Below are 144179 nucleotides of genomic sequence, written 5' to 3'. Positions count from 1 at the left end.
CTTTCTAAAAACTGTACTTGTCACGTTTGGGTACAGTATCAATTATCTGTAAAAGCTCTTGAAATTATCTCTCATTTTCCAACCATGTACATTTGTGAGGCTGGATTTTCTTCATATAGTTCAATGAAAACAATATATCAAAACAGCTTGAGTGCAAAAGCAGGTCTGAGAACTCACATGTCTTCTATTAAGTCAGACATTTACAAAAAGGATGAAAAATTGTTAAACAAGGATACGCAATTGAATTTCATTTGTTGTTTTGTAAGACAGTTATTTTTTATAAAATTACATTATTCATGTTGACATAATAGACATTGTTATTTTTTTTCCATTTTATTTATTTTTTCAGCGTAACAGTATTCATTCTTTTTGCACAACACCCAGTGCTCCATGCAAAACGTGCCGTCCCCATTACCCACCACCTGTTCCCCCAACCTCCCACCCCTGACCCTTCAAAACCCTCAGGTTGTTTTTCAGAGTCTTTGCCACCCTTTTAGTAGTTATTTTTAAATATATTAATAGATTATTTTAAAATTCTTGGTTTTAATTTCTAACATAGTAAATATTGACCATATATACCATATAAACAAAAGTTTTTTGGAGTCCTCAATAATTTTAAGAAGTAAAAGCCTCCTGAGGCCAGAGTTTGAGAACTGCTGCTCGAGAGGACTTGGAAAGTGTGCAGACAGGGGTGAAGTCTATGTATAATAGTTATAGTAGTTTTGCTATCTATTGACAATGCTGTGGCTGACTTATAAATAAATATTCTGTGTCATTATCAATAAATATTCATAAAATTGTTTTGTCACTTAAAAGATTTAATGGTATATAATAAATGCATCCATTATTATTGTGGACAAAGCCAGGAATAACAAAAGCATAGACCCAGATTAACCACACCAAAGGAAATTGCTAATATTGTCTGTTTAAATCATCCCAACCAACCATAATGGTGCTTGCTTCCAACTTAAACATGTTAAAATTAGCTTGTGTACATTTTCTGTAATCTTTTTATTCCTTCTTTCATTTCTTTTTTTTAAAGATTTTTAAAATTTATTTGAAAGAGATGGGAGCAGACAGAGAGGGAGAGGGAGAAGCAGACTCCCCACTGAGCAGAGAGCAGATGCTGAGCTTGATTCCAGGACCCTAAGGTTATGACTCGAGTAAAGGCAGACACTTAACCAACTGAGCCACCCAAGTGCCCCTTCTTCTTTCATTTCTAATGTCTCAAGGAATAACTTCCTCCTAGAGCCTTTACCTCAATGATCAACAGTGAATCTCTTACCTCCTAATCCCATTTCCACTTCTATTTCCTGTATTTCTGTGTATTAATCCAAGGATAAGCAATGTGTATTATTTATGGGCAAATACAACGTGTTCCATACTGTTTGTGTTCCAATACTTTCTGTCACACTTCTTAGTTCATTCAAGCTGCTATGACAAAAATACCATATTCTGAGTAGCTTAAACAGCTGACATTTATTTCTTATAGTTCTAGAAGGCAAGTACAAGATCAAAGCACCAGCAGATTTGATGCTTGGTGAAAGCCCGCTTCCTGGTTCATAGATGGCACCTTCTATTTGTGCCCTCATATGGTAGCAGGTGCTAGGGAACTCTCTGAGTTCTCTTATAAGGTCACTAATCCCATTAATGAGGGTTCTTCCCTCATTGACCTCATTACATCCCAAAGACCTGACCTCCAAATAACATTACTTTGGGGATTAGATGTTAGCATATGAATTTTGAGGGGACACTGACATTTCCTACAGAACACAGATAATCAATATCTGTGGGATTTAACTGAAATAGCGATAATATGAATTACTTCAACAGAGTTATGATTGATTATAAAAGTCCTGAACTAAAGCATAAAGATAAAAGTACTTTGTACTCTTCCTTCCTTTCCTCCCTCCCACCTACCTCTTCATCAACCTGCCCATCCATGTCATGTATATTCAACATTAATATGGAAAACTTTATTTAATTCTAAAATGGCAGTGATTATAAAATGCATCATCAGTTTCACCATAGCTTAGAGGAGACAGATAGGGGAAAACAATATAAAATAAATATGATTCTTACAAAAGAACCAATAATAAAACCAACAAATGAACACTTATCTACACAATTACAAACAATAGTCTTTTTTAAGTATGACCATCAAAATTTAGTCTAAACATTCTTTGCATTGAGCCCAAAGAGTTTTATGCATGAATCACTTTTAGCCACCAACTGGTGTGCACAATATCAGTGACAACATTCTGCTTCCCTTAATCTCTGCTTGTCATCCAGACCATTTTGTCATATTTCAGACTGATATAATAATTTTGAACCAAATAAAAATACCTGGGTTTTCCCCACATTTGGATAAACTTGGCATTTTGAAATTTCTGTAACTTGGATTATGTATTATAGGAAGTGAATAGCTCCGTTTCCAAGTCAGCCAGAGGCTTTTGACAGATAGATGTTATGTTCCTGAGTGCTAGTCCTTCATGATGCATAAATTGGTCACAATAACCTCTCATAGGGTTGAAAATACCATTATCTATTCTCAGAAATTTGACAGTTTCTACTAACTATAATTGCAATGCCTGCTGTATGATAGACAATCTTTGACATACAAAATAACTTTTTATTTCAATGGAACTTCGTAGTACTGTATAATCTTTTTGAAGACATTTTAAATGACAATTAGGTATCCAAATTTAAGTCAGAATTTAACTCTGTGTAATGCTAACAATCAAAGTAAGCCAACTCAGGTAACAACAGTATGAATGTAGATAACTCGTATATGCAAAGGCAAAGACAAGAATGTCACCACACTCTTCTGCCTAATGGCTGCTTTTTTTTCTTTCTCACAAAATATTATAAAGCATAGTCCAATATTAGATATTTTAAAGTGTGAATAATGGTATCTTTAAATAAATATATGTGTATTATATACATACTTAAATATGCACACATAGCATATATGTGGCTGGGGGATAGTCTATATAGTTTAAGCTGCGTATAGCATATAGTTAAACTGATCAAATGGGTTTGTTCACAGCTATATATCATTAATATTACCGCCAACTGTGAGCGTGGGATTGTTCTCTGAAAAGTAGCACAATTGTCAGTAATAGTTTTCTGAATAAGGATAATTGATTTTGTTTCCTAAAAAAATGTTTATCTATTGCTCTTCTGATAAAAACCCCTGATAGGGTGTTTTGGAGATAAACAGCACTTTTGTACATGGCTTTGTTAAAGAAAAAAAAAATATGCTGACACTTGTTAAAACAATAAGGATAACTTTATTAAGCACTGTTGCAGTAGGTATAGAGACTACTGAATGACATCTTTCAGGAGTGGGGAGAGATTGAATTCTCCTCTGAATATAACAAGGAAAAGCAGAGATTTGCAGCTAAAAAACAGGCTGAGGAGGCTGGTAGATGGAAAATTAATAAGAGGCAACATCAAAGATAAAGGGAATTTCTGGCTAAACTGACCAGACCTTCTTCCTGAAGGTAGGCCAGAGTGATCAGACACTACCTGGAACATGAGGAACCTGACCCAATATCAGAGTGATCAGATATTGAGGCGCATAGGGGGTGCAGTTGACTAAGCATTCCACTCCTGGTTTCACTCAGGTCCTGATCTCAGTATCATAAGATCAAGCCCTGAATCATGCTCATGCTCAGTGTAGAGAGTGGTTAAGATTCTCCCTCTCCCTCTGACCTTTCCCCCCACACTCTCTCTCTTACTCCCTCTCTTTCTATCTCTCAAATAAATAAATACATCTTTTTTTTAAAAAAGAATAATCAAATATTGAAGATAAGGGGTTCTAAAGTGACTTAGCAGTATTCTTGCTATAATTGACTAATGTAGCAATGGACACAGAGACAAAGAAGTCCAAAAGTCAACGTCTAGTGAAGAGGATTCAGAAGAGCCTGATTAAGTCCAGTCAAGGACAGACTCAGCCTACAATTAGGTGAAAAGAAAGATTGTCAAATTATATTGACTAGTAATGCAAGACAAGTTTACAGTTTTGTAGTCAAACTGCACAGAGGTGAGAGAGTGTAGAAATTGGAAAGAAAAGCAAGGTTTAGATGGAAAGAATAAATCACGGTGATGAGAGGTTGACACTCATGGAGAGGCTAGTAAGAGTTGGAGAAGTTTGCATTCCCCACTGTAGAAATAGAGCTTCAAGGAATTTTAATTTTCTTTTGCTTGGTGCACAACGTATACATCAAATGCATGCTTCTTACGTGTACAGTTTGATGGATGTGTATATACTCATCTCTATACTAAGTATGTATATATGTGTGTGTACTCGTATAACCAGTGCCCAGATCAGGATGTAAAACATTTCCAGTGACTAAAAGGCTCTCTTTTGCCATTTTCTAATTTGCAAACCATTAGAGGTACCCAATACTATGATCTCTATCCCTAAAGATGAATTTTGCAAGGCATCTTACTTATTTTTCAGTCATATTCTTTTTAATATAATGGTACAAGTTGACATGAGCAAGATGGAGCATTTTAGGACATCTATACAGTTGTCATCTGAGAAATACTATAATAGCTATGTATGTATGGAACACTTGTCCTTGATTCATCATTTCCCCGATACTTTAGTTAATAGGTCATAGATATAGATACAGATATATGACATATGTATGGCTATAGTTTAAGAAATTGAAAAACAGATATACCATATAAAAGGCCCAAGGACACACAAGTGTTAAGTGATAGACTCGGAATTCAAATCCAGGCAATTGGAATTGCACCAGAGAGTTTAACCAATGTAATATAGTCTACAAAAACATTGAACTAGTAGTTTATAGACCAAGATTTAATCCATGGCTTTTAGTATTCAGAGAAGGACATTACAAGCCAAGGGCAATCTTTTTTTTTTTTTAAGATTTTTTATTTATTTATTTGACAGAGAGAGATCACAAGTAGGCAGAGAGAGGGAGAGGGAAGCAGGCTCCCTGCCGAGCAGAGAGCCCGATGTGGGACTCGATCCCAGGACCCTGAGATCATGACCTGAGCTGAAGGCAGCAGCTTAAACCACTGATCCACCCAGGCGCCCCGCCAGGGGCAATCTTTACATCTCTGTCTTTGGCGGAAAAGTCAGGATTTGCGTATAGCTCCCACTGGTATAAAAGCTCATGAGTTTTCTACAGAGGATGTGAAACTACTTCGTGAGGGTTTCTTTCACAAGATAAGATTTTCTATCACTACAGAATAGTTTATCACTATGACGTTTCACCAGCTGGTTCACTTATATGGAATTTTGCTACACAATACCCACAGAAAATCCAATCAAGAAAAGTATTCACTCACTGTGGGTACTACAACAGTATTCATGACGCTATCCCAGCTCCAGAGGTGATTGTCTAGAACCTGTAAGGATGATCATTGACAAAGTTAACCTTGTCATTTTTTACTTGGCTACTTGAAGACCAAATGGAGTGAAATTTTGTATCTGGTAGACTTTTGTATCTGAAAGTGATTTTATTAATTTTTTATTATAGTTGACTCACAGTGTTGCATTGGCTTAAAGCGTACAACATAATGATTTGAACAGTCTGTACATTATGCTATGTTCACTACAAGTTTAATTACCATCTGTCACCATATAACACTAGTACAATATCATTGACAATACTTCCTATGCTGTACTTTTCATCCCCATGATTCATTCATTCTATAACTGGAAGCCTATAATGTCCCGCTCCACTTTGTGCATTTTGCCCATCCCCAAATCTTCTCTTTTCTGCTAGCCATTGCTTTGTTCTGTTTGTGGGTGTATTTCTGTTTTTTGTTTATTCATTTGTTTATTTGTGTTTTCTTTAGGTTCCACATATAACAGAAATCATATGGTATTTGTCTTTTTCTGACTTATTTCACTTAGCCAGTACCCTCTAGGTCCATCTAAGTTGCCCAAATAGCAAGATCTCTCATTTTTTTGGCTAAGTAATATTCTCTCTGTGTGTGTGTGTGTGTGTGTGTGTGTGTGTGTGTGTGACATCTTTCTTATCCATTCATCTATTAATGAATACTTGGGTTGCTTCCGTATCTTGGCTCTTATAAATAATGCTGCAATAAAGATAGACATGCATGAATCTTTTAGAAATAGTGTTTTCATTTTCTTTGGGTAACTACCTAATAGTGTAATTACTATATAGTGTTATATTTCTATTTTTAATTTTTTGCAGAACCTCCATATTGTTTCCCACAGTAGGCTGCACCAATTTACATTCCTACCAACATTTCACAAGAGTTACTTTTTCTCCATATCCCCATTAACACTTGTTATATCCTATCTTTTTGTTTCTAGTCATTCTGACAGGTATGAGTTGACATTTCATTGTAGTTTTGATGAAAGTGATACTATTATGCAAGGTTATGTTCAAGAAGCTACATTGGTGCCATTCAGGGTTGTGCTGCCTTCCACCTGGTGCTGGCTTCCTATGAGTTGTCCCAATTTGCCAATTCAGGTAATTATTATCACCATCCTTCCTATCGTTATGCTTCTATTATCCCAAACACTGCTCTTTAGGAGCAGGAAACTCCTTACCACTTCTAAAGACAGTTGATAAATTCTTTGTATTATAACCTATCTCCTACTGATTATTGTATAGAAACAGATACAGGATATAAACTTGGGGAAGTGCCAAAGGTAATGATTTCTTACAAAGTTTCCCCTCACCATTGTTTCTTTCTCACTTGTGGGTTAGCTCTCATTCTCACTAATAGCCAAAGCCTAATGAAATATAATTTCAGCCTTCCATAGTTCAGTATGATTCTGTCCTCCAAGAAGGTCATTTTCCCATACTGAAGGTTTAAAAACAGAAGTGTTTTAGAATAGAAATGAGTGGGAACATGAATCTAATGTCTTATTCTTCCCAAACAAGAGTACAAGCTTCCAGGCTTATTCAGAAAAGTCTTGGCCCTTTTGTCAGTTCAGAGAGCTTGATGCGAATAACCACCGCAGTAGTGGGTAGACAGAACACTGAACCAGGAATCAGGAGGCCAGTGATATAGTTTGAGCTTTGTTCTCTAAAAATTGTCTTTGACTTACTACCCCACTATATGCCATGTTCTAGAACATAACTATGTGTCCCACATTATACATAGGAAAATTGAGGTACAGAAAGAGTACCCAAAGTACTTGTCTAGGATCATGGCAGTGGTAAATTCCTACCCAGTTTTAAATTCAAAAGGCTCTGATATTTTCTTACACATCCCATACTGCTTTCAGTATACCATGCAACCCCACTTCACTTAGTCCTTAATTTGGCAAAGTATTTATTAAGTACCTACTGTGCATCAGGAGCTATGCTAGGTTCCAGGTGTAAAATAATAGAAAGTGTAGACATGGTCATTGACCTCAAGTCAAGAGGAAAGATACAGTAGCTAAATAATTATCTGTACAAGTTACTCACCAGTGGGCAAGAGAGGTCCACTGAGCTATGGAAATATGTGATAGAGGAATATGAGCCAGACTGATAAGGTTAGAAGGTCAGAAAAGGCTTTCTTGGAGAAGTAACAACTGGACAGATGGTTGAAGGATTAATAGACAAAGTGTGAAGGGAGGCAGGAAAACAGTCGGGCAAGGAATAGCACATGCAAAGAAAGAACTTGTGACAAGAAGAAGCACTGATGTTAGAGGACTCCGAAGGCCAAGTGGCCAGTTAACAGAGGTCAAGAATAAACATGGAGCAAAATAAGGTTTGAGAGGTCAGTGGGATCAGCGTAAGTGGGGCGTCATAGGCCCCTGCAAAAAGTTTCAGTCTCTCCCCAAAGTGCAGCAGAAAATCATTTAAATGTGTATCCCATTTAATGTGGTCAACTCTGTTTCAAAAAGATCAAGGAATAGCTAAGAAAAATGTGAAGGAAAACAAAACTTAAGGATTTACACCGCTAGGTATGAGGGCCTACTACAAAGTTAAAGTAATTGAAAGTATGATATTATTTCAAAGATAGATAAAATAGATCAATAAAATAGAATAGAAAGCTAAGAATCAGATCTACACATTCAAAATCACTTAATTTATAATGAAAATGACATTGTAGTACAGTGGGGGTAAGGATTATCTTTTAAATAGTGCTGTTTGGTATACATACATACACACACACGCGCGCGCGTGCACGCGCTTGCAAAAACAAAACATAACCTCCTACCTCTCCCCAAATTGCAAATCTAGGTGGTCTGTAGATTTAAATCTAAATGTGAGTGATAAACCAATAACAGAAAAGAAGCTAGGAAACACACACACACATGTACACAGACACACAGGAGAACATCTTCATAAACTGAAGTAGCTCGAACATTTTTTTTAAAGATTTTATTTATTTATTTGACAGAGAGAAATCACAAGAGAGGCAGGCAGAGAGAGAGGAAGGGAAGCAGGCTCTCCCCTAAGCAGGGAGCCCGATGTGGGACTCGATCCCAGGACCCTGAGATCATGACCTGAGCCAAAGGCAGCGGCTTAACCCACTGAGCCACCCAGGCGCCCCTGGAACATTTTGAACAGGACATAAAAACATACTAACTATAAAAAAGGTGCCATTAATTTAGTTTTTTGATTAAGAACTTTGAGTCTCGGGGCGCCTGGGTGACTCAGTGGGTTAAGGCCTCTGCCTTCAGCTCAGGTCATGATCTCAGGGTCCTGGGATCGAGTCCCGTATCGGGCTCTCTGCTCAGCATGGAGCCTGCTTCCCTTCCTCTCTCTCTGCCTGCCTCTCTGTCTACTTGTGATCTCTGTCTGTCAAGTAAATGAATAAAAAAACTTTAAAAAAAAAAAAGAACTTTGAGTCTTAAGAGCATGAAAAGGCGAGGAGTCAAGATGGCGGAGCAGTAGCAGGCTGAGACTACATCAGGTAGCAGGAGATCAGCTAGATAGCTTATCTAAATATTGCAAACACCTACAAATCCAACAGGAGATCAAAGAGAAGAAGAACAGCAATTCTAGAAACAGAAAATAAACCACTTTCTGAAAGTTACGACTGGCGGAGAAGTAAATCCAAAGCGACAGGAAGGTAGACCGCGGGGGGAGGGGCCAGCTTCCAGCAAGCAGCGGAGCAACGGAGCACAAAATCAGGACTTTTAAAAGTCTGTTCCACTGAGGGACATTGCTCCAGAGGCTAAACCGGGGTGAAGCCCATGCAGGGTCAGCGTGGCCCCAGGTCCCGCAGGGTCACAGAAGGATCGGGGGTGTCAGAGTGTCGCAGAGCTCGCAGGTATTAGAACCGGGAAGCTGGCTACAGAGACAGAGCCGAGGACTGAACTCTCAGCTCAGGGTTACCTTGAACTGGTCGCAGGCTGGGTGAGCTCGGAGCACGGCCAGAGGCCGGGGATACGGGAGTGATTGGGCGTTGTTCTCTAGGGGCGCCTGAGGAGTGGGGCCCCGGGCTCTCGGCTCCTCCGGGCCGGAGACTGAGAGGCCACCATTTTCATTCCAGTCCTCCGGAACTCTACAGAAAGCATTCAGGGAACGAAAGCTTCCGAAAGCGAACCCCAGCGGTTTACTTAGATGGCACCTGGTAAGGGCGGTGCAATTCTGCCTTGGGCAAAGACACTTGAGAGTCACTACAACAGGCCCCTTGCCCAGAAGATCAACAAGAAATCCATCCAGGACCAAGTTCACCTACCAAGGAAAGCAGGTTCAATACCTAGGACAGCAGCAGAATTCCAGAGAAGGAGAAAGCAAAGCATGGAACTCATGGCTTTCTCCCCATGAGTCCTTAGTCTTGTGGTTAATTTAATTTTTTTCAATATTTTTTCTTCTGCTAAATGTTTTTTAACTTTTACCTTTTTTTTAACGTTTTTAACTAGTTTATCTAATATATATATTTTTTCTTTTTTTATATTTTTTCTTTATTTGTTTTCCTTTTTTAAATTTTTCTTCCTTTTTTTCTGAACCTCTTTTTATCCCCTTTCTCCCCACCATGATTTGGGGTCTCTTCTGATTTGGTTAAAGCACATTTTCCTAGGGTCTTTGCCACCCTTTTAGAATTTTACTTGCTCCCTCATATACTCTTATCTGGACAAAATGACAAGGTGGAAAATTCACCAAAAAAAAAAAAAAAAAAAAGAACAAGAGGCAGTACCGAAGGCTAGGGACCTAATCAATACAGACATTGGTAATATGTCAGATCTAGACTTTAGAATGACGATTCTCAAGGTTCTAGCCAGGCTCGAAAAAGGCATGGAAGATATTAGAGAAACCCTCTCTGGAGATATAAAAGCCCTTTCCGGAGAAATAAAAGAACTAAAGTCTAACCAAGTTGAAATAAAAAAAGCTATTAATGAAGTGCATTCAAAAATGGAGGCTCTCACTGCTAGGATAAATGAGGTAGAAGAAAGAATTAGTGATATAGAAGACCAAATGACAGAGAAAAAAGAAGCTGAGCAAAAGAGGGAGAAACAGCTACTGGACCACGAGGGGAGAATTCGAGAGATAAGTGACACCATAAGACGAAACAACATTAGAATAATTGGGATTCCAGAAGAAGAAGAAACAGAGAGGGGAGCAGAAGGTCAATTGGAGAGAATTATTGGAGAGAATTTCCCTAATATGGCAAAGGGAACAAGCATCAAAATCCAGGAGGTGCAGAGACCCCCCCTCAAAATCAACAAGAATAGGCCCACACCCCATCACGTGAGAGTAAAATTTACAAGTCTTAGTGACAAAGAGAAAATCCTGAAAGCAGCCCGGGAAAAGAAGTGTGTAACATACAATGGTAAAAATATTAGATTGGCAGCAGACTTATCTACAGAGACCTGGCAGGCCAGAAAGAGCTGGCATGATATGTTCAGAGCACTAAATGAGAAAACATGCAGCCAAGAATACTCTATCCATCTAGGCTATCATTGAAAATAGAAGGAGAGATAAAAAGCTTCCAGGACAAACAAAAACTGAAAGAATTTGCAAACACCAGCTCTACAGGAAATATTAAAAGGGTTCCTCTAAGCAAAGAGAGAGCCTAAAAGTAGTAGATCAGAAAGGAACAGAGACAATATTCAATAATAGTCACCTTACAGGCAGTACAATGGCACTAAATTCATATCTCTCAATAGTTACCCTAAATGTTAATGGGCTAAATGCCCCAATCAAAAGACACAGGGTATCAGAATGGATAAAAAATTAAAACCCATCTATATGTTGCCTACAAGAAACTCATTTTAGACCTGAAGACACCTCCTGATTTAAAGTGAGGGGGTGGAAAACAATTTACCACACTAATGGACATCAGGAGAAAGCTGGGGTAGCAATCCTTATATCAGATCAATTAGATTTTAAGCCAAAGACTATAATAAGAGATGAGGAAGGACACTATATCATACACAAAGGATCTGTTCAACAAGAAGATCTAAAATTTTAAATATCTATGCCCCCTAACATGGGAGTAGCCAACCATATAAACCAATTAATAACAAAATCAAAGAAACACATCAATAATAATACAATAGTAGTAGGGGACTTTAACACTCCCCTCACTGAAATGGACAGATCATCCAAGCAAAAGATCAACAAGGAAATAAAGGCCTTAAATGACACCCTGGACCAGATGGACATCACAGATATATTCAGAACATTTCATCCCAAAGCAACAGAATACACATTCTTCTCTAGTACACATGGAACATTCTCCAGAACAGATCACATTCTGGGTCATAAATCAGTTCTGAACCAGTATGAAAAGATTGGGATCATTCCCTGCATGGTTTCAGACCACAATGCTCTGAAGCTAGAACTCAATCACAAGAGGAAATTTGGAAAGAACCCAAATACATGGAGACTAAACAGCATTCTTCTAAAGAATGGGTGGGTCAACCAGGAAATTAAAGAAGAATAGAAAAAATTCATGGCAACAAATAATAATGAAAACACAATGGTTCAAAATCTGTGGGACACAGCAAAGGCAGTCCTGAGAGTAAAATATATAGCGGTACAAGCCTTTCTCAAGAAACAAGAAAGGTCTCAAGTACACAACCGAACACTACACCTAACTGAGCAAAGGAGCTGGAGAAAGAACAAGAAAGAGAGCCTAAACCCAACAGGAGAAGAGAAATGATAAAGATCAGAGCAGAAATCAATGAAATAGAAACCAAAAAAACAATAGAAGAAATCAACAAACTAGGAGCTGGTTCTTTGAAAGAATTAAAAGATTGATAAACACCTGGCCAGACTTATCAAAAAGAAAAGAGAAAAGACCCAAATAAATAAAATCATGAATGAAAGAGGAGAGATCACAACTAACACCAAGGAAATACAGACAATTATAAGAACATACTATGAGCAACTCTACGCCAACAAATTGGACAATCTGGAAGAAATGGATGCATTCCTAGAGACATATAAACTACCACAACTGAACCAGGAAGAAATAGAAAACCTGAACAGGCCCATAACCAGTAAGGAGACTGAAACAGTCATCAAAAATCTCCAAACAAACAAAAGCCCAGGGCCAGATGGCTTCCCAGGGGAATTCTACCAAACATTTAAAGAAGAACTAATTCCTATTCTCCTGAAACTCTTCCAAAAAATAGAAATGGAAGGAAAACTTCCAAACTCATTTTATGAGGCCAGCATCACCTTGATCCCAAAACCAGACAAGGATCCCACCAAAAAAGAGAACTACAGACCAATATCCTTGATGAACACAGATGCACAAATTCTCACCAAAATACTAGCCAATAGGATTCAACAGTACCTTAAAAGGATTATTCACCACGACCAAGTGGGATTTATTCCAGGGCTGCAAGGTTGGTTCAACATCTGCAAATCAATCAATGTGATACAACACATTAATAAAAGAAAGAACAAGAACCATAGGATACTCTCAATAGATGCTGAAAAAGCATTTGACAAAGTACAGCATCCCTTCCTGATCAAAACTCTTCAAAGTGTAGGGATAGGGGACACATACCTCAATATTATCAAAGCCATCTATGAAAAACCCACCGCAAATATCATTCTCAATGGAGAAAAACTGAAAGCTTTTCCATTAAGGTCAGGAACACGGCAGAGATGTCCATTATCACCACTGCTATTCAACATAGTACTAGAAGTCCTAGCCTCAGCAATCAGACAACAAAAAGAAATTAAAGGCATCCAAATCAGCAAAGAAGAAGTCAAAGTATCACTCTTCGCAATGATATGATAGTATATGTGGAAAACCCAAAAGACTCCACTCCAAAACTGCTAGAACTTGTACAGGAATTCAATAAAGTGTGAGGATATAAAATCAATGCCCAGAAATCAGTTGCATTTCTGTACACCAACAACAAGACAGAAGAAAGAGAAATTAAGGAGTCAATCCCATTTATAATTGCACTCAAAACTATAAGATACCTAGGAATAAACCTAACCAAAGAGGCTAAGAATCTATACGCAGAAAACTATACAGTACTCATGAAAGAAATTGAGGAAGACACAAAGAAATGGAAAAATGTTCCATGCTCCTGGATTGGAAGAATAAATATTGTGAAAATGTCTATGCTACCTAAAGCAATCTACACATTTAATGCAATCCCTATCAAAATACCATCCATTTTTTTCAAAGAAATGGAACAAATAATCCTAAAATTTATATGGAACCAGAAAAGACCTCGAATAGCCAAAGGAATATTGAAAAAGAAAGCCAAAGTGGGTGGCATCACAATTCCATACTTCAAGATCTATTACAAAGCTGTCATCATCAAGACAGCATGGTACTGGCACAAAAACAGACACATAGATCAATGGAACAGAATAGAGAGCCCAGAAATAGACCCTCAACTCTATGGTCAACTAATCTTCGACAAAGCGGGAAAGAATGTCCAATGGAAAAAAGACAGCCTCTTCAATAAATGGTGCTGGGAAAATTGGACAGCCACGTGCAGAAAAATGAAATTGGACCACTTCCTTACACCACACACGAAAATAGTCTCAAAATGGATGAAGGACCTCAATGTGAGAAAGGAATCCATCAAAATCTTGAGGAGAACTCAGGCAGCAACCTCTTTGACCTCAGTCACAGCAACATCTTTCTTGAAACGTCGGCAAAGGCAAGGGAAGCAAGGGCAAAAATGAACTATTGGGATTTCATCAAGATCAAAAGCTTTTGTACAGCAAAGGAAACAGTTAACAAAACCAAAAGACAACTGACAGAATGGGAGAAGATATTTGCAAACGACATATCAGATAAAGGGCTAGTGTCCAAAATCTATAAGGAACCTAGCAAACTCAACACCCAAAGAACAAACAATCCAATCAAGAAATGGGCAGAGGACATGAACAGACATTTCTGCAAAGAAGACATCCAGATGGCCAACAGACCTATGAAAAAGTGCTCCACATCACTCGGCATCAGGGAAATACAAATCAAAACCACAATGAGATATCACCTCACACCAGTCAGAATGGCTAAAATGAACAAGTCAGGAAATGACAGATGTTGGCGAGGATGCGGAGAAAGGGGAACCCTCCTCCACTGTTGGTGGGAATGCAAGCTGGTGCAACCACTCTGGAAAACAGCATGGAGGTTCCTCAAAATGTTGAAAATCGAACTACGCTATGACCCAGCAATTGCACTACTGGGTATTGACCCTAAAGATACAAACATAGTGATCCGAAGGGGCACGTTCACCCAAATAGTTATAGCAGCAATGTCTACAATAGCCAAACTATGGAAAGAACCTAGATGTCCGCAAACAGATGAATGGATAAAGAAGAGGTGGTATATATACACAATGGAATACTATGCAGCCATCAAAAGAAATGAAATCTTGCCATTTGCGATGACGTGTATGGAACTAGAGGGTATCATGCTTAGTGAAATAAGTCAATCAGAGAAAGGCAACTATCATATGATCTCCCTGATATGAGGAAGTGGAGATGAAGCATGGGGGGTTGGGGGGTAGGAGAAGAATAAATGAAACAAGATGAGATTGGGAGGGAGACAAACCATAAGTGAGTCTTAATCTCACAAAACAAACTGAGGGCTTCTGTGGGGCAGGGGGGGTTGAGAGAGGGGGAGTGGGTTTATGGACATCATTGGGGAGGGCATGTGCTATGATGAATGCTGTGAAGTGTGTAAACCTGGCGATTCACAGACCTGTACCCCTGGGGATAAAAATACATTATATGTTTATAAAAAATAAAAAATATAAAAAAAAATACTAAAAAAAAAAAAGAGAGATTGAGAGTGTGAAAAGGCAATCCAGGATGTGCAGAGTTGTCTGCTATGCATAAAAAGGACTTGTATTCAATATATAATGACTATTCTTATACATCCCTAAGAAAAATATAAACAATTCAGTAGAAAAAGACAGGACTAGTTACTTCAGAAAAGATGCTAACATTATTAGTCATTAGAGAATGCAAGTTAAAGTCAGAATGCACTATCATTGGTAATTACTAGAATGGTTAAAATGAATAAGAAAAATAATGTAAAGTGTTGGCAAAGATATAGAACAACTTCAAATATCATGCAGTAATGATGGGAGTGTGTGTTGCTATAACCACTTTTTAAATTTTGTAAAACTATTTGTAAGCATCTACTAAAGCTGTACATATGCAGACCTTATGATTCAGTAATTCCACTTCTTGGTATGTGCCCAATAGGAATATATATATATGTATATATATATATATATGTATATATATGTATATATATATATATATATATATGCCCAATAGGAACATATATATCTTCATCAAAAGACAAGTACAAAGATGTTTCTGGTAGCACTATTTTTAGTCGCCTCAAACTAGAAAGTACCATGTGCTAAGTTGAATTTGGGGCCCTAAGTATTTACATTTTCCTGTGTCTACAGCCTTTGTGATCTGACTTAGCAGTTTTGACCAATTCTCTGGACACAGTGCACTCCCCTGTTCCTTAACCTTGAATTCTTCCATGTGGCATGCTTTGGCCAGGGGTGTATTAGCAGATATGAATTTATCAGAGACTGAAATGCTTCTCTGTGATTGGATCTGTTCTCTCATACCTCTGCCATTGCTGTGCCAGGAAAATGTTCCCGGAGCTCATTAGTCAAAAAAGGATGAGAGACACAGGGGAAGAATAATCCAGCTACTCACAAATATGTGGCTCAGGGCAGAATGACCCATCTGAGTTAGCAGTGGCACTGATGTGCTCCTTCCTGAGCCCCTGAGGTATCATTTTCATTAGTTTCCTTAAGTCAAGCACCTCATAACTTCCCCACAGCTTCAACTCAGCTCTGCTACCCTAGGCTTAAAGAAAATACTACCAAGAGGAAAGAGGTATTGAATGCCTGAAAAATATATATGAAATCATTTGCTGAGCAGCCACGTGACCCCAAGTCAGTCCTACTTCCAAAATTCCCACGGGATTAAGTCCAGAATATCGTAAAGAAAAGATCACAGGTTTGGAATCAGACGATTATATGGAATAGTCTCCCAAGCATCACTTATTATCTGGCTGTGAGCAGATCTTATCATTATTTTAAACCTCAGTTTCTCTACACTTAAAATGAACACAGTGCCCCCTAAGTTGAAAGATGTTAATTTACACACATTCTCTAGGCATTCCTTGACTTTACCCAAGACATGATTACAATGTCTTCTACTTTTACATCCATAATTTATTTCCTTATAATAACTCTGGGTGACAGACATTATTATCTTCATTTTATGAAGGAAGAAACTCAGAACAAAATGTTCAGACTTTATTTGTAAAGGATTTGGGGTTGCAGTATGGTTAGAAGTAGGGAACCAACTGGAAGATCACTGTAATTGTCCAACTAGGAGGAAATTATGATGTCAACTAGAGGTAGAGGGAGGTAAACAGATTCTAGGACATTTTGAATATAAAATTGGCTGAATTTGTTGACTGGGCGTTAGAATAGTATCAAGCATAAAGGAGGAGACTGTGACTTAATCCCCTCGGTGTTTGGAGGTAATGTTCACTGAATTTGGGCCCCCAAGGGGGAAAACAGATTTAAGGGATAGTAACAAGTTTGTTTTGGGACATATTGAGGGGGAAGTAATTGTATTGTGTCCAGATGGAGATGTTTGAAAGGCAGTTGGATAAGATCTCAATCTCAAGATAGACATCTGAATTAGAGTTATAGAGCTGGAAGTTATCCTTGTTTAGGATAACTAAAAAGCCAGTTCAGAAAATACACCAAGTCCTATGTGCTTCAGTAAAGCATTTGACCCTTCTGAATGGCAATTTCTTCATCTTTTAAATAAGAAAAATAATGTGACTTACACTGTCAAATGAATTCTGATAAAAGTTCAATTATATAACATGTAAATAATTTGTAAGCTTTAGAGTGCTACTTAAATGAAAAAATTTTTAGTCACATTGTCATTAGCAGCTGGTTGGAACAAACCTTCCACAGCTGCTCAAGTCTCTGTATCCTACTAAGAATTGCTGGGAGGTTTTTTGGTTTTTTTTCCAGTATTATTATTTTGAGTTATTCTAGTATTTTTTTTAAAGATTTCTTTACTTATTCACTTGACAGAGGGAGAGAGATCACAAGTAGGCAGAGAGGCAGGCAGAGAGAGAGAGGAGGAAGCAGGCTCCCCGCCGAGCAGAGAGCCCAATATGGGGCTCGAGCCCAGGACCCTGAGATCATGACCCGAGCCGAAGGCAGAGGCTTAATCCACTGAGCCACCCAGGCATCCCAAATTATTCTAGTATTTTCAACAGCCAGATTAGGGCAAAGTAGAAAAAAGGTAAAAATAACTAATGAGTTACTTTGTACTATTTTCTAAACAAAAACTAACATTGCAGGCACACCTAGGCAGCTTTATTTAAAAAAAAAAAAAAAAGATTGCAGTTTCATGTTGATGTGATGAGAGAACTGGCATTTGCCAGGATAGATGATTGAAAAGCAAATATTCTCTTTCTTGGACATCTTCATTGTGATAATATGCTTCTGGTAACTAAGATAACTGATTTGCTATTAGCATTAGTAGTCAAAACTATTAAATGTTGGAAACTATCTGCCAAAACTAAAGCTTGTCACTATAGAATATTTATTCTGAAGCCCTTCTTTTAAACACTAATCAGAGAGCAGGATCAGTTGTCTATCATGGCCCCTCCTATCTTGTAACAATAAATAGACATCTCCAACATAAAAAAGAATATTTTGGGGTTGTCTATAACCATGGGCATGTGTTTAAATCATTCAGATGTGTGTATCAAGTCATTATGATATGTATATATATATATTTTTAAAAGGAGTGACTAAACATACATCTGTCTTACCTGGCCTATAATGATTATCCATTATTTCAGATTATTATTCTTATAGGTCCCAAACCTTATTGCAACCTTAAGATACAGGTTCTGTCTCCATAACTTGGCTCTGTTTGTGCAGGTTGGATGGTAGTTCATTTATATATGTACAGAGTCAAAGGGCTTGGAAAGTCAATCTCTTTCCTGAATTTAATTCAATTCTACCTGCATGCATCAATTCCCTTTTTGCACCAGATCCTAAACTACTAAAAAAGCTATTGTCATAAAATCTCAACTAACAGGGATGATTGATAGGCAGAAATGGGAAAGTGCAAAGGATGCTTGGGGATCAGTGGCTGTGCAGAAGCTTCCAATGGAGAGTCCTGAGGAATGACTGGACAGGCAGGTGGCGAAAAGACTGGAGAGCGTCAGAGAATGTGAGAAAGGCCTAGACTGAGATGCTAGGTTAACCCTTACAAGCTACATAATCTTGACCATGGTTATTTTTTCCTTGTAAGCTCAAACTTCCTAATTTATAAAACATCCATCATCAATAGTGCCTTTACCACCATCATTCTCATTGCTGTTACCTGTGTGGTTATTGCCATCATTATCACAGGATTTTTACAATGTCATTGAGAGGATACGTGTAATAGATAAGCCTGATGCCTACAACACAGGAGGCTGGCTGGCTCCTTTTCCTTCATCTTAAATGCCAGAATGAGATTTTTATGTGTAACATGTTTGTGGGTCTCTGTGCATGCTTTGAAAGTCGCTTCCTACTTGTCAGACAAGAGGGAAAGAGAAGTATGAAGAACTAGGGACAAACTCTAAAACTTGTCCATCTCCAAACTTAGACACTCCATATAAAGATCAAAGCTCCATATAAGAAATTAGGAGATCGGGCCAGCCTTTTAAGACCTGAAAGTAGCAAAGTGTGGCAGCAATCTTGAACCATATGCTGAGGATGTTGGGGGTGTTCTTCAGGGTGGAGAGGGCTATTTGAATATTTCTGTTGTTGTTATTGTTTTTTTTTTATTTATTTGGAAAAGAAATGAAACAAATGTGTTAAAGAAATAAAATAACAACATAACATTTGGGTTATCTTGTGTAAGACCTGGTGATCAGATTGAAAGCTGCTCCTGGCTTCAGGCACCTTCAATAGCGAGCTGTCTTTCCTGATCTGTCAGTAAGTGTCACTGGAGCTGGTTTCATCTGAACTAGGGACATATCTGAGTTCCGCCTGCCATGGGTTGAAATCACCTTTATTATCTGAGCTGTCTGTCTGGTGAGTGTGCTGTGTATCTGTGTTTGTGTTTTCCTTTCCATCTCCCCCAGTCCATTTCCAATACTGAAGGTGATGTAGGAACTGATAATGGAATGACCTTGAGGCCAAAAAATGCGGAGTGAGTAACGTTCAATAAAATGGACTATGACAGGTATTTCATAAAAGAGGTTTGTGAACAGATGACTTTTTACAAAGAAAATAAACTAACATTGCTTTGTTGTTCAGGTGCCAAAGTGATTTGCTTTTCTCTGCTCTAGCAGATTCTGATTGACTTTTTTCTCCTGTGAAAGATGAAGAAAAAGAGAGAAAAAGATTGCTCTATATAATCTATTCAATAAAAGGGCAGACCATTAATAGTTTTTTTCTAATTTTGCTACTTCTATTAATGCTAATGGAAGAGAACTTCAATTTACTTAAACCTCAGAAATAATAGCCATCATGATTCTCCTAATATTTATTGAGCACTTACTATGTACCAGTTGCATTAGTAACTACCCCATAGGCATTATCTAATTAGTACACTAACTCTGGGAAGAAATTAAGACAAAGGGAGTATAAGTAATCAGCCCAACATTTAGGAATAAAATTGAAATTCAGACTCACATATCTCTGAAACCAAAAATCTGTGCTTTTAAATGCTGCTTTTTAATTTTTTAATTCCTCACTAATCTCTGCTATAGGAACTTACTATGCTAGTATGTGGAATAAAAAATGAAATAAGAGAGAGATCCTTAAAATAAATTGTTATGGAAAACTATAACAAATGTGTATACATCAGAGTAGTACAGCGTGGAGTGGAAGAGTGGGACCATAGCAAATAAGAGGACATTGGCCTGTGGAAAGAGAGGTATCAATATGCAAATTAAATCAACTGGTGTCGTGAGGGAATGCAGATCTACAGTGTCTCTATTTTCTGATTTTATTCAAAAGCTAAAAATCCAGATTTGTATGTGATTTTTCCAGTTGAGAAATAATTGTCAATCTGTCTGTCTGTGTATCTATCATAAAGTATTATACACATGAAAATAAGTATATCTATGAAACAGATTAAGCTGTTGGTCTTCTAGTAAATACATGTGGAATAGAGAAAATATTGTGTACCTGAAATTAGATTGGCCTAGATTTTATTTCCACATCACCACTTACTAGCATTAGGAAATTGGGATAACTTGGTCTCTGACTGCCAGTTTCCTCATTTGCCAAATATAGAGAATGTAATTAAATCTGTTAAGTTTATGGAGAAGATTAAATTAGATAAAATAGGTAAAGCTGATAATACAAGTTTAGCACACAGTTGACAGTTTTTTTTTTCTCTTCCATCATCCAAACTACAGAAATACAGATCCAAACAATCAAAATATTATTTGGTTGGGAGTATGTAGAATGACTTACAGAGAAAGTCACATTTGAGATGAACCTCAAAAGAGTGGAATTATCTGAATGGATAAAGACAGAAGGAAAGTAACCCTTGTGGAGATAATACTATGAGTAAAATGCAAGTGCTAAGATTATTTAGGAAGTGTACAACTCTAGTTTGAGTGGTATATAGTTTGATGTAATTTCTTGGCTGGAGATTAGACTTGGAGCACATACTGTGACCATGTTATAGAAGACTTTAAAAGTCAGAGTATGCAATATAATATTAATCATGGATGTAATTGAGAACCACTATTATGATGATGATGATGTGATAATGAATTATTTATAGAGAAGTATGATCACATTGGCTTTAAGAAGATTAATTTTATAGCACCACGAATAGTGTTTGTTTAGGAAAGACCAGAAATGGAAGAATAGTTGAGAGGTGACTCAGCTGGTTTGAGATATAGCGAGTAAGCTACAGTTAGTGGAAATGGAGAAGTAATTCTAGATAAAAGTAATCCTGAGAAGTTAGTAGGGAAGATCCTAAGAGTCAACTCTCTTGGTTGTTGGAATTGCTGACTGGAGATGGGGGACAAGAAACAGAGAAGGATCACATGGAACTTTAGACCTGGGAGGACACAGCATTGAAGGAACTTTGCACTCCAGTTGGACCCAAATCCTTATTCTGCTTCTTGCTGCCTGTGTGACCTACAATAAGTTCCTCTACACTTTGAGTGCCAGCTTCTTCTTGTGTCAAGTAAAAAGAGCATGCATAGCTCCAGTGATGTTTTGAGAAAAAAAATGGAACATTTAAGTCAGATAGCCCTTACATACAAGCAGCTTCTCAATAAATGCAAATACACTATTTCTTTCTTCACATTTTCTTTTCCTACTACCGTTGTCTCCATAGATGATCAACCTTTCCATCACCCAGCTGCTCATTGGTTCCTTTCCAAATGAATAGAGGACAGCAAGGAGCTGAGACTGGACTTGACTAGCTCATTCCCTCAAGGAATTTCTCAAGAAGCCTTGCTTTTTGGCATGGCTGAGTCCGTGTTCCATTAATAAGTCAAGCAGAGGAGTCAATTATCATATGGTTTCACTTATTTGTGGAGCATAACAAATAACATGGAGGACATGGGGAGATGGAGAGGAGAAGGGAGTTGAGGGAAATTGGAAGGGGAGGTGAACCATGAGAGACTATGGACTCTGAAAAACAATCTGAGGGTCTAAAAGGGGCCCGGGGGGTGGGAGGTTGGGGGAACAAGGTGGTGGGTATTAGTGAGGGCACGTGTTAGATGGAGCACTGGGTGTGGTGCAAAAAACAATGAACACTGTTATGCTGAAAAGAAATTTTTAAAAAGGCACCTAGAATTTTATATATACTTAGTAAATAATAAATTGAATTTCAAAAATAAATTGAATTTTAATTTCATATTTTCTGGGGTCTTTGGACAATGTTTCAGAGAGGTATATCAAAGTTTAAGAAACCAGGAACCCTAAAGGAAAAATAGATATCAGAAGAATGCTGTAATTTGTATACCACCCAAACAGAAAATGAGTATTATGTAAAAAACTTCGTCCTTTGAGGTCTTACACTCTGAGCATAAGAATCCTGATTCTAAATTAGTCTTCCAATAGAACTGGTTGAAGTGCTTTCTTATGAAATCAAGAAAGATTATAAAATCCTATTTAATATAAAAATTATGTAGAGTCTCCAAAGGCCTAGTAATAATGTCAGAATAATGTCACCAGGTGACTCGATGCAAATTCAGTACATGCACACACATGAAGTGAAAAAAACAGCAACCACCCAACCCTCTGATTTGTATCTTCACTCTACTCCCTATTCATGGAGGAGTTGGTGAATTTCACAGCCCAGAGCATCTAAGGGAAAAGGTTACTGTGTTGTTCCAACTCAGAAGCTGTTTTATGACACTGATTCTAAAGTCTATGTCACTTTGTGTGTCTTACAATGCCTTTCATTGGACTCCCTTTAACTGTGCTGATAAACTAATTTACAAAAAATTCTTAATTTCTTTATCTACAATTACTCAAGCTTCAGACTTGAAATATAAATCCTTGGTGGTTGCATTTCCACAGTGCTAGCTCCTGCTGTGGCTTACTTGTTTTTCTGTTTGTGCAGGGCTGGGACTCAAGAAAGATCCTTCCCTAGTATGTACTCCACATACATGCTTGCCGCCTTTTCCAGGAATAGACTTGTCTCTTTGCAGTAGTTTGGTTATTGAGAGAGATTGGCATGAAAAAGATGAGTTCTGTGCTCACTACTACCTATAAAAGGCTTTCACATGGCGAATAAATGAATAACTCACAAACTAGTTCAATCAGACATTCTCCCCAAATACCCACTCAAGAATCTATTTCATGCCCAGTTAGGCATGAGTTTTATTATGATTCTGTATAGACTTCGGAACCCTTTCCAGCTTAAAGGAGGCAATCAAACACAAAGTAACCTTGTGGTACATTTGTAATTATTGGAGTATCTGCCATCGGTTCAGGCATATGGCTGCTGCCTTTCATCCATTCTGCCTTCCAGTGGGGCCAGACATGAAGGGAGAGGTCCCATGAAAAGGTTTACATCTGATCAAACTCATCTCTTGGGGTGGTGCTGCCCTTCACATCTGTTCCTCTGGCCTGAGTCATTGGCAGTGACTGAAGGATGGAAAATCTACTCATCTGCCTTGGCAGCCAAGAGGACAGGGTGAGAGCAGCCTTCCAACCAGGGTATGCCGCCAGCTGGCAGAAGGCTTCACTTCTCTTCAGGATACCGAGTCATACCTGGTAGGTGAACAGTTCACAGAGCACTGCTAAAACTTATAGCATTTTTTTTCTTCTTTTAAAATATCTTGGACAGTTTAGTAGAGACATTACTTGGATTAAATGTCTCAGATAAACTTGTGATTGTGTTATTTATATTTAAAAAAAATAATAGCTAAAATTATTAGGTGCTTACCAGGCAGTGCACTGGTGCTGAGCACTTCAGTTACTGTATCCTGTTTAATCCTCCTAATAATGAGGGAGCTATAATTAACATACCCATTATTTGGAAATTAGACTTAAAGAGGTGAAATGAGTTGCCTTTGTGTTTACTCTTAGATGATGTGTAAATTTTGAAATCGTTGTAGCATTCTGGTAGATACTGAAAAGCTGTGGAATTTTATAAGAACCCTATACAATCCTCAAGGCAGATGCTGATATTTACCCGTTACACTGAGGAGGAGACTGAGATTGTAGATATGCAAGTGACTTGCCCCAGATTTCATGGCTAGGAAGTCTTGGAGCTGAATTCACACCAGGTCTTCTGATTCCAAGTGCATTTTCACCTGGTGTAGGCAGTGGAACTTTCAAAGCTTTTCTAAGGTGAAAGGCAAAGAGAAGATTCATGATTAGGCTGCATACATTAGAAGGAACATGGATTAATTTTGAGTCAGCCACATTTACCTCTCTGAACCAGGGTTTCTTCCTCTTAAGAAACAGATAAATAAAACAGGTATAAAAAATATTTGTAAAGTCCTGATGGGGATTGGCAGTGGTTTATCAAAGTTTTTATCCTTATTTCTGGTGTATAATAGACACTCAAAAAATAGGAGCCTCTTCCATGTTTAATTTAAGTGAAAAGGAAGTTAGAAATAATATGAATGCACTCTTAGTGATGGAGTCTTCATTCATTCATTTGCTCATTGACGATAAGTACAGTGGTAGTGGGATCTTACCATAGGTCCCTTCCTATTTCTCCCAGAATTCACATTTATTTTGTGGACGAACGAGACAAGATTTTGAAAATACTTCCCTCTCTCACTGAAAGAGAATTACAAGACAGGTTCTCAGGCAAACATGTTTTAACAAGTAGGGTCTATTACTCAATGTATCACTCAAGATTAAGTATAGAAGACAGATGTTGCACTAGATATTTTAAGTGAGAATGGATTTTCTTTTAATAGAGAATCAGAGCTTACAAATTCATTACATAGTTTAAAGGAAAAAGTCTAACCTGGGACTCCAAGAAAGCTCCCAAGTAATACATCTAACCCAGAAGGAGGCTACCACCACTGGGCTACCTCTAGAGTTCTCCCACACCTCAAACTTGCCATCACTGCCATCTCCACTGCAGTCACCCACGGGATGGAGAAAGTAAACATGTATCTACACACCAAGGAAGGAGAAGTCGGGTCAAGGACATCTCCCATCATGGCTGCCGTTGCTTTTCCCAGCCACCCAGAAAGCTGAGCATGAGGTTGCTGCTGCAGAGAAACTTCATGCTCCCAGTGTACACTTTCAGAGACAGCCATAAGAGAAGGAAAAATGCCTCCTGTCTCAATTCTGTCTTCAGATTTCAGGCAAATACGTCCAGTACAACTTTACAACCAGACTGCTACAAATTAAGAAATATAACAAATGTAGTTTGGGGCTTAGTTTTTAAAGTTCTAAGAGGGGCATCTGGCTGGCTCAGTCAGTAGAGGACGCAACTCTTGAACTCAGGGGTACGAGTTCAAGCCCCATGCTGGGCATGGAGCCTCCCTTAAAAAATTAATTAATTAGAGATAATTAATTAAATTTTAAAGAAGTAATAAACTTCTCCTGAGAGAAAGAATTTGGGATCGAGGTTGAGTGAACATCCACATCCTCAATGCCTTACTGTAGGTGAATGGCCCTTTTCCGGACCAGAGCCAGGTTTATAATATTCATATGGAGGAATCACCACATGATATTGTGAAAGTGATATCATTTAACTGACTGTAGGTTACTCATTTCTAATGAGGAATTAGAATCCAGAGTTTTTATTGTGAAGGTGATATGGGATTATATATAAATTACCAAACACAGAGCTTGGCATATCATATTTCCTCGATAGATGGTAACTTTATACACAATATAATATATATACAGAACTTAACACAGTATGTTGTATATAGTAAGTGCTCAGTAAAAATGTGTGTTTAAATTATGGATTGAATTATTTTGGGGAAAATTATGTTGCAGGATCTCCCCCTCCCCCAAAATATGTTTCAGGATTTATTCCAAATACTTTATTTACCTTATTTCATTTAACCTTCTCTGAGTTAGGTCCTATTTTCATTTGGTTAAAGCAAGATAAGTACTCTTATGTGAAGATAACAGAAGTCACAGCAATTTCCTGAATACTCGACACTCCTTATAGCATTTTGGAGTAACTCACATCATAAATAAGCATATGATTACAAACAAAGAACATTCAAATTGAATACTGGCTGCTGTTGGGACATCCATCCATAAAGAGAAAAATACTCTGCCTTGGTTAAACTAAGGTGTTCAGGGCATGAGGTTCAGACATGCTTGATCTACCTGAGGGTTCACTTTGAGACTATCAAATAATTTAAGTAACTTGGAGAGAAAGTGGACAGTTATCAACTAGACAGTAGATTTGAACAACAACAAAAATTTCCAATATGTCTATTGGTGGGAACTTCCAGAAGCCAGCCCACCTGCCTACACTTTGTTGAATTTGTAAATTGAGACAGCTTGTAAATTGGAACTTGTAAATTGAAAGCAATTTCTAGCTTCATTTACTAAGTCTTAGAAGTTTGCTAGGTTAGGGTTAATGGGAAAAACTTCATCTGTATGCTTTCTGTGGGAGTCAAAGAAGCTGACCTGTAACGTATCTTTTTAACACAGGAATATGTAACTAAATTTATAAGTCTGAAGAGCCCATGACTCCATACCAGGTACCGAGTTAATACCCTGCCACAACTTTGTCCAGTGTAGTGGATTGCTTTGCTTTGTGGGCTCAGCATGGCATAGGAAACAGTGAGAGAGTAATGACTTTGGTTTTATATGGATCTGAATTATTTCTTATCTTCCCCACTTCTTTGTGATCTAACATCTCACATCCTCGATGTCCTCCTATGCAAAATGGCAATAGTTATCTCCTAGATTATTATAAGGATTAGCATTTTTAATGTTTATAAAATGAATGGTATGGTAATGAGCATGTAGATAACAATACTGCTGTTGTTATTTTTGTCAATAAGATGAGGCAGTAAGTTTATTGAAATTATTTTTGCCGGGGTGCCTGGGTGGCTCAGTGGGTTAAAGCCTCTGCCTTTCGCTCAGGTCATGATCCCAGGGTCCTGGGATCGAGCCCCGCATCGGGCTCTCTGCTTGGCAGGGAGCCTGCTTCCTCCACTCTCTCTCTCTGCCTGCCTCTCTCCCTACTTGTGATCTCTATCTGTCAAATAAATAAATAAAATCTTTTTAAAAAATTATTTTTGCCTGTTTCAGTTAGGATTATATTCAATATTTAGTTAAATTTTCGGGTAAATTGTAGAAAATTCTCCTTTTGAGAAACTCTGAGTACATTTTTGTTTGAGAATGTTTAGCTTGACAATGCTGGAAAAAGAATGCTTAAATCAATTGGAATGCACTATTCAGAATATAATAGCTAAATGAAAAGTTTATTTTCCTTTTCCAGAGTAGTATTTATCTGGAAACAATTTGCTATTTCACATTGGCAAAATATCCTACTTTGGTGACATTTTAAAAAAGAGTGGGTGGTCCTATTTGGAATGCATCACCTCCTAATTAAGTCCCTCACCTCCACTCCAAACTGTCAAGTCAGAATTAATGCGTTCTTTCAGCTCTCTGGAAGATGCAGGGAAGGTGAACAGAGGGAACATATTCTGAGGGGGTAAGGTAGGATTTAGAACTGAAAGACTTTGGGCTGGAGAATAACCTTGGTAGTTCTTGAACTGACTTAAAGTCCGTTTCTTTACCTATGATAGGGTGATAAAATAAAAGCTGGTTTATAGATTTTCTGTGAGAATTAAAAGTAAGCCGGTGTCTCTCACAGTGATGCAGGTGGTTGTGAAGAGCAGCTCTGGAGTCCAACAGCTAGTGTTCGACTCTCTGCTTCAGCACTGACCAGCTGACGCCCCTTGAGCAAGCTACCGAACTTCTCTGTAGTCAGTTTCCTCATATGAAAGAAGTAAAGGCACGGGGTGGGGGGACAAATTTTATGATCCATGAGATATTAAAAGATTGTTAAGGGGTCCAAATGAGATAATACACATTAGGTATTTAAAACACTGCCAGTAAGTAGGCAATAAATATGAAGTATGACTGTAATTGTTTTGATAAACCATATTGTCTTCATTATGACCCTCCTCATATTGTACTAAATGATGACTTGCTTCCATGTCTAGCATACTAGCTAGATAACAAGTTCCTTGAGGACAGATGCCATTCATATTCATCTTTGTCATGATGGTATCCAGCATGGTGTCTTGCACAAAGTAGGGGCTTAGAAATACTTGATAAATAAATGATTTTTGGATCATTTTATGAAGGATTCAGAGTGAGTGAAATGACACATTCACTGCACTTTAACCTTTGTTGTTGATGCTCTGTAATACTCTGTAATCTCTGTGTCACAAGCTGTGAGATACAGAAAGATTGAATCTAACTATGTACTTGCCTTAAAAATGCTTATATTCTTTAATTGGAAGCTATCAAGGAAAGAGATCACTAAAATGTGTAAAAGCTCAATGTTAAGATACTTTTCATATCTACAGTTGCTGTTTAGGAGCTCATATGTGTGAGTTCAAGTAACACATGTATCTCTTCTTCCATATAAAAGTAAACCAGGAAAGGAATAAAAGGCATGGCTTCTCATCTCTAATAGCCGTTTCTACCCAGATGGAAAAGTGGTATGAAAGGAAGATTGAGGAAGCACGAAGCCAAGCCAGTCAGAAGGCCCAGGAAGACAAGGCCACTCTGAAGGAACATATTAAAAGTTTAGAAGAAGAACTTGCTAAACTAAGGACGAAGGTGCAGAAGGAAAATTAGGACCTGGGGAGCGGCACAAGAAGGGATTCCTGGAGAGTGCTGGCTTTGCGGCTCTAGAAGAGCTATGGCCAACATGTCCCTTATCGTGCACGTGGCGGACTTGCCTTTCAAAAAAAAAGTCGAATTTCTGAAAGGTGCCAGGCCTGTGCTTCCCATGCCCTGAAGTTATGACGACTTCAACAGTGAGACTGAAACCAGGGGACACTTGCTTAGTTGCAGGTTTCATTACAAACTCACAACCTCAGTCTAGGGTCATCTGAGGTTCAAAAGCTCAGATTAGGTGAGCCACGCTAAGCAACTGTATGATGCATCAATCCTAAACCCTAAAATTCAGGAGGTATGAAATAATATAAGTCAAAAGGAAGAAGAAAAGCAAATCCCTTGTGAACGCCGGTGGCCCTTCATGTGGTGCACACCTGCGGGGCCCAGAAAAGAGTATCTTTCTGTAAGAACTGTGGCTGAGATGCGCACATCCCCTCGCAAATTCCTACTTCTCAAAATGCTGACCTTTTAACCAGATGAAAACTTATCAAATAGATTTGGAGGAGAAAAAGATTTTCATGATGTCACTAGATCCAGTATATCTTAAAAGATTTTGCAGAGTCGGTGGGTACTTAAAATAATGAGGAATTGGCTAATAGCACTGGGAACATTTGTTAATAAACTCAAATGAGAAACGTTCAAAAAAAAATATATATTTGCTGTATAACCTTTGGTAAAATAATCAGCTTCCCTTGGATTAAATTATTTATATGTAAAACAATCAGCGACTTTATATCTTTAGTCTTTGCAAATGTCATTCATTTCAAATGCCTTCACTTAGATACCTCAGAATACTTTCCCAATGTACTTTATTATAATGCATATTCAAGAAATAAATACTAGGGGGCGCCTGGGTGGCTCAGTGGGTTAAAGCCTCTGCTTTCGGCTCAGGTCATGGTCCCAGGGTCCTGGGATCAAGGCCCGCATCGGGCTGTCTGCTCAGCAGGGAGCCTGCTTCCTACTCTCTCTCTGCCTGCCTCTCTGCCTACTTGTGATCTCTATCAAATAAATAAATAAAATCTTTAAAAAAAAGAAAGAAATCTAGGTTCTATCTTGACATTTTTTGCTTAAAACCCTCCAATTGTTTTTCTTATGCACTAAGAATAAAATCCAAGTTCATATCTTAGCCTACAAATCAGTGCACGATCTAACCCTGATGCTTCCACCCTCCCCTCTGTTCAGTGTTCCACAATTGTACCAGTATGCCTGTTGTTCTTTCCAACCTCACCAACTCTGCCTAATCTGTTCTGCTTGAACAATTGTATCCCCAGATCTCCACATGACTCCCTTTATCCTTTTCTGAGATCTTTGCTCAAATGACACCTCCTTAAAATTCTCTTTCTTGACCACTTTGTCTATAATTGCTCCCACTTTACCCCTTTACACAACTCTATTTTTATTCATGAATCCTTTATGTTCGGGATTTATCCATTCATCCAATGTGTGCGTGCATTTAACAAATCTGTGTCAAATGGCTAATCTTTGCCTTGTTTTGAGAGGAGTCCTGTGGATGCAATAATAAACAAATGAGGGGCAGAATCTGTCCTCAAAGAACTGTGTCTAGTAGGGAATACAGAAAAGCAAGGACATGATGTTTCAGTGATTTAAGAGCTACAATGGGATGCACAAAGAGTGCTGTGGGAACAAGAAGTGAGCCCCAGTGTCTGGCCAGTGGTTTGGAGAAGGCATCTTGAGGGAGTGGTCACACTTTAATATTGGTTAGGAGAAACTACCTCAATGAAGAAGATGAGGACAACACTACCTGACGCAGAATGAAGACCAAGTTCACAGAGTCAGAGAAGGAATGGGAGTACTGGCACTTTTGAAGAGTTGAGAGATGCTCAGTGTGGCTAGAATGTTGTGTTTTAAGGGGTAAGAAAGTGAGGCTAAGGAAAAACTTTCAGATAGGTTGATATGTAGGCCAGATGGACTATATTGGTGAATCTAATGTTTTTGCAGAAATAGTAGAAATAATTGAAGAATTTTAAAGGGAATGACTTGATAAGATTTGCTTTTTTAAAAAAAAATAAGATTTGTTTTTCAGTTATAAGGTGTCAAATGGACTGGAAGGGATAATGTTCAATGAGATACTGTTGTAACAGTACAGGAGAGAAACAATGATGGCCACAGTGAGGAGAGTAGTGGTACAAATGGAGAGAAGCAAATGTGTCTGAGAAAAAGAGGCACAATGTTGGCACAAGAAAGAGACAGGGATTACAAAAGCCACCAGCATTTCTGGTTGAATTCGTAAGAATCATTTATTGAGGTGCAAAACACCGGAAGATAGGTTAGTTTGAGTAGGAAGAGGATGTTCTGACATTCATGTAAGACCTCCAAAAGAAAATGGTCTAGATATCTCTAGTTTCTCTCTCCAGTTACAAATTATTACATTTTTTATGTTGAAGATGTAGTTGCCTTGTGTCTTGAACTTATCTTCCTCTGTGCATAAACTTGTATCATTAGTGCACTGAATAAATACTAACTTATTTATTTGCAGAATTTCCAGTGAATATTTGAGCTCTCTTGGAATTTAGAAGCTTATTAGTTAAACTGATTGATAATATATTATACCAACAAGAGTCCTAGCCTTGTTAGCCTTCAAAGATCTAACGTAAAATAAAATAAAAACAGAGATGATGGAATTTGGGGCTAGAAGAAATACACGTAAAGCACAATTTAAACACCTAGCAGTACTGTAGTTAAGGATAGTGGGGCTTGTACCCAAATACTGCCTTACTGTCAGGCAAGTAAATTAAAGAGCTAGTTATCACCATTTCAGATATTCTACTCTATTTTCCCAGGGAATGCATTCATCTTTGCCATTATCTCTATCATCATGGTAAGTAACAATTACTGAGCAAATATGTTTGGCATTATGCATTATCTCTCTAAATCGTCAAAATAGTCTTACGAGTAGGTGCTATGTCATACCCACTTTAAGGAAGAGAAATCCAAGACTTGGAAAGTACAAATATATTGTAAAAGGTCAAAGATAAAAAGTGGTGTATGGTGACAGGTGGTAACTAGACTTATTGTAGGGGTTATTTTATAATGCATATTAAATAAAATAGTAAGTTGTGGCATCTGAACTTACATTAGGTTTATCTATATTATTTTCTATTAAAATTGCTGTAGCCCATGTAAATGATGTTACAAAGAAGCTATTAAATCTAATAATGTATAACATCTGTGATTGCATAGCTTTTTCCATATATGCTTAATCATTTAATTCTACATGTTAAGCAGACCTATAAATTAGGAAGGAAACAATGTCTACCTCAGAGTTGTTAATATTAAATAATTTTATACATCAAAAGGAGGCAGGCATTGACTGGCATGGTAAACACATCATCATTATGCTAAATTTTCATATGAAGAAGGGAAAACAAGCTAAGTAACTTCAAGATTACACAATCTGTGATGATGGTAGAGCCAGGATTTAATCCTGAATATATGGTTAAATGACCTTTACACAAGCCTCATCTTAAAGAATTGGCTTCCTGGGCAATAAATGGCTCACATTTGGTGGTCATCAGCAATGACAAAATGCAAGTTTTATTATTGTTGTTTATTTCTTTGATGATTGCCACGTAATAGAGTTATAAACTTGGGTTAAATATATTTGAACGTGTATCCATTTTGCTATGTACTCCAACTCAGAAGTCTAAATAACATGTAATTCACTGAGTGACTTAAACGCGCACGCACACACACACAAGTAAAAATGTCCACTTTTGAATCTGAAATGCAATTTACAAAAAAAGTTCACAAAGCTGCGAGCTTTACGGGAAAGGGCAGGCATCAGTCTTATACATAATTGGAATTCACAACACAGTATGGTACAATTGTTGATATTTTGCATCTGTTAAAGGCCAAAAATTTATTAGAGCAAATTAGAAATTATAGACATTCCTTTTGGATAAAGGAATTTCTCAGTAATATGCAAAATCAGTGAGAGAAAACTGTTAGAGAAAAAATATTGAAGGCAAATCACAGGCAGTGACACATAGTTATGCTCATGTAATGCTCAGTATTGTTTGAGAATAATTTTATTTCTTTGCTCTTTTATTCAATAAATATTTCTTAGTGCTTACTACATGTTAGGTCGTATTCTATGTAATGGAAATAAACACACACACACACACACACACACACACACACACACTTAAAGTCCCTGTCTTCACGGAGTTTATATTTTAGCAGTTACTAAACTTATCACTTCACTTGTTATTGACATCCTTAAAATGGGAATAATACAATTGACCATATGGAGCTTTTGAATAGTCTCTGAAGACAGCCATGTGTAAAGCCTCCATACATACTTGTAAAGTGTCATTCAAGCATAACCTATGTGTTTTCTGATCTGTAATATAGAGAGAAACTCATTTTCTCAAGCTACCTTGCAGGTTAATGGTTAGGATAAAACATACACATGACAATATTGCTACTGGCTTCTTTATACTTAATAGTTAATAAGTTGCAGATGTTATGCCAAGTACTTTAGAAAGTGTCATTCAAGTCTTAAAATCTGCCTGTTAGTACATGCTTCCTCTGTCCCACTAATTTGATAAGTGAACTCAGGCCTATGTCATTTCATCTTGTACTCTTTATCACTCCTGACTTATGTAAAAGAAAAACCACTTTGGAATAAATGATATTAACATAACTACACAAAAGTGACATTAGAACATTCTTTCTTTGTGGTGGGAGTTCTTCAGGCTAGTGTGGACAGGAGTTGAGAACAAGATAAAATAGTCTGCTAATGAGGCCACAGTGCAAAATCAAAGGCTGGTTCAGGAACCCTCATTTCTAGTTATGGTTACAAACTAACTTCATGGGTAACCTTGGGTGTGTTGCTTAGTGGAATAACCTACCAACCCCCAACCTACCAACCTGAGCTGTTCCTTTTTATAAAATGAGAGATTCCAGCACTGACGACGTATGATTCTCTTTAAAAAACAACAATAATGCATAGTTTGAAGTGATTGGTATCAAGGTTTTTACTGCAGTGGGCTCGGCTGTGCAGTACCCTTGGCCTTCATCTGCAGAATTGTCAAACAAGAGGATGAGTAGTCACGTGGAATCTGAATGGAGGCCCACATGGGGAAGTATGGTGGGACCAGCAAGCCAAACACTTGTATGAAAAGAGCTTATCAAAAAAGACCTGAGCTAGGCCAGCATCCCATCCCTAAGGAATCCCCATCTTGATCTTCAACATAGTGGAGGCAGTCTGAGGTTCTGGGTAACCTGTCTGGTTTGGAGCTGGATCACAGGTGGTTACCAGAGACCCAGTTGCTAGAATTTTATCCCTGGGGAATAAAGACTGTCAAAGATGAGCTAGGTCCCAGGGGTTATTTGAAAGAACTGAAAAACTGATCAGAGTCTGTGATATAAAGTCAATCTATAGAAGAGCCAGAGTAGGAAGTATTAGTGAAACAATGGAATCCTGGATAATTCTGAATAACTTACTAATACCAACAAGCAAGGAATTCTGGCCCCCAAGTGCTGGAGGGGCTGATAATCCACTTACACTACTATTCAGACCAGTACTTCTAGTCGTGATAGGATTAGAATTGTTGGCTTCACCTATGCATTCAGTTCAGTTTATGAATCCATGCTTCAGTACCAAATGGTCTGAGTTCAACTCTTGATTCCACCATGAATAACTGACTGTGGACAAGATATTTATCCTCTCTATACCTTAGTTTCCTCATCTGTGAAATGAGATTAATAATAATAAAAATGATTAAAATAAATCTATCTCAGAGGAACTTCCCCTTTACTAATAAATTAATCATGTAATCTCAATACTTAGATACATAACTCTCAGAACTGTCAGCTATCTTTATTTTCATCCTGTTTAGTAAATCAATGAACAGAAAAATGAAAGAAATTAATAGTGTTCAAAATATTTCCTAGAAACAGTAATTATTCACATGGGTTTTTTTGGGGGGGGTGGGGATGGAGCCTTGCATTGTAAGAAGAGCTGGTAAATGCTCAGAGATCTGAATCAGTTTATTCCCCTTAGTTCCCTTCCACTATACACCATGGCATCAATGAAACAATTATTGAGTAGCTTTTTTATTTTATACCATGTATTATGATGTTACATAAGATACCATCTTGTATGGGGAGCTTTAGGCATTTACCAAGGTGTATATTTGGGATGGTGTGTTCTTGGTGCTTGGGCACATGAGTGAACACAACAGGCAAAAATCCCTGCTATGCTGGAATTCTCATTCTAGATCTATGCTCACAATCTAATAGGGGAAAGATTCAAGTAAGAAATTAATTATAATTTAGCAATAGGTGCTTGTATAAAACAATACCAAGGAGTGAGAGATTTATTTTATTGTTGGAAAATGGCTTGGAGAGAATTGGTTCCTGAAAAGGTGCCATAGGAGCTTTGAAGGGTGTGTAGAAGTTCACTACGTAGCCTAGAGAGGGGGGCAGGCTCATTCTGGAGTAGAGCAAGTAGCATGTGTGAGGTCACAATTACTTGAGAGTCTACACAAAGTCAAAGCAGGTGATCAAGGACAAGGAGCCAGGAGAGGTAACCAAGAAGAGAAAGGGAACCAACAGGGGAGAATTAGGGAGAGAAAAGAAAAGGAAAGTAATAAACTGAGTATTGGACAGCCTTGAAGGTCAACTCCAAAGAAGTCATTTTAAATTGATTTAGACGGCAATGGAGAACCAATGGAGCAAATGTGACAGGAATTGGGCAGCCACTATCAAAAAAGCTATCAAAATGTTCGGGCATGATTTGTTTTTAATAAACCTGTGGTACTCTCGGCCTGTGATTCCATTGTCCTCGGAACGGTCATAGATTTGGTTGGTTGGTAATTTTCCATTAGCTCCCTAATTACTGATGCACTCCAAGAGGCATTCTCTTAGACAGGTAACTGCCTGATTATGGGAGACTGTGCTGATTTACAGTGTTTGTGAATGTCCTCTGCTTCCATTTCTTCCCTGATACATTTGGGACTTTTTTTTTCTTTGCAAATCATGAGAAAAGTATTAGAAAAACTGGCATTTGTAATAGGTTCATCTTAGAAACATCTCTTGTTTTTCCTTTAGAGTTAGGTTTTGCGTTCATTTCAGGCTGCAGTGTTCTATGCTTTTGTAGATGCCTTTTAGCAAAGTATCCTCACTATTTGAAATCCTCACTCTGTGTTTTTTAAAACCAAGTCCCCTGTTCCAAATTGTAATCTAACCACATTCATTTGTCCATTCACCATTCCACAGGAAGATTTTGAGTGCTTACTAAGTTCTGGATTCTCTGATATGCTCAGGAAACTCTGACAGAAGATAGAGTATTTTCAGAAGTTCTACAGTCTTGTGGGACGTGAGACTTGTACGTGCTATAATAGATCTGGTGCAATGTGTTTGAAAGCACAGACCTAGGCACATATTCTAGAATGATGGCACTGAGGAAATTGCTTTGGTGGAGATGAAATCTCAAAGTTTGTCAGACGATGAGTCAGGGGATGGGCATTCTGAGTGTTTTGGTCATGCTAGTACAAAGCCACAGGCCCAAGAGAGCTTGGTCATTCAGAAATTCACAAGAAGGGTCTGGCCAATAAGGCTGACCTAGGGTATAATAGAGATAGGGATAAAAATAGGCTCAAGAGGGAAGTAAGAATGAGACCCTCACGAAAATTATATTCCACCCTAAGGAGTTTGGGTTTTATCCAAAAATAAATGAGGAGCCACTGAATTACTCTAGCAGGGAAGTATAGCATAGAGCTGGGCATTAGGGCAGTCAGTCACTCTGGCTTCTCTATCTTACCTCTAGTCAACCTGTATTTTCCCATCCGTACCTATCATCAGCTATCAAAGCTGGATCTCCCAGAGGACAAGTGTTCAGTCTCTGCATTCCAGTGCCAGGGATTTTTCTACCAAACCTCAGCTTCCTTCTTAGTGAGAGGCTTCTGAACCCCTGCTGATTATAGAGCCTGGGAGATTGCGAGCTGCTGATTGATTTGATTTCATTCTACTGTAGTGCATGTAATTTCATGCTTCCAAGTCAAAGACATTTTCTGAAAATTCTCCAATCTCCCCAAATTACTTAGCTTTATATATTTGTTCCTGGCCTCATTGGACTCTAAATACCCAGTTTGGGAGAAAATGCTTGGCATGTAAAGCTCTGGTCATCAAGATTCACCAATTATTTTGATGAGCTTTTTCAGACTGTTAGAAGCTGTCCCAGTGGAAGGGGAAAAAAGTTAAAGTTGGGGCTTGTTTTCAGACCAAAAAGTGCAGTTTTCTGGGGTTATCTATATACTTTCCTGCAAAGAGAAAAGGGATTGGTTCTTCTTAGCAGTCAAGAAAAATACACTTTAAAAGTGGCGGGATGCCTTTAAGAATTTGGTAGATAGATGGTAGGTAGGTTGGTAGATAGACTTTTCAATATAATAGCATATACTTCAATAACATTTTAAAGTGATCAAAATAGAATAAAAAATAATTTAAGGAAAGCATTTTCCCAAATCATATCATTGTAAATATGAAAGAGCATCCTTTAAGATAGCTATGTATATCTAAACAATGACATAGTTTTAGAGTTACAGAAAAAGTTCCCATATGCCCCAGATTTAGTTGTCCTTATTATTATATCTGATTTTTAATATGGTGCATTTGTCACAATTAATGTACCAATAAGATACATTATTAACTGAAGTCCACACTTTTTTCAGGTTGACTTAATATGGTTCTTTTTTGTTGGTTTACCTAATTTCTTTGTCCTATTTCAGAATGCCATCCAAAGTACATTGTTTTTATATTCATCATGCTTCTTTAGACTCCTTTTGGCTACAATGGTATCTCAGAGTTGGGAAACCTTGATAGTTTTGAGGGGTTCTGGTAAGGTATTTTGTGGAGTGCCCCTCGATCAGGATTTGTCTGATTCCTTTTCTAAAGACTCTGGGATTTGGGGTTGTAAGAAGGAAGACCATAAAAGTAAAATGCCATTTTCATCCCATCCTATCATACTAACAACATGGTTCATTACTGTTGATGTTAAATTTGATCACTTGCTTGAAAACCGTATTCTTCAAGTTTCTCCATTACAAAGTTACTGTCCCTCCTCCATGCCGCTCATCCCCGATCCATATTGTAGTCTTCAGACAAAGTTATTTGCAAAGCCCCACACAGTTAAAGAATGAAGAGATATGCTCCACCTCCATGAGGATAGAATATCCACATAAATTATTTGGAATTCTTCTAAATGGTAAATTTACTTTTTCTTTCTCATTAATCACCTCTTTCATTAGTATATACTTATGGATATTTATTTTATATATCCAATGCTACTTTATTTTAGGTTTTTTTGCTCAGATTGTTCCAGCTTTGGCCATTGAAAACTCTGTCACTTGGTTCCCCTGTCCTTTTAACATATACCTATCAGTGTGTTTGTGTGTGAGTGTGTGTGTATGTGCATGTGTATTGGCACTTTCTTACTTTCTGGCATTACAAGATGCTCCAGGCTCATGTTGTATATTTCTAGCCCCAGTCCTAGAACTAATTCTTTCCCCCAAAGAGCCCTGGTTTCCTTTATGGGAGAATGATGTTATAAACTAAGTTCCGAATAGTATGTGTACCTGGTGCTACTGGGGTATCATTGTTTCCAGGCCCTCCCAGCTAACAGAGCAAAGAAATATATGTGCATATAAAAACCCAGGTATAGGCACATATCCAGTAAATACTTTTATACATAACCATCTGTATTAGCTATATTAAGCTAAACATGAGTCATATTGATGTCTCCATCTATAATCTGTAACCACATAGATCTTCATAGTCTCCTCCTCTTTCTCATTTGTTGTCCTTCCACTCTAACTGTGAGAAACCCAAATCTCACTTCCTTCCATCCATTTTCTTAATTGTTCAATTCCAGTATACATGCAGAATGGTTTCAGAACTGTTAAGCCCCAGCCTCGTGCAGAAGAAACTTTATCAACTGGAGTACAGTGCTTATGTACAATTCCCTGCTCTTGTCATAATCTGCTATTTCTTAAATAAAAATAAACAGGTTGAAGATACTCTTTCAAGTCAATAAATAAAGCCCTAAACTGTAATTCTAATATATATATGTAGGCTGTGTTTAGGTAGATTGTGTCATGTTCTGTAAGGCATTGTAAGACTTTTGGCATTTTCTCTAAATGAGATGAAAAACTACTGGAGAAGGAGAGTTCCCTAACATTTAAAGATCAATCTGGTTATTATATTTTGAATAAACTGAAGGGAAGCAGCCAGACGGCTACGAGGGGGCTATTGCCTCTAGCCAAGAGATGATGGTTGCATGGGCCAGGGTCATAGCAATGGATTACGGAGACAAGGCCATATTTTAAAGATCAGTAGGATTTACTGATAGATTGACTATGGATATGAGAGAAATAAAATCAAGGAAAACTTTGACCTTATTTACTAGAAAGACAAGGAGATCAGCTGCTGACATGGAGCAGACTACAGGGGTAGGAGAGTTTTGTTTGTTTGTGTTGGCAGGGGGTAGTGATCACGAAGAAATATGTGTGTGTCATGTTAAATTTGAGATTTTACATGCAAGAAGAGATAATCATTGATCAGTGGATGGTCATCAGGTAGAAGAGATAAAGTAATTTATTTATACTGACTGAGAACTGGTTAGTGGGCCACTGAATAGATCTTTGGAGCCAGAATGTTCCCTCTGCCCCAGGTTCAAAAAACCCAAGTCCATCCCTTCTTCTTCAGCATCATTTTCCCTGTTTGTAAAATCTACCCATTCCTTTCCAGACTGTCCCTCAAGGTAGACCTACTGAGACATGTTGCTCACTGGCTAGTCTTGTGATAATATAATGAGGTAGAGTCCCATACCTGGGGCATCTGTAGTGCTACTGATACAGCTCAGCTTCATGAGTTGAATTTGTCTTGTTTTTGGCTTAACTCACTCTGTCATATCCTCTTGCATTTTATCTGTTTATGTGTCACAGACTTAACACATTCTGCTTTTTTTTTCATTTTTCATTTTTATTTTTTTTTCAGCGTAACAGTATTTATTGTTTTTGCACAACACCCAGTGCTCCATGTAATACGTACCCTCCCTATTACCCACCACCTAGTTCCCCAACCTCCCACCCCCCGCCCCTTCAAAACCCTCAAGTTCTTTTTCAGAGTCCATAGTCTCTCATGGTTCACCTCCCCTTCCAATTTCCCTCAACTTCCTTCTCCTCTCCATCTCCCAATATCCTCCATGTCATTTGTTATGCTCCACAAATAAGTGAAACCATATGATACTTGACTCTCTCTGCTTGACTTATTTCACTCAGCATAATCTCTTCCAGTCCCATCCATGTTGATACAAAAGTTGGGTATTCAGCCTTTCTGATGGAGGCATAATACTCCATCGTGTATATAGACCACATCTTCCTTATCCATTCATCCATTGAAGGGCATCTTGGTTCTTTCCACAGTTTGGCGACCATGGCCATTGCTGCTATAAACATTGGAGTACAGATGGCCCTTCTTTTCACTACATCTGTATCTTTGGGGTAAATACCCAGCAGTGCAATTGCAGGGTCATAGAGAAGCTCTATTTTTAATTTCTTGAGGAATCTCCACACTGTTCTCCAAAGTGGCTGCACCAACTTGCATTCCCACCAACAGTGTAAGAGGGTTCCCCTTTCTCCACATCCTCTCCAACACATGTTGTTTCCTGTCTTGCGAATTTTGGCCATTCTAACTGGTGTAAGGTGGTATCTGAATGTGGTTTTAATTTGAATTTCCCTGATGGCTAGTGATGATGAACATTTTTTCATGTGTCTGATAGCCATTTGTATGTCTTCATTGGAAAAGTGTCTGTTCATACCTTCTGCCCATTTTTTGATATGATTATCTGTTTTTGTGTGTGTTGAGTTTGAGGAGTTCTTTATAGATCCTGGTTATCAACCTTTTGTCTGTACTGTCATTTGCAAATATCTTCTCCCATTCTGTGGGTTGCCTTTTTGTTTTGTTGACTGTTTCCTTTGCTGTGCAGAAGCTTTTGATCTTGATGAAGTCCCAAAAGTTCATTTTCGCTTTTGTTTCCTTTGCCTTTGGAGACATATCTTGAAAGAAGTTGTTGTAGATGATATTGAAAAGGTTACTGCCTCTAGGATTCTGATGGATTCCTGTCTCAAATTGAGGTCTTTTATCCATTTTGAGTTTATCTTTGTTAACACATTCTGCTTTTACTGACATAGATCTTTTCCCTTTTCCAAAATTTTCCTTCAGATCTATTTTGTCTAAAACATACTTGATATATTTAAATTTGGAGGATAGAGAGGGTTTGGTTTTTTTTTTAATTGATCCATTTACTATATAACATTGGTTAACTTTGTACATGCCATTTGAACTATCTGGCCTTGGGGTTCTCATTTTTTTTTTTTTTGAAGATTTTATTTATTTATTTGACAGACAGAGATCACAAGTAAGCAGAGAGAGACAGGCAGAGAGAGAGGAAGGGAAGCAGGCTCCCCGCTGAGCAGAGAGCCCAATATGGGGCTCAATTAGCATTCTCATTTGTAAGATGGGGCTGATGGCACCTGCCTTACCAGTGTACTGTGAGTGATAGTAGCAATTGATGCTGTATTTCAATATTTTCAGATGATTTCACATACATCAGTTGACTTTCACTTTAATTCTGTGTGACAGGTATAAATTCCTACTTAAAGGTTAGAAAACAATAACTCTGAGAGTTTTAGGAACTTATAGAAGGCCATTCAGTTATCCAATCAACAAACATGTGTTTCTTGCATATTAATAGACTAAGAGCTATTCCAGGTGCCAATGACAAGGAATAATGGCAGAGGCACTGCAACTGCCATGTTTGCCTATGGTAAAAGACACAGGTACAAGGATGTCTGAGTGGCTCAATCGGTTAAGCATCTCACTTCAGCTCAGGTCATGATCTCAGGATCAAGCCCCACATTGGCTCTGCTCAGTGGGGTTATCCTTCTGCCCTACCCCCAAACTCATGCTCACGTTCTCTCTCTGTATATAAATAAAGTCTTTAAAAAAAGATACAGGTATGTATAGAACATTGTCTAATGCAATACAAAAACTATCAAGCATTCTGCCTCATGGGTATTTTACAAAAATTTGAGGTGTAGTAAAAAGCCCTTGTATAGGTCAAGTAGCAGATATTCAATAAATGTCAACCAGTACAAGTATCATTTGAGCAGTGGCATTTGAGGTAAGCATAATTTTATCAATTGTTATTTATAGAGTGTCTACTGTGTTCTATCAGTGTTTTTAAATATTCTTTTCATTAGAATCCTTTCATTGCAAGCAATAGACACCAATGAGCTGGCTTATGCAGGGAAAGGGAGAACTTATAAAGGATACAGACCTATCTTGTGGAACCATCTCAAGGGCAGGCAAGCAGCCAAGCCTCACAAAGGAAGCAGAACCAGAAGTAGAGAAAGTTATAAGGAACCCAGGGACTTTACACTTTAATTCTGTCTCAGCTTCTCTCTGCACATCTGCACCACTCTTTTATTTTCCTGCATATCCACTTTCTCTCCTACTTGCTCCAAATCTTGTTAAATGTCCACTCTCCGCCTCTTTAATTTTAGTTTTGGTTTTTGTTGCTGCTGTTGTTGTTTGTGGTAAAGTTTTTATTTTCTGTGTGGTTTTTTTTGTTGTTGTTGTTTTTGCTTTTGTTTTTCATATATCCCTCCACTCAAAGATAAGTCTAGAATGAATGAACGTAATGCGGGCTTAAGTCCAAACTTCTAATGATGCTCTCCTGTTTGGCCAGTTTGGGATCCACCCAACAGTGGTCTGGGTACACATTTAAATATTGAAATTGTACTTCTGCAAAAGCAATTTTATCAAGAAACAAAGGGTTATAATTTCCAGAGTAGAAGGATGTGTCATTGTGAGCGGAGTATATACCTCAAAAGGGTATATGGTTTGTCTAGGCCTCACAAGATCCCTGCAAGTTAGAAAGGTAGAAGTCATTTCCCATTCTGCAGACATGTAAAATGAGAGTCTTGAATTCAGCCCTTCAACAAATACATATTGAATGCTGAGTGAATGCCAGGCATGGAGCTAAGTGGTAGGAAAGAACAGTTTTTAATTTTTAAGATTACTTTTTATCAGGGATTACAGCCATCAGATAAGTTGTTATATAACACATACACAATTTATTTTTAATAGGATCTATGAGAACATATAGCAGAGGAAATGGATCTCGTGGCAGCTGAGGGAGCATGAAAGAATATCACCCTATGGAAGTGAATTTGAGTTGAGCTCTACAAGATGAGTAGTAATTAGTTAATGAATAAAGGATGGATCAGGGAGAGTTCCAGGCAGATGAAACAGCATGAGAAGTCAGAAAATGCAACATAGCCAGTGTAAGAAGAGTCCTAAAGAGAAGATGCAAGGAATGATAAACAATTAGTAGTTGAGGTATGTGAGGGCAGAAACATGAGTAGTTTAAGAAATGTGTTCTTTAGTGCAATTGAGAACCTTTAAATCTTTAAATCAGAAGAGTAACATGATGAAATTTTATGTTCACTTTGCCAAAGTCACTTTGGCTACTGTGGGGAAAATGGATTGAAAGAGGTTGTGAGTAGATAATTCAGAGCTATTTCAGTGGTCCAGGAGAAAAATGGGAGCTGAGACAATAGGAATGAGTAGTAAGGAGACAAAATAACAGATTAGCTTTTTTTTTTAAGGTTTTATTTATTTATTTGACACAGAGAGAGAGACACAGCGAGAGAGGGAACAGAAGCATGGGGAGTGAGAGAAGCAAGCTTCCCACAAGCAGGGAGCCTTATGCGAGGCTCGATCCCAGGACTCTGGGATCATGACCTGAGCTGAAGGCAGATGCTTAATGACTGAGCCACCCAGGGACTCCCGGACTAGCTTCTTTATTCTAATTTTACTTTATGGACATAGCTCATTATGATAGGCCAAGGAAAAGCCACCAAGATACAGGAGCAAAAGTTGAGCTGGTCATCTGATTCCAAGTTTGATCCCATTCTCTGGGACAGGACATGCCTGAGATAATGGCCATTTTATTATTATCATAGGATGATATGGAGTCAGTGAAAGGGTAAGTCATAGACAGCACAGTGTGTGACAACAGTGAATCAAGAAGGAAAGAAAAAAAAATTATCTCCGGGGACAGAAAATGTTGAATTCAAATTCAAAAGATAAGATATTTTGCATTCCTTCAATAGTTTTTTTTTCCTTGCTGCTGTATTTACTTTACCATGACACATTATGTATACACCCAGATTCTTCATAAAAGAGATACCATTTTTTCTACTAAAAGAAAGCTTTCTTTGCAGTTTTTAAAAGAAAAATGAAGATGAAAGAATGAGAAGAAAAAAAGTTATTTGCTAACCTACAGGAAGCCCAGGAGTAGGCTGATGCAGGAACACACACTATACCTTTTATTTTGTAGCGATAGCCAATGTTTTCATCTCTGCAGGGATCTGTTTAGAAATTCCCCTCATCTCTAATGAAAGCATTCCCACTGCTGAAGCCACTGTCAGAGGAAAGCTGATGAAGGGGAAACTGTGGCTCCTAGGGATCAAGAAGTGGGAGCCCTGACTTTGCCCAAGTATCCATCCTTCCCTTAGAAGGTGGTAGTTCTTCTAGGTTATGTGACTTCAAGCAAATTACTTAAGCTTTTGGTGTCTGAGTTTTCCCCTCAATGAAAATGAGCATATAGATAGCACGTCCATTATGGGGTTGTTTTAAAAACTGAAAGGGCACCAAATGAATTATTATTGAGAGGATAGTAATAAAAACATTTTTTTTAGGTTTTTAAATTTTTTTTTTCAGCGTAACAGTATTCATTGTTTTTGCACAACACCCAGTGCTCCATGCAATACGTGCCAGCCCTATTACCCACCACGTGGTTCCCCCAACCTCCCACCCCCGCACCTACAAAACCCTCGGGTTGTTCTTCATAGTCCATAGTCTCTTATGGTTCACCTCCCCTTCCAATTTTTTTTTTTATAAACATATAATGTATTTTTATACTCAGGGTTACAGGTCTGTGAATCACCAGGTTTACACACTTCACAGCACTCACGATAGCACATACCCTCCCCAATGTCCATAACCCCTCCCCCTCTCCCAACCCCACCTCCCCCCAGCAACCCCCAGTTTGTTTTGTGAGATTAAGAGTCATTTATGGTTTGTCTTCCTCCCAATCCCATCTTGTTTCATTTATTCTTCTCCTATCCCCCTAACCCCCCATGTTGCATCTCCACGTCCTCATATCAGGGAGATCATATAATAGTTGTCTTTCTCCGATTGACTTATTTCACTAAGCATGATACCCTCTAGTTCCATCCACGTCATCGCAAATGGCAAGATTTCATTTCTTTTGATGGCTGCATAGTATTCCATTGTGTATATATATACCACCTCTTCTTGATCCATTCATCTGTTGATGGACATCTAGGTTCGTTCCATAGTTTGGCTGTTGTAGACATTGCTGCTATAAACATTCGGGTACACGTGCCCCTTCGGATCACTACGTTTGTATCTTTCGGGTAAATACCCAGTAGTGGAATTGCTGGTTCATAGGGTAGTTCTATTTTCAACATTTTGAGGAACCTCCATGCTGTTTTCCAGAGTGGTTGCACCAGCTTGCATTCCCACCAACAGTGGAGGAGGGTTCCCCTTTTTCCGCATCCTCGCCAGCATCTGTCATTTCCTGACTTGTTCATTTTAGCCATTCTGACTGGTGTGAGGTGATATCTCATTGTGGTTTTGATTTGTATTTCCCTGATGCCGAGAGATGCGGAGCACTTTTTCATGTGTCTGTTGGCCATCTGGATGTCTTCTTTGCAGAAAGGTCTGTTCATGTCCTCTGCCCATTTCTTGATTGGATTGTTTGTTCTTTGGGTGTTGAGTTTGCTAAGTTCCTTTTAGATTTTGGATACTAGCCCTTTATCTGATATGTCATTTGCAAATATCTTCTCCCATTCTGTCAGTTGTCTTTTGGTTTTGTTAACTGTTTCCTTTGCTGTGCAAAAGCTTTTGATCTTGATGAAATCCCAATAGTTCATTTTTGCCCTTGCTTCCCTTGCCTTTGCCGTTGTTCCTAGGAAGATGTTGCTGCGGCTGAGGTCGAAGAAGTTGCTGCCTGTGTTCTCCTCAAGGATTTTGATGGATTCCTTTCTCACATTGAGGTCCTTCATCCATTTTGAGTCTATTTTGGTGTGTGGTGTAAGGAAGTGGTCCAATTTCATTTTTCTGCACGTGGCTGTCCAATTTTCCCAGCACCATTTATTGAAGAGGCTGTCTTTTTTACATTGGACATTCTTTCCTGCTTTGTCGAAGATTAGTGGACCATAGAGTTGAGGGTCTATTTCTGGGCTCTCTATTCTGTTCCATTGATCTATGTGTCTGTTTTTGTGCCAGTACCATGCTGTCTCGATGGTGACAGCTTTGTAATAGAGCTTGAAGTCCGGAATTGTGATGCCACCAACATTGGCTTTCTTTTTCAATATTCCTTTGGCTATTCGAGGTCTTTTCTGGTTCCATATAAATTTGAGGATTATTTATTCCATTTCTTTGAAAAAAATGGATGGTATTTTGATAGGGATTGCATTAAATGTGTAGATTGCTTTAGGTAGCATAAGCATTTTCACAATATTTATTCTTCCAATCCAGGAGCATGGAACATTTTTCCATTTCTTTGTGTCTTCCTCAATTTCTTTCATGAGTACTTTATAGTTTTCTGCATATAGATTCTTAGCCTCTTTGGTTAGGTTTATTCCTAGGTATCTTATAGTTTTGGGTGCAATTGTAAATAGGATTGACTCCTTAATTTCTCTTTCTTCTGTCTTGTTGTTGGTGTACAGAAATGCAACTGATTTCTGCGCATTGATTTTATATCCTGACACTTTACTGAATTCCTGTACAAGTTCTAGCAGTTTTGGAGTGGAGTCTTTTGGGTTTTCCACATATACTATCATATCATCTGCAAAGAGTGATAGTTTGACTTCTTCTTTGCTGATTTGGATGCCTTTAATTTCTTTTTGTTGTCTGATTGCTGAGGTTAGGACTTCTAGTACTATGTTGAATAGCAGTGGTGATAATGGACATCCCTGCCGTGTTCCTGACCTTAGCGGAAAAGCTTTCAGTTTTTCTCCATTGAGAATGATATTTGCGGTGGGTTTTTCATAGATGGCTTTGATAATATTGAGGTATGTGCCCTCTATCCCTATACTTTGAAGAGTTTTGATCAGGAAGGGATGCTGTACTTTGTCAAATGCTTTTTCAGCATCTATTGAGAGTATCATATGGTTCTTGTTCTTTCTTTTATTAATGTGTTCTATCACGTTGATTGATTTGCGGATGTTAAACCAACCTTGCAGCCCTGGAATAAATCCCACTTGATCGTGGTGAATAATCCTTTTAATGTACTGTTGAATCCTATTGGCTAGTATTTTGGTGAGAATTTTTGCGTCTGTGTTCATCAAGGATATTGGTCTGTAGTTCTCTTTTTTGGTGGGATCCTTGTCTGGTTTTGGGATCAAGGTGATGCTGGCCTCATAAAATGAGTTTGGAAGTTTTCCTTCCATTTCTATTTTTTGGAAGAGTTTCAGGAGAATAGGAATTAGTTCTTCTTTAAATGTTTGGTAGAATTCCCCTGGGAAGCAATCTGGCCCTGGGCTTTTGTTTGTTTGGAGATTTTTGATGACTGTTTCAGTCTCCTTACTGGTTATGGGCCTGTTCAGGTTTTCTATTTCTTCCTGGTTCAGTTGTGGTAGTTTATATGTCTCTAGGAATGCATCCATTTCTTCCAGATTGTCAAATTTGTTGGCGTAGAGTTGCTCATAGTATGTTCTTATAATTGTCTGTATTTCCTTGGTGTTAGTTGTGATCTCTCCTCTTTCATTCATGATTTTATTTATTTGGGTCCTTTCTCTTTTCTTTTTGATGAGTCTGGCCAGGGATTTATCAATCTTATTGATTCTTTCAAAGAACCAGCTCCTAGTTTCATTGATTTGTTCTATTGTTTTTTTGGTTTCTATTTCATTGATTTCTGCTCTGATCTTTATGATTTCTCTTCTCCTGCTGGGTTTAGGGTCTCTTTCTTGTTCTTTCTCCAGCTCCTTTAGGTGTAGGGTTAGGTTGTGTACTTGAGATCTTTGTTTCTTGAGAAAGGCTTGTATCGCTATATATTTTCCTCTCAGGACTGCCTTTGCTGTGTCCCACAGATTTTGAACTGTTGTGTTTTCATTATCATTTCTTTCCATGAATTTTTTCAATTCTTCTTTAATTTCCTGGTTGACCCCTTCATTCTTTAGAAGGATGCTGTTTAGTCTCCATGTATTTGGGTTCTTTCCAAATTTCCTCTTGTGATTGAGTTCTAGCTTCAGAGCATTGTGGTCTGAAACCATGCAGGGAATGATCCTAATCTTTTGATACCGGTTGAGAACTGATTTGTGACCCAGGATGTGATCTATTCTGGAGAATGTTCCATGTGCACTAGAGAAGAATGTGTATTCTGTTGCTTTGGGATGAAATGTTCTGAATATATCTGTGATGTCCATCTGGTCCAGTGTGTTATTTAAGGCCTTTATTTCCTTGTTGATCTTTGGCTTGGATGATCTGTCCATTTCAGTGAGAGGAGTGTTAAAGTCCCCTACTATTATTGTATTATTATTGATGTGTTTCTTTGATTTTGTTATTAATTGGTTTATATAGTTGGCTGCTCCCACGTTAGGGGCATAGATATTTAAAATTGTTAGATCTTCTTATTGAACAGATCCTTTGAGTATGATATAGTGTCCTCCCTCATCTCTTATTATAGTCTTTGGCTTAAAATCTAATTGATCTGATATAAGGATTGCCACCCCAGCTTTCTTCTGATGCCCATTAGCTGGTAAATTTTTTTCCACCCCCTCACTTTAAATCTGGAGGTGTCTTCGCGTCTAAAATGAGTTTCTTGTAGGCAACATACTGATGGGTTTTGGTTTTTTATCCATTCTGATACTCTGTGTCATTTGATTGGGGCATTTAGCCCATTAACATTCAGGGTAACTATTGAGAGATATGAATTTAGTGCCATTGTTAGCCTGTAAGGTGACTGTTACTGAATATTGTCTCTGTACCTTTCTGATCTACTACTTTTAGGCTCTCTCTTTGCTTAGAGGACCCCTTTCAATATTTCCTGTAGAGCTGGTTTGGTGTTTGCAAATTCTTTCAGTTTTTGTTTGTCCTGGAAGCTTTTTCTCTCTCCTTCTATTTTCAATGATAGCCTAGCTGGATAGAGTATTCTTGGCTGCATGTTTTTCTCGTTGAGTGCTCTGAATATATCATGCCAGCTCTTTCTGGCCTGCCAGGTCTCTGTGGATAAGTCTGCTGCCAATCTAATATTTTTACCATTGTATGTTATAGACTTCTTTTCCCGGGCTGCTTTCAGGATTTTCTCTTTGTCACTAAGACTTGTAAATTTTACTATTAGGTGACGGGGTGTGGACCTATTCTTGTTGATTTTGAGGGGGGTTCTCTGCACCTCCTGGATTTTGATGTTTGTTCCCTTTGCCATATTAGGGAAATTCTCTCCAATAATTCTCTCCAATTGACCTTCTGCTCCCCTCTCTGTTTCTTCTTCTTCTGGAATCCCAATTATTCTAATGTTGTTTCGTCTTATGGTGTCACTTACCTCTCGAATTCTCCCCTCGTGGTCCAGTAGCTGTTTGTCCCTCTTTTGCTCAGCTTCTTTATTCTCTGTCATTTGATCTTCTAGATCACTAATTCTTTCTTCTGCCTCATTTATCCTAGCAGTGAGAGCCTCCATTTTTAATTGCACCTCATTAATAGCTTTTTTGGTTTCAACTTGGTTAGATTTTAGTTCTTTAATTTCTCCAGAAAGGGCTTTTATATCTCCAGAGAGGGTTTCTCTAATATCTTCCATGCCTTTTTCAAGCCCGGCTAGAACGTTCAGAATCGTCATTCTGAACTCTTGATCTGACATATTACCAATGTCTGTGTTGATTAGGTCCCTAGCCTTCGGTACTGCCTCTTGTTCTTTTGTTTGTGGTGATTTTTTCCGCCTTGTCATTTTGTCCAGATAAGAGGATATGAAGGATCAAATAAAATACTAAAAGGGTGGCAAAGACCCCAGAAAAATGCACTGTAACCAAATCAGAAGAGACCCCAAATTGTGGGGGGGGGGAGAAAGGGGATAAAAAGAGGTTCAGAACAAAAAAGAAAAAAATTAAAAAAAAAAACAGAGAAAAAATATAAAAAAGAAAGAAAAAATATATACATTTAGATAAACTAGTAAAAAACGTTAAAAAAGAAAAGGGGAAAAGTTTTAAAAAGTTTAGCAGAAGAAGAAAAAAGAAAGAAAAAAATTGAAAAAAAAAATTGAATTAACCGCAAGACTAAAGAATCATGGGGAGAAAGCCATGAGTTCCGTGCTTTGCTTTCTCCTCCTCTGGAATTCCGCTGCTGTATTAGGAATTGAACCTGCTTTCCTTGATAGATGAACTTGGTCCTGGCTGGATATTTTGTTGATCTTCTGGGGGAGGGGCCTGTTGTAGTGACTCTCAAGTGTCTTTGCCCGAGGCGGAATTGCACCGCCCTTACCGGGGCTGGACTAAGTAATCCTCTTGGGTTCGCTTCTGGGAGCTTCTGTTCCCTGAACGCTTTACATAGGGTTCCGGAGGAAGGGAATGAAAATGGCGGCCTCCCATTCTCCGCCCAAGAGGAGCCGAGAGCCCGGGGCCCCACTCCTCAGTGCACCCCCTGAGGACAGCACCCAATCACTCCCGTATCCCCAGCCTCCAGCTGCGCTCTGAGCTCACCCAGCCCACGACCAGTTCAAGGTAACTCCAAGCTGAGAGTTCAGTCCTTGGCTCTGTCTCTGTAGCCGGCTTCTCTGTTCTAACACCTGAAGGCTCTGCGACACTCCAACACCCCCGATCCTTCTGTGACCCTGCGGGACCTGGGGCCACGCTGACCCTGCATGGGCTTCACCCCAGTTTAGCCTCTGGAGCAATGTCCCTCAGTAGAACAGACTTTTAAAAGTCCTGATTTTGTGCTCTGTTGCTCCGCCGATTGCCGGGAGCCGGCCCCTCCCCCGCAGTCTATCTTCCCGTCATTTTAGATTCACTTCTCCACCAGTCCTGCCTTTTAGAAAGTCGTTGATTTTCTGTTTCTAGAATTGCTGTTCTTCTTCTCTTTGATCTCCCATTGGATTTGTAGGTGTTTGCAATGTTTAGATAAGCTATTGAGCTGATTTCCTGCTACCTGATGTAGTCTCAGCCTGCTACTTCTCTGCCATCTTGACTCCTCCCTAAAAACATTATTTTTTGGTTCCAGATTACTCTATAGTTCAGAAAACAATGGAGGGAAATGTGCTGTCTTGGAGAGAAGCCCCTGGTCTCTAAGATGAATGTGTGATCACACATAACTCATAGTCCATATAATTCATTACATATAATGTAACTATAACCCTAAGAAAAAAGAGGTAATTAAGATGTGGTCACTAATCCCCTCCTCTCATTTCATTCCCTCTGGACTTGTTTCATTCAGATATCCATGTCTACCCTTCCGTTAAAGTAGGTCCAACCAGTGTTGCCAATAACTGCAAAGTTGATAGACTCAGAGCTCAAGATTTTAGGGCTCATGTCTAAGATTTCATCTTCTTTCCATCCATGGTTCCCTAGCTGATGTCATTCAGTTATACAGTTTTAAATACTACCTGTAGCACTCTGTGGTTTTTATATTTCCAGGTCAGTTCTGCCCACAGAACTTCCTATGTCTGTGTGCATCCAGTTGCTTATCTGACCTCACTACTCAGCTCTGACAGACCCAACACTGAACGTCTTATTCCCACCATTTCAAAATCTGGCTCTTTCCAGATTTTGAAATTTTCCAGAAAATTTCAGCTCTGTCATTCCAGTAGCTCAAGCAAAATCTTTGAAGTCATTCTTGATTCTTCTTCTCCTTCTCACACACTCTGCATCCAGTTCATCAGTCATTATTGTGTTCCTATCTACAAAACAAATCCACTCCTCACTGGATTTATCTCTAACACTCTGGACTAAGCCACTGTCACCTTTAACCTTGATCAATGAAAAGTCTCTTAACCTGGTTCACTGCTTCCCACTTTGTCTTCTTCTGTCTGTTTTTAACACAACATAGTAATTCCTTAAAATGTAAATTTAATCATGGCAGTCCTCTGCCCAAATTTCCCCCATGGGTTTCCACTTCTTTTAGTGCAAAAGCCAATTCCTTATAAAAGTCTGTGGGGCCTCTGCTTTGTCACCTGTAATGCCCTATCTTGTCCTCCTCTCCCTCTTTATTCTGTTTGATCCACATGGATCTGCTTGGGCTACTTCTACATCAGGGAACTAAGTTCCCTGCTTTCCATAGGACTTACTCCTAACCTGGCCACAGATCTCTGATAAAATTTCCCTCTATAGCTTCCCCATTTTCCTTGCTGTGGGTGCAGAGAGAGAGATCTTCCTCTCTTTAGAAGAGCATTAATCCCATCATGGGAATTCTACCTTCATGTCCTTATTTAAACCAAGTAACCTCCCAAAGGTCCCTCCAAATACCATCACATTGGGGGTAAAGATTTCAATCTATGAATTTTGGGGCTGGGGCACAAATATTTAGTCTATAGCAGAGTCTTTTTTTTTTTAAGATTTTATTTATTTATTTAACAAAGAGAGAGATCACAAGTAGGCAGAGAGAGAGGGGGAAGCAGGCTCCCTGCTGAGCAGAGAGTCTGATGCGGGGCTCGATCCCAGGACCCTGAGATCATGACGTGGGCCAAAGGCAGAGGCCCAACCCACTGAGCCACCCAGGCATCCCTTTTAGATTGAACCTTTTTTTTTAAGATTTTATTTTATTTATTTGACAGAGAGACAGTGAGAGAGGAAATACAAGCAGCAGAGAGGGAGAAGCAAACTCTCCACAGAGCAGGGAGCCTGATGCGGGGCTAGATCCCAGGACTCTAGGATCATGACTTTGGCCGAAAGCAGATGCTTAACAACTGAGCCATCCAGGTGCCCTAGAGCAGAGTCTTTACCGATATCCTGTATTGCTTATCAGATGACAAAGGTAGAATCTAAATATAGGTTAAAGATGGTAGTGCATATAAAGGGTCCTCAGAAAGTGGAAATTTGGACTATAATAGCAGGAAAGGGATTCTAGACCATTTGGCTTATAGACATGTTTTAGAAAGGGAAGAAAGATTAAGGTCAGAAGGCCAGAGAACAGCATTGTACAAGTGCCTTTTGTTCCAGATGCAGTGATAGGCATGGAGGTACAAACATGAACACATGACAGCCCTTAACACAAGGAATGTGACATCTAAAGTGGACATTTGCTAAATGAACATTTGAGTATTGAGATAGAGATATTAGAGAGATATTAGAGATATTAGACAAACGAGGCCCAGACACCCCATACACAGCTGAGGAGAGGGCAAGAGGACACACTTGTCTCTCTGTGAGATAGTGGGGTTCTGCCTCCAAGCCTCCAACCCTTGTGACCTCCCATATAGCCCTGCTCTAGGGACCCACCCACATCTGGTCAAGGGAAGGTGCAACATACAGTACAAATCTCATGAGAAGGCAAACGCATAAAGGCTTGAAGAGTGATTACAAAGACGAGAGCCCAGACCCCAGCCCCTGTTCTGGAGCCCCAGCTCGCAGTGTCTAGGGCCTTGGGCCCTCTCCCCCAAAACAGAAGAGTCACCCTCAGGCCACCCAGCCCTTTTCCCAGGAGTACCCAAAGTAAGTGCTGGACTGTAGGATTCTCTTGTCATCTTTCCACCTTCAGTTGGGCTTTGCTTCCCCCAACTGACTCACCCCAACCCACCCTCTGATGAAACAAAAACAGTCAGGGCTTTCCTCCACCTTTCCTGCATCCTCAGGCTGTATTTTGATCCTATGAAAACTTTTTTCTTAATTTTTCCTAAAATGTTGACCAATAATATATATATATATAATATATATATAATATATATATATAATATATATATAATATATATATATATATAATATATATATAATATATATATATATATAATATATATATAATATATATATATAATATATATATAATTTATATATATATGTAATAGCTATATACATATAGCTATTACACTTGGGTACAAATCCACCCTAAACTGAATTTGTAATACAAATGGGTTTTTGCTAGTTTAAGATGTACACCACTTTTTTTTTTTTAATTTGAAGGTTTGATTTGAATACTATGGATACCCATCCTTATGGATGGATGGATGGATGGATGGATGGATGGATGGAAGGAAAGATAAATAGGTAGGTAAATAGGTAGACGGGTGGATGGTACATGGGTGGATAAACAAATAGATGATGAATAGTCCTTAGCTTCAGGATGTCCCCACTCTAGTCACAGAAGCAAACATACTAGTGTACACCTAACTCCCCTATAATATATGGTAGTTCTCTAATACTTAAGAGTAAAGGAGGGAGCTCCAAGTTTCTGCTTGAAACTGTGAAGAATGGATCTAGGAAGTTTTGCTAAAGAAAATGAATTTTGGGTTCGGTCTTTTATGGGGAAGGCTTCAACATATGGAGATGAAGGATGGACATTTCAAGCAGAGGAATAGCAGAATCAAAGGACAGGCCTGAGTGTGCTTTCAGGAAAGCTGAGGATCCTAGCAGCGCCTTGGGAGGAGGTTGGCAGTGCCGGCAGGGGCAAGACTGCAGAGGCCTCGGAGGCTAAGGAGCCTAGCCTTCATGTTGTTGGACTGCAGGAGCCAACAGAAAGTAACTGAAAAAGCCTTTGTCTTGGGACATATTGTACATCAGCATATTAAATGGGCTGAAAAGTAAGGAAGCTGTTTAACTTACTTTAATTCCAGCATTTTCCAAAAAATCCTTAAAACACACAAATATTTCTTTCTTCCCCTTTCAGCATCTGACTCCTATAGAATATCACTGCAGCAAATTGTTTGGAATGGACGGGTGCAAACAAGGCTTTAGGCAGTATCAAGATCGTTAGTGCCTTTGTAGAGATCGTTTGTGCTGCTCTGGCTACAGTATGGGACGTGGAGAGGAAGCCTTCAATTTGGAAACAAGGAGATGACAGAGAAGCTGTCAGAGCATTTTAACTGGAGAATTGAAGTGGGATTTGGGTGTTAGTGACAGAAGTGGGTAAAAGGGCATATGGGCAAGTTTTAGGAGATGATGTGTTGAGATCTGACCACTTAACAGGCTTTGGGGACATGAAGAGGGATTGTGTGTGCCTCTCATGTTCTGGTTTGTGAAATGGGTAAATGGTGGTGCCATTTCACAGAATGAGCTGCGGGTGTGGAGAGGAGGATGATGGGAGATGATAGATTCACCTTGAGGCTCTCTGAGTTAAAGGTGCCTACAGAAAAAGACACACTGGAATACTAGGAACCTTTCAACTTTCTAAGAAAATTCCCCATTTTCCCCTCTGGTCAGCCCAGAAAGCTCACTGTGCCTCATCTCTTTCCACATTGCTCTCTACGACTCACTCTCCTGCTGTCCTGAGCTCATTCTCCAAGCATGCCGTGCATGGTCACGACTTTGTGCATTTGCTTCCATTGCTATCTCAGTCCACAGTGACCCTCCTGACGTTATGAGTTAGGGATCATCTTCAATTGGTAGTAACAGAGGCTCAATTACAGTGGTTTAAAAATGTAAGAATTTATTGTCTCATGTTAAAAAATAAAAGTCCAGATGACGGACAGGCCAGAGATTGTTTCTGACCTCACAGATTTACCAGGAACGCCAACTTTCCTATCTTTGTATCCATATTCTTAGCAAGAGGCTTCTATCTTCAAGGATGCAGAGTCGCTGGTGGAGTTCCAGTCATCACATATACATTTCAGGCAGAAAGAAGAAGGGGGAGAGACGCAAATGTAGTAATCGACATACTGTGTAACTGGATCCATTCAAGAAGCCTTCCCAAGTGACATACCTAACAGCTCACCTCCATGTCTCATTGACCATCTCTAGATGTAAGGTGACTAGGAAATGAAATCTAGTCTTTTCCTATGATATATTGCTGTCCCCCCAAATGCAAAGGGTCGCTTTTTTTCTTTAAAAGAAAGAAGAAAATGTATACAGAAGAGCAATCTCTGTAGTATGAAATCCCACATTTTGTGACTCCTCGGTAGAACAAGTTTCAGCTTGTTTCAGCTCAGGTCATGATCCTGGGGTCTTGGAATCAAGCCCCACATCAGGCTCAGTGGGGAGCCTCATTCTCCCTCTGTTCCTTCCCTTACTCATGATTTCTCTCTTTATTTCTCTTTAATAAATAAATCAAATCTTTTTTAAAAATTACAGATGTTTGGGCCTCATCTCAGAGTTTCTGATTCGTGTCTTTGTCCATGTCCTGGGATGATACATTTCTAACAAGTTCCCAAGTGACGCTGCTGCTGGGCCAGATCTCACACTTCAAGAATCTTTGTTGTAGGGATCTCCTACCCCATCTTCTCTCTCACCACTAAGAAAGTCCCCGGCTGGCTGGCTGTACACCTCCCTCCTTCCCCATAGTCCGTATCCTTTCCTCTTCTCTGCATTCTGACCTTTTTCCTCTCAATAAAAGCATCCCAAATAAGTTGATGGTTTGTTGGCTGAGTGAGCCTTGCATTGTCAATGGGAGATGGGTTGATGAAAGTCAAGAACATAGTCTGGGTTAAGCATACCACATGTAGTCACCCAGCCTCCCCAATTTCAGCTTTTGCCACCATGACCTCCACTTACATTCTTCCTTCTCTCCTTTGCCACCATGATTGGAGAGTCCCACGTTTAATTCCCAGTCAGCCTGCAGAGTGTTAATTCTCCTCTGGGAAGTTGTGCTAACCCTAATAAAGGCTGCTCATTGCTGGAAGAACTGCTAACCCCACACAAATCCTCCCAATGATGTTTGTGAAGTATTTCAGTTGAACTAAAAGATTTTCTCCAGGCCAGTAATTATTGTCATTAACATTTAGATAAGTTGGCTGTTCCCTGTTCTGTATTATTCTGTGTTCCATTCTCTCATAATGGAGTAAGATAGAGAGGACTGAAGAATCTCAACCCAAATGTTGTTTGCTAATAAGGCCAACTGCCTCATTGAGGCTGGTTTCTATATTCACACAGCCAGCATCAGCCAGTCTTCCACCTTCTGCTCCTGTGCATTCCCTTGCTGGGGCCTGTGGTGGTCCTGAACCTGCTTGCTCCTCACTCATCCCCAGCCAAAAGAAGTTTCAGCTCTCCTGTTTCTTATGAGCAAAAATTCACTCAGCTGGGGCTCCCAACCTACATGTTTGTCTTATGTGGCTCCCTGACACCTACCCCAGGTTCCATCTGTTAAAACCAGGTCAGGGGTCAGCGACCCCAGAGCTGAATTTTGGGAGCTCACTTTACTCTCAAAACCCAGCCAACCTCAATCTCCTCCCAGACTTTTCAAACACCAGTATCTGTATTCTGTGTCTACCATTTAGCTTTATTCCTTCCCCCACCCCCAAGTAGTTACTCAGGCTGAGATATAAATCTGGCCAGTGTGTCCTTATCAGAAAGCGTTAATCTAGTGGTATGCAATGGACTTTGGAGTCAGACAAAATGAGTTTCAATGTTAAGTATGTTAGGTGCAACGGGTTGAGAAAGTGGAGATTTGGATTCAAGCCTGCAAAGTAGAGATAGCAGTGTTCGTAGAGGCTCTAGTGCCGAGAATTACTTGCACAGCTCTGTTGGGCCAGACACTTTACAGGTAAGATTTGCATGCAGGCCTACCAGTCTGTAAGTATCAAAGTTATCTCATTAACTTTTAATTGTCCACCTTAGAGTGGGTGAGCCTCACTGGCTCCGTGGCCCAACCCCAAGTAATTTTGTCTAGATTATATTTTTAGTTGTTTATTTTTATTTGTATTTTGAAAGCATTCAAATCTTTAAAAAGTTGAAAACACAATAGTACTTTTCTTTCTTTTTTTTTTTTAAAGGATTTTATTTACTTGATAGAGAAAGACAGTGAGAGAGGGAATACAACCAGGGGGAGAGGGAGAAGGAGGCCTCCCACAGAGCAGAACACCTGTTGCAGGACTCAATCCCCTGACTCTGGAATCATGACCTGAACCAAAGGCAGATGCTTAAAGACTGAGCCACCCAGGCGCCCACCTTTCTTTTTTTTTTTCTTTTTTCTTTTTCTTTTCTTTTTTTTTTTTACACCTAGTTTCACCAATCATGAACATCTTGACATATTGGATTTAAATATCTCTCTCTATCTCTACAGGCTACATGCACACACACATACAAAAACACACTTTAAAAAAAAAAATTTTCTGAACAATTTGAAAGAACTTGTAGAGTTCAGATTAGATTAACCCCCTCCTCTGAAACCTTTACTTGACTACAGAAGTAAACCATTAGCTACACAAATAAAACAACGTTTTAAAAGATTTTATTTATTTATTTGATAGAGAGACAGCAAGAGAAGAAATACAAGCAGGAGGAATGGGAGCCTGATGTGGGTCTCAATCCCAGGACCCTGGGATCATGACCTGAGCCAGGCAGACACTCAACGACTGAGCCACCAAAGCACCCATGAAACCATTTGTATAACATGATGTGAACATGTTTTCTTGGCCTTTTTGCTCAGGGAAAGTGACTGGGAACTGCTTCCTGCAGTTTGGGGCCTGTATCTATAAGCTAGTCTCACTGTCTCCATCACTCCTCCTAAAACTTAAGGGAAACTCACAAAAGTAACATCTGCAGAAGTAGTTGGGTGAGCAAATAATTTGTCACCCACACTGCGACACTTTTAAAAGTGAATACTGAACAAGATTGTCCCTGGTTAATGGAGAAGTAAGATCACCCTCAGATCACAGCAATTTCTGAGGCCACAAAGCAGTAGGGTCAGGAGCCAGGAGATGTGTGGGTTCAAAGTTTAACTCTGCCACGTGTTAGTTTGTGACCCTGGCCACATTAGGTCTAGTTTCTCTGCGGTGTTGCTGTGTTGAAAACACAACAAAGCAAACAAAAAAACATACGTGTTACCATATATTGAACAGTGTAAAATGCTAAACAAATGTTAAGGAGGCTTGTCTATGGATATTCATGCATTAATCAGCAAGACAGCCTGATTCTACTTTAGTTTAATATATTCTATAATGTCAAGCACAGTGGCTAGGCCTTTGCCATTTTCATAGAAATCCCTGGCCTTTCCTACCTTTTCACAATTTCTTATGCCATTCACTCTTCCGAAACGCCTTTAATCTTACCTTTGTCTCAAAATCTACTTATTTCAACATTGTGCTGAAATATCACTTCCTGTGGGAAGCCTTCCTGGATATTCAGTTACAGAAAAGATACTTTTCCTACTCCAAGCACCCTCGGCACCAATTTTCTTCTGTCTTCCCAACCCTCCAGTTATAAGGTATTTCTCTGCATGAAGTATCTTATTCGTGAAACTAGATAGCACTTGAAAGCAATAACTGCACCTTTTTTGTCTTTTTCTTTAGCCTTATTCTTCACCATTGACTTACAAATACTTAGATTATAGATGTCTTTCAATAATCTTTTAGCTTTAAGTAACAAACTAGGCTCAAAATGGTTTGAATCATAAAGAGATTTATTATCTCGTGCAAGCAGAAGCAGAATGTAAGGAAGGCCCCTAGTGAAGGCCCGTCATCGAAGACCACTGAGCTGGCCAACAGAAACTAGATATATACATTTTCCTTGCTTAATTTAGCACATGCAGAAATAAAAAGGAAATCTCTCCCCTAAACAAGGATTCTTGTCCTGTCCTTCAACCAGGTTGTGTCAGTTTAGCTGAACTATGCATGTGTGGACCAATAGCAGTTGCCACAAAAATGTCATGCTCTTGAAAGTGAATTCTGAAAAATGGGAATAGAATTGCTGTGATTGGAGCCTCTTGGTGGTTCAGTCAGTTAAGAAGCCAACTCTTGATTTTTGGCTCAGGTCATGCTTTCAGGTCCTGGGATTGAGCCCTGTGTAGGGCTCCCGCCTCAGCAGGAATTCTGCTTAAAGATTCTCTCTCTCTCCCTATTTCTCTGTCCGTCCCCCTGCTCCCCTCCCCCCAAATAAATAAATCTTAAAAAAAGAATTACTGTGTTTGATTTAGACTTTCAATAATGTCTGATAGGACTTTCTGTAATAAAAAACACACTGTTCTTCACCGGTCAGCACAGCAGCCACAGGCCACATGTGGCTCTTAGGTATTGGAAGCCTGTAGGCGCAATTGAGAAAATTAAGGTTTTATTTTAATTAATTTTAATTAATGTAAATAGCTAGTGGCTACCACATTGGACCAAACAGGAGAATGATCAAGTACAGCCTGGAGCTGGAGATAGATTCTCCTGAGTGACATGGGCTGTAGCAGACAAAGGGGAGACACGAGTGAAATTTAGTTTCTGCTCAGGAGGGAACAGAGCGAACTGGGATCTGATTGGACAGGCACATCCTCTGTCTTGCTGCTGCTCAAAGTGTGATCCATAGATCAAAAGCATAGATATCAGCTGGTCGTTTGCTAGAAAAGCAGAACCTTAGGCCCTATATAAGATCAAATGAATCTGAATCTGTATTTTAATAGGATTTCAATTGCTCAGCATATAGCTCATGGTTTTGCATAAAGGTTCACTATCTAAAGGACCTGGATTCCTTGCCTGACTCCATCATTAATCAACTGTTAGGCAACTCCCTTACATTAGGTCTCAGTTTCCCCATCTCTAAAAATTGTGTAACAAAACTTGCCTCACAAGGTCATTGTGATTTTTTTAAAATGAAATGTTTGTGGAGTGCTTAGCACAGCACAGAACATCCATATCAGCTTATTAAATCATGGTTTTGCTGGCCTGTCCTCAAAAAGAGAGCATGTCCTACACATGGAGAAATCTCCAGCCCTTGCCAAGACAGCACATAATAGATTTTAAATAATGCGTGTTGAAATAATAACAGAATGAATGATTCATTGAATGATTAGCTAGTCTAGTTCCTTCCAAATCACCGAAAGGTCAGTGGTATAAAAAAATATTTTTATGAACAAATATAATTAGTTCACATGTAGCATCAGATCAACATTTGATTTTTCTATTTTGATTTAAATAATTTTTTACTTCAATTCTTTTGCCTAGAACTTCATTCTTAAAGGTGTGAGGGGGAAAGTACCTATTTTTTTTTTATAAGATCTTCATTGCCAGGCTCTTACTTTATAGGTCACTGCAAATGCCCTCTACATGCATGCCCTGCTGTCTTTGGAAGCATTTGTAAAAGAGGAAGGCACTCATGCCCACATCATACCTTAGGCACTTGGCCATGTACTGCCTGGTGGCAGCCCTCAACATTCCTGGCCTGTGGGCTTGCTTAAGTATTCAGGCATTTGACCCCATCCTCCCACGTAGACTCTGATCTTCCCAGTTTCCCACAGCCAGATTAGAAACTTGCCCAGCACATCCTTTGCCCTCCACCACCTTGTGAGACAGATGCCGTTCCACTTTGCAGTAACATACTATATACATTCTTGTGAAGCTAGTAAGCTGAGAACTACTGTGAATGGCCTGGTGTTGAGAAAGAGAACAGATTCTGCCCCAGATGACTGGAGTTGGCAGAAGACTTTGCCAGTAACCTGGAGTATGATCTTCCACCATCTTGAGTGACTTTCAGTGTCTTTGATCCTCCATGTCCTTATCTGTAAAAGGGGCCAAGAAAAGAAACAAACAACTCCTCCTCCAAACAAAACAAAACAAAGCCATTTGACAATATATGAAAATTAAAACACTCTAAAAATGTTAGACATTTTCAATTTCTACTCCTTATTGTTCCTACCTAGCATTCATTTATTCCTACAATTATTTACACACATTTATTGTGTATCTACTATGTAGATGATTCTATATAATGTATCAGAGTTATCAAAGTAACAAAAGACATAGTCCCTGACCTCAATTAACAGTCTAGGATGAGACATAAAAGGGAGGATTGGGAGCACAAAGATGGGATCAACAAGGGAAACATGAAGTCGTCAATAAATACTTTCTGAAGAACCAGGTCTTTGAGATGATTCTTCAGAGATCAATAAAGGCTAGCCAGATAAATAAGGGTGGAATGATATTCAAGACAGGAGGAAGAACAATGTGTTCACAAATACTACTTTTATTTTGCTTTGTTTAAAAAGAATTATAAAACATTTTTTTCCTATTTTAAATAAAACCCAGGAAGTATAGACTTTTTAATTCCATAAGGGGCTTTTTGTCTGTAACAGAGTCTACTTCGTTTACTTGACACCTGACAGCAGTGAAATTCAGAAAAATGCACAGACATCTTCGAGGTCACACAGGCTGTTAGTAACTAACCTGACAACTACCAACACCTGGTCCTGACCTCTCCCCCTCACGTCTCCCTGCTTCTCCAACCCAAGGCCAGGTGACAAGTTAGCATTCCTGATCGCATAGACACTCTGTCAACACCAAACACAAGTGAACAACCAGTACTCCTCAGCCGCATCTAGGTTATTTGTCAACAGAATCTGTGTAATGGATGTTTGCTATGAGGAAGAATTTAAAAATTAGATCTGGGAGTTCTTGGCATATTCCCACCTGGTACCCGCATTCACTTACCTTCCCAGAACTCTTAGGCTTAAGAAAAGCTTAATTAAAATCAAGTCAATGGAGAACTGTCTGAGAAACTAACAAGACAACACAGTAATAAATTAGGCTTTTAATCTTTCTCTCCCTTTTAGCTGTCATTCTCAACCCAACTTTTGATTCATCTGTATGGGTCTATGCATATATTTTTTTTCATTGACAAGCTTTCTTTAATTACTAAGTGTGTATACACCAACCAAGATGCTTGATATTTTGAAGAACTTAGTTTTTTGTATAACTATGATATGTCTTGATATTAGAAGGAAGGGTAGATTACTGGATTTGAAATTCAGAACCTAGGTCTCAGGCTCTGTGCTAGAGATAACCACATGTGGATGGTAGTGAAGTTATGCTGTACACTATGGTGTTCGGCCATACCAGTGAATCTAAACCCATTAATTTCCTACATTTTCTGCCAAGATCTTCCTTTTAGCCTCATTTTCCTCATCAATAAAGCCTGTTCCTTCTGCTTACCAAATGATTATTTTAAAAAATTCATGATCTCATGTGTATTTTGAAATATTTAAAATGTAGGAGCTGGTGGCAGTATCTGCCATTTGGGTTGAGATAAGAGTGTGGCAGTATCATGAACTCTTTCAGAATGAGTGGCCAAGAAGGGAGGAGGAGATGACATTTGAGCAGAATTCTGAATAAAAGGATCCAGCCATGTGAGGGCTAAGGATAGATACCCTAAGTAAGGAGACCAGTAAGTCTGAAGACTCCCAAGACACTTGGGAGCAAGGCATGAATGAAAAGTCAAATGCCACTGATTGGTGTAATCAGTGCAGTGAGGAAACAGGGAAGCAAATGGAGGGAAGATTGAGAGGTCCACAGGGTCATTCATGAAGACAGTGGTAGCCAGTCAGGAACTTACTCTAGGGGAATGGGACTCCATAGGGAGATTGAACACAACATTTTCACTTGATATGTGCCCTCAAACAAGTTACTTCTCCAAGTTTTCTTCTTCTATGTATTCTGGACATAATAATGGTCATCTTGAACAATGACGTTGAGAACTACATTCATAATTCTGCGTAATATATGTAGTACTTGACCTTTGCATGTATTACTGACTGTTGCTGCTGCTATGGTTCACATTGTCATCTTTATCATTAGCATTATCTGACCTGTGTTAACTCCAGGTATAGCTGTTGGGAAGAAGGAAGGGTAGCAGAGAAGACTAGACAAATATGGTACAAAGGAAGATAAGTACCAAAAATAAATATTTTATTTCCATAAATTAAATAAATAAGACTATCTTTCTTTGTATACATATTTCATTTTCCTTCTAGTCACAGGCCTATCATAGCCTCTGACTTCAGAAGCTCCTGTTTAGGTCTGGGGTGCCTGAGATCAAGCCCTTCCATCAGACTCTGTGCTGTGCATGGAGCCTGCTTAAGATTCTCTCTCTTTCTCCCTCTGCCTCTCCCTGCTCCACTTGCATGTGCTCTCTCTCAAAATAAATAAACTATTTAACAAGCAGCAGCAGCAGCAGCAGCACCAGCTGCTGCTGCTGCTCCTGTTTCAGTCCATGTCAGCTGGCTCCTGACCTCTGAATTATTCTGCTTGCAACTCCTCGTCCATAAATCTATGGGTCAGGCAGGCAGGCAGCTTCTCTATGAATGTGTGCCAAACACCCACACCACAATCCAGGAGGTCAGGCAACCCTTCTGGAAGCTGTTGGAGCTGATAACTCGTCTTGGATGTGGATAGCAGGGATTTGGACTCATCTCTCTTGAAAATAACAGTAATAGAACAAAACACATTTACTTCAGCTGCATTCTTAGTATGTTCTGTGCAGAGGATGCCCATAACCCTTGCCTTAAGGGGGAAAACCAGAAAGGTGAGCTGGGAGTGTTCCAGGTCTGATAATTTCTCAAGAGTGCTTGGAAAAGGCCATGTTTGCTTTCATCTTACTCTCAGAACAAATGCTTAGGGATCTAGTATGTGGACAGAGGGATCTTGGCTAATAATCCTGCAGTCTGTGGGTCTTTCTTCTTTCCACTGTCCTTTCTCTTGTCCTCCATTTCTGTCTCCTTGTCCCATGCTTTCTTTCCTACGTTCCATTGCTCTCTAATTTTTTTTTCTTTTTTCTTTTTCTTTCTTTTTTTTGTCTTTGTCTCCGTGTGGACACTGACAACTTATTAGATTCCAACTAAGAGCCAGAGATTTTTCTGGGCACAAGAGATACAAACACAAATATCACTGAACAACTACAGATACCCAAGAAAGAAAGCATTCTATGGTATGTGGTTTTGTGGAAACACAACGGAAGATGGGTTGATCTTAACTGGGGCATCAGAAAGGATTCATTTTGTCAAGTAAGATAATGGAAAGAGACAAAGAAGTTAAAGACATTTTAAGCCAAGGGAACAGTAGGAACAAACACAGAAGTGAAAAACACCAAGATGCAAAGAGGTGAGGCTGGAAGTTGGCAAGTCAGGGGGCTTTTCAAGCCACACTTAGGAGGATGGACTTTATAAAATAAGGACTGGTAAGTCACTGAAGGATTTTAAATGAGGATATGATATGATCAAATCTGTGTGTTAGAAGTACCATTCTCCAGTATGTGGAGTGTGATATGGAACAGGTCCATTAGGATTCTGTTATATTGTTGAAATGAGAGTTGATATGTATCTGATAAAGTCAGTGACATAGTAGATGGCATTGTGACACAGATAAAGAGGACAGAAAATACAAATATATTAAGGTGGCAGAAGCTTTAACACTCAATATCTGCTTACATGGAAGAATGAGCAAAAGGGAATGGTAGAATATAATTACAAATTTTCAGGCCCTAATATTTGGTTGGATATTGGTGATATTCAGGAAAACAGGGATGAGAAAAAGGAGCTTCTGTACTAAGAAGGTAGGCAGTTGAGGTTGAAGTACCTGTGGGACATCTGTAAACAGATAACTATATTGATCTGAAACTCTGGCAGTCTCTGATTCCATGTTTATAATGGAGAGATTGCATTTGGTTGTTGTTTTAATTAGAAATGTATGTAAATCTCCTAGCAGTCTCTAGCATATAAACTCTTCTAAAATATTAATTATTCCTTTCTTGTCCTTTTATATGCCTGTAGGGCTCTGTTTGTACCTCTTGAGGATCCTTAGGGGCTGCATGTCTTCCCTGAGAACTTTTATGAAAGGGTTGCCTCCTGGAGTGAAACCCTAAGATCAGTCACATACAGAAGTTCAGAGCAGAGATAAGTAATTGGCACTATCTTGGCTCCTGGGCTGGCCTAATTAAGGGTGAACATATCTAGAGAGTACTTCTTCATGTTTTTCCTTATCAGTAAACAGGCTTTGTTCTGTGAATCACTTCAGCCATTAATACCAGAAGAAAGGTGAGGGCCAAGGCTACAAAGATAGAGGAGGCTAGTGGGAAGGAGGAATGGAAGACTTTGAGTTCAAGGTGTGATACCAAAAGGAGAGAGACTGGGAGGTTCTTTAGTCCACTTAGGTAAGTGGTCTGACTCCCTCAAAAAGCTGGGCTGGGAATACAACACCACGGTTCCCAGGAATCTGTGGGAGAATAGAAGAGATAGGCTGCTCCTCTTCCTTGCTCCATCTGGCCTGGGGGAGAAGGCAGAAAGGAGAGGGAGAGGCCTTCAGGGAGATGTCTCTGCAGAGAATGCAGAAGACCTGTGGCTCCTAAGTGACCTGGGGCAGAGGTGTTGACTAAATGGTGGCGGCTCAGAGGTCTGTGGCCAGAATGAGGCAGTTACACAGTATGGGATACCTCAAGACAAGAGACAATCATCCAGCGCTACAGATTTCATCAATAGTTGCCAATGCTATGTGTAAAATAAAGACATACATACAGACTACATTTTTTTTTTATTTTACTTTAAAGAAACAACAGGTACACAGAGACTCATTCAAACCAACCACACTTGTAAGATACTAGTAAGGACACACCCCCTAGACTAGAAATCCTCCCACTGTTATGATGGGGTTGCATGACCTTTCCCTTGCACCAAGATGCCACATCAGGGAGAAGGGAGGAGACCCTTTGGAGGAGAGAAACAGCCCCATCACAGTGCTTGAATATTGAATTTGATCCTATAGTCTTTCCAAAGAGAAGAAGTTTAGTGTAAATAACCCACAATATTTTAAAGAGGAAAGCAATGACTATTAGTCTCACTCTTTGACCTCTCCATCTCAAGGAATAAAAGCTGTAAGAATATTTTGGTTAGTTATAGGAAAAATAACAGCAACATTCTTTTGCACACCTAGGTTATAATGGATAAATTTTAGGCCCAGCTACACAATAATATACTAATCAAATCACAACAGAAATGTGAGATTGTGAGTCCTGGGAGGAGGCAGAAGAAGCATTTAGATAATAAACATTCTGGGCTAGTCAGAGCAGTGAACTCAAAGGCGAAAAAATTCTCAGTGTAGAGGTACATACACAGGATTATGGCCCTGGAACTTCAAATATTTCTGACCCCTTTGTCAAGACCATCCCTACTGTGAGAATGTTGAATCCCGTGATATTACCTGGTGCTAGACAGCTTCCACTTCATCTCACTTTCTTATTCAAACTCTAGACCCACAGAGCCACCTTCTTGATCATCTCTTGGCTCATCAAGTTTGTCTCCAGGAAGTTGCGTTCTGGTCACAGGAGGTTTGGATTCTATCATTCATGGTACACTTAGATGTGGGCTCTGATTATGATTTTGTTTCCCATGTAGCTTGACTTCAAGGAGAGAATTTGTTTATTATCCCAGTGCAAAGTTCCTAATCTCAGAAAGTTCTGTTTCTCAAACTTCTCTCCATCTCCACTTCTCCCACCCTGGTCCAAACCACCCATCAATCCTTACCTAGACAGCTGTACAACTTCCTGGTCATCATTTCTGCTCTGCCAAATCTTTACAGCTAAACTCAGATCACATTACTCTCCTGCTCAAAATGCCCCAGTGGCTCACACTAGAAATAAATGTTTAACTCCTCATGGCGCCACCACGGCCTTCAGGTCTGGCCCCTGGCTACCTCCACATCCTCCCTCCTGTCTCTCTCTCCCTCACCCATCTCCTCTACCACATCATCCTTGTTGCCTTATCCCCATACCTGGCTTCTCAAGACCACAAGACTTTGCCTTTCTCCTCTCTAGTGTCCTAATCCCAGGTGCCCTCCTAGCATACATGTGTCTCCTGGGGTGTCATCTCCTCTTAAATTCCTGGCAAATCTCATTACTTCTGGACATAATACCCTACCTTCTTTTTAAAATCATTTTCACTACATAAGGTGTACATTGCATGCTTATATTTTTTACTCCTCCACTATTGTTTAAAAGCCTAACAAGGCTTTTTAAGTTTATCACTGTGCCCCTCACTCCCAAATTAGTACTTAGCATGCAGGTGGAGTTCATTGAATACTGAATGAATGAATGAATGAATGAATGAAGAAAATCAGCTTTCTGATGCCACCCTTGATCCTCTGTGCATGTTAGATTTCTCTCAACCCAGGGTAATATAACGAGCCTGTCTCTAGTCTTCTAACCCTGGAGTATAATCCTAAAATGTAGCTAATGGAGAAAAATAGCTTCCTTCTCTTACTGTGGAGTCAAGATGGGTTTGAATGCTAGGACTTCCTCACTATGTGACTCTACATAAGACACCTAACTTGTTGGGCTTCTGACACCACTCCTTATTCCTGTCTACAGTTCTCTGGTCATCAGACACTCATCTGTGATGTCTAGTGGACTCAGAATTTCTCTGAGACAAGACTTCCTTACTTAAGCACCAAGCTCAATATCTTGCCAATAGTATATCCTCAAAGGATTAGCTCTTTAACTGATTGTCCCCCCTTATGTTCTTCTTATCTTTATTTCTCTCTTTTGCTTATAGAAGCATGCAGCATTTAAATCTCCCACTTCTTGTCTCTACCACTCTATCATAAAGATGATGAATAATCAGAGAACTGAGGAAAGAGCACACACTTAGAGAGCAAACTATGGACTCAGGACTGCATCTGAATCACATTGTGTGACCCTCCACAAAACGGTCAACCTCTCTGGCTCCCTCCTCCTTCATATATCAAACATGGATAACAGTAGCTACTTCTCAGAGCTACAATAGGAACGAAAGATAATATATGTAAAGCATCTAGCAGGTGCCTGTTAACCAGTTTAACTTCCTACCACATTCAAGAATTGCAGAGATGGTTCAATGGATGGTAGACAAATATATGCTTAGGAAGCTCGGACTCTGAAGCCAGATTGCCTTCACTCAAAGCCTGTGCTCATCACTTATCAGCTCTCCAGTACATGTCACATAAGTTCTCTCTGCCTCAGTTTCCTCAATAGTAAAAAGGGAATAACAGTATCTAGATCACAGTATAGGGCCCAGCAATTAATAAATTCTAAACACACACGCATATACACATTTGTGGGTATTAGTGGACATGATGTCCCTTTATAAGTTGAAAATATGTTTTTTTAAAAAAAGCCCATCAAGATACTCTTCTGTCTCCACATGCTAGAAATTCAACTCTCTTCCTTCAACTTTCCCCCTCTAAAACCTCTTTATTCTGTCATCTTTCAGCTTATTTTATATCTTTAATATCTCATTGAGAAGTATGTCTTTCTCCTCATATTCAATATTTCTTTGTGTCATTATGAGATGTAACTAGAGGATCCAGTCTGTGTGAATGATTCTTTATCAAATAAAGCTGAGTTACAATGTACTCTTGGGAGCAAAAGTTGAACTTTGGTGTTTTTTCATCAAATCATATTTATTAAGATCTTGTGTTCCTAGCAATATGCTATTCTTTAAAATATTTCAAATATAAAAATTCCACAGCCCCATATTGGAAGACGGCTTAAAGGAAATGCAAGGAACAAAATGAAAACAACTGTTGTATTATAGCAATGACCATGTAGGTCATTTAATTAGTTTTTTAAATGCCTTCTGTGTGGTTGATACATTATCTGATTAGTAAATTGGGGACAATTTATATTTCTGTTTCTCTTACCTAGCTCTGGTTCTCCTAAAAGAATAAGACAAGGCAAGTTTTTTAGTGTTTCATTATGCCAAGTTTTCTCTATATTTAAATTATTATCAAGTAATAGTTACTTGCCAGTCATTATTTTAAAAGGTCACTGGGATGAATAATTTTTGAAGGAAAATGCAGTTGCAAAATAAACATTGCCCACCGTTCTTCTATTAAGTGTATGTTAAATGATTTTTAAAATGCATCGTGTTAAGCCCCCTGCAAGCCTTGCTTCCCATAAAAAATATTTCTCTCTATTTTATCTCTTGGAGAGGAATTACAAACAGTTATCTATGTGTACAGAAATTGTTTTCTATATTTCTGTTTGCCTTGTGAGGTAGAGGAAACAATACAGCGTTGGGGGTCATGAGGTTCTGCCTTTGAATCCTGATTCACCACTCACTTAACTGAGTTGCCTTGGGCACATTACTTGATTGTTCCAAGCCTTATGTTATCTGCAAAACCAACAAATAATCCCCTACTTTGTAGGATTGCTGTGAAGATAAAAGATAACTATGTATCTAAAGCACCTACCTCACAGAAAATAACCAATAAATGGTAGGGGTTTTAAAACACTGCATATATTAAATTTTGCATAAAAATGTAAACACCTGCCTGCTTCCCAGGAAAACTGATTTGAGTAAAACACAGTTATACAATACAGCTAATGTGAAATAAATGGGATAGAATATATGTGAAGGAAAAAAGAAATATTGTAACAAAAACAACTAAGTGTTCATTCCAGCTCTCAGCTTCCAGGCAGGCAAGGCAATAAACATAGTTCTCATGAACTAACAGAGGGAGAATGTCATAGAAAAGAGAGAAAAACAGTGTCCTGGTTAAGTCTTCTAAACCATATTTAGCATGAGGATCCTTAAACAGAGAGAACACAAAAATATTTTAGGAATAAATGCCTGAGATTAACAGGCTACAGAATAGAAGCTTGTCAATAGCATTTGATTTTGCCCGTTTTATAGATAAAAAAGACTGAGTCTCAAAAGTTTAAGCAATATACACAAGTTTACACTCTACTAAGTGGCAGAGATGAGATTTTGATCCAGGACTACTGCTTATTGGTGTGTGTGTGTGTGTGTGTGTGTGTGTGTGTGTGTGTGTGTTTTGTTTTGTTTTTGTTTTGCCTTTAAGAAAACACAGAGGAAAAACAATCATAGACATTTTTCTCAAGAAACTAGGTTTTGGAGAATGAAGCTCTACATAGATTTACCTTTCATTAAGATCCCCAGTTTCATGAAATAGGTCAGCGTGTACCAGTGGAGGGATTTATTTTTAAAGATTTATTTACTTACTTAGAGTGAGAGAATGTGTAAGAAGGGGAGAGGCAGAGGGAGAGAATCCCAAACAGACTCCCCGCTGAGCATGAAGTCTGACACCTGTTCAATCTCATGACTCAATGAGATCATGACCTGAGCTGAAATCATGAGTCATGTGCTTAACCCACCAAGCCACCCAGGCACCCCAAGAGGGATTTGTTTTTAAAGATATAAATGCTGACTTTCAACTGGGGTCTGATCCCACTGCTTGAAATGTTAGATATGTCATGCAATCCTTTTCATTTGGCTTTATGTGTTTCCTGAAAAAAATATGATATAAATAAGGGACTATGCACAGAATTCCAGTCTGCAGGAATAGTTCACTGTACTACAACATGGCCACGAATATCAGGCATTCAAATAGATACAGCTTCCATTCCCCCATTTAACATAAATGTATTGAGTGCCTGTGAAGTTGCATTTACCATTATGAAACCAGAAGGAGACAGAGTGATGATTTAAACACAGCAAACACTTTTGAAGATATCTCAGTCTTGTCAGAAAGACTGATAAACAGGTACCAAGCATTGTGATGAATGCCAGATGCTTTTATTTTTAACTTAACAGAATATAGGTGCCCCATGGTTTCAGCAAATCAAAATAGACATCAGGGACATCAGGTTGGATTGCCCAAGAAGCAGACTCTGAGATTGATTTTAGCTTGCAAGAGCTTATTGAAGAGTGCTACTGGGATCAACACTGTGGAAGAGAAAGGAAGAAAGCAGCATCCGGCAGAGGGAGAAGTCAAGCTGTTATGAAGGTCCGATGACAACATCGGCAGATCCCCATGGGGAGGCCTGCAGCCCTCCATAACTGTCCTCTATTGGGATGAGAAGGCTGGGATTTGTACCGTCTGAACCCATCAGTCATGGAATATAGACCAGCCTAGGAAAGGGATATGGCCTTAGGCAAGGTAACTGTGCAGCTGAGACAATCCACAAAGTGACTGAAGGTAGAAGGCCACCTGCCAGAAAACTTCCCAACAGCAGGGGCAACTGTATTTAGGCCCTCCAGTGACATCTGGGTGGCACACCCCTGCAGCCACTGCAGGGACCTGGACCCTGCATCCTTCCCTTCCACCATCCTCAGCATGCTGGGTTTTTTGTTCTGAAAAGATCTCTTAATACTCACAAGATCCTACCTGCCTCCAAATATGACATTCCCACATAAGAGCATACAAAATAGGGAGGAAGCAAAGGAACCATCAGCTCATACTATTCTCTCTTCAGAGAAAAATGTTTCCCAAAGGGTCACCAGAAGGGTTTTGTTTACTGACCACTAAGCACAACTGCTGCCAGGACACAGATAAGGTTTGTTATCCAGGAAGACAGAAAATGGTCTTTGGGTTGTGTTATGGAGTGAATGCCTGTGTCCCCCAAATTTTGTATATTGAGATCTAATCCCCACTGTGATGATGTTTGAAGATGGAACCTTTGGGAAGGTTATGAGAGTAAGAGGTTATGAGAGTAGAGCCCTCATGAATGGAATTAGTGTTTTTAGAAAACAAGCCCTTGTGATTTCCCTCATCCCTTCTTCCATGTGAAGACCCATGAAGAAGATGGCTATTTATGAACCAGGAAGCAGACTTTCACCAGACCCTGAATCTGCCAGCACCTTGATAGTGAACTTCCCAGCCTCCGTAACGGTGAGGTGTGAATATTTAAGCCACCCCGTCTATAACGGTTTGTTAAAGTAAACAACTGGACTAAGAAAAATAGGTTGGGTTAGAACTAACCCCAGTGCCCTAGTAGGTTATCCGAGTTGCACTGGAGATTTGCAAGTGGGGTCCCACACAATCCGCCCTGCAGGGAAGAAGAAACTATTCAAGTGGTACCCATTTAAGGCTTCCTTCCTTGGGTTTCTTCCCAGGGTGTTGTTCTGAGGCAGGTAATTCTGTGAAAGCTAACACCTCTCAGCCTCAGTTTCTTCATCTTTAAACTGGAAATCATTATAAAAACTAAAGCAGTTATAGAAGTATGGGAGATAATGGAGTTGAAAGCATGCTATAAACTTAAAGAATCAGGAAACTGGTAGGTAGGAATAATGAGTAGTGTTAATAATACCATGTACTGAAATTCATTAGTGTAAATCCACAAAAACAAGAGGAGCTTAATACAGACAGATTTCAATAAAACACGCCATTAATTTAAAGACATGATAAAAAATAAACACTCCTTAATACTTTTTGTGCAATGATCTTTGTCAAGCAAATTTGATCCCATTTTCTTCCTGGTTAAATGTTTTCAAATAATCCCCAAGTCTTCTTTTTAAATGTCAAGTTCTTCACGTTAGCAGACAGAGGTTTCCTGGTCATGCCCTGTTTTCCTCTCTCTTCGTTGTCTCCCAGACCCTAAGTCTCTTCCAGCCACAAATTCCCTTAGTTCACCACATGCATTAAATCTCTTCTCACATGTTGTCTTTCTGCCTCAGATGCCCCCTGCATACCCGCTCACCTGCTGCCTCTCCATCCTTGACGCTGTTGAGCCCTCTCTTCATTTCTCATGCCTCCTTAACTTTCCCTCAGATTGAGATGCTGGTTCTGGAGCTTGCCCTGTGAATATCACTGTTGTAGCACACTCTACACTTGTCATTTTCATTTTTGTATCAACATGAAACTCTGATCACTTTGATGGCAGGAGCTATGTGATGGCAAGGGTCTGATTTGTCTCTGCCCACCGAGTTTGTGCGGTATTCTCAGTACATGTGTGTGTGTATTGAATGAAGGCATTGCATGTCATGTCTCAATATAGTTTGTAGATGTCCAGTGTTGTTAGGGTCAGGGAATATTGGAGTCACACTGCTTAAGTTTGATCCTGGATCTACCATTTTCAAGCTATATATGACCTTTAGCAAATAGTTAGCCTCTCTGTAAAATTAAAAAACAAATAAGAAAAACTAAATAAGAAAAATAATGAAAGATACCCAGGAGTGCCAGGCACAAACACTCAATAAATGTAGCCATTATGGGGCACTTGGGTGGCTCAGTGGGTTAAGCCTCTACCTTTGGCTTAGGTCATGATCTCAGGGTCCTGGGATCGAGCCCCACACTGGGATTTTCTGCTCAACAGGGAACCTGCTTCCTCCTCTCTCTCTCTCTGCTTGCCTTTCTGCCTACTTGTGATCGATCTTTCTCTCTCTGTCTAATAAATAAATAATCTTTAAAAACTAAAAAATTTAAAAAATGTAGTTATTATGACAATGATGATGATAATAGGAAGAAATCCCATGAATATATATATCATCTCCTCTGCTATTAGATGTCAAATATTATTTTGAATTATTCTTTGACTCCAAGCATGTATATGGGATTCTTTATATTGTATTAGACTTGTAATAGGAGCCCAATTATTATTGATTAATAATAAATAGCTAATATATATGTAGCACTTGCTATGTGCTAATAGTGTTCTCTAGGATTTCATGTACATTAACTGATTAATTCTCTCCAATCCTTTGGTAGCTACCATTATTATTCCCATTTTTTGTAGCTAAGGAAACTGAGGCACATAGAGGTCAAATGACTTACCCTGGTGGTAAGTGGCAGTCCAGCTCCAGAGTCTTTTCTCTGAGTCTTTTACTCATCATAAATGAGTAAGTGAATGAATATGTCTCAGCAGTTAAACACATTCAGCAAAGGGATCTATTCATCCTATTTTCAAATCCACTATAATTTAAATTTATCAGTCTGTCTCCCTTTTTTTTCCCCCTTGAGCAACATTTTACATGCTTCTGCTTTCAGTTTCCCCACAGATATACTATGAAGTGGTAATGAATTGCATGAAATGGGATGCTGGAACTGAAAATGTCAATGTGTCTGCATCTCTGTGTTTAGCAATTAAGAACATATAGATTGGCATATTCGATCAAAGTGATCTTGTTGTCTGGGGCCCACTCTGTAGACAAGAAACACTATCAGCATCTCTACTTGTGAGGTTCTATATGACCCTGGGCCAGGCTAATCAGATGAAATGTTTAACTACATCAGCCAATAGCAGCAAACTCAAAGAGTAAATCTGAAGCATGGTAGGGATCAGAAGCCAAAGAATAAGCTGGTGAAGTGATAAAAAGAAGGATAAAATATAACCAGATACGGGAAAATGAGGCAGGTGTTGGAAAGCCATAATAATCTACAATAGACTGTGAAGTGAACAGAAGCAGGTCAGCATAAGTTGGGACCATTGAGACTGCTGTGGTGATTGTTTTATTATGTCTAATTAAGACATTAGGGAAATTTCCAGACATCCCAGTTACCCTTAATAACCCTTTACAAATTTGTCTTCGGTGAACTTTAAATCACATCTTAAAATGTTAACAAATTTAGCCAGAAACTGAATGTTGAAAGAGAAGAGAACTTACAAATCATCTAGTCATCTTTTTTGTTTTAAAAAAGTCAACTTGGCCAAGAAGTTGGTCCATAATAACTCAATTAAAGTAATATATTTTACAAGATTGTAGCTGCTATAGAAAGTGATATTTCCTCTTATTCATCCTAAATTTAGTGTTTTTAATTTTCAAAGATGTCCCCCCACCCAAATCTACTTTGGGAATACTATAATTGAGTAATAAGTCAAAACTCCCATACAGATATAAACTCCAGTCTCCCATGTAAAAGTCCTTAATTTATGAAAAATGATTTTCACCATTTCATAAAGGAGCCATCCATTCACAAATGAATGATTGAATGTGCATAATGAATTTCAGTTGAATGAATGCAGAGTGGTTCCATCATTGTAGTCAGTTTGGAATTTCTAATATAGGACTTTGAAATGTGTGTTACAAGTAGTTACAGTGCAGGGAACTGAGTCTGTATTGTCTGATTCAGAATTTCAAGCTTTTTAACAGATAAAGAGATTGAACGTGTTGGCATCATGAGCTTTCCAGTGTGATACACTGAGGACAGATATTACATATGTAATGTTCAGGGAAAAAATGCTTAACATGAATCTAAACTTGGAGAAATAATCAAGCAAGTCATAATAAGGAATGTCTGCAAAATAAATGAACTGTACTCTTTAAAAGTTAAAAAAAAAGTTTGGTTAACTTTAACATTGAAGGAGATTACTAACACAATGAGTAAATTCACTGTGATTTGTGACTGAGTCTTGGGTTAAGAGAAAAGCTATGACTTACATTATCAAGACAATTAGACAAATTTAAATATTAAGGGTACAGTAGGTAATGAAATTGTATTGATGTTAAATTTCTCGCATATGGTCACTGTTTTGTGGTTATATAGAGCCTTCTTGTTCTATGAAAATACATGCTGGAGTATTTGGAGGTAAAGTTTCTTGATGTTGGCCATTAATTCTAAAATGGTAGGCCCCCCCAAAAAACTGTAGATATGTGCAGATGTGTTTGAATGTATACACACACACACACAACACAACACACACATATAAACATGAACACTGTAAAAGCAAACATGGCAAAAGTTAACAATGGTTGAATCTAAGTGAAAAGAATATGGTTGTTCACTGTACTATTTTTATAATATGTATTTACATTTGGAATTATTTAACATAAATAGTTTGGGGGGGGAAGAAGGCTTAAAACTCTAAACCAGATAGAAAACATGAAACCTGCACATAATAGGCAGTTAAGCAATATGTTGAATAAATAAATAAAAGGATAAACATTTTAGACATATTCTTCATGCCCAACTCCATATTCCCCCCCCCCCATCCTTTAAGAGCCATAAATGCCATCATTAAAAACTTCTTTGGACTAAGATTTTATCTTACTCAAAATCTCTAGTCAAGATGAAAATATTATTGGAAAGATCAACAATATATATTTACCCTCATTTTCTATTTAAACCAATCATTTTCCTGTCACGGTTCTTAAAAAAATTGCTTAATATTTTCTTTCTTCAGTTTTCTATGAAATAGGGAAAATAACTCACTTTTTGCTGTAAATCAAATAATTATGAAGATTAATTAGGGTAGTATATTAAAATGCTCATACTTAGCACTTAATGAATGCTAGATATAATTATTATTAGGTATATGCAAATTCTTTTTCGTTAGGTATATGCAAATTCTTTTTGCTTTCCTGGCACATTCAAAGGCTTTATTCTTGCCATGTTTTCCATATTACTTTGCAGCATAATCATAGTATGACAATGATGGCTGAAAAATAGTAGGAATGCTCTTGTGCCCAGCAGTATCAGAAATGTTTCACCTACATGCTATAATTTTATTCTTGTAAACTTCCTGCAAGTTATATCTATAATTAACACTTTTGATGAGGAAACAAAGATTCAGAGTAGTTAAGAATCTTAAGTTTAAGTACCTAGTAGGTGAAGGAGCTAAGACTGAATCCCAGTCTATCTGACTCCACACCAAGGCCCTTAACCAGTACAACATTTTGCCTCTGACTCTCTATTCATTTTAAGTAGGTAAGACTCCTCTTTGAACCTCTCTTAACATATGTATTCATTATACTCATTATAGCAACTCTATTCAAGCTGTATTTCCACATAAATATAGATGATAGATGATGGAGGAAAAAAAATAGATGATCTAAGAGGATGGGCCTTAGTTTAGGAAAAGAAATTTCAAATGCAAGTTTGGAGTCTAGCCTTTCGAGAACATAAATTTGACAAAGTCAAGTACTTATTTTTTAAAATTATTTGCATTAACATATAATGTATTATTTGCCCCAGGGTACAGGTCTGTGAATCATCAGGCTTACACATTTCACAGCATTCACCATAGCCCATACCCTCCCCAATATCCTAATGGACATTGGAACCACCCAACCACCCTATCCCTATCCCCCAACCCCCAACAATCCTGAGTTTCTTTTGTGAGATTAAGAGTCTCTTATGGTTTATCTTGCTCCTGATCCCATCATGTTTCATTCTTTCCTTCCCAACCCCACATAAAGACCCTGCCTTGCCTCTAAAATTCCTCATATCAAAGAGATCATATGATAGTTGTCTGTCTCAGATTGACTTATTTCACTCAGCATAATACCCTCTAGTCCCATCCACGTCATTGCAAATGGCAAGATTTCATTTCTTTTGATGGCTGCATAGTATTTCATTGTATCCATATACCACCTCTTCTTCATCCATTCATCCTTTGATGGACATCTAGGTTCTTTCCATAATTTGGCTATTGTGGACATTGCTGCTAGAAACATTCTGCACCTTCAGATCACCAAATTTGTATCTTTAGGGTAAATACCCAGTAGTGTGATTGCTGGGTCATAGGGTAACTCTATTTTCAACTTTTTGAGGAACCTCCATGCTGTTTTCCAGAGTGGCTGCACGAGTTTGCATTCCCACCAACAGTGTAGGAGGGCTCCCCTTTCTCCGCATCCTTGCCAACATCTCTTGTTTCCTGACTTGTTAATTTTAGCCATTCTGACTGGTGTGAGGTGGTATCCCATTGTGGTTTTGATTTGTATTTTCCTGATGCCCAGCGATGTGGAACACTTTTTCATGGGTCTGTTGGCCCTCTAGATGTCTTCTTTGCAGAAATGTCTGTTCATGGCTTCTGCCCATTTCTTGATTGGATTCTTTGTTCTTTGGGTGTTGAGTTTGATTAAGTTCTTCATAGATTTTGGATACTAGCCTTTTATCTGATACGTCATTTGCAAATATCTTCTCACATTCTGTCAGTTGTCTTTTGGTTTTGTTGACTGTTTCCTTTGCAGTGCAAAAGCTTTTGATCTTGATGAAGTCCCAATAGTTCATTTTTGCCCTTGCTTCCCTTGCCTTTAGTGATGTTTCTAGGAAGAATTTGCTGCAGCTGAGGTCAAAGATGTTGCTGCCTGTGTTCTCCTCAAGGGTTTTTTTTTTTTTAATGAGAAGTTTTGTAAAGGTTTTATATTTATTTATTTATTTATTTATTTGACAGAGATCACAAGTAGGCAGAGAGGCAAGCAGAGAGAGAGGAAGGGAAGCAGGCTCCCCGCTGAGCAGAGAGCCCGATGTGGGGCTCGATCCCAGGGTCTTGGGATCATGCCCTGAGCCGAAGGCAGAGGCTTTAACCCACTGAGCAACCCAGGTGCCCCTCCTCAAGGGTTTTGATGGTTTCCTGTCTCACATTGAGGTCTTCCATCCATTTTGAGTCTATTTGTGTGTGTGGTGTAAGGAAATGGTCCAGTTTCATTCTTCTGCATGTGGCTGTCCAGTTTTCCAACACCATTTGTTGAAGAGACTGTCGTTTTTCCATTGGACATTCTTTCCTGCTTTGTTGAAGATTAGTTGACTATAGAACTGAGGGTCTATTTCTAGACTCTCTATTCTGTCCCATTGATCTATGTGTGTGTTTTTGTGCCAGTACCATACTATCCTGATGATGACAGCTTTGTAATAGAGCTTGAAGTCTGGAGCTGTGATTCCACCAACTTTGGCTTTCTTTTTCAACATTCCTTTGACTATTCGAGGTCTTTTCTGGTTCCATACAAATTTGAGGATTATTTGTTCCATTTCTTTGAAAAAAATTGATGGTATTTTGATAGGGATTGCATTGAATGGGCAGATTGCTTTAGGTAGCATAGACATTTTCACACTATTTATTCTTCCAATCCATGAGCATGGAATGCTTTTCCATTTCTTTGTGTCTTCCTCAATTTCTTTCATGAGTACTTTAAGGTTTTCTGAGTACAGATTCTTTGCCTCTTTGGTTGGGTTTATTCCTAAGTATCCCATGGTTTTGGGTTCAGTTGCAAATGGAATTGACTCCTTAATTTCTCTTTCTTCTGTCTTGTTGTTGGTGTAGAGAAATGCAACTGATTTCTGAGCATTGATCTTATATCCTGACACTTTATTGAATTCCTGTATGAGTTCTAGCAGTTTCGGAGTGCAGTCTTTGGGTTTCCCACATAAAGGATCATATCATCTACAAAGAGTGAGAGTTTTATTTCTTCTTTGCCAATTCAGATGCCTTTTATTTCTTTCTGTTGTCTGATTGTTGAGGGTGGGACTTCTAGTACCATGTTGAATAGCAGTGGTGATTAGTGAATAGTCCAGCTGTGTTCCTGATCTTAGGGGAAAAGCTCTCAGTTTTTCCCCATTGAGAATGATATTTGCTGTGGGTTTTTCATAGATGGCTTTGATGAGATTAAGGTATGTACCTTCTATCCCTACACTTTGAAGAGTTCTGATCAAGAAAGGATGCTATATTTTGTCAAATGCTTTTCAGCATCTATTGAAGAGTATCATATGGTTCTTGTCCTTTCTTTTATTAGTGTATTGTATCACATTGATTGATTTGCAGATGTTGAACCAACCTTGCAGCCCAAGAATAAATCCCAGTTGGTCATGGTGAATCATCCTTTTAATGTACTGTTGGATCCTATTGGCTAGTATTTTAGTGAGAATTTTTGCATCTGTGTTCATCAAGGATGTTGGTCTCTAACTCTCCTTTTTTGATGGGGTCTTTGTTTGTTTTGGGATCAAGGTAATGCTGGCCTCCTAAAATGAATTTGGAAGTTTTCCTTCCATTCCTGTGTTTTGGAACAGTTTCAGGAGAATAGGAATTAATTCTTCTTTAAATGTTTGGTAGAATTCCTCTTGGAAACCAACTGGCCCTGGACTCTTGTTTTTTGGGAGATTTTTTTTTTAAAGATTTTATTTTTATTTGGCAGACAGAGATCACAAGTAGGCAAAGAGGCAGGCAAAGAGAGAGAGGGGGAAGCAGGCTCCCAGCTGAGCAGAGAGCCTGATGCAGGGCTCGATTCCAGGACCCTGAGATCATGACCTGAGGCGAAGGCAGAGTCTTAACCCACTGAGCCACCCAGGTGCCCCTTTCGGGAGATTTTTGATGATGGCTTCAATCTCCTTCCTGGTTATGGGTATGTTCAGGTTTTCTATTTCTTTCTGATTCAGTTTTGTTAGTTTATACGTCTCTAGGAATGCTTTCTTCCAGATTATCAAATTTCCTGGCTATAGTTGCTCATAGTATATTCTTATAATTGTTTGTATTTCTTTGATGTTTTTTGTGATCTCCCCTCTTTCTCTCATGATTTTGTTTATTTGGGTCCTTCCTCTTTTCTTTTTGATAAGTCTGGCCAGGGGTTTATCAATCTTATTAATTCTTTCAAAGAACAACCTCCTACTTTTGTTGATTTGTTCTACTGTTCTTTTGGTTTCTATTTCATTGATTTCTGCTCTGATCTTTATGATTCCTCTTCTCCTGCTGGGTTTAGGCTTTCTTTGCTGTTCTTTCTCCAGCTCCTTTGGGTATATGGTTAGGTTGTGAGCTTGAGACCATTCTTGTTTCTTGAGAAAGGCTTGTATCACCATATACTTTCCAATCAGGACCGCCTTTGCTGTGTCCCACAGATTTTGAACTGTTGTGTTTTCATTTTCATTTGTTTTCATGAATTTTTTCAGTTCTCCTTTAATTATCTGGTTGATCCATTCATTCTTTAGTAGGATGCATCTATAGCCTCCATGTATTTGAGTTCTTTCTAACTTTCCTCTTCTGATTGAGTTTAGCTTCAGTGCCTTGTGGTCTGAAAATATGCACGGAATTATCCCAGTCTTTTGGTACTGGTTGAGACCTGATTTGTGACCCTGGATGTGATATATTCTGGAGAATGTCCCATGTGCACTAGAGAAGAATGCGTGTTCTGTTGCTTTGGGGTAGAATGTTCTGAATATATCTGTGATGTCCATTTGGTCGAGTGTGTCATTTAAAGCCTTTATTTCCTTGTTAATCTTTTGCTTAGATGATCTGCCCATTTCAGTGAGGGGGTGTTAAAGTCCCCTACTATTATTGTATTATTGTCAATGTGTTTCTTTGATTTGCTTACTAATTGATTTGTATAATTGGCTGCTCCCATGTTAGGGGCATAGATATTTAAAATTGTTAGATCTTCTAGTTGGACAGACCCTTTAAGTATGATATAGTGTCCTTCCTCATCTCTTATTATAGTCTTTGACCTAAAATCTAATTTATCCGATATAAGGATTGCCACCTCAGCTTTCTTTCATGTCCATTAGCATGGTAAATTATTTTACACCCCCTCACTTTAAATCTGGAGGTGTCTTTGGGTCCAAAATGAGTTTCTTGTAGACAGCAAATCAATGGGTCTTGTTTTTTTTAATCCATTCTGATACCCTGTGTCTTTTGATTGGGGCATAGCACATTTACATTCAGGGTAACTATTGAAAGATATGTATTTAGTGCCATTGTATTGCCTGTAAGATGACTTTTGCTGTATAATTTCTCTGTTCCTTTCTGATCTACTACTTTTAGGCTCTCCCTTTGCTTAGAGGACCCCTCTTAGTATTTCCTGTAGAGCTGGTTTGGTGTTTGCACATTCTTTTAGTTTTTGTTTGTCCTGGAAGCTTTTTATTTCTCCTTCTATTTTCAATGACAGCCTAGCTGGATATAGTATTATTGGCTGCATATTTTTCTCATTTAGTGGTCTGAATATATCATTCCAGTTCTTTCTGGCCTGCCAGGTCTCTGTGGATAAGTCTGCTGCCAATCTAATAGTTCTACCATTGTATGTTACATACTTCTTGTCCCAGCAGCTTTCAGGATTTTCTCTTTGTCATTAAGACTTATAAGTTTTACAATTAGATGATGGGGTATGGACCTATTCTTATTGATTTTGAAGGTGACTCTCTGTTCCTCCTGGTTTTCTTGTGCCATTTGCCATATTCGGGAAATCGTCTATTATGATTTGCTCCAATATACCTTCTGCCCCTCTCTCTATTTCTTCTTCTGGGATCCCAATTATTCTAATTTTGTTTCATCTTATCATATCACTTATCTCTCACATTCTCCCCTCATGGTCCAGTAGTTATCCTCTTTTGCTCAGCTTCTTTATTCTCCATCATTTGGTCTTCTATATCACTTATTCTCTCTTCTGCCTCATTTATCCTAGCTGTTAGAGCCTCCATTTTTTATTGCACCTCATAAATAGCCTTTTTTATTTTAACTGGGTTAGATTTTAGTTCTTTTATATCTCCAGAAAAGGATTCTGTAATATCTTCCATGCCTTTTTCGAGCCCAGCTAGCACCTTGAGTCATTCTGACTCATTAGTCCTGACTAATTAGTCCTGACACATTATCAATGTCCATATTGATTAGGTCCCTAGCCATTGGTACTGCCTCTTGTTTTTTGTGTTTTTTTTTTTGTTTTTGTTTTTTTTTTTTTTTGTGGTGAGTATTTCCACCTTGTCATTTTATCCAGATAAGAATATATGAATGAGGGAGTAAAATACTAGAAGGGTGCATAGACCCCTGAAAAATATATGCTAACCAAATCAGAAGAGACCCAAAACTGGGGGGAGAAGAAAAGGGGGGGTGTAAAAAAATATTAAAAAGAGTGAGGATTAAAAAAAAAATTTTTAAATATATATATATATGACTGGTGAGTAGAACTGAGCCACTCACTTGATTTTGGGTGTATTCTGGTCTTCCAGAAAAAACTAGCTCCCAAAATTTTAAAGAAAGAAAAACACATATACACAAAAATAAGTAAACACAATGAAGGGATGGAATATGATTATAAAGATGAAAATTAAAAATGATTATAAAAAAAGGAATTGATAAGATAAGTTGATTGGAAAAAGAAAAAAAAGAGAAGGGAATGTGATCAAGCTTGAGACTAGAACAAAGCCATGTGCTAGGTTTAGGGTATATTTTTATTTATTAGAAGAAATTGTATCCCAAAATTTTAAAGAAAAGATCCCTATATGTATACAAAAAATAAGGTTAAATACAATGAAAGGATAAAATATGACTATAATAACGATAAAAAATTTTAAAGATTTATTTCTTTATTTATTTGACAGAGAGAGAGAGAGAGATCACAAGTCAGCAGGCAGAGAGAGGGGGGGAGCAGGCTCCCCTGAGAAGAGAGCCTGATGGGGGGCTCAATCCCAGGACCCTCAATCCCAGGACCCTCAATCCCAATCCAGGTGTGGTTTACCCCTCTGAGGACTCGGAGACAGACATCGTGCTGAAAGGAGTCGTTCAAGTTGAAAAAATAAAGACTCCCGAAGACCACATCAGTGCTGTACTTGAACGAGCGAAGCCAGAATACATCAGCAAGACCTACAAGATTGATTCTTGGGAGAATGCTGAGGACTTTCTTGAGAAGCTGGCATTCAGGACTGGGAAGTTACTGAAGGGTGGAGAGCCTGACTTGCAGACTGTGGGCAAGATGGTTCTCAATGACTGGCAGAGAATTGCCGGATTCCTTTTTTTGTCAAGCCGCCCAATGCGGAGCCCCCTGCGGCCTCCCAGCTCCCTTCCTCCTCATCTTTGGAAGTTGCCACAGAAACAAGCCAGAAGGACACTGAAGAGGAAGTCACCGCAACTGTAGGGGAATCCTCAGAGCCTGTCAATGAGAAGGAAAACGAGAACAGTCGCTGTGACAAGGACTCAGAAATGCAGCAGATTCTGGCATGGGTTCGGCAGAATTTCGGCAAAATCAATGTTGTGCCTCAGTTTTCCGGGGATGACCTGGTCCTTTTGGAGATGTCCGATATTGATGAAGAGCTTGAGAGCTTTTCTGGAGAGGAGGAAGAGAAAGAGGAGGAGGAACAGGAACTGGAAGACGAGGAAGAGGAGTCTTGCCCAGAGTCCCAGGGAGAACACGTGGGCAATGACACCAAGGCCGTTATTAGAGCGCTGGATGAAAAGATTGCTAAATATCAGAAGTTTTTAAACAAAGCCAAAGCTAAGAAGTTTTCCGCAGTCAGAATATCCAAGGGACTAAGTGAAAAGGTTTTTACAAAATCTGAAGAACAAAGAGCAGCTGAAGAGGTTGCAGAAGACACAGCACCTACCAAAAAGGGAAAGAAAAGGAAGGCACAGAGGGAAGAGGACCGTTCAAATAAGACTCGCAGGATGCTTACATCTAAGGAACGGAGGCAAGTGGCGCGGCAGCAGCAGTCCAGGAAAGTTGGTGTACGCTACTATGAAACACACAACGTGAAAAATAGGAACAGGAACAAAAAGAAGACCAATGACTCAGACGGACAGAAACACAAACACAAAAAATTCAAACATAAGCAGTAACATTTTAAAGTTTATTAAATTATACAAAAGTAAAAAAAAAAAAAAAAAGCTGAGCTGAAAGCAGAGACTTAACCCACTGAACCACCCAGGTGTCCCTAATAATGAAAATTTTAAAAGATTTTTTTTAAAAATGTACTGATAAGATAAAATAGTTAAAAACATTAAAAGAGTAAAGAGGAAAAGTTTAAAAAATAGAATAAGAAAAAAAATTTTAAAAAATTAACTTTGCAAGACTAAAGGATTATGGGGAAAAGCCATGAATTCTATGTGTTGCTTTCCCCTAGCTCTAGAGTTCTACACTTCTCCTTGATCAGTGAACTTGGTCTTGGCTGGATGTTCTTGCTGATCTTCTTGGGGAGGGGCCTGTTGCAGGAATTCTCAAATGTCTTTCCCCAAGGTGGAATTGCACCACCCTTGCCAGGGCCCAGGCTAAGTAATCTGCTGGGGTTTGCTCTTGGTAGCTTTTGTTCCCGTAACATTTTCTGTAGAGCTTTGGAGGACAGGAATGAAAATGGCAGCCTCCAATCCCTGGCCAAGAGCGAGGGCTTGGGGCCCCACTCTTCGGTGCACCCTCAGAGAAAAGCAGTCAATCCCTCCCATCTCCCTGGTCTCCGGCTGCACTCCGTGCTCACCTGACCTGTGACCAAGGGTTTCTATCTCTGATGCACAGCCCCATTTGTAGTCTCCAAACCCAGCAGATTCCTGCCCCATGCTCCTGCACCACTCCTCCTGTAGGAGGAAGGAGGGAGTCTCTCCAGATCTGCCACTTGTCTGTTACCTGCTCAAAGAGCAGTGACCTGACTGTGCCTTGGGTCATGGTTTAAGGTAACCCAAGCCGAGAGCCCCCATCTTAGCTCCGTCTCCATAGTCGGCTTCCCCGCTCCAATTAGCTAAAAATAAAATTTTTAGAATATAAATTACTATATAATACTAAACACAAAATATTTGCCAAAGAAAAAAATGCACTGAAACTGAAATAGTATGTCACCAGAAATGATATGATAAAATTGTGTATCTATATAATAAATATATATATATGTCTACATTTGTATTCCATATATATTATAACATACACTTACATAGACTGATGTATATAGAAGGATTGATGGATATATAGATAGCTAAAATTAATATTTTTGGGGGGTATTGGTAAATATATTATCTTTCTGTATCTCTTACTCTGAGGTTCAGTATCCTCAGTGGTATAATGAAAATTATATTATAGCTGATTGTAAGAATTAAACAATTAAACCCACAAACGCAATCAACAGTGTTTAGCAAAATTTTAAAAACGAGTACTGGCCCAAATAAACGTTAGCTTAATCAGAATCAAATTCACTAACACTTTATAGTGTTATAAAGTTATATAAATATATTTCTTTTTTTTTAAAGATTTTATTTATTTATTTGACAGAGAGAGAGATCACAAGTAGGCAGAGAGGCAGGCAGAGAGAGGAGGAAGCAGGCTCCCCGCGGAGCAGAGATCCCAATGCAGGGCTCGATCCCAGGACCCTGAGATCATGACCCGAGCCGAAGGCAGCGGCTTAATCCACCGAGCCACCCAGGAGCCCCTAAATATATTTCTTATTTTACCACAGTGTTTATCATAATATATATTGGTTTCCTAGATACTTGTAGGATTTGTCTCTCAGGAATGGGTCATTGGCAAGCAAATTCTGAAGGTGGTCAAGGACATTGAATAGCAGTCTTGGGACAAGGAAAATGATGTCAGCCTTTTAACAAAAGAAAGTTTGAACCATCTTTCTGGAGAAGTCTAGGTATTTATATGTTCAGTGGGAATCTGTATTGCTATCACTCAAAATATGAGGGCAGCTGTGATTTCCATTTTTAGCAAATTTCAGTTTATAGATGGAGGAAAATTTTCAGACAGACCCAGTTAGCAGTTGTCAAAGGGCTGAGGTTCCAGGCTTCTAAAATGAGACTCAAAGCAACATGAATGTGTTGAATGGACTTCTCCTCTGGGTCTTTCCTTAACCATTTTTCCAACTGCGGAGATCCTCTCACTGACCCAGTTAAGGTTAGGCATCCACTCCAAAACCAACTGACTATGGCCAGGAATGCAGGGACAAATTCTTAGCAATTTATCATCCCTATACACTAAAGGGATGATATACTCCCTATACTCCAATGATCCTGGAGCAAAGGAAATTTGTAAATAATGCAAATACTTCACTGTGCTATACTACTGCCAGTAACTACAGCTTCTAAAAAAACCTCAAGCAATTGAATAATTTTATTAGGGAAACTGGTGACAGACTAAGAATTAAAATTTCCTATGCTTTATAAATACCTGTGTGTGTGTGTGTGTGTGTGTGTGTGTGTGTGTCCGTGTGTGCTTATATGTGTGTACAAGTGTATTTAAATGGGTATAAAATGGTAGAATATTCTAGAATTCTAGCTTATAAGTAAATCTCAGCAGTGATTGACTTGATCGGTATCAGTGCTATTTCCTTGCAGAAGGTTTCCATTTGCCAGAAATTAATGGGAACAGAATGTACTCTTGTGGATGATGAGTTTCCAAAGATAGCTTTTATGCCACTTGGGCAATCGGACACCCCACCTTGGCCCTGTTGGGCTTATTACTGCCATTCAGACATCTGAAAATCTCTTGACAATCCTCCTCCATACCAAACGGAGCCAGCACTTTCAAATGGATCTCATTAGACTTCTTATAAAACCACTACACACTAGAAAGAGTTTCCATCCCAGAAGGGTTTCTTCATTCGAACTTATCAAGCCTCTATACAGTTCTGTTCCTGATTAGCAATTTGTTCTCCTCAGAGCTTTAAAGATACACCTTTATATCTCTGTAATTTCAGCCCTTTCCCATTTTCCCTTTATCGGCACATTCAAATGTATTTTACTCTTATCTTGGATCTGTCACTCAGCATATGTCAACTTTAAGAGCACTGGACTATAGCGGTGACTGTCAGTAATGTTTCAGCTTAAAAAAAGAGAAAGGGGGTAAAAAGTCAGAACGCATGCATCAGATCTCAGAAAGCTGCCTGCTTTGATGTATGGCATCCTAGTATGCTACTCTAAATTATTTCCATCAGACAAGCAAATGTCAATCTACACTCTTGTCTGGGAGGAGCAAAGAAATTTTCTTGGACCATATGCTATCAAATACCATGTCTAATCTAGCCATACCATGTTTTGCTTTTAATTCTTCTAAAGATTTCATTTAAGACGCGCTTATTCTTCCTGACTCTTCCTTCTTAAACCTCACCTACTAAGCCCCATATTTTTTCTGTGAAGTCTTCCTTACAACCTTGCTTTCTGTCTGATGTATCCAGCCCTCCATTCCCTTTACTTTCAGTCTCTGGGCAAATCCTTCATTTCTTTAGAGGTTCTAACCATGTATCTGGCTCCCAAATTCAACTGTGAGCCCTATATGAGCAGAGACTGCAATTTATTGTCTGCACCAGGGTCTAACACATATGTATATTGCCCAGACTGTGGTCCTCAAATGTTGCCTGTTAAGTCCGTAGTTGGATGAGTAGAAAACTGGGTGAATGGATGGATAAATAGCTGTTTTGTTTGTTCTTTTTTTTTCTGAAAACACATGGAAAGATACCTATGTATAGTAGGAACTTAATAAGAAGTTTTTTAAAAAGTAGATACTTAGTAAACATGGGTCAAATTGATATCCCAAATGTGAGGCAAAGTTAAATAGAAAATATAAGTCTTTTGAAAGATTACCTCTTAGGTGATTTAAAAGTAGAATGTAGGGGCACCTGGGTGGCTCAGTGGGTTAAAGCCTCTGCCTTTGGCTTGGGTCATGATCCCGAGGTCCTGGGATTGAGCCCCACGTCAGGCTTGCTGCTCCGCGGAGAGCCTCCTTCCTCCTTTCTCTCTCTGCCTGCCTCTCTGCCTACTTGTGATCTGTCTCTGTCAAATAAACAAAAAAATCTTTACCAAAAAAAAAGGTAGAATGTAGAAGCTACAAATAATAATGTATGATTAATAGGAAATGAAAGGATTTGAGAATATCTCTTCACATCTTTCAGCACAGAAGGAGTTGAACTTTGAATCATATAAAGTAAAATTAGCTTTTCTAAAACTGCAGTCAAGGTGACATAAAATAACATTTTCCTTATTCAATGATCACTTTTAAAGGAAAGCCCAAGATATGCTGGATCACATCATATTTACTCTGTTAATTGGTAGCTTTTCTCTAACTTACTTGTGGATTTTGAGTCAGAACAGCTTAGGTAGAAGTTTTGACTCTACTGACAGACCAACTAACTCTATGGCTAAGACTATGTTGAATGCAAGCATTAAATAATCAAATAGTTATTGAGTGCCTGCTATGTGGCAAAAAACATGTAAATTCATTGATTTTTTTTGATAGTTGAAGGAAAGTTATTTTAAATTTTTTTTTCAAGTTTTTAAATACCAGTAAGTTAGCCTATAGTGTCATATTAGTTTCAGGTGTGGAATTTAGTGATTCGTCCCTTAGATACAACACAAAGTGTTCATCACAAGTGTCCTCCTTAATCCCCATCACCCATCTAGCCCATCCCCCTGCCTACCTCCCCTCCAGCAACCCTCAGTTCGTTTTCTACAGTTAAGAGTCTGTTTTCTGGTTTGCCTCCTTTTTTTTTCTCCCCCATGTTCATCTGTTTTATTTCTTAAATTCCACATATAAGTGAAATCATATGGTGTTTGTTTTTCTCTGACTAACTTCTTTTTGCTTAGCATAATACTCTGCAGCTTCATCCATATTTGTGATCAAATGTAATCTTGGGAAAGTTTCCTTACCACTCTGTGCTTCAGTTTTACCATCTGTACTGTGGGGAGAATATCTCTTCATGAGGTGGTTTAAGAATCAATGAATTTGTGGGTGCCTGGGTGGCTCAGTGGGTTAAGCCGCTGCCTTCAGCTCAGGTCATGATCTCGGGGTCCTGGGATCAAGTCCTGCATCGGTCTCTCTGCTCAGCAGGGAGCCTGCTTCCCTCTCTCTCTCTCTCTGTCTGCCTCTCTATCTACTTGTGATCTGTCTCTGTCAAATAAATAAATAAATAATCTAAAAAAAAAATCAGTGAATTTGTGGCTGAGTATACAATGGAATATTACTCAGTCACAAATTCATGAATTCTTCCAACTGCCTGATGGAACTTGCCTTTTCCCCACAGTACAGATAGTAAAACTGAAGCACAGAGTGGTTAGGAAACTTGACCACCATCACAAATCTACCATATTAGTTTCCTATTGTTGCTGTAACAGATTACCACAAACTTGGTTAATTTGCTTAAAACAACACACGTTCATCATGTCCCAGTTCTGGAGGCCAAAAGGCTGCAGTTCCTTTCTGTAGGCTCAAGTCATGGTGTTAACAGGGCTGGTTCCCTTTGGAGACTGAAGAGGAGAATGTATCTCCTTGATTTTCTAGCTTCTGAAGGCGCCAGCATCCCTTAACTCATGACCCCTTCCTTGTACTCCTCAATCTCTTGTTTCCAGAATCACATCTACTTTCTCCTTCATGTCAAAACTCTTTTTGTTTCCTTCCTAAAAGGACACTTATGTTTACATTTAGGGCCCACCTGTTTAATCCGGAATGATCTCCCCATCTCAAGAACCTTAACTTAAGCACATCTATAAAGTCCCTTTTGCTCCATAAGCTAACGCAGGTTCCAGCGATTCATATCTGGGTATATTCAGTAGACACTCTTTGGCCTCCCTTAGCCACTGAGCTAGAACTATGATTTTGAGAATTCTGGTACTATATATATAGCCGGTCATATCACCAGTGTGCCATGCTGCCTCAGATAATGGGTCCACCTTCTCAGACAACAAGAATTACAATAAAGGATAACGAATTCAGTGTCGCCTAATAAACGTAGGGTAAAGTGCCTCATAGAGCTCAAGGGAAAGGTGCAGTGGAACCTCAGGAAAGGCCGAAGCACATATACAGGGAACCCTTAGGATATATGCTTTGGGGATTATCTGTATGTCTTACCCATTTTACTCTCTTGCTCTGTATCTTACCTTTCTCTGCTTTCTACAGTCCCCATGGCAGCAAACTGTCACAACACAGTTTTCCATGTTTACATTCCATCCACACCACACAACACAAATGTGTCCCTTCTCCTTTTCTTTTAAGTGACCACAGTGCTGAGGGCTGGATCACATAGTACAAATATGGGTTCCCAGTGAAGTGAGATCAGAGCTTAAGCCAATGATCACAGAACATTTTTTTTAAAGAGGTGAAGCTTGAAAGCTGAGTGGCATCCAAAAGTGACTTCCCCAGCTTTCATTTGGAAAAGCTCCCCGGAAGCAGGGAATGTAGATTCTACTTTGTGATGGCATCCAGGAGAAACGTTACAGCATTTATTTGATCTAAGTCTATAAGAAATTACAGCAAAATTATAAAAATAACAGGTCCCGAGATAGGCAGGGAGAGGTCCCAAGAGCTTTTAGCTGATGACTTCCAAAGTAACTATTAAATTTATTTTCTTTCTTTCCTTCATTCCTTCCTCATTTGTTTGTCTTTGGGCCCACTGAAAAGAAAAAAATTATAAAACTGAAGAAAGGCACTAAGGTTCTTCCCAGAGAATTCCATGAAGGCTTCAAATATTCTGACTGGGAGCCTGGGGTGGGGGGTGTCACCTAGGTGAGCACACAGCTAAGGAAGTGTATCAACTGGTACAGGGGATCTGGGATCACCCATAGGGAATCAGGGCACAATTCAAGGCCTTGAGAGATACAGGACACCATAATCCTGAGCATTCATGGCATAACAGCAGATACTTTGAAGTGGGGGCAGGGTACTTGAACAGATTTTCAAGCTATGCAGCCCCAGTGACTAAAGTTACAGACATCTGAAAGGCTAAGATTGGTAGGGCAGTTTCAATATGACATCTATTGACAAACTTAATAATAATCATAGAGGCAAAGCAGACAAAACAACTATTGTCACTGCCATGCCTTAACCAGGAGTCATGGAATGCCACTTTTTCAGGTTCAAAGCCATTCCCAAACATTGAGTATGAAAAAAAATAAGGATGTTCTTAGAACTAACAGTAAGGGCATTCCATGGGAATGAGAGTTTAGATATAAATTACCTGGAACTATATAGAGCAAAAAAGGTACACTATTGAAAGTGTACAAATTTGGGAAGTAAGGCTTTGCATCCTGTCTCCCTCACTTTCTAGCTTTGTGGCTTTAGGCAAGATATTTTACTTTTTTGAGACTCCATTATGAAGTAATACCTGCTTTGTAGGAATATTCAAAACAGTAAATGAGTTAATCTTAAGTAGTGTCTGACACAGAGTAAGAATTCAACCAAAATCCTTTCATTCCTCTTTTTCTTCTGCTTCAACTACTTTTGACTGGACTCCATATTCACAGCCCTCTGAGGACTGGCTCCTGTTAACACGCTATCACTGCTCCACCTATTCTCAGTTGACCCAAAGTTCCTCTTCACATGTGTTGCTCAAAAAGCAAGTTAAACAAGCATCAAATGTTTAATGCAGATCTCTTCATTGTCCATATGTTCTGAAAGCCATTGACCCAATTCCTCAAACTATTGGCAGGAAGTGCAGATCTCAGTTTTAGATGGAATTTCTGCATCCCAGAAAAACACTCAAATGGCTTAGTCTTAACACAAGCCATCACAGGTAACAGAGACCATGACAATAAAGAAATTATGTTTCCTGTCCTACAAGGTGACTGACGGGAGGGAAGCCTATAATCAGAGATGGAAGAATGGTGAGAGGGTATTAATTTAATGAGGACACAGGTTGGGAACATGGGAATTGGAAGCCAAGGGAGACTCAGTGAGGTTATAAGGCAGCCAGAGGTGGGAGGAATAGTCACTGGCATGAAAGAAAGAAGGGAAATAGCTAAATGATGTTTTCCAACAACTGTGGAAGGATTGCAGAAATGCAGACAGGAAGGAGAGTTTGATTGTGTTATAAAAAGCATAGCATATGTTCTATAGTTATGAATCAAAAGTTCTAAATTTTAAAATATACTAACATGCAGTGTATACTAAGTGACATTGGATAGATGTGTTTACATCATAATAAATGCCACCTATTTATCATATACTCTCAATGCCTGCTACTTTATAAAAACAAAGTCAGATGAATTAGAAAATAAGGAATTAAGATAGGCAGAAAATGATAATTAGAAAATAGAGAAACAGTAAAACTGACAAGTGAATTTAAGAATTGGTCTTTTTGAGAAGCAAACAATCCAAAATTGCAGAAACTGCAGTGAACCTGAAAAATATAAAGAGAGAAAGTACAAATATATAACATTTGAAATGGAAAGGATAGGGAGTGGTATCACAGATGTCAAGGGAATAAAAATAATCCTAAAAGAGTTATTTGCAAGGCTAAATAATACATTTCAACATCTGGATGAAATGAATAATTTTCTAAAAAAAAATGCTCCCAATAGGGATGCTTGGGTGGCTCAGTCGGTTAAGCATTTACCTTTAGCTCAGGTCATGATCCCAGGGTTCTGGGATCGAGTCCCACATCAGGCTTCTTGCTCAGCAGGGAGCCTGCTTCTCCCTCTGCCTGCTGCTCCCACTGCTTTGTGCTCTCACTCTCTCTCTCAAACAGATAAATAAAATCTTAAAAAGAAAAAAAAAGAAAAGAAAATGTTGCCACAATGAACTCCATAAAGGACAATCTTAGCAGTTGACAAAATTGAGAAAGTTATCGAAGATCAACCATCAGCAGTGTGCTGGGGCTGGCTAGCACTAGTTTCTGAAAGAAAACTGTGTACCTCTCTTCCCACCTCCAAATTCAGTGACATCATGAGGAGAATACACTTGCAATCAGCCTTTATGAGAGTATTTACACTGTGGAAATGAGTAAATGCTACAAAGAAGGACCACTTATTAAACATTTACTACTAGCACACCACAAACTCTAGTCCTGAAAAATGTCAGGACCAGATAAACTGACTCAAACTTTTAAAAAACAGACATCTCCGTAATTTGCAAAATGTTCCAGAGCATTTCTGCTCCCAAATTTTTGTTTAATCAGCCTTACACTGAAATCCCCCCCCCAAAAAAAGCAAAAAGCTGTAGATTAATCACTTTCTTGCATACTAATGTGAAACAAAAACACAAGGGGAAATAAAGCAAAAAAAAAAAAAATTACATAGCTTATTATAGACTAACACACCACAGCCAACTGAGGTTCTTAGCAGGAAGGCAAGGGTGGCTGGTAGGAATAGGAAGTCTGTTAATTCAATGCATAATAATAAATTGGTCAGCTAAGAAAATGTGAGCTCTGTCCTCATGTGACTGAGGTGGGCAGATGAAGAAATAATTAAATAAAATATAGTATAATTAAACGAAAGAAAAAATATGCAGCTACAAAACAAATTCTGAACTCTGTTCATTGGAAGGATTTAAGTTCCTACTTTCTACTGATTCAGCTACCCAGATACAGCAAATGTGAACATGAACAAGTATAGAAGCTCCACCTATTTTTTTTTTAATTTGGAGACATACATGACGTATATCTTGGAATATTTCATTAACTTAAATTTTTGGCAGTTATTACAGTAAAAGAAAAAAGGGGAAGAAGAAAAAAAGGGAGATCAGAAAACAAGTTGAAAAGCAGGAGCAGGAAGAGGAATGAAAGAAATAAGGAAAGGAAGAGAAATGGGAAATGAGGTAGTGGTAAAGAAGAAAAGAAAGAGGGAACAAGGGTAAGGAGGAAGGAAGGAAACTGCATTCAGCCTTTCTTTTCCTTCTTCCTGGTTTAAAAACTCCGTAAGGAACATCATCAGTTTTGATTACTTGGAAAACAGCGTCTGCCTTGCACTCAGACAGATGCATTAAAGCCCAAAAGTTCGGGCCTGGCCCAGACTCCCTAGTGAGGAGGTGGATAATGAAGGGGATGAAAAGACCCCAACTCAGAGGTTGACAGTGGGATGGCCAAGTTCTTGCCAAGTCAGTCAGTGCCACCACGGTCACAAGTGCCTGAGCTCACCAGCCAGTGGAATGTGCTGCTGTGCTTCTCAGTGCAGCTAGTAATTGTCCCAGAGAGGTCCCAATAAGGAACAAGCGCAGGGCTCTTGAAAGTAGCTTAGCAGCTCTGAGCTGGCCAAACCCTCCCAAGGGGACTGGAAACCAAAGTAAATAATCTTTCTTAAACCAAAGAAGTCTAAACCAAAGGAGGAATGAGGGCAGGGAGGGGGCTCGAGTTCTTCTGATTCGTGTTCCTCTCTCTCCCTTGACGGGCCTGCAGTGTGCAGGCAGGCAATACTAGCTGTTGTGCATGTATGACTGTTGTTTCTGGATGTCGTCCTTTCCATCAAAGGAGGAAGGAGAAAGGAAGACAGGAGGGAGAGAGCTTGTAGGAGTGACAGCAGCGGTTGTATAATATAGTGCTTATGGTCATAGGTCACACTGTGGTTGCAGCTATTGCAAACCATCCGTTCAAACCTAGTTTGACTAAATACTCCAGGAACTAGGCAGCAAAAACAAATGGGATAAGAGCTACAATGTGTGTGTAAGACAAAGAGAGAAGATGGAAAGCTTTCTGGGAACATCTTAAATCTTCTCAAAAGATTTTGAGAGGAGCTTTTAGGAAACTGGGAAGTCAAGAAAAAGAAGAAGGGAAGCAATATGAAAGAATTTATGAGAGCTTGCAAATTGTGAACACTTTTCCTAGGTGCTTATTCTGGACTGAACCATGCCCTCCTCAAATTCATGTGTTGAAGCCCTAATCCCCCAGCAGGTCAGAAGATATGGGAATTGTCATTAAGTTAAAATTATGCCAGGGTGGGCCCTAATCCAATCTAACTAGTATCCTTATAAGAAGAAATTAAGACACACAAAAAGATACCAAGGATGCATACACACAGAAAAACAAAAAACAAACAAAGACATTGTGAGGATGTAGTATGAAGGTGATCACCTGCCAGCCAAGGAAAGAGGCCTCAGAAGAAACCAAACCTACTGACACCTTTGTCTTGGACTTCCAGGGTTCTAAATTGTGAGAAAATTAATGTGTATTGTTTCAGTCATTCAGTCTGTGGTATTTTGTTATAATAGCCCTAGTAAACTAAATACAGTGTGCAATAAAAATTTAGATAAAGAGGGAAGGAGTCAGGGAGAGATAGAGGAAGGCAGGAAAGCAGGAAGGTAGGAAAGCAGGAGGAAAGGTAGGAAGGGAGGGAGGGAGAGAGGAAAAAAAAAGGGGGAGAGAGAGAGCAAATCTGCTATGTCCTTACTTTATTAAGGTGGTAGATACTGTAATTCACTAACTACCTTACATCATTTTATAAGCCAGTATTTCTGAATGTGGTCAAAAGTATTAAAATTAGGGGGGTTTGGGGTGGGGAGATACATTCAGAATGTGCTTAATTTTAGAGGTTTAAATGAAAGCAATTTTTCATTCTTGTGTTTCTGTCTTCTTACATAAGGGATTATTTAGTGTTGCGGTATTTGTAAGAAGTCAGGGCCTGCCTTGTTGATGCACATGTTATTTGCTCCTCCCTGTATTTATCCATATCTTCATACACAGTCACACACACAGAGGATGTTACCAGATATACGAATAATCCTTAGGATTAGTATGCTGACTGCTTACGAAAAGCTGGATGATTTAACCATTTTTCCACTTACCTTTTCATCTCTCTCTGTTCTCTTTTCTAAGGGGAAAAAAATGTAAGATTGCAATAATATTGGTTAAAAACGTTTCCACCTGGCAAATTAAAAGGGAGATTTAAAAATCATGAAAGCAGTGATAACTGGTTATGTATATACTGAGCATTTGGGAGAATCAGGAAACATAAAGACACCACCATGACTGAAGTTGAATAATGGGTTGCTAAGTATGAAGAGTCATCCAGACCATGCCTTCAAGGGCTCATTCGCTCACCAGAGCATTGCTCTGAAAAACTCTGCAGTGAAAATGGAGTGACTTCCCAAGAGGAGAGATAGCCAGCAATAGAACTAAGAAAAATAAATGGGTACTACATCAAAATGGGGTGGCACGGGGCCATCTCTGGCTCCCAGAAGCTGACTTGTCCCTCAAGGTCCCATTCAAGTGAAGAGGCCCAGCTCTAGGAATCACAAGACTTTTGACATTTCTGAGCCTCTTTTTCTATTCTCTAAAATGGGGATCATCATATTTATTTCACAGGATGTTCAATTAGATACTGTAGGGGAGGAAAAATAAATTTCTTCTATCTTTCTAAGTTGTCGGTTGAGCCCCTCCTGTGATAAAAAGACAGATTCACAGGAGAAAAAAAAGTATGTACGTACACATGTACAGGATTCCTATGATGACAGGAGACTCAGAGGGCAGCCAAACGATTGAGGCTTATATAAGACCCTGAGCTGAGGAAAGGGATAGGGGCCCGGGCCTTCCAACAAGGAGAAGGCAATTCACTGGCAGCCAGAAGAGGGTGTTTGGTGCACAAAGGTTGACCTGCCAGCAGATGAGTCTGTCAGATGAAAAAGTGATCTCTGGTAACAGCTTTCTTCTGTGTAGTGCAGGCCCCCTTTCTAATGTAAATTTTCCCTGTGAAAGGGTAACTTCTCTGCTTCCAGAGCTTCTCCTGTGTCTGCAGTTTCTCAAAATAATCAGCTCAAAATAATCCTTATGCCAAAGAGACATATTTTGGGGTGCTATATTCTGCTACCCTTCAATACAGATGTGATAGGGGCTAGAAAAGCACTTTTTATTAAAGTGTAAAGTGCTGTGCCTGCAGGAGACAGTGGTGATGGTGATGACAAGGAACAAAACTTGATGGCATGGTGACATTATCTTCAGAAATCTGAGTCATCATCATTCCAGGAACTGTCTCTATTCCTCCTGCCCCCACACGCCCCCCCCCCCCCCAGCTCCAGCACTTTCCGAAAGGATGTGTTGTCAACTTTCCCACAGACACACACACACAGCCCTCTTCTGGCCCTTCAACAATACAAACAAGGTGTTTCCCTTTTGCTGCTGCGTATGGGAGTTCAGGCCTTACTGATTTCAGGCTCTTTCTTTCTTTCTTTCTTTCTCTCTTTCTCTCTTTCTCTCTTTCTCTCTTTCCCCTTTCCTGCTTTCAGAAACACCTCCGTCTTGAAGTATTCTTCAGATCCTCAGCTTTTACACCATCACAGTGAACAGTTTTAGACTTCGACTTCCATTATCTTTGGTTACAAAACAGAGAAATGCAACCCGGGGCATCAGTGATAAGGCAGATCTATTCACCCAGTCATTGTATCTCCTCCGTGTTCCCTGCCACAGGCCCTCAGTATTACCAACATTCAAGGGAAACCACAAATGATAGAAACCTGTTCCTATGGACTGAATGTTTCTGTCCCTCCCACAAATTCGTATGTTAAAACCTAATCGCCGGCATGTTGGCATTCGGAGGTAGGGATTTGAGGAGGTGATTAGGTCCGAGGGTAGAACCTTCACAAATGGGATTAGTGCCTTTATGGAAGAGACCCTGGAAAATTCCAGAGCTCTTTCTGTCAGGTGAGGACATAGCAAAAAGGTAGCTGTCTATGAACCAGGTAGCAGGTTCTCACCAGACACCAAGTCTGAAAGCACCTTGATCTTGGACTTTCCAGCCTCCAGAACTATAAATCTGTCTTGTTGAGAAGCTACCCTGTCTCTGTTTTGTTTTGTTTTGTTTTTGTTTTTTTGGTTAGAGCAGCCTGAACGGACTAAGACATGTATGAATGCCCCATCATCCACACACACATTCCCAAAGCACTGACTGTATGCCTGGCTCTGCACTGGTGATGGGAAGTCAGGTAGCTGCACAAGACCAGATAAGAGAATGTAAATTTTCATGGGGAAATGGGACTTATATGATATCACTTCAATATGGGGCTCAAAATATGGGAAAGAAAGATAGGAGCAAAGTGTTTCTGAAGCAGCAAGGAGGGAAGGAGATCTTCTTGCTGAGATTAGGGAAGTGTTCATGGCAGATGTGAATTACTGGAGGTGAGCCTTGAGTTTGGGGAAAATTTAGACTTGGTGAGAGCAGGTGAGAAGGTACATTTCAGTTAGGATGAGAAACTTGGACACAAACTCCAGGTCATGTCTGTGCTGGGATGGAAGGAACCAGAGGCCATAATAATAAGCATATACTTTTGACTAAAGCCAGTCATTATTCTAAAAAATGTGTGTTTACTGTAATCCTCATAACAGCTCTATGAAATAGACATCATTATTATATGAACTTAAGATCTGAGGAAACCAACATCACACAGCCATCTGAGTGCCGGAGAAGGCTATTTCTCTACTTTGGACTTACACGTGCAGGTACTGAGATTCAGCTCCTTTAATGGAGAGATATGCAAGATGCTAAGGGAACACATGGAAAAACCCTGTCCTATTCTACATGTGAGAGGAGTTGCAAAGGAGGCAGAATGAGGAAAAGAATGAGGAAATAGAGAGGGTGAAGTAGAATTCTGGATCCACATGTGCAAGAGTTGGCACAAACACGGGATTTAAGGTGACTAGGAGAACCTTCAGAACATCCATTTATGATGATAAGTGGTGCATGGCAAAGTGTGAGGTGGGGTTGTAGAGATATGCACGGTCCATCGCAGAGAGCTTCATTATGCCATGTTCCAGAGTTCAGCCTTAATTTTAAAAAGGGTCTAAAAAATGTCTTAAAAAGGTACATAGGGTCAATGGGATAGCGAGGAGGAAAGAGATTCCAAAGACTTCTAGGAAGTTAAATGGTTAGGACTCCTTCAATGCTTAGATGGGTGAAGTGGAAGAAGAGAGAAAGGTGAGGACGACTGTGACTCTAAGATATCTAGCCCTGAAGACTACTTGGATAAAAGAATTTCCATCCAAGTTAGGAAATTTCAGTGACATGGCCTCTTAATGCATCTCTTTACCTCTAGTCTTTTTCTGCTTCAGTTCATTTTTTATATTGCCTAGCTTAGCAAACTATTTTTGATGACACTGCAATTGTCATAATAAAGTTCACTGTTTCTTAAAAACTTGGCCTTGTGTGGGTGAGAGATGGAGAGATGAAGAGAGGGAGTGAGGGAGAAAAAGGAATGTTCAAGTCCAATTTCAAGCAAGGGACTGAGGCTTCTTATATTAATCTGCATTTTGCTTACTTGAAAGTAATAGTAAAAATAATATCAATTCATAGTTATCAGTTCCTTATTAATAGCCAAAAACATTATTAGATACTTTTCAGAAATCATTTCAGTTAATCCTCATAATAATCCTTTTAACCAATGTTTTATATAATTATTCCTATTTCTCAGATGAGGTTTGGTAATTTGGTTAAAGACACATGAATAGTAAAGGGTAATTCTAGAATTTGAATGAGGTATTTTGGCTGCTAAACCATCTTTCTTCCACTATGACATGATAAACGTATTTTATAGACACACTCAAAGGATAAAAAGTTAATGTTTGTCTAAGCATGGAACTGATCTACAGAGAAACTAGAGAGAAAATGTGCCCTCCTATACCCTTCATAACTCATGGCCCAACTTTGACAAGGTATGAGGAGTGATTGGTTTTCACATGTTGACTGCATACTCTCCAGCTGTACAAATACAATTTCTGGAACCCTTAGAGTAGCCCTAAATAGGTTTAATTTTTCACTTTGTAAAACAAGAACTTAGTGACTGCTGAATAGTAAATGTTGACAGTTGGGCAACAGAGTCTTGGAACAACAGCACAGAAAAGGCCAGTTGGTGTTCCCGAAATGACAGTAGACCAGAGGGAACCTACCAAGACTGAGGCAACTCCATCTGGCCAGTGACATCATTTTGAGGATGACATCCTAAATGCTCACTCTCCTTTTTTGTTCCTTCTCCATTGTCATCAGTGTGAAATTCTGTTTCCACTTGGTCTTGATACCTTCCCCTCTCCACTTGACTTATAGCAGCTCCCAGTGATAGCCCTGAACACACCCTCTTCTTGGGACACTGGCATTATCCAGTACCTAGATACTGTTTTCCTGGCACTGACCTCTGGCATGTGCTTCTCATTCAATACTGTGTTAACCCAGTGCAATAGAATACAACTTTGTTGGTGTAGCTATAATGGGAGAAAATGTGGTGGGAACAGAGGTGCATTGCCCAATACATCTTTACTGAATTTGTATACAGAGCTACAAATACATAAATAACAACGATAACTTCTGCTACCCCCCCATCACCACCACTACTACTATTACTGGAATAATACTAACAATTACTGGCTTTTTTGAAAGCTACAATGTACCAGGCACTTTATATGCATTATCTCATTTAATCATCCATCTTCTCTCTGATTACCTGCTCCAAGAGCCTAGTCTCATACCCAACAAGAGACACTGCCTGCCACAATCCCTTTTGGATAAGATGAAGCACAATATGCATATTTGGGGATGAAAGGGAAGGGCAGGTCAGTGTAATGAACAATAAGAATCAAGGTCCTAAAGAGAAAAAGTTTGTGGCACATTAGGAAACCATAAAATATTTCATTAGGATAACTTAAAAAATAAGTCAGGTAGAGGCATGTATATGAGCACACATGCACAGACTCTATTCTGGGGTCTGTAATTTCTTCAGGTTTAATTCATCTGGTTCATGTTTTTGCTCTCAGAATCAGATCTCCTTTTCAATCTCAGTTTTACCACTCCCTGGTCGAAGGAATCCCCACGGTTATTCAGCCTCTCTAAACCTTAATTTCCTCATCTGCACAAAGTACTCAATTATGTCTTCTTCCAAGAATGCTGTGAAGATTGAGATGAAGTATAAAACAAGCCTGTCAGAGAGTTTGGCACATAGTAGAAACTCAACAAATGTAAAATGTCAAAAATGCTCCCTAATCTGAGGTTTGTCTTGAAGCTTATGTATCACCTAGAAGTGGGCTGACAGATGTTGAGACCTAATAAATTAGACCCCCTTTGTCCTCTAAGGAGAAAATGTCAAGGAAATAGATAAGGGCTCTCAGGAGCAGCTGTGGCATATATGAGGCTCCCTGAGGAATCACATGCCTCCAAGAGGGCCCAGGTGTTGCCCAGGTGCTGCCCAGGTGCCATCCTGCCAGGAGACTGCAAAAGCAGAAGGACCCTAGAGCTTCTACTGCTCCTCTTCTCTATCTGGATGCCCGTCTCCCAACACAACCAAGATGGGGGAGGGGAACTAGCTCATGGTTTCCAAAGTTGAGTTTTCCAAACCTCTTTCTTTTTAATGCCAATACTGTGTGTCCCCTCTATGTGCATACTTAGTAAGGTCCTCCCTCCCTCCCTCCTTCCTCCCTCCCTCTCTTCCTCCCTTCATTCCTTCCTTCCTTCCTCCCTCTCTCCCTCCCTCCCTTCCTCCTTTCCTTCCTGCTTCCCTTCCTTCCTCCCTTCTTCCTTTCCTTCCTTCTTTCCTTCTTTCTTTCATCTTATAATTAGTTTAATACATTCAAGCTTAGGACTGAAGAAAGTTGGAAATGTCTCTTGTAACTCACTATGCTTGGAAATAAGAACAAAAGAAAAATGAGTCTCTGTGCTCTCAGTTTACATGTGTTTCATTCAATCTCTGTATCTTTAGCCAGGGTCTGCTGAGTTTAAGGAACTTTGCTTAGTATAGCTCAGAGCAGCAAAAAAAAAAAAAAAGAAAGAAAGAAAGAAAAAGAAAAAAAAAAAAACAACCATGAATTTCTGGAATGCCCACATGTATTGGGCTCCAGGACAGGTTTTCCCACAGTTTATTTCATTCTTACAACAACTCTTTAGATAGATAAGTCAGGTTTAAGTAGCTTCTTCAAAGACATATACCCAGTAGAAGGCAGAACAAGACTTTAAAAAAACCAGGCCTTTCTAGTTCTAGTATCCATGCTGTATCTGCTATGAGGCTCTGTCTAAGCTACATAATTTTATAAATGAGAAAACTGAGTCCCAGAAAAACAATGTACCCTGTAGCTAATGACAAAGTTATCATTCAAACATTGAATTCCTGACTCCTGTCCAAAGTAGTTTATTTTTATATCTGCTTACTCTCCTTTCAGGTTGTCTTATTTTTATAAATATTACTTTGCCTCTACTGGCCTCAACGAACTCTGAGGAGAAAATATTGGCACATGAATGAAGAAAACCAAAGGCTTAAAGCAATGAGTGCCCTGGGAAAGTTACAAAGGTTTTTTAGAGAAGACAACAATGAAGATGTACCAGATTGGGGGCTACTTTATATTAGATAATCAGGGAAGGCTTGTTGAGAAGGTGACATTTAAACTAAGACCTGAATGGCAGGGAGAAAGCTGATGCAATTGTTCTACAGCCTGGTGAAGTAAAAAGAATAATAGGCAGATGAATTCAGAGAGACTGGTCAAGGAAAGCATATTAGTATCATTAGAAGCAAAATAGGAAGCCTTTGAGGCAACATAAGCAGGATTTTCACAAGCTTACTCTGCTGCCATGTAGGAAATTAGTTAGAAACAGACAAGCATGGAAGTGAAGGAAAGAGAAAGGAGGCCAATGTAGTTGTCCCAGTGAAAGGATGGAGATGTGGAGTGGGAGTGGAGATGGAGAACAATGAGCAGATTTGGAATTTATTTTCAAGATGGAGTCAAAGATAAATGTGTAATCTCCATGAGGGTAAGAATGTTTTTATTGTTGCTGTTCTGTTGATATCTGTATCAGTGCTTAGAAGAATGACTAGCACATAGAAGGTGCTCAGAAAATATTAGCTGAAAAATTAATGAATTGATTGGAAGCATGGTGTCACTTGGTTTGGCTGCTATATCTAAATACCATACAATGGTAGGTTAAACAACACACAATTATTTCTCAAAGTTCCAGAGTCTGGGAAATCCAAGATCAAAGTACTGGGAAATTCCAAGTGTAGTGACAGCTCTCTGCCTGGTTTGCAGTCTGCTGTCTTCTTGCTGTATCTTCACATAGCAGAGAAGAAGAGAGATACTTTGTCTCTCCTCTTTTTATAAGGGCATTAATGCCATTGTGGGGGCTCTACCCTCATGACTTTCTCTAACCCTGAATACCTTTCAAGGCCCCCCTCCAAATGCCATCACAGTGGGGATTAGGACTTCAACATATGAATTTTGAGGGGACATAAACATCTGGTTTATAATATGGAGGGAAAGGGAAAGTGTGGTATCAAGAACAACTCAGCTTTTGGTTTAATCAGCTAGACAGATGGCTGTGCCACTTACTAGGATTTAGAAGAAGGTGGGGGCACCTGCATGAGTTTTGGAAATTCTGTCAAGTCTGCAATGCATTTTAAATATTCAGGTGGAGATATAAGTAAGCTTCCAGTTTATGAGTCCGATCCTCAGTAGAGAGTCCCAGAAGCTATCATCAAGTAGAGATTATTTAAATCCCTGGTTTGTCTGAGACAACCCAAGGAGTATAGATAGAGGAGGAGCCAGGAAATGTTAGATTGCAAGGGAGATATGCTCCATTATTTGAGATGGTGTTTAATGGTGGAGTAAGATAAGGATTCTGTCTTTACCGCTAGCTGAGTATCAGTAGTAATCATCATCATCGTCGTCATCATCGTCATCATCATCATAGCTAAGAGTAATTGAGCACTTAGTCTGTATCTGGCACACAACTCAAATGCTGTATGTATTTACCCATTTAATTCTCATAAATCTAAAAGGTATGTACAATTATTAGACTCATTTTGTAGTTAAGGAAATTAAGACTGAAAGATTAAGTAACTTTTCCAAGGTCACATGGCTGTTGAGTTAGCAGTACTGGGACTTAAACCCAGGAGCTGTGTCTCTAGAGCCAACACTTTTAACCTTTATCCTATATTATATAGGAAGATAGAGAACTGACCTTAAGATTTGGCAGCTTGAAGGTCACTGGTAATATGACAAAAGCCTTGAGGGAAAAACCAGACTGAAATGGGCTGAGAAAAGAATGTGAAGCTTGGCAGTAAAAACAGTGCCTACAGACAACTCTTTGAAGGAGTTTGCTGTGAAGGAGAACTTAAAAATGAGGCAATGACTCAAGGAGAGTATGGGGTCATGAGAGAGTTTTTGTTGGTTTGTTTTATTTTTTAGAGAGAAGATAGTAGAGCATGTTTTTAGATTACTCGAGATAATCCAGTAGAGAAGTAGAAATTGATGTTAGGGAACACAGGGCATATTTATAGCAACAAATTCCCTGAGAGAGTGAGGGGGATAGGATACAGGCCTCAAGTGGAGAGCTGGCCTTAGAGGACAGAAGGAACCATCCATTCGAACAAGAGGAGAACAGAGTTTGGTAATAATGTGGCATGAGTATCAGTAGGTATGTTAATAGAAGGATAAAGCTAAGACAGAGAGGCCCTCATTTGTTCACCTCTGTATCCCCATTACCTAGAACAGTAATTGATGCAAAGTAAGTTAAATATTTGTGGAATGAATTCATCTAAGGTAGCTTATTGCAGGAAAGCCCATTTGTCTCTGTTTTCTATGTCAAATGATAGGTAATGAAAGTGAAGAGCGAGAAGTGGATTTGAAGAGAGGCAAAAATATAAAACATTCACCTGGGAAGTGGGAAGACAGATGCATTATGGAAGGCTGTTAGGATAACTAGGAAATCTGGAATACCCACTGGAATTTGTGATTATACTCTTAAAATGAAACCAGACAATAAAGTCGTGTATAGCTCAAGATATTTAGTTGTTCAGGTGCGGGAACCGAGTTGGTGGGTAGATTTAACTGGGGGTAGGGTTCTGCCAGGAGAGTAGGATAGAAGGAAAAGAACAAGCTATAATTGCGAAGGTATGATTATAGTACTGTGCCATGAAATCTAAGATGGGTAAGTAGGAAACTGAGAAAGAAATGAAATGTATACAAAACAAAAGTGGAAAGATGGAAGATCTTAATGGAGATGAAAGATGCTAGAATGGGGATAAAAATGTAAGTGAGATGGACATAGGGAATTGGTGAAGGAATTGTCAGGTGCGGTCAATTATTGGTGCTGACAAGTTAATGGGATGAGCACTCAAGTGTCTGAGTTTAATAGTGGGAAAATCATTAGAATCTATTTTAAAGAACAAAGAGGGTTAAGTGTTGAATGGATGATCTAAACAAATCTTGAAATCACTAAGAATGTTGCCTGGGATAGAGAGGAAGAATAGCAAACGGGTGTTAAAATCTCACTGAATGCAGGGGATTGATGAAGAGACAGATCATTGATGGTAATGGGGAAGGGGAATAGGTGATACAGTTGACTGTATTTCAAAGGACTTAGGTTTTTGAAGAAGAAGGAAAATGAAAATGTTTGGAAGAATGGAAAGAAAGAAGGATAGCCAACACTCGGTTCCTGACACAGGGAACAAAAACAAATAGATCCACACCAATGATAGCTGCAGAAGAAGCAGCACTTGTAGTTGCTGGACAGGAAGGTGAGAGGTGAACATAACTTTGAGAGAATATCCTAGGAATTAGAAGAGTGTAGTGCCGGCCAACTGTGGGTTCCAGAATATACAGTGAAAGCCTTAAGTGATTGTAGAACACTAGGCGATGATGGGGGGAGGGGTTTGGTCTCTGGGAGTAGCAGGTCTATAGAAGGATAAAGGGCAGATCAGTGCTGTTGGTGATCCTAATGATCTAGAAGATGCATAATTGTTTAATATGGGAAGTATTGGTCAAATCTTCCCTCCAGCAGCTCTTGGAGGTATGATGGCTCTGAGGATGAAAGAAGACCTCTTCTGGAGACAGATCTTTCTTTTTTTTCTTTCTTTCTTTCTTTCTTTCTTTCTTTCTTTCTTTCTTTCTTTCTTTATTTCTTATTTTTTTATAAACATATAATGTATTTTTATCCCCAAGGGTACAGGTCTGTGAATCGCCAGGTTTACACACTTCACAGCACTCACCATAGCACATACCCTCCCCAAAGTCCATAACCCCCCTCCCCCTCTCCCAACCCCACCTCCCCCCAGCAACCCCCAGTTTGTTTTGTGAGATTAAGAGTCACTTATGGTTTGTCTCCCTCCCAATCCCATCTTGTTTCATTTATTCTTCTCCTATCCCCCTAACCCCCCTTGTTGCATCTCCACATCCTCATATCAGGGAGATCATATGATAGTTGTCTTTCTCCGATTGACTTATTTCACTAAGCACGATACCCTCTAGCTCCATCCATGTTGTCACAAATGGCAAGATTTCATTTCTTTTGATGGCTGCATAGTATTCCATTGTGTAAATATACCACCTCTTCTTTATCCATTCATCTGTTGATGGACATCTAGGTTCGTTCCATAGTTTGGCTATTGTAGACATTGCTGCTATAAACATTCGGGTACACGTGCCCCTTCGGATCACTACGTTTGTATCTTTAGGGTAAATACCCAGTAGTGCAATTGCTGGGTCATAGGGTAGTTCTATTGTCAACATTTTGAGGACCCTCCATGCTGTTTTCCAGAGTGGTTGCACCAGCCTGCATTCCCACCAACAGTGTAGAAGGGTTCCCCTTTCTCCGCATCCTCGCCAGCATCCCTCATTTCCTGACTTGTTCATTTTAGCCATTCTGACTGGTGTGAGGTGATATCTCATTGTGGTTTTGATTTGTATTTCCCTGATGCCGAGTGATGTGGAGCACTTTTTCATGTGTCTGTTGGCCATCTGGATGTCTTCTTTGCAGAAATGTCTGTTCATGTCCTCTGCCCATTTCTTGATTGGATTATTTGTTCTTTGGGTGTTGAGTTTGCTAGGTTCCTTATAGATTTTGGACACTAGCCCTTTATCTGATATGTCGTTTGCAAATATCTTCTCCCATTCTGTCAGTTGTCTTTTGGTTTTGTTAAGTGTTTCCTTTGCTGTGCAAAAGCTTTTGATCTTGATGACATCCCAATAGTTCATTTTTGCCCTTGCTTCCCTTGCCTTTGGCGATGTTCCTAGGAAAATGTTGCTGTGGCTGAGGTCGAAGAGGTTGCTGCCTGTGTTCTCCTCAAGGATTTTGATGGATTCCTTTCTCACATTGAGGTTCTTCATCCATTTTGAGTCTATTTTGGTGTGTGGTGTAAGGAAGTGGTCCAATTTCATTTTTCGAGACAGAACTTTCTAAAGAAAGTGGGAGCACTAGCCATTTGGGAGCTCCTTTCTCTTCCAGCCAAAACATGCATGTGTTAGCTTCTTAGAGGCTAGGACAGGACCTGGGGTGAAATGGAGACTGTATATTGAATAGAACCTTGAGATGATGTTCTTTCCTACAGTGAGTAGCGTCTTGAGGGGGAGATGCCCATCAGTCTTTAAAAGGCCATGACATCAGGATGTGTACTGAATATTTGGCAATTTTCATTCTCTGTTCTACATACATGATCTAGATCCTAAATACAGTCTGGCAAACATCTTTCTAATTTAATCCTACCCCGTATATAGATGTATGTTATTGTATGCTATTGTAGAATCATTCTACACTTAAAAGCCAGGTAACCCTGGTTTGAATTTCTCCTTTGTTCTTGAAGAACTAGGCGGCTGTGGGGTGCCTGGGTGGCTCAGTGGGTTAAGCCGCTGCCTTCGGCTCAGGTCATGATCTCAGGGTCCTGGGATCGAGTCCCGCATCGGGCTCTCTGCTCAGCAGAGAGCCTGCTTCCCTTTCTCTCTCTCTGCCTGCCTCTCTTGTGATTTCTCTCTGTCAAATAAATAAAATCTTAGAAAAAAAAAAAAAAAAGAACTAGGTGGCTGCAGTGGCTATTGTCAGCCCTTTCTTTCCTTGTATCTTAGTCCCTAACATTGCAGTGGACAGCCACTGACTCCAGAGACCTGTGTGTGCACTTCTTCGAAGGAGGATTTTCTCTGAACCAGAGAAAGAACTGCTCTGCCCAGCCTCTCAGCAGACTGCAAGAGCCAGGAGATTAATATCCCTGGGAACAGCCCTTAAGCAAGGATTGACACAAGTTTATGAGTGACTTCCAGCTTCCCTCTCTCTCAAGTGGGGCAACCCAGTAAAACCAGGGTTTCTTTTTTTTTCTTAATTTTATTTATTTATTTGACAGAGAGACAGAGAGCACAAGAAGGTAGAGTAGCAGGCAGAGGGAGAGGGAGAAGCAGGCTCCCCACTGAGTAAGGAGCGTGACACGGGGCTCGATCCCAGGACCCTGGATCATGACCTGAGCTGAAGGCAATTGCGTAACTGAGCTACCCAGGTGCCCCAAAACCAGGGTTTCACTGTTGGATTGAGCCCCAGTGGGTCTGAGTAGACCATAGTTCTACTTCTCTACTTCTACAGGTATGAAAGTCATCTTCTTTCTGGGGAACCCAAGTGAAGGTCGAACCTTTCCAAGTTAACTAAATAATCTGAGGCTCTGTTTTCTCCTCTGAAATTCAGGGCTAGTGATACTTTTTTTTCCATAACGTCATTTCAAATTTCAGTGAAAGACTGTGAATATGGCGATTAGTATATTTGCTGACACAGAGAGGCACTGGGTCAGTATGAGTTGTCTCCTCACCCACACAACATTCAGGATGCCTTACAGCATAGAGAGGCACTGAGAGAGGCAGGAGGGGTTTAGCTAATCAGTAGGAACTGCAAAGGTGACTTTGCCCATCTGCGAAGAGCCCTGAGCCAGTCTGGATCTCAGTAATGAGGAATTTGGCAGGAGTACACTTAAGGTACATTGCAGGCTTGTGATAAATAAGTTTTATAATAACAAAGAGAAATATTTTAATAATAGTTTAATTAATATTTTAAACTATTATTAATTACATAATAATAAAATCATATTTGTGCTGTCCAATGCTACAGCAGGCATATAGGAGGTAAAAGAGGTAATATCTGCCAGCAGCAACCACAGGGACAATGCAGACAGAAGATTCTTACACATGGATAGAACCTAGTGGTACTTTTTTATTGAAAAGGATATTGTCTTAGGTGCTAGGCTGAGGAGTTTGGTTTCCTGAAGGCAGATTTTTTTCTTTTTTAAATGAAAGTGTTCCTTAAGGCCTGTCCTGCCAATCAAAATATCAGAAATGAGCCATAAACACAGGCAAGGGAGTTGAGTTACTAATATGTTTACAGGGCCTGAAACTATGGTATAACGAGCCAATTTTATCTAAATCTCTTCTAAATGTGCAGCTGGACATTTTCAAAGGCCAGTGTCACCTCTCAGGAATGCAGGAATGAGTTTCTTTTCCCACATTTCTTTGTCATTGAGGTGATTTGCATAAAAATGGGATTCCTATTACTTTTCTGCTTCTTGGGCTCCTTTCTTCAGAACTGAAAGTTATACTGTGTCAGGCCAGCTTCAGGCATTCATAATTAAAAATAAGCAGGGACTTAAAAGAATTCACTGCAATTAAAAGAGTAACCTCTGCATTCTGGGAACTGGGGAGTCAACCTGAGCTGTAATTATGTTATATAAAGTGTGACCAGGAGCTCAAAGGAGAAGCAGCAAAAGCAGGGGAGCACTGGAGGAAGAAAGGCTGGGCCGCTGAGAAGGGTCATTAAATTGTGGAATTAGGACACACACGGTGATGTGGAACAAGCAAGCTTTGCCTGATGCTGGGTACGGAAAGCGCTGAGGATGCAGGAGCCACAGAGGTCCTAGATGAGGATGCCCTTGGAACAGTCTATTTTTTTGAGTTCCATGCTGGTGTTAAGAGGCATTCTCCACCCCCTCCTCTTTCTCTATCCCCACACAGACCCCTTTCTTTCAGTTCATCTGCTCTCTCTGGATTTTAAAGGTAAGAACAGCCAGACCAAGGACTCCTGGTCCTTCCTCAGTGGCCCAGTTGAGCTAATATTTACTGAGCACCTACTAAATGCCAAGCAGTGTGAACACAGAGAAGAATAAATAGGACTGTCCAGGAGGAGTTCATACTTCAGAGTAAGACAGAGGGTAGAGTAAAATAATATAAAAGATCGGGGTGAATATAATAATAGATACATCTGCTGCAATATTCTGGCTGTCATTGAGCCCCTGCTTTGTGTCAGATCTTTGGGGGTATTGTCTCTTTTCCATATGGTTTCCCCATTCAATGAAATGTATCCATTCCGACTGTATTTATTGAATGATTAGGAGGTATCGTGTACATGATATCATTACTAAATATTATTGTTCAGAGATTTTAAGTGCCTTGCCAAGTTACATAATTAAAATGTGTCAAGCCTGGGATCTTTCTGGTTCTAAACCCACGCCAAGCTCAAAAATCACATAGAAGAAGGGACGTTGGTTTCTATATAAGAGTAGGCATAGGTTGGGAGGAAAGGAACGAAGAAAAGTCAAGTAAGTAAAAATCTCAAAATAGAGATGATGACTGAGCCAAGTTTTAAAGGGTTTGTCACAAAGTCCATAATTGGATAAAATAATGGAAGAACTCTCTCTGTGATTCTTTATCATTCTATTCCATTATACTTTAACGTGCATCTTCTGATCCATTTCCTTGCTGATAGGAGAAATGCTCCATTTAATTCTGTTAAATACCTGTGCCCTCAATACTTTAGGCAAAAGGTGGATCATAAATATGCCCAGATAATAGTGAATTTAGATACTGCATAAAGGTGTGATCATGCCATATGTGTGTTACAGAAGATGAAGGTCATATTTTCAAAAAGGGGAAAAATGTTTCTTAACATTAATTCAATCATTCATTCACCACATCCTTTATAAATGCACATTCACCTCAGGCATGGAGCCTCCTGGAGTTCAGAACTATAATCTCCAATTTCCCACATGACAGTTCTGCTTGAATTTCAAGAGACTTCCACACCATACATCCAAACCTGGCTTCATCACAGTCTTCCCAATCTGCTTCTTCTCTTTTTGCAGGATTTCTTTTCCTTTAGTGCCCATGGCTCTTGGTTATGCTGTTTTGAGTGTTCAGAGAATAAAAGCAGAAGTGACAGAAAAGACAGGCCAGGGTAGGGTCCAAGGGGAATAACATAGGTGCTTCAGGCAAAGAGCAAGGAGATTTTTAATCCTAAGTTTGGAGTGCCTGCCCAGATAAAATGTGCTAATATTAAACTAATTAGGATGTAAAAGTTGACATTTGTGCTATACTTTTACCTTAAATTTATAATTGTTTTTCTCAACACAGGACTATTCAAACTATCGATATCTATATGTCAGGAACAGACTGTCCATCAGAGATTCAGTGTGAATATGGTGGATATAATCCTGGCTAGTGGAGGATACAGACAAATAAAATAAGGCTGGCAGGAAATTTTCAGACTAGGGCTCTGGAGCAATGGCTAACTCTTTCCAAAGGAAAAGAGGAAAGAGGTGTGAACAATGACTACAATAACTGTGTGGAACGGAGAGAGGGTGCTATAGCTTTGAGGGACTGGTGTCTATTAGCTGAGCAGGGGAACTTGGCAGTGCTGACAACTGAGGCAAGGCAGGTAATTTCTATGTCACAAATGAAGAAACAGGAGAGTGGAATCAGGCAAGCTGGTTGTTGTGTCATTCATTGTCAAGTCACGCAAGGATCCAGGAATCATTATAACACATTCTCTGTAACATTTTTATAGAAGAGTTGCTTCCTTCATTGTAGTTATCAAGACTGATTTTCAGATTGCCAGAGGGTAGAGCAGTCATTTCTGAGAAGAAAATGAATTACAAACAAGTCCATAGCCCATTGGTAGTTTTGATGTAGACTCCCAAATTTACCATCAGATATTCTAGACTCAAGTTCTGACCCCAGTACCAGTATGGGCAAGTCATTGAAAGTTACTGAGATTTAGTTTCCTTATCTGTCAAATCTGTCATCACAACATACATGTGCACACACATACACACACATTCACATAATTAACGTTAACATTAGGGAAGAGTGTGACATGGGAAGTGGAATAACAGCTAAGAAGTAGAGGTAACCATGTAAGTTTCTAGGAACAAGAATATCTATGACTTCTCTACTCCTGCTCATTTCATTCTTCACAAAGTATTCACTCAAGCTCCACACCCAAGTCAGTCTTCCCCAAGCTTCTACATCACCCTGCACAGGCTTGCCACATACTACTTTATATTCAGATATGCTTTCTCTATATTTTCCTATTTGACTGCATTGGTCATCTTGAAGAGAAGTATTTTGTTCAGTTCAGCCTTGTAATCCCATGGCCAGCACAGGGCATAGAGCTAGCCTTTGGCCATTTGGTTATCAGGTATATTGAACTATAAGTTCATCAAGGAATTCTCTAAAAACTTAGAAGGTACAAGGTAGAAGTCTAACCTGTCGAGTACTTTCCCCAAGTAGACAGAACTATACCTGAAGCAACTTAGACAAAAGAGGTCAGCACATTGTCTCTGACAGCAGTTCTGAGTGGGACCAGAGCCTGTGGGAATAGCCAGCCACATTTCAAGTCATTAATCACATGAACTAGTTTTGTGTGTCATCTCTTTATCTGCATGGTTTTCAGTGTGTCAGACATAACCTGGAGTTACCTCAGTTGAAGGACCATTGACTTTGGAGAATTTTATAGTGTTGATTTCTTTTTCATGACAGTGATTTGGGTGATTAACATATCCTCTCAGAAATATGTGATTTCTGGCTTATTGTGTTAACTATTGTCTTTTGCAGGAAAGAGTCCTCTCTGCCAGCTTTTATCTGGCCTTCCAGAAAGGCTGAAATGTTACAGACCATCAGTCACATATGGTTGGACAATTTGTGCTCCTCTCTTTTTTCACTTTGTATTTCCATTTTCATATCTCTAGTAGAGTTTTTCCTGTAATGGAGTAGCTGGTGACTGATGAGGCAAGGAGGCAGGAGTTGTATACATCAGTTGAATCAGAGCTGCCTGGTGCCAGGCATGTTTTGAGCAATCCACCCACAGCATTCTTTGGGACCTACCGTTCTTGGAAGACACAGGGTTTAGTGAGGGAGACAGCAGGGTCAAAAGGGTGAGCCTGTCTATGTCATATGGAATTCAGAGACATATTTTCTAGGTAGCTTTATATTTTATTTCTTTGTATTCCTATTTTTTAACAGGTTTTTTTGATGTGTTTATACAGTCGGACTTCGAGACAGGTGAGAGGATACTAGAAATGCAGAATCTTAGGAATCAAAAGGACATTCAAAGTTATAAAGGACAAAATCCATCCTATTTTGATCTCCTCAGCAACATTCCTTCCAAAAGTTCTCCCAGTTTCTCCCTGAATATATCAAATGTAGGGAATTCATTACTCAACACTGTATACAGGATCTTCTCTGGATTATCTTTGATCAACAGAAAGTATCTGTGTCTTTCTCTCGCTTCTGCCAACTACACATATAGCCTTTTGGATAAGTTCAGATAGAGATCTGATACCCCCATGTCTTTTCTATAAGCTAAATATTGCTTATATAATGTGATTTTGGTTTCCTTCAAGGCCCAGTGCATCCCCCTCTGACTGTACTGCAGCAGGTCTTGAAGGTCACACTTCCTGCTGCCATGAAGTGTTCTGACATCTCACTGCCATTATTTGTCTTACTAGGAGCCTGAGTAGTAACCCATCAGAATTAGTGTGGTTTATGCCAAGGAAACCTGTGGTTCAATCAATTATAGCATCTATTTGTCCCATACAGCTGTTGTTAGTTTGTTCCTTTGGGCTGCCTTTGCCATGGACTGCAGGTCACATGACAAGGATGGTTTCATTGACTTTATTTATGATAAGTACTATTGCAGGATTTTGTTCACTCTCTGTTATTGCTGTTACACAGTATTACTTACAGATTCAGAACACACCAGAACTGGGAGTGTGACCAGAAATTGGGGGTTGGGTGAGAAGAAAGATGATTACTAGAAGATTCAGTAAGGCAGGTGGTCCAGAAGAGATAAGTCCATAGAAGTTACTGTATCTTAGAGAAAAGAAGGAATTTTTTGGTTTGGGTTTTTTTTTTTCTTCTTTTATTTTATTATTATTATTTTTTTAAATTTTCATGTTGAGACCACTAATGATGCAAGTCTAAGTTCCATCATGCCAACTGCAGCAAATAGGTCTTACAGATCCAAAGAGATAAGGTCTAGACACCAGAAGATCAGCCAGGCTAGAAGTTCAAATGGGGTAAAGGTTACTATAACTTGCTGGACAGTTCTTAGCTGATTGTTTATTTCCTGAGATTAAAGGCCTGGGAAATATACCTGGGAAGTCAAAAGGACTGGAATTACTAATTATCATTCTTAGAACATGTTCTTTGTTATTCCCAACACTTTATACACTTCGCGGCACATAGTAGTTATTTCATAAGCAATATGTACTATTTTTTTTTTAATTCCTAGTCTTGGGGTGCCTGGGTGGCTCAGTGGGTTGAGCCTCTGCCTTTGGTTCGGGTCATGATCTCAGGGTCCTGGAATTGAGCCCTGCGTCGGGCTCTCTGCTCGGCAGGGAGCCTGCTTTCTCCTCTCTCTCTGTCTGCCTCTCTGCCTACTTGTGATCTCTCTGTCAAATAAATAAAATCTTAAAAAAAAAAAATCTCCTAGTCTTTTTTTTCTTCTCAATTTGGTGGAATGGATATACTCAGAACAACAAAAAATAACCACAAGGCGGAATGCTTTTGATTTTTTAAAAAGTTAATATATATTCAATTTCTCTAGTACTACTGTCATATAATAAAAATATGAATTTGCCTTTCATCCCTGTTTTATAAGCATAGAGATCCTAAAACCCTTGGAATTTTCTGAGTTAGGAGTGTCTTTTTTTATTCATAAAGAGCCCCTTTGGAACATAACTGAATTAATGCTAATGAGGTTACTCAAGGTGATGCCCCTGAATAGCTTCTGGATATTGCTTAGGAATCAGAAAGACCAAAAGCATGCTTATAGAGTGAGAACTGTCAGCCTCCTTCTCCACTCAGACCTCTAGGGAGAAGAGAGGAGCTAGAAATTGGGTTATGAAAAGTCTTGAAGTTCAGGAATCTCTGGGTGATCAGTCAGTTAAATGTCTGCCTTCAACTTAGGTCATGATCCCAGGGTCCTGGGATTGAGCCCTACATTGGGATCCTTGCTCAGTGGGGAGCCTGCTTCCCCCTCTGCCTGCTGCTCCCCCTGGCTGTGCATGTTTTCTGTCTCTCAAATAGATAAATAAATAAATTCGACAAATTTATAAATAAAAATGACAAATGAATAAATAAAATCTTAGGGGAAAAAAAAGTCTTCAAGTTCAGAGAGCTTCCAGGTTGCTGAGTATGTTGAGGTGTTGGGAGGGTAGTAGGTCCAAAAAAGGCATCAAAGCCCCATGGATATCCCTTCACCCATCTATTACCATATGCATCTCCTCAATTTGGCTATTCCTGAGTTGTGTTCTTTATAATAGAGCAGTAAACAAAACTAAAATATTTTCTTGAATTCTGTGAATCATTCTAGCAAATTATTTAACCTGAAAGAGGGTCATAAGAACCACCAAAATTATAGCCAAATTAGACAGAAGTGTCGGTAGACTGAGAATTCGTGCCTGTTCCTGAATTTAGGACAATCTTTCGGGATTGAGCTCTTAAACCCATAGAGTCTGATGCTAACTCCTGATACATCAATCAGAATAGGTTTAAATTGTAGGACACTGTGTTGGAGTCAAGAATCAGAGAACTGCCATAAAGTATAAGAGAAAGAATTTTTAGGAGTTGGAGACCTAAGATCTACCCCTAGTTTTGCCACTAGCCCCAAATGTGACACTTGTCACCAAGAGACTTATACCCTAATATAAGCTAAAACATAATGAGATGAGGAAATGACTAGAAATTTTTTTTTTCTGGAAATATAGACCTCTTTCAACACTTAACTATTAGTTATTTACTTTGATTATTTCATTCATTTTGCTTCTAAACCTTTAATGACTCCCTCCAGAATTAATACCAAACACCTCAACTTGGCTTTAACCAGCCCCTGCCCCTGCCATTTTAGAGCTTAACTACTTTTTCAGCATCATGCATAGCTCAGTCAGGTGTCTGTGAACTTGACATCGTAGGATCTACTGGTGTGGTACAAAGTAAAATGACTTCATACACTGGTTATCTCATGTACAGAAACAGTGGCCTAATGTACAGCTAATATTCAGTGTGTGTCCCTCACAAATACCATATTTTCTGAATCTCCGCTTTCATGTCTATATATAGGATACTGTTATGAATTGAATTGTGCCTTCCTCCATTCATACATTGAAGTCATAATCCCCAGTACCTCAGAATGTGGCCATATTTGGAAATACGGTCGTTGTAAATTTAACACTTAAGATGAGTTTATAATGACATAGGATGGACCCCCAATCCAATGCAACTGGTGTTATTATAAAAAGGAGAAATTTGGACACAGACAAGAACACAAGGAGAACACCTTTTGAAGATAAAGGCAGATTTCAGGGTGATACTTCTATAATACACAGAACACCAAAGATTCCCAGCCAACCACTACAAGCTAGGAAAGAGACCTGAGGCCAATTCCCTCTTGCAGACCTCAAAAGGAACAAACCCGATTGATACCTTGATCTTGGACTTCTAACCTCCAGAACTGTGAGACAATAAATTTTTGCAGTCTAAGCTACTCAGTTTGTGGTACTTTATCGCAGCAGGCCCCAGGCAACGAATACAGATACTAGTATTACATTGACAGGCTTTATTTTTGAGTAAGGTTTAAGAGAGATAAATATGAAAATAAAGACCTTGGTATGGAGTCTGACAAAAGTTAAGTGGTCAGTATAAACAGCTTGAATAAAATGAATGGACAAATTAACTTAAGAAGTTTCCATTGCATCTCCACAATTATTGGGGAAAACAGATGTTGACCTTGAGGAGAAACATAGCAATTATCATAAAGGTCAGAGTCTATCCCTGGAGGCTAAGAGGGTTTGATGTATGCTTTTCTGCGCTCTTCTATAACTGTCTGTGCTCCAAGATCAATGCCCGTAATGTTGTCTTTTGTTGCTTTGTACTTTGAAGAGATCATGCAAGGAAATGCAGCTTTGCTTTGGAAAGAGAGATGTTGAGTTCTATTTTCTAACCTAGTTATATTTGTTATTTTCACCCAACTTATTTCTTCTGAGGAATCCTAGACAAGATACCCATATTGTAGCTCCCAAAAGATACCCATATCTAGGGGAAATAAAGAATTTACAAAAAACACTGGATCTCTACACATGTGGCCTCTTTTTAAAAACATCCATCTTGGCAGTCTGTATTTGTCATCTTATAAAAATCAGAGTGTTCCAAGAAAGCCATGAATGTTGACAGCTAAAAACAAAGACCATAGTTTTCCCATAAAGTTGCCAATGACTAAAGACAAAGAATTCCTGTTACTGAGAGTATGGGAACATGGACTTGGAGGTGTTTAAATTGGATCAAATTTTCAGTAGAGCAAATAGGGACTGTGTATCAAAGTCATAACAATGGGTATTTTTTAGAAAACTCAGCAATTCCATTTTATTTATTTTTCATTTTTTTTAAAGATTTTACGTTGAAGTAATCTACATCCAATGTGGCATTTAAACTTAAAACCCCAAGATCAAGAGTCGCATGTTCCACTAACTGAGCCAGCCACATACCCCAGCAATTCTATTTTAAAGAGTAGATCCTAGGGATATTAGATATGAACAAAATATTTTGAAGAATGTTTATTGCAATTTTATTGATAAGAACAGAATGCAAAGAAATTTAAATGTTTAAGAGTTGAGGTTAGTTTTAGGGCACCTGGGTGGCTCAGTGGGTTAAAACCTCTGCCTTCGGCTCTGGTCATGATCTCAGAGTCCTGGGATCGAGCCCTGCATGGGCTCTATGCTCGGCCGGGAGCCTGCTTCCCCCTCTCTCTCTGCCTGCCTCTCTGCCTACTTGTAATCTCTGTCTGTCAAATAAATAAATAAATAAATAAATATTTAAAAAAAAAAAGACTTGAGGTTAGTTTAGTTAATTAAACTAGTTGTTACATTAATTATTAAATCCATACAATGGATTTATATGCAGACATTGAAAAATGACTTAGTAAAAAGATACTTAATTAAGAAGTATGATAGTTATTTTAATTATTTATATACATCTGTATCTATTTTAAAGAAATGATGTTTTATTCCACAACATTTAAGAGTAGGACATGTTGGGGCACCTGGGTGGCTCAGTGGGTTAAAGCCTCTGCCTTCAGCTCGGGTCATGATCCCAGGGTCTTGGGATTGAGCCTCAGATTGGGTTCTCTGCTCAGCAGGGAGATTGCTTCCTCTTCTCTCTCTCTGCCTGCCTCTCTGCTCACTTGTGATCTGTCTGTCAAATAAATAAATAAATAATCTTAAAAAAAAAAAAGAGTAGGACATGTTACAGTGCTGTATTCTGTAAACCAAATTAAGGCCCCTACAGTATCCCTCTGCATCGCTGGTACTAAGTCCATTCTTAGACACTTGTGAGTGGCATCCAGGAGATGTGTACAAGAACGTTAGACTTCATGTTCTGCCATAATCTGGGGGAGATATTGCTTTCTTTATATCATTTTAGAAATGGTCAACAAATCAAGCCCATCTCTTCCTTCCAAAGCTGGTGGCTCCACACACTAATCATGAAGATACTTTATTGCAGCCCCTGAAACCATGACTCTTAGTGTGAACTTCCACCTGCATCGGTACTCTACTGTCTGAGAGGTCCTGCCACAGCTCACACAACCTCTGTGAAAACAGTGTTCTGCTAATACTGAACAGTAAGGGTTAAAAGATACCTCAGCTTCAAGGTATCTTACCCTTTGAAGTTGGGACATCTTGTATCGTCTCAACTCCATGTGCTATCTTCAGGTTTCAAACTGCCTGGTAACGGTCTTTCTTACTGAGTCTGAAATCCCTGTTTCCTAGGGGTGTGGGCTGGGAGGGTGTGGGAGGGTGCAGACTTTTCTTTCTTGGGTAGGAAAAACAGGCAAAAATCAGTTCTTTCCCTAATAACCAATTATTTAATCAGCTTGTTTCTATGCTGAATCTCAACAGTCAGAAGACCTTGGGATCAGTTCTTTTCTTTCCATAGGACCAAGAGCAACTTGCTTATTACATCTTTCCAGTTCATGTTCATTTTCTATAAAGAGAATATTTTTAAAATATGACCTAATATTAGCTAACCACAAGTAGCCATCACAGGTTGGGAGTTCTCCTGGAAAGTCAACTGAGGCAGAGGTTATCTTGTAAAACTTTACTGAAGAATCTTATCTGGACAAGCATCAGCAAATAAAAGATGACACCTGGCTGGAGCAGAGGGAGAAGTTAAAACAAAACCACCCCCAAGAGGAGTTCCAAAACTGCCCTTGAGAATGGTCCCAAGTTGGAGTGAGAGGGTTAGCCCTTTCTTCCCCCAGTGAGTCCACACTGGATGAAGGCTGGCCCTGGAAGGTGATGCGGGTTTTGCAGGGAGGCTGTTCTTCACTGTTGAGGCAATTCTTGGTGAGAGCTAACAGCGAACACTGTCAGCAAAGTATTGTCAGCAAGCCAACCTTCCCAGCAGTTGGAAAATCTGTCCTTCAGTCCTGAAGGAGAGCTCTGGAAGGTACAGCACAGCATCTATGACAGTAGTTAAATAATACGACATTTACAAACAAAAAAAGGCCTAGTGCCCAACACATTTTAAGAGCTCCATAAACATTACTGTGTATTTACTTCTGTTTTATTGATATTCTTGGAATTGTATATGCTAAAGTGTTAGTAGCATTTAACTTGGTGTTAGGACCATGGCTGCTTGCTGTTTTCTCTTTATGTTTTTCTGTGCTTTCAATTCCACAGTTCTCTATTGCCCTGGGCCACCTTCCAACTACCTGATATATGTATGGGCAGATGTCAAACTTACTGAGTAGCTGAGCTGCATTCTATGAAGTAGGAGGAGCAACACATCATTCTACTAATATTTCTTCATACCACTTTTATTACTCTTGATTCCTTTTTCCAACCACATCCTCCCAACACCTTACAAAATTTGGGCTTTCAGATGTACCTCATAAATATCTACTGAAGAAATGAAAATAAAAATACAGTATCATCTCCATCTCATGCACTTCTTGCATACATTTCTTCCTCCATTCATTGGTACTCATGCATCTATTTATTCACTCACCCATGCATTTATTTAATAATCATATATGAAATTAACACCCTGGGACAAATATTATTCTAAGGATACAGCCACTGCTGAAAGAGTAGCTTCAGACTGATGTGACTGACACTCCAGACATCACTTGGGCAGATCAGTCAAGCTTGAATTATCTGAAGTATATCAAAAAGAGTGGGGGGGCACCTGGGTGGCTCAGTTAGTTAAGGGTTCAACTCTTGATTATGGCTCAGGTCATGATCGCAATGTCCTGAGATCCAGCCCCAGGAGGGGTTCAATGCTCGGCAGGGAGTCTGCCTGAGTTTCTCTCTTGCTCTTTTTCTGCCCATTCTCCAGCTCATGCTCTCTCTCTCTCTCTATGCCTCTAAAATAAATAGATAAGTCTTAAAAAAAAAAAAAAGAAAAAGAAAAGAAAAGAAAAAGAAAAAAACAATGCAGTCAAGATGATAGGCGGATCCACAGCATTACACAGGAGAGGAAGAGGTGCATGTTTTGAAACTACAAAATCTTCACTTGGAGGTTGCACATTTGTGCATGACAATATCTGAGCAAGTGAAGGTCATGTCAAAGCTACAGGAAGTTCAGTTATGCCCCACCCAGACCCTACGTCAGCTTTATATATATAAGACTAGAACAATTCTGTACTAGGGTCACTTCCTATTGGTCAACTTCACTTTATCAAGTTTTGACAAAATTTTAACAAAATTTTGACACTTTAACAAAATACAGTGTAGCATTTTACCCTCAGCTTTGGAAATAGTTCGTATTTCTTATCTTCAGTGTTCCAAAGGCTGATGGCACTGGTCTAAGCACATCTTGAACTTTGATATAGAGAATTAGAACAAGAGTCAACTATCTGAGAGACTCTGGGGTCATGATAATGGGCCCTAGGCCAGTTACAGGGCATATCTTTCTGAGTCACCAATAAGACCTAAGATACCCTAAACTTTTTGATTAGTAAAGGATATAGAATGTAGGCAAAATGATATAAATATCACCAAACAAACAAACAAAACAAAAACAACAACAAAAAAAAACTAGCCTTTTGTAACAACAGGCATGAACCTTGAAGACAATATTCTAAGTAAAAGAAATCAAACAGAGAAAGACAAATACTATATATCTCACTTACATGTGGAGTCTAAAAACAAACAAACAAAAACACGAACTCATAGAAATAGAGGTCAGACTCATGGTTACCAGAAGTGGGGAGTGGAGGCAGGTGAAACTGGAGTAGGGTAGTCAAAATGTACAGACTTCTGGTTATAAGATAAATAAGTAGTAGGGGTATAATTTACAGCATGATGACTATCACTAATGCTGCTGTATGTCATTAAAAAGAAAAAAACTAAAAACAAAAAATTTACGGAAAAGTAAGTCCTAAGAGACCTTTGCTAGGAGCTTTTTTCCACTTCCTTCCTACCTACCTTCCTTCCTTCCTTTTTTTTTTTTTTAATTTTATCTATATGAGAAGATGCATGCTAGCCAAACCTATTCTGGTAATCATTTTACAGCGTATGTAAGTCAAGCCATCATGCTATGTGCCTTAAACTTAAGCTGTGATGTATGTCAATTATTTCTTGATAAAACTGGGAAAATGTTTAAAAAATGGAGAAAATTTAGCAGCTCAAAGTGGTAAACTAGAGGGAGGCCAGTAAGAACTTAAAGGAGAAGGGAGCAGGATTGGCTCTTCTGTGTGTAGATGGAGAGGAGAGACTTGCAAATAAAGCTAATGATGTGAGCCAACAAAGAAAATCATGCACTATCTATAAACATTTATAGGAGACCCATGAGATATTGTATATCAGATGGTCTTATAATCTAATGAAACACCATATTAGTTATTAATTTTTATTGTTATCCACAGACACTTGTCTTATTTGTGGGGCATATTTTTGCATTCCTTTTCCTAGGAAATACCCAGAACAACATGTCTTGTTTTTTTCTCGTACATATGTACATACCAGTCAATTTCTTTCTGATACCGTGTCAATAGTCCTTCCTTAGCACACTTGACCTCTTCAGATTGCATTGTTGGCTTTTTTAAACATTAAATAACTGGAGAAGAATACTGGTTGAGGTCAAATCATTTATCAGGATCAATAGCTTAGACTGTCTCTGGGTAGATGTGGTACATGTTCCATATTGAAAGGTCAGAATCTGTCAACTAGAAGGAAATGCTCTTAGTTCAAATAATGCATGTCAGGATAACATAAAAATGTTGATTGCATTATCCAGGGGCCATCTTGAAATTTCCTCGTTCTTTAGGTCTAAAATAGCCACTAGATGGCACTGCTATTTCAAAATGGATTATCTTGGAAAAGAATGGAAGTACCATTACCATATTCAGCCCCCCTCTTTATCCTCATCTTATTAATGTATACATTATATATGTAAACTGGACTCATGTATCTGTTATGCATATTTTATCCTGTCAGTTTTCACATATCAAATATGGAAGTAGTAATAACACTTGGTGTTCTAGTGAGGGTCATATTCAGTGATGGATAGTATTATTCTGTATGAATAGTAAGGTATTGTGTGCACTCTAAAGCCTTTAATACATACTAGTTTGTCTAATTCTTACCAATAATGTAAGTCAAATGAATATAAAGTTATAAGAATGGAGAATGTATCTGATAATGATCGTAATAGCTAAGTTTCTTAAGTTGTAAGATGACAAAGGACAGAAATATTGAAAAACTCCCTAAATCATCTATCTTAAAAATGCAGCTGAGAAAAATAAAAGATATTTAGAGGAGTTTATCTAAGTATTGAATTATGTATCTGTATCTCTAAGCTGTCTTAATTCTAGGTATACCTTTGGTCTTTAGCAAACATCAAAAGAAAAATCCATATGCATTTGTTGTAAAATACATTGAAAGCATTACTCATTGTTTTACCTATTGGCCTCTGATGTGACATCTCAGGAGATAAGTTTCCATTAGAATTGAAGATAAGGGAAATGATAAGAACTGGTCTACTGCATTTTAGCAGACAGTAAGAGATTATATAACATATCATCTCTCTATCTCCTTGGCTACCAGGAGACTCAGAACCATTTTTAACGTTCATCCCTGTAACAACCCTCTTGTTTAGAGTAACCTGATTCTTCTTCTTTTTTTATGAGTCAAGGTCTATTTCTTTTCCAGAAAACTTAACATTTGACTATTTTTTATAGTCTTTCTCAAATCCTTTATGGGATGGGTTAGAATAATGACCAGTAAAATATGATAAAGTATTTAAACTGTATTTTAAAATGCTTTAACTTGTCAACCCAGTAAAAGTCACTATAGACTCATTTTCCTTTTGCATGGTACTCTCTGGGTATTGAAAACAAAAGAAAACACAGCCTTTAATTAGAAACTAATGTTGTCAGAGAGATGAAAATACCATATATTGTTAAACCGCTTTGCATAGCATTATTTAATTTAGTGCTACAGGGAGTTTGAGGATATCTCAAAAGATTCAGAGATCCCTGACTCAGAAAGATCTAGAATGGCTACACAGGGATGTATGGCTTAAGCATGTTCTCAGGGTCAGAGAGTATTTAATTAGTGCAAAATAAAGATGGGAAGAGAGGTAAGAACCTACTTGGTATCTAGGGAACAATTAATCTGGTTTTAGCAAAGATTTTTTTAAACATAGTCTGATCATTGAAAGCAAGATTTTGAAGACTTGAATGCAAGGCTGATGAATTATTGTTCTTTATATAAATGTAACTTGTGTAAAATGCAGGCTAAAATGGGTACCTCCTCATAATCCGTAACCCTTTAAATAGAGCACCTACCTACCAAACTAATTGCCGCTACTTAAGTACCCCCAGGCTGCTCCTTGGGCTCCACAAATAATTGAAAGCCCAGGCAATCAAAAATGATTAGTGTGTAGAAGACATCTACAGCAGAACTCCTAGAAACTGTTTTGAATTTACTTTTGATGAAGTCCAATTTTGTTGACTATTGACCATTCAAAAATATTCCTGTTTTTATGGGATGTGTATTTGTGTTGTGCCCAGGTTGGTATCCCTCAAAATCAAGGTAAAATTCATGTTCTCAGTTTGTCCAGAAGTTGCTTTTTTTTTCTCCTTTGTACTAAAGACTTAATTCAAACAAATTGTTTATGGAATTTTCTTTTTCTTTTTAATTCATTCTCTCTCTCTCTCTCTCTCTCTCTTTCGCTCTCTCTCAGGGGATGAGAAAGCATTAGGTATCAGTAAACTTACTTAATGCACTAGAGCAGTTGATCATTTTATCTATCCAATGCATAGAGTCCCTCAGATATCTGAAATAATTATACTTGTTTTCCCCAAGGTAAACAGCCTTTGTTAATCAACTATGCCTTATGTGACATTGCTTTGAGCTGCTGCCCTCATACCTATCCCTAGACACCCATTAATTTTCTCTGAACACATTCCTATTGCCATATGCATATACTCTTTAAAGTAGGGAAGTCAGATCTGACCACAAAAGAAAGGGTCATCCCCCCTATTATTCTAGTTATTATTTATTCATTCACATTCATTCATTCAATAAATATTTATTAAGCACCTACTATATGCCAGGCATTTCACCTAACAGATAACTCTATCTCCTCCCATGGAGCTTACAACCCGAGGGAAAGAAAGATAGGAAACAACGAGAACTGTGCATGTAGTGACAACTATGTGAAGACTGCTTTGAGAGTATGGAAGAGCTGGAAATGTGGAGGTCAGTTTTGTCCTCCTTAAGGAAGTGGTCTTAAAGCTGAGACTGAAAGAATGAATAAGAGATAAAAAGAAAAAATTTCCCCATCTGGGGAAGGAACCAGCATTCCTATCCTAGAGGTAGAAAGAACAGCGTCCCCCCTCACCCCCCCACCTCAGTTCAAGGAACCTAGGAAGACCTCAAAGCACTTGATTGTGAGACTGACAAATCATAATTTTAAACAAGAGTTTTTGAGAGCAGCTAGGGGGAAGAAATTCCTTATGTACAGAGGAAGGTCTATCAGAATAATGGCAGACCTGTCCACAGAAACCTGGCAAGCCAGAAAGGGCTGGCGAGACATATTCACAGCACTAAATGAGAAGAACATGCAGCCAAGAGTACTTTATCCGACAAGGTTGACACTCAAAATGGATGGAGAGATAAAAAGCTTCCAAGAACGGCAAGGTTTAAAAGAGTATGTAACCACCAAGCCAGCATTACAAGAAATATTAAGGGGGGGTTCTATAAAAGAAGAAAGAACCCAAGAGTGACATAGAGCAGAAATTTACAGAGACAATCTATAGAAACAAGGACTTCACAGGCAACGTGATGTCAATAAAGATGTATCTTTCAGTAATCACTCTCGATGTGAATGGCCTAAACATTCCCATAAAATGGCACAGGGTTGCAGATTGGATAAAACAATAGGACCTGTCCATATGTTGTCTACAAGAAATCCATTTGGAACCTAAGGTTACATCCAGACTGAAAGTGAAGGGATGGAGAACAATCTTTCATGCCAAAGGACCTCAAAAGAAAGCTGGGGTAGTGATTCTCATATCAGATAAATTAGATTTTAAATTAAAGACTGTAGCCAGAAATAAAGAAGGACACTATATCATTCTTAAAGGGTCTATCCACCAAGAAGATCTAACAATTGTAAATATTTATGCCCCAATACAGGAGCAGCCAACTACATAATCAACTGTTAAGATAAAGAGTCATATTGATATGAATACATTAATAGAAGGGGATCTTAACACACCACTCTCAGTAATAGACAGGTCATCCAAGCATAAAATCAATAAAGAAACAAGGGCATTGAATGACACATTGGACCAGATGGACCTCATAGATATATACAGAACATTCCACCCTAAAACAACAGAATACTCATTCTTCTTGAGTGCACAAGGAACTTTCTCCAGAATAGACCACATATTGGGTCACAAATCAGGAATCAACCAATACCAAAAGATTGAGATTATTCCCTGCATAATCTCAGACCACAATGCTTTGAAACTGGAAACTGGAACTCAACCACAAGAAAAAGTTTGGAAGGAATTCAGACATCTGGAAGCTAAAGACCACCCTGCTTAAGAAAATTTGGATCAGGGGCTCCTGGGTGGCTCAGTGGGTTAAGCCTCTGCGTTCAGCTCAGGTCATGGTCTCAGGGTCCTGGGATCGAGCCCCATGTCGGGCTCTCTGCTCAGCAGGGAGTCTGCTTCCCCGTCTCTCTCTGCCTGCCTCTCCGCCTGCTTGTGATCTCTCTGTGTTAAATAAATCTTAAAAAAAAAAAAAAAAGAAAGAAAATTTGGATCAGGGGCACCTGGGTGGCTCAGTGGTTAAGCCTCTGCCTTTGGCTCAGGTCATGATCTCAGGGTCCTGGGATCAAGCCCCACATCTGGTTCTCTGCTCAGCGGGGAGCCTGCTTCCTCCCCCCCCCCCCCACCGCCTGCCTCTCTGCCTACTTGTGATCTCTCTCTCTGTCAAATAAATAAATAAAATATTAAAAAAAAAAAAGAAAAGAAAATTTAGATCAACCAAGAAATCAAAGAAGAACTTAAACAATTCATGGAAACCAATGAGAATGAAGACACTTCAGTCCAAAACCTATAGGACATGGCAAAGGCTGTCCTAAGAGGGAAATACACAGCCATCCAAGGCTCCCTCAAAAAAACTGAAAAATCCAGAATACACCAGCTCTTTTTAAACCTTAAAGAACTGGAGAAATCAACCACAAATTAACAAGAAGGGAAATAGTCAAGATTAGAGCAGAGATCAATGAGATAGAAACTAGAGATACAGTAGAACACATCAACGAAATTAGAAGTTGGTTTTTTGAAAGAATCAATAAGACCGATAAGCCATTGGACAAACTAATCCAAAAGAAAAGAGAGAGGACCCAAATTAATAAAATTATGAATTAAAAGGGAGAGATGATGACTAACATTAAGGAAATAGAAACAATCATCAGAAATTATTATCAACAGTTATATGCCAATAAGTTAAGCAACCTAGATGAAATGGATGCATTCCTGGAAAGCTATAAACTTCCAAAACTGACTCAGGAAGAAATTGACAACCTGAATAGACCAATATCTAGTAACGAGATTGAAGCAGTGATCAAAAACCTCCCAAAAAATGAGTGCTCAGGACCTGACGGATACCCTGGAGAATTCTACCAAACATTCAAAGAAGAAATAAATCCTAGTATTCTGAAGCTGTTTCAAAAAATAGAAACAGAAGGAAAACTTCCAGACTCTTTTTATGAAGCCAGCTTTACCCTGATCCCAAACCAGGCAAAGACCCCACCAAAAAGGAGAATTTCAGACCATTATCCCTGATGAATATGGATGCCAAGATTCTCAACAAGGTCCTAGCTAATAGGATCCAATAGTACATTAAAAAGATTACCCACCATGGCCAGGTGGATTTATCCATGAGATACAAGGGTGGTTCAACATACATAAATTAATCAATGTGATAGAACAAATCAATAAGAGAAGAGAGAAGAACCACATGGTCCTCGCAACTAAGTACCTTTTTTTGTTAAAATGCTTTGCATGATATTTAACAAGATACAGCATCTGTTCCTGATTAAAACAATTCAAAGTATAGGGATAGAGGGAATATTCCTCAACTTCATAAAATCTATCTATGAAAAACCCACAGCAAATATCCTCCTCAGTGGGGAAAAGCTGACAGCCTTCCGTTTGAGATCAGGGACAAGACAAGGATGTCCACTCACCACTGTTGTTCAACATAGTACTAGAAGTCCTAGCAATAGCAATCAGACAACAAAAATAAATAAAATGTGTTCAAATTGGCAAAGAAGTCAATGCTCTCTCTTCCCAGATGACATGATTCTTTATATAGAAGACCCAAAAGACTCCACCCACAAACTACTAGAACTCATACAGCAATTCAGAAATGTGGCAGGATACAAAATCAATGTACAGAAGTCAGTTGCTTTCTTATACACTAACATTGAAAATATAGAAAGGGAAATTAGAGAATTGATTCCATTAAGAACCATAGATACCTGGGAATAAATCTAACTAAAGAGGTAAAGGATCTGTACTTGAGGAACTACAGAATACTCATGAAAGAAATTGAAGAAGACACAAAAAGATGGAAGAGCATTCCATGCTCATGGATCAGAAGAATACACATTGTTAAAATGTCTATATTGCCTAGAGCCATCTATACTTTCAATGCCACCCCAATCAAAATTCCACCAACATTTTTTTTTAAATTTTTAAAGGATTATATTTATGTATTTGTCACAGAGAGATATCACAAGTAGGCAGAGAAGCAGGTGGGGGGGGTAAGGGGGGAGCAAGCAGAGAGCCCTATGTGGGCCTTGATCCCAGGACCCTAAGATCATGACCTGAGCTGAAGGCAGAGACTTAACCCACTGAGCCACCTAGGCACCCCTCCACTGACATTTTTCAAAAAGGTGGAACAAACCTAAAATTTATATGGAACTAGAATAGACCCCCGAATTGCTAAGGAAATGTTGAAAAAGAAAAACAAAACTGGGGCATCATGTTTCCTGATTTCAAGCTTTGTTACAAAGCTGTGATCAGCAAGACATCATGGTACTGGCACAAAATCAGATACATAGACCAGTGGAACTACTCAGAGTAGAGAGTCCAGATATAGATCCTCAACTCTATGGTCAAATAATCTTTGACAAAGCAGATACAGTGGAAAAAAGACAGTCTCTTCAATAAATGGTGCTGGGAAAATTGGACAGCTATGTGTAGAAGAATGAAACTCGACCCTTTTCTTACACCATACACAAAGATAAACTCAAAATCGATAAAAGACCTAAACATGAGGCAGGTAGCTATCAAAATCCTTGAGGAGAACATAGGAAGTAACCTCTTCAACATCAGCCACAGCAACTTCTTTTAAGACATGTCTCCAAAGGCAAAGGAAACAAAAGCAAAAAATGAACTTTTGGGACTTCATCAAGATCAAAACTTCTGCATAGCAAAGGAAACAGTCAACTAAACAAAGAGTCAACACACAGAATGGGAGAAGATATTCGCAAATGACACGACAAAGGGCTCATATCCAAGATCTATAAAGAACTCCTCAAAATCAACACACACCAAACAGATAATCATGTCAAAAAGTGGGCAGAAGACATGAACAGACACTTCTCCAAAGAAGACATACAAATGGCTAACAGACACATGAAAAAATGTTCATCATCATTAGTCATCAGGGAGACTCAAATCAAAACCACATTGAGATACCACCAGTTAGAATGGCCAAAATCAACAAGAGAGTGAACAACAAGTGTTGGAGAGGATTTGGAGAAAGGGGAACCCTCTTACACTGTTGGGGTTTAATGCAAGTAAGTACAGCCACTTTGGAAAATAGTGTGGAGATTCCTTAAGAAATTAAAAATAGGAGAGCCTGGGTGGCTCAGTGGGTTAAAACATCTGCCTTCAGCTCAGGTCATGATCCCAGGGTCCTGGGATCAAGCCCCATATCAGGCTCTCTGCTCAGCAGGGAGCCTGCTTCCCCCTCTCATTCTCTGCCTGCCTCTCTGCCTACTTGTGATCTCTGTCTGTCAAATAAATAAATAAAATCTTTAAAAAAAAAAAAAGAATTAAAAATAGAGCTTCCCTATGACCCTGCAACTGCACTACTGGGTATTTACCCCAAAGATACAGATGTAGTGAAAAAAAGGGCCATCTGTACCCCAATGTTCATAGCAGCAATGGCCACAGTCACCAAACTGGAAAGAACCAAGATGCCCTTCAACAGACGAATTGATAAAGAAGATATGGTCCATATATCCAATGGAATATTATGCCTCCATCAGAAAGGATGAATACCCAACCTTTGTATCAACATGGACAGGACTGGAAGAAATTATGCAGAGTGAAATAAGTCAAGAAGAGAGAGTCAATTATCAAATGGTTTCACTTACTCATGGAGCATAAGGAATAATATGAAGGACATTGGGAGATGGAGAGGAGAAGTGAGTTGGGGGAAATTGGAGGAGGGAGACAAACCACGAGAGACTGTAGAATCTAACAAACAAACTGAGTGTTTTGGAGGGGAAAGGGACAGGGGCTTGGGCAAGCCAGGTGGTGGGTAATATGGAGGGCACATATTGCATGGAGCACTGGGTGTGGTGCATAAACAATGAATTTTGGAACACTGAAAAAAAAATTATTTTTTTTAAAGCATCAAAAAAAAGTTGAAAAGACATAGAAAAAATGAAGAAAAAATCTAGTTGTCTGGGATGTAGTAAGGTATTAAACTTTCTGTCCCTCCACATCTGTAAAAAGGGAACAGTAATAAAGCTTATCATGTAGACTTATGGGAAGCAAGTGAGGTAAAGGAGTTAGAAGAAGATCAGCTTGATGATGGTGATGGAGACAACTGTTATTCTGAGAACAGCAGTTGAGAAGGCCCCAAAGGAAGGCATATGCTAGGCTTGGTCAAGAAGCTGAATGGAGAACAATGTATCTGGAGCCCAGAGAGTGGGGTGGGGGTGGCACATAGCAGAAGAGTGGGAAGAGAGGCCATTTGAATCCATGTGAAATAGAGCACAAGCTTTGTGGAAGTGGGTCTGCCTTTGACAGAATGGAGCATACTCTTGAAGAAAGAACACAGCAGACTCCCATTCCCTCCAGGCTGCCCTTGGCTCTTCTTGCTTTTTTATGTGACCTGGTTAAAATGGGAATGCTGTGAAGTTACTTTATGATTTTGATTTGGTGATGTTGCTTCTTTTCATATTACTTTGTTCTTTAATTGGGGTGATGCCTAAACCACATGAAAGAAGGGCTTTCTTACCCTTTAGAATAACTATCAACCTTTTTGTGCATGGGTATTTGTTGGTGTTTCAGTTTTCCTTCCTTCTCCAAGCTCAGCTATCCACAGTTAACTCCTTTAATCTTGTCTCACCCAGTTAGTCCCATTTTCTTAATCATTTTTGTTCTTCCTCTCACTATTCCCTTGAAAATTGCTTTATCTCATGGTCAATTTATCACATAGCCATTTAATTTTTATCAGGCACATAAACCCCTCAGTGGAAATAGCACTGAGAAGCATATTTGCACTCAGTAAAGCTCCTGCTTTCCTAAGTATATTGCTCACTCTTGCCTTATAGATTGGTTTATGCACATAGCTCAAAAAGTTGAGTGCAATTAGCAGGATGTCTGTGTGCTAATGGCATTTCCATCTTGCCTATTCAGTCTGAGCAGAAGAGGAACCTGTTCAGAGTATAGCTGTAAAAAGAACCTGGACTGTACCATTACTCAGACCCACCTAATAGCTATCCAGCTGACTCAACCTTGCTGAGCTAGAGGGTCTTCTCTGGGTGGTTGTTATGCAAGTAGTTGTAGCATCAGTCTTGCAGGATATAAATCTCCACTCTGTCCCCTGCCAGTGCTGTGACCTCAGCTAAGTGACTTACCTGTACTTTGTCTTAGTTTTCTTATATACGAAATGAGGATAATGACCATAACTCTGTGATAGGGATGTTGTGAAGATGAACTACAAAGATTTCACAGCCTTGTAGGAGGTGAGAGCTCAGTAAATATTCAAATTATTTTGTGTAAAGTGGGTACAATAAAATTGACCTAACAAGGTCATTATGGATTACCTATTTTAAAATTTAATAGAAGTTTCACTAAATATAATCTTTCTGTCTTCCACATATATTTGCTTTCATGAATGCACCATGTCGAGTTAAATTAAAAAAAAGAAAAAAGAAAAAATCATCAGATGACTAGTGGAAGATACAATTGAGTACTTGCCATTTCCTTAGAGGAATGATGGCTTTCTAACGTTTGAAGTAATGTTAGAAACCACAAAGGAAAAGACTGACTTATTCAGTTACAATTTAAAAATGTATGCACAATGAAAAATACCGTAATAAATAAAAGAGAAAACAACAGATGGAGAAAAATATTTCCCCAGATATGCCAAAAGAAATTGTTGTAAAAGTTAAATGAGATGATATATATGAAAATGCCCTTAATTATAAAACATAATAAACATGAATAAAAATGTTCATATTATTTAAAATGATGGTACAGTGTATTGAGGAGCTAAGTCTTATGCACCAGGCATGTATATTTACATCATTCTGATGCTAAGTAGGACTTTCTTGCACTTTAAGATCCCCCTAATTCCATGGTTTAGGGATAATCAAACCTTAATTAATGGGAGAAATACCATTAATCTTGTGTCATCCCTTTCCTCATAGTTCCTTACAAAGTTCTAAGCACCTGAGTTTTCTTGAGGCTCTCTATTACTTACCTATGTCAAATGCAATCCTTCTACTTCAAATGAATCCACTCCACAGATGTTTTGAGTATAGAATAAGGAGCACTTGGAGTGTCACAGAAGGATACAAGATGTCATTGCAAAGCATTTGCCATCTTTTTGCACCCCCCTCCCGAAGAACAAAGGCCTTATCTTGCAAAGGATGGTTTATTTTCCTTCTTTAAAGCCTTGAAGCACACCTCAAGTGGGCTTATTATGACAATTTCTGAACAAAGGAGGCCCTCTTACTAAGGTAATTCTTATATTAGCCTCTAAGAGGATTAGGTTTTCTCAATTTAATTATGTATATTATTTTAAATCCTCACAAAAGTCTTCTAAGTTATGGCCATTCTTGTATTTTGTAAATGAAGAAATGGCGACAAAGAGAAATGAAGTACCTCCTCAAAATTAGACATCAGGAGGTGGACATGTGACCTTAATAATAATGAAAGCAGTGGTATGTAAATAGTATATACATGAAAGATATATGTGTCAATAAATTAGAGAAAATATTTATATCCCAAATGACTTGAATGATCAATTCTTATAATGAAAAATAGAAGCCCTACTCCTTTACTTCCATCAATATACTATATTTGTCCTACTGATAATTACATTAATTATAATAATACGATGTAACACAAGTTGAGTGATTATTATGTATCAGGTACCGTTCTAGATGCTTTACATGTATTAAGTTACTTAATCCCCACAACAATCCAACCAGCTAACCATTATTATTTTTCCCATTTTATGGGTAAGAAGCAGAAGCATAAGTTGAACAACTTGCCCAAGCACACAAGCTCACAGAGACCTGTAATTCGGTAGCCTCTCATAACCTTTATGCTAACACAAAATAAAAGATTCACTACACTTGCAGTTCAAAGCCTTAAAAATCAAGCCATAGCAACTCTCAGTTTTACATTCTTTAAATTTAGGAAATCTTTCATTTAAAGCAATAACACCAATTACTAGTTACATTGTGATAAAACTGCATGGATGCATGCAGTGAGTGGTCCTGGATACTTGGCCTTTTGAAAGACAAAATATAATTCATAATATTTCACATAATAATTTATTTGGGGGGATTTTATTTTAAGAATTCTATGCATATAAATTTATATATATCGAAGATATAAGCCATGCTACTCATTGCAGCTTAAGTGTCTGACAACTGGGTAAATAAATTATGGGACATCAATGCAATGGAATACAATGTGGCTATTAAAATTTCAATTATAAACTGTATATTTACATGGGGAAATTTGTACTTACAGTGTTAAGTAATAGAAATCAAGGAGTATATATGTATTATCATTACTATTTAAAAATATATATAGTTATGTACAAAGACTTAATAATCAGTACAAAATATATTAATTTAAATTGATGTAAGACAGATGATTTTTAATGTATTTCTTTTAAAATTATTTTTGTGTTATGAGTTTATTTGCATACTAAAATAAAATTTGTAGACAATATAGGGAATCAGAAGGAGAATGTGACATGCTTTATTCATGGCCACTGTGGATAAAGAATCTAGTCTTGGAGACAAACCTAAAGCCGAGCTTGTAGTCAGCATAGATGCTGTAAACCTCCACAAACTAAGAAATTTTTCCAGCCATCCTTGCTTACTTGGTGTCCCTCAAGCATTCCTCTCCAGAGTGCCTTTATGTACCAAGAGTTATCAAAGGGAAACTGACTAGTTCAGCTCCCAGTTTCCTTATGAATTGCTATTCTTCTGTGTCACCATTATGATTAAATGTGTGCTACCATTGAGATGTGTTGAGGCTGGGGGAAAACTGAGAATCCCTATAGAAAGTATTAAATCATTTTACCCAGAAAATTTCTTGTCCAAACTACACCTCTCCTCCAAATTCCTACATTGCCCTGCTTTGAGTCATGAAATGTCTTAGATATGTATTGTTTCCTCACATTGGTTGAGAGCTCCTTGAGGACAAATAGGACCTAGATTCCTATTTTGTCGAACATTAGTTGACCATAGTCTATTTCTGGACTTTCTATTCTGTTCCATTGATCTATGTATCTGTTTTTGTGCCAGTACCATACTGTCTTGATGATTATACCTTTGTAATAAAGCTTGAAGCCTGGAACTGTGATGCCACCAAACTTGGCTTTCTTTTTCAACATTCCTTTGGCTATTCAGGGTCTTTTCTAGTTCTGTATTAATTTTAGGATTATTTCTTCCATTTCTTTGAAAAAGAATTGATGGTACGTTAATAGAGATTGCATTAAATGTGTAGATTGCTTTAGGTAGCATAGACATTTTCATACTATTTGTTCTTCTAATCCACGAACATGGAAATTTTTCCATTTCTTTGTGTCTTCCTCAATTTCTTCCATGAAGGCTTTATAGTTTTCTGAGTACAGATTCTTTGCATCTTTGGTTGGGTTTATTCCTAGATATCTTATGGTTTGGGGAGCAATTGTAAATGGGATTGACTCCTTAATTTTTCTTTCTTCTGTCTTGCTATTGGTGTATAGAAATGCAACTGATTTGGGGGCATTGATTTTATATCCTGACACTTTACTAAATTCCTGTATGAGTTCTAGCAGTTTTGGAGTGGAGTCTTTGGGTTTTCCACATAAAGTATCATATTATCTGCAAAGAGTAAGAGTTTGACTTCTTCTTTGCTGATTCAGAATCCTTTTATTGCTTTTTGTTGTCTGATTGCTGAGGCTAGGATTTCCGGTTTCAACTATGTTGAATAGCAGTGGTGATAGTGGATAGCCTGCTGTGTTCCTGACCTTAGGGGAAAAGCTCTCAGTTTTTCCCCATTGAGAGTGATACTCAATGTGGGTTTTTCATAGATGGCCTTGACACTATTGAGGTATGTATCCTCTATGCCTACACTGTGAAGAGTTTTGATCAAGAAAGAATGCTGTACTTTGTCAAATGCTTTTTTAGCTTTTATTGAGAGTATCATATGGTTCTTCTCCTTTCTTTTATTAATGTATTGTATCACATTGATTGATTTGTGGATGTTGAACCAACCTTGCAGCCCAGGGATAAGTCCCACTTGGTTGTGGTGAATAATCCAAAACTGTTGAATCCTATTTGCTAATATTTTGGTGAGAATTTTTGCATCTGTGTTCATCAAGGATATTGGTCTATAATTCTCCTTTTTGATGGGGTCTTTGTCCGGTTTTGATATCAAGGTAATGCTGGCCTCCTAAAATGAGTTTGGAAGTTGCCTTCCATTTTTATTTTCTGGAACACTTTCAGGAGAACAGGTACTAATTCTTTAAATGTTTGGTAGAATTCCCCAGGAAGCCATCTGGCCCTGAGCTCTTGTTTGTTGGGAGATTTTTGGTGACTGCTTCAATCCCCTTATTGGTTATGGGTCTTTTCTGATTCAAGTCTGGTAGTTTATATGTCTCTAGGAATTTCTTCTATCATATTTGCTAACGTAGAGTTGCCCATAATATATTCTTATAATTGTTTGTATTTCTTTGGTGTTGGTTGTGATCTCTCCTCTTTCTTTCATGATTTTATTTATTTGGGTCCTTTCTCTTTTCTTTTCGATAAGTCTGGCTAGGGGGTTATCAATCTTATTAATTCTTTCAAAGAACCAGCTCCTAGTTTCCTTAATTGTTCTACTGTTGTTTTGGTTTCTATTTCATTGATTTCTGGTCTGATCTTTATTATTTCTCTTCACCTGCTGGGTTTAGGCTTTTTCTGCTGTTCTTTCTCCAGCTCCTTTAGGTGTAGGCTTGGGTTGTGTACTTGAGACCTTTCTTGTTTCTTGTGAAAGGCTGGTATCGCTGTATATTTTCCTCTCAGGACCGCTTTTGCTGTGTCCCACAGGTTTTGAACTGTTGTGTTTTCATTATCATTTGTTTCCATGAATTTTTCCAGTTCTTCTTTAATTTCCTGGTTGACCCATTCATTCTTTAGTAGGATGCTGTTTAGTCTCCCTGTATTTGGGTTCTTTCCAAATTTCCTCTTGTGATTGAGTTCTAGCTTCAGAGCATTGTGGTCTGAAAATATGCAGGGAATGATCCCAATCTTTTGGGTCTGGTTGAGACCTGATTTGTGACCCAGGATGTGATCTGTTCTGGAGAATGTTCCATGTGCACTAGAGAAGAATGTGTATTCTGTTGCTTTGGGATGGAATATTCTGAATATATCTGTAATGTCCATTTGGTCAAGTGTGTCATTTAAAGCCTTATTTCCTTGTTGATCTTTTGCTTGGATGATCTGTCCATTCCAGTGAGGGGGTGTTAAAGTCCCCTACTATTATTGTATTATTGTCAATGTGTATCTTTGATTTTGTTATTAGTTGGTCTATATACTTGACTGCTCCCATGTTAGGGGCATAGATATTTAAAATTATTAGATCTTCTAGTTGGACAGACCCTTTCAGTATGATCTAGTGTTCTTCTTCATCTTTTATTATAGCCTTTGGCTTAAAATCTAATTGATCTGATATAAGGATTGCCACCCCAGCATTCTTTTGATGTCCATTAGCATGATAAATTTTTTTCCACACCCTCACTTGAAATCTGAAGGTGTCTTTGGGTCTAAAATGAGTTTATTGGGGGAACCTGGGTTGCTCAGTGGGTTAAGCCTCTGCCTTCAGTTCAGGTCATGATCTCAGAGTCCTGGGATTGAGCCCCACATCAGACTCTCTGCTCAGCAGGAGCCTGCTTTCCCCTCTCTCTGCCTGTCTCTCTGCCTACTTGTGATTCCTCTCACTCTGTCAAATTAAAAAAAAAAATCAAATCTTAAAAAAAATAAAATGAGTTTCTTGTAGACAACAAATTGATGAATCATTTTTTTTATCCATTATGATACCCTGTGTCTTTTGGTTGAGTCATTTAATGCATTTATATTCAGGGTAACTATTGAAAGATATGAATTTAGTGTCATTGTATTGCCTGTAAGGTGATTGTTACTGTATGTTGTCACTGTTCCTTTCTGGTGTTCTACTTTTAGGCTCTCCCTTTGCTTAGAGGGCCCCTTTCAGTATTTCCTGTAGGGCTGGCTTAGTGTTTGCAAAATCTTTTATTTTTACTTTGTCCTAGAAACTTTTTATCTCTCCTTCTATTTTCAATGACATCCTAGCTGGATATAATATTCTTGACTACATATTTTTCTCATTTGGTGGTCTGAATATATCATGCCAGTTCTTTCTGGCCTGCCAGGTCTCTGTGGATAAGTCTGCTGCCAATATAATATTTCTACCATTGTATGTTAAAGACTTCTTGTCCCAAGCTGCTTTCAGTATTTTCTCTTTGTCGCTAAGACTTGTAAGTTTTACTATTAGATGATGGGGTGTGGACCTATTTTTATTGATTTTGGCGGGGGTTCTCTGTGCATCCTGGATTTTGATGCCTGTTCCCTTTGCCATATTAGGGAAATTATCTACTATAATTCACTTCAATATACCTTCTGCCCTTCTCTTTCTTTCTTCTTCTTCTGGGATCCCAATTATTCTAATATTGTTTCATCTTACGGTATCACTTATCTCAAATTCTCCCCTCATGGTCCAGTAGTTGTTTGTCTCTCTTTTGCTCAGCTTTTATATTCTCCATCACTTGGTCTTTTATATCACTAATTCTCTCTTCTGCTTCATTTATCCTAGCATTAAGAACCTCCATTTTTTATTGCACCTCATTAATACGTTTTTATATTTCAACTTGGTTAGATATTAATTCTTTTATTTCTCCAGAAAGGGATTTTATTTCTCTAGAGAGTGTTTGTCTAATATCTTCCATGCCTTTTTTGAGCCCAGCTAGCCCCTTGAGATCGTGATTCTGAATTCTAGTTCTGACATATCACCAATGTCCATATTGATTAGGTTCCTAGCCATCAGTACTTCATCTTGTTCTTTATTTTGTCGTGAGTTTTTCTGCCTTGTAATTTTATCCAGATTAGAATATATGAATGAAAGAATAAAATACTAAAAGGGTGGCAAAGATCCCAGAAATTGTACGTTAACCAAATCAGAAGAGAAGACCCAAAACTAGGGTGGGGAGGGAAGAATTTTAAAAAAAAAAATATATATATGTATGTATATGTATATATATACATATACAAAATAAATATATACTTATATAATATATAATATCTGTATTATAATTATATTCTATATATTATGTATTTAACATAATTAATTATCTTATTTTATATAATCATATATTTATATTTTATAATTGCATATATAAATTATATAAATAAATATTATATAAATTTTATATAATAAATAATATAGATATAGATATAAATTAAATAATTAGATTATATATATTTATATGTTGGATATGTAAAATATATTTATAAATGTATTAAATAAAAATAACATATATATACATATATATGTATATATATATATGTATTAGAATTGTGAATAGAACTGAGCCAGCTACTTGATTTTTGGGTGTACTCTGGTCTCTTAGAAGAAACTACCTCCCAAAATTTTAAAGGAAGTAAAACTTATATATACACAAAAATAAGGGTAAACATGATGAAGAGATGGAATATGACTGTAAAGATGAAAATTTTTAAAATTCTAAAATTTGTAAAAAATTCTAAAAACATTCTGTATCTTATCAATATAAGATCAGTTGGTTGGAAAAAGAAATATAAGAGAGAGAAAGTGCTGAGGCTGGAGACTAGAGCAAAACCATGTGCTAGGTTTAGGGTATACTTTGATCTATTAGAAGAAATTGTATCCCAAATTTTTAAAGAAAAAAAACCCCTATATTTATACAAAAAATAAGTTTAAATACAATGAAGAGATAAAATATGTTTATAACAATGAATGTTTTAAAAGATTTTTTAGAAACGTATTATTAAGAGAAACTAGTTAAAAAATGTTAAAAGAGGAAAGAGGAAAAGTTAAAAAAAAGTAGAATAAGAAAAAAATAAAATTAAAAAAAAATTAACTTTGCAAGACTAAAAGATCACGTGGAAAAAGCCATGAATCTGTGTGTTGCTTTCCCCTAGCTCTGGAGTTCTGCTGTTCTTGTTGATTGACAAACTTGGTCTTGGCTGGATGTTCTTGCTGATCTTCGGGGGGGGGGGGGCTGGTACAGTGAGTCTCAAATGCCTTTGCCCAAGGAGAAATTGCACCGCCCTTGCCAGGGGCTAGGCTAACTAATCTGCTCGGGGTCGCTCTTGGCACTTTGGTTCCCTGAATACTTTCTATAGAGCTCTGGAGGACAGGAATAAAAATGGCAGCCTCCTAATCACCAGCCAGGAGGAGCTGATAGCTCAGGACCCCATGCTTCAGTGCACCCTCAGAGAAAAGCAGTCAATCCCTCCCATCTCCCTGGTCTCCAGCGGCACTCTGAGCTTACCCAGCCTATGACCAAGCATTTCTATCACTGGCATACAGCCCCATTTGAATTCTCCAAACCCAGCAGATCCCTGCCCTGCATTCCCACACTGCTCCTTCTGGAGGAGGAAGGAGGGAGTGTCTCTCTGGATCTGCCACTTGTGGGGTCCCTGCTCATAGAAGAATGGCCCAACTGTCTTGGATCATGGTTTAAGGTAACCCCAAGCTAAGAGCTCACTCCTTGGCTCCATCTCTGTTGTTAACTGGCCCGCTCCCAAAACCCAGAAGCTCTGCCGTACTCAGACATCCCCATCTTTCTGTCACCCTGCAGGACCTGAGATCACACTGTCCCCACGAGGGCTCCACCCCCGCTTAACCTCTAGAGTGACGTCCCTTAGTGGCACAGACTTTTAAATGTTCTGTTTTTGTGCTCCAGTGCTCTGCAGCTTGCAGGGAGCCAGTCCCTTCCCCCGCGGCCTATCTTCCCATCCCTTCAGATTCACTTCCTCACATGTCCTACCTTTCAGAAAGTGGTCGATTTTCTGTTCCTAGAACTGCTGCTCTTCTCTTCTATCTCCTGTTGAGTTTGTAGATGTTCAGAATGGTTTGATAACTACCTAGCTGAACTCCTGGGACTCGATGTCATTTCAGTCTACTACTTCTCAAACATCTTGCTTCTAGTTTTTCACTATTCTTAAATACTACAGTGAGCATTCTTGCATATACATCTTTCTTTACTTGTCTATCTGTTCTGGGACAAATGTCTAGAAGTGAAATTGCCATATAAATATATTTATATATGTATACATATATGCACACATATATAATACTTATATTTAAAATTTTAATATACAACATCTTAATTAATGTAATTAATTATCTAATCAATTAATTTAACATTTTAATATACATTGCCTATCAGAAAGTGTGTAGTAATTGAAACTCCCCCATGAGACTTCATTAAAGTCCTTGGTTTCATATACCCTTGCCAGCACTGATTATATTATAGTTTAAACACTTGTCTTATTTCCCCACCTTCCTACTAGACTGGTTTTATAGGGGGCAAGGATGGTTATTTATCACTTCTTGATATCCAATTAGTTTTATTTTTAATACACGTGAACATGTGGGTAATGGAAGATGTCCTATTTCTTAAATAAATATGAATATTTTTAAGTGCTAAATTATGAGGTAGATTTTATATACTCTACAGTGTATTTGATGGAAGGTATTAGGGACACTGAACCCACAGAGATGGCAGATGTAATTCTAATTTTGTGTCCTATCACTGTACCCTGAGGCAGGATACAAAAACTTTTGGAACCTTAATTTCTTCTTCAACAAAATGAGCTCACTAGTCCCTCTAAATTTCTTGTAACAGCATCAATGTGAAGATTGAATTTAAAAACTGTGTAACATTTGCTATTCTCCATGAGGGTGGAAAAATGGCAACATTACTATCAGCTGGGAACTGATTATAAATATAGAATCTTACGCTATCCCCAGACCTATTGAACAAGAATGTGTATTTTAACAAGATCTCCAGGTGATTCTTATCCAGTGTAAAGTTTGAGATCCCCATATAGAAAACATTAAGTACAACATCAGATGCAAAACATGTAATCAATAATATAATAATGACAATGATGACAATAATGTGATGTATATGAAGTACCAGCACTTAATAAACCATAGTATAATTTTTATTAGTTTTTTTCAAATTTGTCTTTAAAATAACAACCATGGGCTTCTGCAAAATGCTGCATATCTTTAATGTATGCAGAAGTTCTATTTTGGGGTGTTAAGTGATGTGCTATGCAGTGGAATGAATGTGATTTGCACTTGGCAATTCATTTGGGAGGCAATGGAGCATGGACTTTGGGAACTAGAATGGGCTGGATTAGAATCCTAGCTCTGTTTCTCATTAGCTGGCAGGTTCCAAGCAAATCACTTAATACCCTTGAGCTCTACTCTTTTCAGTTGGTTGCGTTGAGACTTTTAATAGTTTACTTGAACAATACCATGAACACAACTTAGTTTATTTCAGGGGTCAGGAATAGTATCTATGGATAGTTGCTGTGTGATAAGTGATGGATGGTGTTCTAAATGCCTTGAGTAGTTATTTAATTTACTACTTGTGAAATCCTCTGAGCTAAATATTTGTTATCATCCCCATTTTATGGAAGAGTAAATAGTCCTTAGAATTAGATTAAGTCAGTTGCCTAAGTATATAAAACCGGACGGTCTGATGTCACAGCCTAATCCACCCATCCCTACCTACTTACCTTCCTTCCTTCCTTCCTTCCTTCCTTCTTCTCTCTGCCTCTCTCTCCCCCCTTGCTGCTTCTCTCTTTCTGTCTTTTCCACTTCATAATGCTGCCTTCAAAAAGTGATGTCTGAGCTGAATTTTAGAAGAAAAATAAGAGTCTGCCAGGTGCCAATTATGATTTAATATCTTCCAAGTAACTTTTTCTTTTCTCCTCATATATTCTCTACCTGTTTTCCTCTTCTCTTTCTCTCTCTGGAGCCCATTTCTTGATCAACTGGTGATACTCAGGAGCTCAGTATGGCTTCATCAGTGATGCTGGCATTATATCAAAGATCATGGTCTGAAGAATACTTCTGTGCTCCTCACTGTCTCATGTTTGACAGGGCTCTTAGTAGCTTTACATTTCCTTAATCTATAGATAATAATACTTAACACGCTTATGTTTAATAAGTACCAGGTACAGTTCTAAGCAATAACTGTATTAATTCAGTCATTCCCTATAACAACTCAATGATATAAGTGCTATAGTTATCCCTAATTTATAGATGAATACACTGAGTCCAGAGAATCTATGTAACTTGATCAAGGCTACACAGTTGATAAAGCTGAGATTGAAACTCGGACCACCTTGCTGTAGATTCTATCCTTTTAATTAACTCTTACACCTATTACTTCCCTCCTGACTTGCAAAACAGTATTGAGAGGTCAGTACAAAGGTACTAAAATCGCCATTTTACAGATGAGCACAAATTCTCAGAGTATTATATGATTTGCCTGAGGTTACTTAGATTGCTAGATGCAGAGTAGGGATTAAGATCCAGGTCTCCAGGTGAAAATCTAGCTGACTCAGAAAAGACAGCTCAGGAAAAACAGCCAAAGAGAAAGTCATGAAGGAGTTTGAGTGGAAACAGATCTGCAACATGCGCAAAGAGAAGGGCCAGCTGGATTTTCTATTGGATTTGATTTGTCAATCATGAACGAAACAATCGTTTTCCTCCTTCCCAACACATCTATTCTGCCACTAAACCATCAGTAGGATTCTGCATCTGGAATCCTGTTTGACACCGTATTTGTAAAATAATGTGACTTTTGTTTTTGTTTTTCTTCTTTAATTCAGTGGCTCTTCTGTCCCTTCCCTTCACATTAGTCCACTGAGACTGTGCTAAAAGAAAAAAAAATAACCCTCCAGTGACTCTAGCAGTGTCCCTTTTCTCTGTGGTGTGCAATTAACATGTGATTTCTGTTTTCTGATCATTCAGTTAATTGTTTCCTTCCCTCTTTTTAAAATCGACTCTTCTCCCATTTTCCAGATCATGTAGCTTATAAATGTTTTCCATTTTTCTTTGATTCTGGGCTCTAATTTGTTCCCAAAGTGCCAGCTGTCAGCATTTTGGGAATCAATGTTTGATTTTAAATATTAGATCTTCCCTTTCTCTTTTAGTAAAAAATAATAATAATAATAATAAGTGGCTGTTCATTTAGAATTAATAGGAAAAAATTTAAACGTATGAATCATTATTTACATTTAATCTGACTTTATTTCTAGTGTAAAGTAAGAAGGGAAGATATTATCTTTTTCAATAGAGAAAACCCGAGCTTCCAAGAAATTAAGTAAGAGAAATTAAATGAGTGGCTAAAAGAAGAAAGCTGCCATTCTATTTGGCCTTCTTATTTCTTTTTCTGCATGAGATAGGGAGAGAAAATGGGCTAGCACTTGCACTTGAATTGTCACTATCCTTCTTAGTTTCTGTGTAAGCTTGAGCAAACCAAATACCTTTTCCAAGTA

At 38.8% G+C, this 144179-nt stretch overlaps 1 protein-coding gene across 1 annotated transcript; it reads left to right on the top strand.

Annotated features, from left to right (window-relative positions):
- Positions 1-28769: 28769 nt before the first annotated feature.
- Positions 28770-84686, top strand: LOC123948788 (nucleolar GTP-binding protein 2-like). Its single transcript, XM_046015938.1, is given in 3 exon segments — positions 28770-28830; positions 83580-83848; positions 83851-84686. Coding segments are annotated over 3 exon segments (1164 nt in total). The 3' UTR covers positions 84685-84686.
- Positions 84687-144179: the final 59493 nt, after the last annotated feature.

Source organism: Meles meles, chromosome 8, assembly GCF_922984935.1.
Source record: "Meles meles chromosome 8, mMelMel3.1 paternal haplotype, whole genome shotgun sequence".
In the NCBI taxonomy this organism is placed as follows: Eukaryota; Metazoa; Chordata; class Mammalia; order Carnivora; family Mustelidae; genus Meles; species Meles meles.
The sequence above is the reverse complement of the archived record's forward strand: the minus strand, read 5'-3'. Positions and strand labels throughout refer to the sequence as shown.